The sequence below is a fragment of the Microtus oregoni genome, unplaced genomic scaffold (genome assembly GCF_018167655.1).
Source record: "Microtus oregoni isolate MIOR12 unplaced genomic scaffold, Mior012 000006F_ref0000085, whole genome shotgun sequence".
NCBI classification, from domain to species: domain Eukaryota; kingdom Metazoa; phylum Chordata; class Mammalia; order Rodentia; family Cricetidae; genus Microtus; species Microtus oregoni.
The window spans coordinates 40,754,146-40,881,539 of NW_024543065.1; the positions used below are offsets into that span (position 1 = coordinate 40,754,146).

At 48.2% G+C, this 127,394-nt stretch overlaps 11 protein-coding genes across 27 annotated transcripts in view; 5 read left to right on the plus strand and 6 right to left on the minus strand.

Annotated features, from left to right (window-relative positions):
• Oscar (osteoclast associated Ig-like receptor) overlaps positions 1 to 2,961 on the minus strand; it is a 5,154-nt gene extending 2,193 nt beyond the window's left edge. The window contains exons 1-2 of one of the 2 annotated variants that reach the window (XM_041654986.1): positions 2,925 to 2,961; positions 2,380 to 2,412 (exon numbers count right to left, since the gene is read on the minus strand). In XM_041654986.1, the coding sequence (XP_041510920.1) occupies positions 2,380 to 2,412; positions 2,925 to 2,961 (70 nt within the window). Of the gene's footprint in view, positions 1 to 2,379; positions 2,413 to 2,906 lie in introns of both variants that reach the window. The other variant, XM_041654985.1, reaches the window with a different exon arrangement.
• Positions 2,962 to 4,383: 1,422 nt separating this feature from the next.
• Ndufa3 (NADH:ubiquinone oxidoreductase subunit A3) lies at positions 4,384 to 7,220 on the plus strand. Its single transcript, XM_041654988.1, has 4 exons — positions 4,384 to 4,460; positions 4,679 to 4,753; positions 6,713 to 6,790; positions 7,064 to 7,220. The coding sequence occupies exons 1-4, from the start codon at positions 4,451 to 4,453 to the stop codon at positions 7,153 to 7,155; spliced, it is 255 nt and encodes an 84-aa protein (XP_041510922.1). The 5' UTR covers positions 4,384 to 4,450; the 3' UTR covers positions 7,156 to 7,220.
• A 137-nt stretch (positions 7,221 to 7,357) lies between these two features.
• On the minus strand, positions 7,358 to 25,004 carry Tfpt (TCF3 fusion partner). Of its 2 annotated transcripts, none has more exons than XM_041654983.1 (6): positions 24,634 to 25,004; positions 23,880 to 24,138; positions 18,586 to 18,656; positions 8,147 to 8,216; positions 7,854 to 8,060; positions 7,358 to 7,519 (listed from the first exon to the last, which is right to left on the minus strand). In XM_041654983.1, exons 1-6 carry the CDS (start codon positions 24,654 to 24,656, stop codon positions 7,400 to 7,402), a joined length of 750 nt encoding a protein of 249 aa, XP_041510917.1. In that variant the 5' UTR covers positions 24,657 to 25,004; the 3' UTR covers positions 7,358 to 7,399. The 2 variants fall into 2 exon arrangements, with proteins under 2 accessions (XP_041510917.1, XP_041510916.1); XM_041654982.1 differs by having other exon boundaries at positions 7,824 to 8,060.
• A 98-nt stretch (positions 25,005 to 25,102) lies between these two features.
• Positions 25,103 to 36,112, plus strand: Prpf31 (pre-mRNA processing factor 31). 2 transcript variants are annotated; one of them, XM_041654969.1, is made up of 14 exons: positions 25,103 to 25,154; positions 25,649 to 25,833; positions 25,924 to 25,984; positions 27,060 to 27,143; positions 27,716 to 27,813; positions 28,542 to 28,648; positions 28,904 to 29,073; positions 30,747 to 30,904; positions 31,240 to 31,329; positions 33,705 to 33,832; positions 33,936 to 34,008; positions 34,568 to 34,696; positions 34,781 to 34,879; positions 35,688 to 36,112. In XM_041654969.1, exons 2-14 carry the CDS (start codon positions 25,657 to 25,659, stop codon positions 35,811 to 35,813), a joined length of 1,500 nt encoding a protein of 499 aa, XP_041510903.1. In that variant the 5' UTR covers positions 25,103 to 25,154; positions 25,649 to 25,656; the 3' UTR covers positions 35,814 to 36,112. The 2 variants fall into 2 exon arrangements, with proteins under 2 accessions (XP_041510903.1, XP_041510905.1); XM_041654971.1 differs by lacking the exon at positions 25,103 to 25,154 and adding an exon at positions 25,185 to 25,238.
• Positions 36,113 to 40,288: 4,176 nt separating this feature from the next.
• Cnot3 (CCR4-NOT transcription complex subunit 3) lies at positions 40,289 to 56,273 on the plus strand. Of its 7 annotated transcripts, none has more exons than XM_041654964.1 (20): positions 40,289 to 40,619; positions 43,984 to 44,056; positions 44,796 to 45,002; positions 45,806 to 45,883; positions 45,990 to 46,057; positions 46,270 to 46,344; positions 46,485 to 46,574; positions 46,825 to 46,953; positions 47,051 to 47,146; positions 48,319 to 48,541; positions 48,633 to 48,766; positions 49,317 to 49,373; positions 50,979 to 51,360; positions 51,442 to 51,565; positions 52,266 to 52,464; positions 53,236 to 53,335; positions 53,431 to 53,629; positions 53,847 to 53,979; positions 54,564 to 54,689; positions 55,902 to 56,273. In XM_041654964.1, the coding sequence occupies exons 4-20, from the start codon at positions 45,859 to 45,861 to the stop codon at positions 55,998 to 56,000; spliced, it is 2,259 nt and encodes a 752-aa protein (XP_041510898.1). In that variant the 5' UTR covers positions 40,289 to 40,619; positions 43,984 to 44,056; positions 44,796 to 45,002; positions 45,806 to 45,858; the 3' UTR covers positions 56,001 to 56,273. The 7 variants fall into 7 exon arrangements, with proteins under 7 accessions (XP_041510898.1, XP_041510897.1, XP_041510896.1 ...); XM_041654963.1 differs by having other exon boundaries at positions 45,809 to 45,883; XM_041654962.1 differs by lacking the exons at positions 43,984 to 44,056; positions 44,796 to 45,002.
• Positions 56,274 to 56,296: 23 nt separating this feature from the next.
• Positions 56,297 to 61,318, minus strand: Leng1 (leukocyte receptor cluster member 1). The gene is made up of 4 exons (XM_041654981.1): positions 61,143 to 61,318; positions 58,326 to 58,505; positions 57,449 to 57,699; positions 56,297 to 56,530 (listed from the first exon to the last, which is right to left on the minus strand). The coding sequence occupies exons 1-4, from the start codon at positions 61,272 to 61,274 to the stop codon at positions 56,311 to 56,313; spliced, it is 783 nt and encodes a 260-aa protein (XP_041510915.1). The 5' UTR covers positions 61,275 to 61,318; the 3' UTR covers positions 56,297 to 56,310.
• Positions 61,319 to 61,586: 268 nt separating this feature from the next.
• Positions 61,587 to 73,905, minus strand: Tmc4 (transmembrane channel like 4). Its single transcript, XM_041654968.1, has 15 exons — positions 73,760 to 73,905; positions 72,676 to 72,877; positions 71,106 to 71,251; positions 70,583 to 70,815; positions 70,346 to 70,467; positions 67,723 to 67,870; positions 67,036 to 67,203; positions 66,654 to 66,817; positions 65,822 to 65,948; positions 65,505 to 65,602; positions 63,087 to 63,270; positions 62,671 to 62,801; positions 62,424 to 62,579; positions 61,940 to 62,018; positions 61,587 to 61,837 (listed from the first exon to the last, which is right to left on the minus strand). Exons 1-15 carry the CDS (start codon positions 73,827 to 73,829, stop codon positions 61,769 to 61,771), a joined length of 2,097 nt encoding a protein of 698 aa, XP_041510902.1. The 5' UTR covers positions 73,830 to 73,905; the 3' UTR covers positions 61,587 to 61,768.
• Positions 73,906 to 74,124: 219 nt separating this feature from the next.
• Mboat7 (membrane bound O-acyltransferase domain containing 7) lies at positions 74,125 to 90,064 on the minus strand. Of its 4 annotated transcripts, none has more exons than XM_041654973.1 (8): positions 89,792 to 90,064; positions 89,087 to 89,165; positions 88,854 to 88,983; positions 88,265 to 88,391; positions 84,748 to 84,907; positions 82,192 to 82,552; positions 80,279 to 80,455; positions 74,125 to 75,145 (listed from the first exon to the last, which is right to left on the minus strand). In XM_041654973.1, the coding sequence occupies exons 2-8, from the start codon at positions 89,160 to 89,162 to the stop codon at positions 74,755 to 74,757; spliced, it is 1,422 nt and encodes a 473-aa protein (XP_041510907.1). In that variant the 5' UTR covers positions 89,163 to 89,165; positions 89,792 to 90,064; the 3' UTR covers positions 74,125 to 74,754. The 4 variants fall into 4 exon arrangements, with proteins under 4 accessions (XP_041510907.1, XP_041510908.1, XP_041510906.1 ...); XM_041654974.1 differs by having other exon boundaries at positions 89,782 to 90,064; XM_041654972.1 differs by lacking the exon at positions 89,792 to 90,064 and adding an exon at positions 89,532 to 89,752.
• Positions 90,065 to 90,179: 115 nt separating this feature from the next.
• Tsen34 (tRNA splicing endonuclease subunit 34) lies at positions 90,180 to 96,922 on the plus strand. Of its 5 annotated transcripts, XM_041654977.1 has the most exons (6): positions 91,031 to 91,398; positions 91,654 to 91,900; positions 92,052 to 92,195; positions 92,301 to 92,508; positions 92,643 to 92,918; positions 96,419 to 96,922. In XM_041654977.1, exons 1-6 carry the CDS (start codon positions 91,259 to 91,261, stop codon positions 96,604 to 96,606), a joined length of 1,203 nt encoding a protein of 400 aa, XP_041510911.1. In that variant the 5' UTR covers positions 91,031 to 91,258; the 3' UTR covers positions 96,607 to 96,922. The 5 variants fall into 5 exon arrangements, with proteins under 5 accessions (XP_041510914.1, XP_041510912.1, XP_041510913.1 ...); XM_041654980.1 differs by lacking the exon at positions 91,031 to 91,398 and adding an exon at positions 90,180 to 90,197 and having other exon boundaries at positions 92,052 to 92,508; XM_041654978.1 differs by lacking the exon at positions 91,031 to 91,398 and adding an exon at positions 90,425 to 90,580 and having other exon boundaries at positions 92,052 to 92,508.
• A 2,828-nt stretch (positions 96,923 to 99,750) lies between these two features.
• Rps9 (ribosomal protein S9) lies at positions 99,751 to 103,073 on the plus strand. The gene is made up of 5 exons (XM_041654987.1): positions 99,751 to 99,790; positions 100,047 to 100,168; positions 100,557 to 100,679; positions 101,952 to 102,138; positions 102,826 to 103,073. Exons 2-5 carry the CDS (start codon positions 100,072 to 100,074, stop codon positions 103,001 to 103,003), a joined length of 585 nt encoding a protein of 194 aa, XP_041510921.1. The 5' UTR covers positions 99,751 to 99,790; positions 100,047 to 100,071; the 3' UTR covers positions 103,004 to 103,073.
• Positions 103,074 to 110,340: 7,267 nt separating this feature from the next.
• Positions 110,341 to 117,717, minus strand: LOC121450161 (leukocyte immunoglobulin-like receptor subfamily B member 3). Its single transcript, XM_041654959.1, has 15 exons — positions 117,661 to 117,717; positions 117,463 to 117,498; positions 117,007 to 117,291; positions 116,598 to 116,903; positions 115,158 to 115,442; positions 114,727 to 115,032; positions 114,203 to 114,499; positions 113,656 to 113,958; positions 113,310 to 113,357; positions 112,388 to 112,504; positions 111,999 to 112,074; positions 111,883 to 111,920; positions 111,614 to 111,666; positions 110,708 to 110,866; positions 110,341 to 110,594 (listed from the first exon to the last, which is right to left on the minus strand). Exons 1-15 carry the CDS (start codon positions 117,692 to 117,694, stop codon positions 110,415 to 110,417), a joined length of 2,523 nt encoding a protein of 840 aa, XP_041510893.1. The 5' UTR covers positions 117,695 to 117,717; the 3' UTR covers positions 110,341 to 110,414.
• Between the last annotated feature and the right edge of the window lie 9,677 nt (positions 117,718 to 127,394).

The window sequence follows — 127,394 nt, forward strand, 5'->3', positions numbered from 1 at the left end:
AACAATGTTGAAAGGAGGATCCTTAACATGTAATAGAATAGGGGGCTGAAGAGATGACTCAGCATAGGACTGTAGTAATATGAGGAGTGGCAGGGCTGTGTCCCCAGCACCCCGGCCGCCTCCGGCTAGCTTTACCCGAAATAATTACACGGACACTGTATTCTTTTAAACACTGCTTGGCCCATTATATCTAGCCTCTTCTCGGCTAACTCTCGCACCTGGACTAGCCCATTTCCAATCAGGTGTGTAGCACCCCAAGGTGCGCTTACCGGGAAGATTCTAGCCTACATCCATCCTGGCTCGGAGCTTCATCGCGTATGTCTGTCCAGGAGCCGGGAGCATGGTGTCTCTCTGAGCTCACTTCCTTTTCCTCCCAGCATTCTGTTCTGTTTACTCCTCCCACCTATGTTTTAACCTATCAGGGCCAGCCAAGCAATTTCTTTATTATAATTAACCAATGACCTTCCTCCATCATAGGACCTGGGTTGGTTTCTAGCACCCACACTGGGCAACTCATAACTACTTGTAACTCTAGCTCCAGGGGTATTTTGACACCTCTGGCCTTTTCAGGCACCTGTACTCAGGTACATATATTCTCACACAGACACAAACACACATGTACAATTTAAAAAACAAAAATAAATCTTTCCCCTAAATAGGTGCTAGCATAGAATACCAGGTGTAGTGATGTATATGTAGTCATCCCTCAGTGAGGGCTGGAAGTGTGGCTCCGTGGTGGAATACCTCCCTAGAATGCCTCACTGAGGGGTTGGGAATATCGCCCACTGAGAAGCACTACCCCACTATGTACAAGACCATAGGTTCAAACCTAGTACATATCCAAACAGCACAAACATAACATGATCAATGACCCAATAATTCTACTGCCTCACCATAAGCAAGCACTTATTAGTAAATAAAATTTTAAAAATGAAAACAACGGTAACAATTGGGAAATATCTCTGAAACAGATTGTTAAGCTTAACATTCAAGATCCAGAACAGAATGGGTCATGAAATACCAACTGTGAGCTGGCAGGAAAAGAAGGAAGTGTGTAAATGTGTGACTTGTATGAATACATGGAAAACTTTTTGTAGGAGCCGAAGCTTGTTTCAAGAACAAACACGGGACGGGGAAGAGGAAGGTTATTGTATATTTTGGTAATGGCTGAGTCTTTGTAACTAACCATAAGTACTCATTAGCTTTATTCTTTTAAATAATAATAATAAAATGAATTTAAAATCAGGGGGCTAGAGAGATGGCTCAGCAGTAAAGAGTACTTCCTGCTTTTGCAAAAGACTGGGGTTTCAGCACCACGTGGTGGCTCACCACTACCTGTAACTCCCGCTCCAGAGAGTCCTACAGCTTTCTTCTGAACTCTCGCAGCCCCAGACATGCATGTGGTGCACATACAGAGAAAACGCTCATACTCATAACATGAAATTAAGCTAACTGGTAACTCAGATATGAATCATTTCCCAGATGGTTCTCCTTTAAAAATTGGACTATAGAGGGAGAAAATTTGAGAGAAAGGAAACACCTTTTCTATCAGAAAACCCAAGATGGAAGCATCTTGGGGTAGGAGAATCCTCCTTTTATTGAAAGCTGTTTCCAGTGAGAAAGCGGTATGGGCTGGAGAGATGGCTCAGAGGTTAAGAGAACTGACTGTTGTTCTGGAGGTCCTGAGTTCAATTCCCAGCAACCACATGATATCTTATACCGATCTATAATGAGATAATGAGATCTGTTTTCCAGAACACTATATACATAATAAATACATTTTTAAAAAAGAGAGAAAGCTGGTATAACTGTCATTGCAGGAAATCCTGTGTCTGGAGCCCTGGACTATGCCAGGAGATGAGCCTACAGTTTACATATATAATTATATTAAATCCTTACTGCAGCTCATTTTCCAGAAAGGAGATGGTGTCTTCAAGATCCCTTCTTTGTTCAAAGCCATGCAATGAAGAAGATGGTCTAGTTTAGGTCTCCTTGATATCAACATCCATGGTCTTCTATACTCACCTATAATGGTCACTAAAGGGATGAAGGAAAGAGAAGGGGGAGGAGAAGAAAGAGAAGGGGGCAAGGAGGAAAGGAATAGAGGAGGGAAAAGAGGAGGGGGAAAAGAGGGAGGTGGCAAAAGGAGAATGAGGGAATGGAAGTAAGAGGAGGAAGGAAAGAAAGTGATGGAAGGTGACAGGAGAAAAGGAAGAAAGAAAAGGAACAAGGGAGGTAGGGGATGAAGGGATGGAAAGAGGGAGAAGAAGAGGAGGAGGGGGATAAGGAAATCTAGGGTGAAGCTGGGCATCAAAATAAAATGAGTTCTGGAGATGGTGTGAGCAGCATGAGGGAGAGCATTTGAAGTATGCCACTCACCTGTTGGTGTCAAGTCCATCTGGCACACAGGCCCTGCAGAAGGTGAGGAGCCAGTTCTTTACAAAGCTTTGTGACTACCAGTCTTTCCTCACTGGGAGACCCAGAATCGGATCACACAGTTCCTTTTTCTTCCTATCTATCCCTGTCTTCTTTGGGATCCATCAAAACACCAGACTTCCATCCCCCAGGAACTTAAAAGCCAGTGGTCTGACCTAAGAGAATGGGCCTTTGTTCTCCCCTTTGGGGTTTGGAAGTCTGAATGCCCTACTCTTTTGAAGTAGTGCAGGAGTCCTGCCCATCTGCCATGAGAACTGATGATATTCTTTAGCCCTAGATATCCCTTACTTTCCTCCTGTCTGGAGATCCAGAGAAACCTATGCTCACCCAAGACCCAGCAGTCTGTCTTCTCCCATTTAGGACTCCGGTATCTGGATACCAGTCCTGACTCCTTTTTTAAAAATTGGATGTTGAGTTCCAGATGATTTCAGCCCAGTCAAGGACACCCACCCACCCACCCACCCCCACACAGGGGAGGGACAGCTCACAGAGAGTCAACAGCTGGAGAATCAGTGACAGGATCATGGCTGGCACTCTCCGTGGAGCTGGGGAAAAGACTGATCCTGCCTTCTGCCTGCTGAGGATATGAAGCCACAACAGAAAGCCTCGTGAGATCCCTGTTTAGGAAAGAGGAGTCAGGTGGAGGCCCCTGAGTAACTGTGTCATAGCCCCACTGTCTTGGAAAAAGTTGCAAGACGAACAGTCATGGACTCTGGTGTTCATTAATTCAGCCTAAAAGTAGGGGAGGAGGGCTGGGCATGTTGTAGTTAAGTGAGAGACTGCTTGCCCAGTGTGTTCTAGCCCCAGTGCTGAGAGAGAAAGAAAAGAAGAGGAAGACAAAAGCAAAAACAAAACAAAAAGGAGGAAAGGGGAAAAGATCTTTGGTGCACAGTACATACTTTGGGTCTCACTGACTCAAGCCAGATAACTTTGTTTTGTTTTGGTTTGGTTTTTCAAGACAGGGTTTCTCTGTGTAGCCCTAGCTGTCCTGGTACTATCTCTTGTGGACTAAATTGGCCTCGAACTCACAGAGATCCACCTGCCTCTGCCTTCCGAGTTTTGGGATTAAAGGCGTACACCACTACCACCCGGCTCCCAGATAATTTTTTTAAAAATATTTTTATTTATTATGCATACAGTATTCATATATACCTACTCACCAGAGAGGGCACCAGATCCCATTACAGATGAACCACCATGTGGTTGCTGGGAATTGAACTCAGAACCTCAGGAAGAGCAGTCAGTGCTCTTAACCTCTGAGCCATATCTCCAGCTCTCCCCACCCCCTTTTTTTAAGTGATACACACTGTCTTCGAGGCTCAGGTTTGTAATCCCACCTACTTTGGAAAGCCCAGGCAAGAGGACCCCAAGTTCAAAACTTGCGGGACCAAACTGAGCCATTTAATATAACCCTGTCTCAAAATAAAAACTAAAGACAGGGAGCAAAATTTGGCAGTGAACAGTAAATGACTTGCCTAGAATTCACCAGCTAGAGCCTGGAGGCGTGATTTAGATGTGGCGCACAAGCGGTTGGGGGCGTGGCTCAGTGGTATATGGGCTGCCGATCCTACCCTGGTTTCAGTGCGAAGAAACGAATGCTGTGAGCTGCACGCTAGTAACATAAAGCACAGAAGGTCCTTAATCTATTTGATATCAATTTAGAACTTCCAAAATGAGGGAAAGTCTAGATGTGACCTCAATGTAAAGCGGACATTCTTGTTTGAAAACCCAAAGTTACTCCTTTGATACTTTTTTTTTAAGCTAAAAGAAGTTGAGAGCACCACGTGTGCAAAGTCCTTATGGTTTAAAATCTTTGCCACCAAGGTTCTCTGTTCTAGTTTAGAGTCGGCTAAGCCTCACTCCGGAACTACAACTCCCGCAAGTCTACACGCCCTCGCCTTCCTATTCCGCTACTTGTACGCCAAAAGGCGCAACCCAAGGGGCGGAGCCTCGCGCAAGGAAAGGGACCACAACTCCCAGAGAGCTCTGCGCCCTTGTCGGCTCCAAGACCAAGATGGCCGGGAGTAAGTACATGCTCGGGGTTTAGCGGTTCTCAAGGAGTTCAGGGAGCCGTGGGCAGACCCGTGACAGAGATTCAGTAGAGCTCTGGGGTGCGGTGGGAATCCGTCCCAGAAGAGGGGCGCATCGGTCACGAGGGCGGTTTTGCAAAGCAGGGCTAGTACGAAAGGGATAGAGGTCACCGCAGCAGCCCCCAAGGGTGACTCTTCTTCCATCTCTCCAGGAATCACCACTTTTCTCAAGAATGCCTGGGCGAAGGAGCCGGTGCTGGTGGTGTCCTTCTCAGTCTGGGGCCTCGGTGAGTGCCCCAGGAGCAAATGTGCATCCTACGTCCTGAGGTCATCAGCATTACATAGCTCATCTTGCATCCATCCCACTTGCCTGTTCTATCCCGACAGTACTGTACCCCCCTTCCCTCACCACCCTACACACACTTAAGCAAGAGGTGCATGTTCAGACTTGCTTGTACTTTGACTCCGAAGTGCAGGATGTCTTAAGGAAGTCTGTGGTAGACAAATCTCCCAGCAGGTCTCCCTGGTGAAGAACCCGCTGTGGAACAGGCCTGATCACAGTTCAAATGCGCTGGGGGGGGGGGGGGGGAGGATAAGAGTCACCTGTTAAGCAAATTCTGGTTCTGAAGGTTTGGGGTTTGGCAGTCATCACAGCCCGACAGTTATGATCAATATCACAGGCCTGGAGTGTGAAAATGAAGTTCTAGAACCCACCATCATGACTTCAAAGGCCTAGAATGCTCTAAAGTATGTGGTTTTAATGTAGAAAATATGTTGGGATGATGATTTGAGGCATATTCGATTGGTTCTTTAAATTTAAAATTACATTTGTGTGTGTGCCACCAGTTAATTGTAGAGGTCAGAGGACAACTTGCTGGAGTCTGTCCTCCTTCCACTCAGAGTCCTAGGGATTTAACTTAGGTTGTCAGTCTTGGTTTTTGTTTGTTTGTTTTTTTCAAGACAAGGTATCTCTGTAGCTTTTGGTTCCTGCCCTGGAACTAGCTCTTGTAGACCAGGCTGGCCTCGAACTCACAGAGATCCACCTGCCTCTGCCTTCCGAGTGCTAGGATTAAAGGCGTGTGCGCCAGAACCCCGGCTAGGTTGTCAGTCTTAGCAGCAGGTACTTTTACCTGCTGAGGCCTCTCACAACTCCAAAGTTAAATACTTCCCAGAACTGATTTTATTTGCTCCTTTTCAGTTTTCTTTTTTTAAAGGGGAATACACAATTTATTTAGCCCAAGCTGGCCTCAAACTCACAGCAGTCTGCTTTGGCTTCTCAAGTGCTTCTCATACTACAGGCATGAGCCACCACTCCTGCAAATCTATTTAAAAGTGTGTGTGTGTGTGTGCCGGTGGCGGGGAGAAGAGGGCATAGTATCCTTTGGAGCGGGAGTTATAGGCAGTTGTGAGCTAATGGACATGGCTGCTGGGAATTGAACTCAAGGCCTCTGGAAGATCAGCAAATGCTCCTAGATAATGAGCCATCTCTCCAGCCCCATCACCTTTAAAAACAGACTTATGTTTTTTTTTTTAATCTTTTTTTTAACTTATTTATTTATTTATTATGTATACAATATTCTTTCTGCTTGTATGCCTGAAGGCCAGAAGAGGGCACCAGACCTCATTACAGATGGTTGTGAGCCACCATGTGGTTGCTGGGAATTGAACTCAGGACCTTTGGAAGAGCAGGCAATGCTCTTAACCGCTGAGCCATCTCTCCAGCCCAACAGACTTATGTTTATGTGTGTTTCTGTATGCCACATGAGTTTGTTGGATACACTATTGCTGGGGTTATAGTTGCAGAAAGTTGTGAGCCAGTCACCCTCCCAGATGCCAGGAGCCAAACTCCGCAAGAACAAGTATTCTTATTTGCTGAGCCATCGCCAGCCCCTTTTTAACAGATGTAGTTGAAGATGTGAAACTGCATGTGGCTGTTACCTTATATTAGCAACGCTGGCCTAGTAATGTTCCTTTTACACACCCCCTCCACTCCTGAAGACTCTTGGCTATAGCCCACATGGGCTAATCCAAAAGCTACCAACCCATGACCGGCCTGTGGGCCTTGTGTGTTCCCGGATGTCAGGCTCCAACCTCTTCGGTTCTACCCACTCTGAGGATTTAGACTGACCTGATAAAGTGGGGTGGTGGCCCTCCTGGTTGTGCTGGCCCTTCCTGCTCCCCTTTGCCAGGGCTGTTTCTACTGGTCCCCTATATCCTTGGTCTCACATTTATGTCTTTCTCCTCAGCTATAATTATGCCCATAATCAGCCCCTACACCAAGTATGCTTCCATGATCAACCAGGCAACACCCTACAACTACCCAGGTGAGGAGTCCTGAGCTGGGGGAGGGGCAGGCACAGGTCACAGCTGCATTTGGCTGTTCTTTGTAACTTGACAGGCTTTGAGTTTCTCTTTCCAGATTTCTGTCCCTCTCTGGCTTCCTCCATCCCTGTTGGAGATAATCTCCCTCATTTGCCCATCTTTGCCTCACTCTGCTGCATCTCTGGCCCTCACGCTACTGTCTCTGACAGACTAGCTGTTCTCTACAGGACCCTAGAGACCTGCTGCTCTCAGTGGCTCATTCTTTTGTTTTCCAGTCCCTGTACGAGATAATGGGAACATGCCCGATGTGCCCAGCCACCCCCAGGACCCTCAGGGCCCAAGCCTGGAGTGGCTGAAGAACCTGTGAATACTCCTGCTGATGAAAGAGGCTCCTTCTCTGTTGCCCCCCCAATAAAAAAATAAAAAAACCAAGCCTACAGTCTTTTCTTTGGTATGTGAGGAAGTCTCATTATATTTGTAGCCTAGGCTGACTTAAGTGTGTAGCCAGGGTGGCCTCAAACTAATGGCACACGAGAGTGTTTCAGGGGTGGGAGAAGCAGACATGACCTAGACAAGTGTAAATGGGGAGTCTGTTTATTGGGGAGAGAGGGTTAGTCAAAGGGTGGGCTGGCTAGGGTAGGGTAGGGTAGCAGTTTGTCCGGCCCTCGAGAAACCCAACTTGAATCCAAGGCCTCATCTGCTTCAAAGCCAAAGTCTTCCTCAACTTTAATCTGGAGAGATAAGCAACAAGATGTGAGTGGACATAGAGATCTAGGAGACATAGCCCACCCCCAACACACCCAATTAGCCTGTGGGCACCGGTTTCCCAGGCCATAAACTTCCAAGCAACCCTGATAAGCATCCCTCAACCGACTTCCTCTTCTCCCACTGTTCCCACATTGAGTCATTTTCTTCAAGCTCTCGCCTAAATTTCCTAATTCCTTTTCCCTACCCTCCCTGCCCTCCATCCTGCTGCCACTCTGCCCAGCCCTCCCCCAGCCCTGGACCCCTCAAAACCCAGCCCAGGATTCTCACCACGCCTTGGCCCCAGCCCTCGGCTCCCACCTGCACTGGGGCCAGTTCTGAGGTCAACGGAGCCCCCACCCGTGGTGCCCGCCGCCTCTTCCGCCCGCTGGGCCCTTCCCCAGGGGCTGGGCTGCTGGGGTCTAGGTGTGCAGGTGTCCTTTGGGGTGGGGAAAGTCCCTCTTTCTCTGGAGGCTCGTTCTCAGCATTGCCCGGAGTGGGGACATCTGTGCCTTGGCTGCCATCATCCTGGTAAGATGAAAATTGGAGGCAGTTAAAGACTTAATTGGGACTCCCCGTTACCCCTCCCAACCTTCCTGGAGAACAGAGCTCACCTCCAACACAATGGTGAACTGGCTGGCCCGGTAGTCATCCCCGTAGGAGTCCAGCACCCTCATGAGGAACCTGTGTGGACAGAGATGCAGGCATTGGGGCATCTTATCTTCTGGGGGGGGGGGGGGGGAGTAACAGATAATAAAGTCCAGATCTCCCTTTCCTTCAGTCTAAAGGATGGAGCTCTGTAGCCTGAGAGCATAGCCTTGGAACCTGCCTGACTAAAGTCTGTGAATGATAGGTGACATCCTTTGCTGGGTGGGCTAGATGCTGTAATGGCACATTCCAAAGACCTGTTCTCTCACGTATACAGTGTGATTGTCAGCACTGAATTCCAACTGGATCCCCATCACGAGGATCCAGTACTGAATTCCTCTAACTCCAGCTCCACGGCTCTCTGCTAGTCTCCACAGGTACCCACCTACACAGGTGCCTATATCACACAAAGAGACTCAAAGATTTTTAAAAAATAAACTAAGTAAAAATAAACTGATAGGCTTTCTGTACTGAACAGAAACACCCGGGTATGGTGGCACACATCTTTAATCCCAGCACTTGGGAGGCAGGGAAGGCAGAGGCAGGTGGATCTCCAAGTTTGAGGCCACACTGTTCTACACAGAGAGTTCCAGGACTGCCAGGACTACACAGAAGAAAAACAAAAAAAAACCTGGCTAGAAATAAAACAAACAAGGGCTGGAGGGGTGAGAGCATGTTGCTCTTCCCAAGGACTTGAGTTCGCTTCCCAGCACCCTCATTGGGTAGTTCACAACCACCTGTAACTCCAGCTCCAGGGACCTGGTATCCTCTTCTGGCATCTGTACCCTCTTACACATGTGGAGACAGACACATAAATAAAAAATTAAAGACTGAACACCAAGACAAAACTAAGGATGTGCCTCAGTGAAGGATTTGTCTACCATGCAGGAAACCTTGGTTCAATCCCCAGTACCACATAAACAGACACAGTGGCACATGCCTATAGTTCCAGTATTTTGGAGGAGAAAGAAGGATCTCAAGTTCAGGGACAACTTAATACAGGAAGCAAAACAGAGAGAGAGAGAGGAGGGAAGGGAGGGAGGGAGAGAGAGAGGGAAGGACAAAGGGAGAAATGAAAGGTGGCAGAGGGTAAAAGTGGTTATCTTATAAGCCTGACAATCTAAGTTTAATCTTTGTAACTCACAGTGGAAGGAGAGAACAGACTCTCGAAAGTCATCTTCTGACCTTTACACTGTGGCATGAACATCCATACTCAACCCCTCCTCCCTATGCCATAGGATTTTGTGTAAGGACAGAAAGGTATGCAACCCATGCTGTCAACCAGAGCTGCTTTATAGCAATTATTTTAAAATAGTCATCACCCTGTGGCTGCCAAGCACATGCAATGTTAGGACAATTCAAGAAATGGAATTTTAAAAAAGATTTATTTTTACTTATAGGTACATGTAGATGTATCTATGTGCGTATGTCATGTGTACCTGTCTGTGAAGGCTAGAAGAAGAAGGCAGATTCTCTGGAGTGGGAGTAAGAGGAGGCTGAGAGCTACCTGGTATGGGGGCTGGAAACTAAACTCAGGGCCTCTGGAAGAGCAGCAAGTGTTATACTAACCACAGGGCCACCTCTCTATTCTTACACTTTTCTCTTTTACAGTACTAGAGATTGGACCTAAGGGCTAGAGAGACGGCTCCACCATTAAGAGTACTGGATGGGGGCTGGAGTGATGGCTCAGTAGTTATGAGCACTGGCTCCTCTTCCAGAGGTCCTGTGTTAATTCCCAGCACCCATATGGTGGCTCACACCATCTATAGTGGGATCTGATGCCCTCTTCTGGAATAAGGTTGCGCGTACAGATAGAACACTCATATGCATAAAATCAATAAAGAGAATACAAAGAATCAATGAAACCAAGAATTGGCTCTTTGAAAGAATCAACAACATTGACAAACCCTTATCCAAACTAACTGAAAGGCAGAGAGAGAGAATATCCAAATTAACAAAATCAAAAACAAAAGGGGAACATAACAGACACCATGGAAATCCAGAAAATCATTAGGTCATACTACAAAAACATGAATTCCACAAAACTGGAAAATCTAAAAGAAGTGGACAAATTTCCTATAAGATACCACTTGCCAAATTTAAATCAAGATCAGATAAATTATTTAAATAGACCTATGAATAGCCTAAGGAAATAGAAGCAGTCATTTAGTAAGTTTCAGTGCAGAATTCTACCAGACTTTTTTTAATTTTTATACATTTTTTATTGATATTTATTGAGCTCTACATTTTTCTCTGCTCCCCTCCCTGCCTCTCCCCTTCCCCCCTTCAATCCTCCCCCAAAGTCCCCTTGCTCCCAATTTACTCAGGAGATCATGTCTTTTTCTACGTTCTACTTCCCATGTAGATTAGGTCTATGTAAGTCTCTCTTAGTGTCCTCATTGTTGCCTAAGTTCTCTGGAATTGTGGTTTGTAGGCTGGCTTTCTTTGTTTTATATTTAAAAACCACCTATGAGTGAGTACATGTGATAACTATCTTTCTGTGTCTGGGTTACCTCACTCAAAATGATGTTTTCTAGCTCCATCCATTTTCCTGCAAAATTCAAGATGTCATTATTTTTTTCTGCTGTGTAAATATACCCAAAAGTGGTATTACTGGGTCTTGAAGAAGGTTGTTTCCTAATTTTCTGAGAAATCGCCACACTGACATCCAAAGGGGTTGTACCAGCTTGCATTCTCACCAGCAATGCAGAAGTGTTCCCTTTTCCCCACAACCTCTCCAGCATAAGTTGTCATCAGTGATTTTGATCTTGGACATTCTTACAGGTGTAAGATGGAATCTCAGAGTTGTTTTGATTTGCATTTCTCCGATGACTAAGGATGTTGAACATTTCCTTAAGCGTCTTTCAGCCATTTTAGATTCCTCTGTTGAGAGTTCTCTGTTTAGGTCTATACTCCATTCTTTTATTGGATTATGTGATCTTTTGGTGTCCAATTTCTTGAGTTCTTTGTATATTTTTGAGATCAGACCTCTGTCTGATGTGGGGTTAGTGAAGATCTTTTCCCACTCTGTAGGCTGTCGATTTGTGTTGTTGACCATGTCCTTTGCTTTACAGAAGCTTTTCAGTTTTAGGAGATCCCATTTATTAATTGTTTCACTCAGTGTCTGTGCTGCTGGGGTTCTATTTAGGAAGTGGTTCCCTGTGCCAATGCATTCAAGTGTACTTCCCATTTTCTCTTCTATAAGGTTCAGTGTGGCTGGCTTTATGTTGAGGTCTTTGATCCATTTGGACTTGAGTTTTATGCATGGTGATAGATATGGGTCTATTTTCATTCTTCTACATGTTGATATCCAGTTATGCCAGCACCACTTGTTAAATATGCTTTCTTTTTTCTATTTGATATTTTTTGCTTCTTTGTCAAAAACCAGGTATTCAAAGATGTGTGGATTGATATCCGGGTCTTTTATTCAGTTCCATTGGTCCTCCTGTCTGTTTCTATGCCAATACTAAGCTGTTTTCAGTACTTTAGCTCTGTAGTAGAGTTTGAAGTCAGGGATTGTGATGCCTTTAGAAGTTCTTTTATTGTACAGGATTGTTTTGGCTATCCTGGGTTTTTTTTTTTTTCCATATGAAGTTGAGTACCATTCTTTCGAGGTCTTTGAAGAATTTTGCTGGAATTTTGATAGGCACAGACTTTTTAAAAAAAGATTTATTTATTTATCATGAATATAGTGTTCTCCCTGAATGCCAGAGGAGGGCACCAGATCTCATTATAGATCGTTGTGAGCTGCTGGGTATTGAACTCAGAGCCTCTGAAAGTACAGCCAGTGCTCTTAACCTCTGAGCCATCTCTCCAACCCCCACTACCAGACTTTCAAAAAAAATAGCTAATACCACACTACTCAAATTATTCAACAAAATAAAAACAGAAGGAATGTTGTCAAATTCTTTTTATGAGGCCACAGTTATTTTGATATCAAAGTACATAAAGATTAACAAAAAAGAGAATTACAGACCAATTTCCCTCATGAACATTGATGCAAAAATACTCAATAAAATACTGAAAAACCAAATCTAAGAATGCATAAAAAAAATCATCCACCACAATCAAGGAGCTTCATCCCAGAGATTCAGGGATGGTTTAGCGTATGAAAATCTGGCAATGTAATTGACCGTGAAAACAAACTGAAAAAAACAAAACAAAAGATCATCTCATTAGGGCTGGAGAGATGGCTCAGAGGTTAAGAGCACCGTCTGCTCTTCCAGAGGTCCTGAGTTCAATTCCCAGCAACCACATGGTGGCTCCAAACCATCTATAATGAGATCTGGCGCCCTCCTCTGGCGTGTGGGTATACATGGAGGCAGAAAGTTGTATACATAATAAATAAATAAATCTAGAAAAAAAAAAGATCATCTCATTAGATGCTGAAAAAGCATGTGACAAAATCAAGCACCCCTTCATGATAAAAGTCTTGGAGAGAATAGGGATACAAGAAGCATACCTAAATAAAATAAAAAGCAAAATACAGCAAGCTGACAGCCAATATCAAATTAAATGGAGAGAAACTCAAAACAATTCCACTAAAATCAGAAATAAGACAGGGCTGCCCACTCTCTCCATATCTCTTCAATATACTACTCAAAGTTCTAGCTAGAGCAAAAGGAAAATTGGAGAAGAAGAACTGAAAATTCAATTCAACAAATTGAAAAAAAAAAAAGAAGTCAAAGTATAAGCTGGGTGGTGGTGGCGCACGCCTTTAATCCCAGCACTCAGGAGGCAGAGGCAGGCGGATCTCTGTGAGTTTGAGACCAGCCTAGTCTACAAGAGCTAGTTCCAGGACAGGCTCCAAAGCCACAGAGAAACCCTGTCTCGAAAAACAAACAAACAACAACAACAACAACAAAAAGAAGTCAAAGTATAGCTATTTGCAGATGACATGATAGTATATATTAAGTGACCCCAAAAATTCTACCAGGGAGTTTCTACAACTGATAAACACCTTCAGTAATGTAGCAGGATACAGGATTAACTCAAAGAAAATCGGTAGCCCTGTTATATACAAATGATAAAAGATCTGAGAAAGAAATCAGGAAAACAACACCCTTCACAATAGCCACAAACAATATAAAATATATTGGGGTAATTCTATCCAAGCAAATAAAAGGCCTGTATGACAAGAACTTCAAGTCTTTGAAGAAAGAAAGATATCAGAAGATGAAAAAAATCTCCCATGCTCATGGATAGCTAGGATTAGCATAATAAAAATAGCCATCTTACCCAAAGCTATCTACAGATTCCACGTAATCCCCATCAAAATTCCAGTACAACTCTTTACAGACCATGAAAGAACAATACTCAACTTCATATGGAAAAACAAGAAACCAAGGATAGCTAAAACAATAATGGACAATAAAAGAACTTCTGGAGGCATTACCATCTCTGATGAAGATCTACTACAGAGTTACAGCAATAAACAGTGCACAGTATTGGCATAAAAAACAGACACATCCATCATTGGACTCAAATCAAAGACCCAGACATAAATCCACACAACTATGGACAGCTGAATTTTGACAAAGAAGCCAAAAGTATACAATGGAGAAAAGAAAGCATCTTCCACAAATGGTGCTGGCAAAACTGGAGAGCGGCATGTAGAAGAATGCAAAGAGATCCCTATCTATCATCCTGCACAAAACTCAAGTCCAAATGCTGAGTGAGGTAACCCAGACCCAAAAAGATGAACATGGGATGTACTCACTCATAATTGGTTTCTAGCCATAAATAAGGATCACGGAGTCTACAATTGGTGAACCTAAAGAAGGTAAGTAAGAAGGTGGACCCAAGGAAAAACATATAGTTATCCTCTTGGCTATGGGAAGTAGACAAAATTGCCGGGGAGAAAATTGGGATCTTGGGGGTGGGGTGGGATGGGAGTAAGGGGAGATGGGGAGAGAAAAGGGAGAAGGGGAGGATAGGGGGAACTTGGGGGAAAAGGATGATTGGGATAAAGGAAGGTTGGATAGGGGAGCACGGAAGCACAATTTTTAGTTAAGGGAGCTACCTTAGGGTTGGCAAGAGACTTGAACCTAGAGTGGCTCCCAGGAGTCCAAGGCGATGTCCCCAGTTAGTTCCTTGGGCAGCTGAGGATAGGGAACCTGAAATGACCCTATCCTATAACAATACTGACGAATATCTTGCATATCACCATAGAACCTTCATCTGGTGATGGATGGAGATAAGAGACAGAGGGCTGGAGAGATGGCTCAGTGGTTAAGAGCACTGTCTGCTCTTCCAATGGTCCTGAGTTCAATTCCCAGCAACCACATGGTGGCTCACAACCACCTGTAATGAGATCTGGTGCCCTCTTCTGGCCTGTATACTTAATAAATAAATAAATAAATAAATAAATAAATAAAGAGATAAGAGACAGAGACCCACACTGGAGCACTGGACTGAGCTTCCAAGGTTCCAATGAGGAGCAGAAGGAGGGAGAACATGAGCAAGGAAGTCGGGACCACGAGGAGTGCACCCACCCACTGTGACAGTGGGGCTGATCTATTGGGAGCTCACCAAGGCCAGCTGGACTGTGACTGAAAAAGCATGGGATAAAACCGGAATCTCTGAACATGGCGAACAATGAGGGCTGATGAGAAGCCAAGGACAATGGCATGGGGTTTTGATCCTACTTAATGTGCTGGCTTTGTGGGAGCCTAGCCAGTTTGGATGTTCACCTTTCTAGATATGGACGGAGGGGGGAGGACCTTGGACTTTCCACAGGGCAGGGAACCCTGACTGCTCTTTGGACTAGAGAGGGAGGGGGAGAGGAGTAGGGGGAGGGGGAGAAAGGTGGGAGGAGGGGGAGAAGGGGGAGAAGGGTGGGAGGAGGGGGAGAAGGGTGGGAGGAGGGGGAGGGAAATGGGAGGCTGGGAGGAGGCGGAAACTTTTTTTTTCCTTTTTTTCAATTAAAAAAAAAAACTCAAGTCCAAGTGGATCAAAGATGGCAACATAAATCCAGTTACATCAAACCTGATAGAAAAGAAAGTGGTAAACTTGAACACATTGGCAGACCATTTCCTAAATATAACACCGGTAGCACAGATTGACATATAATAAATGGGACCTTATGAAACTGAAAAGTTTCTTTAAGGCAAAGGACACCATCAATAGGACAAAAAGGCAGCCTACAGAATGTGAAGATCTTTACCAACCCCACATTGGACAGAGGACTAATCTCTAAAATGTATAAAGAATTCAAGAAATTAGACATCAGCCGGGCAGTGGTGGCGCACGCCTTTAATCCCAGCACTCGGGAGGCAGAGGCAGGCAGATCCGAGGCCAGCCTGGTCTACAAGAGCTAGTTCCGGGACCGGCACCAAAGCTACAGAGAAACCCTGTCTCGAAAAACCAAAAAAAAAAAAAAAAAGAAAGAAAGAAATTAGACATCAAAAAAACAAATAATCCAATTTAAAAATGAGATACAGATCTAAACAGAGAATTCTCAACAGAAGAATCTCAAATGGCTAAGAAACACTTAAAGAAATGGTCAACATTCGTAGCTATCAGGGAAATGCAAATTAAAATGACTCTGAGATCTTACACCTATCAGAATGGGTAAGATCAAAAATACAAGTGACAGATTGTGTTGGAGAGGATACAAAGCAAGGGGAACATGATTCCATGGTGGGAGTGCGAATGTGCTCGGCTACTTTGGAAATCAATATGGCAGTTTCTCAGGAAATTGGGAATCAATCTACCTCAAGACCCGGCTATGTCACTCTTGGGCATATACCAAAGGATGCCCAATCATACCACAAGGACACTTGCTCAGCTATGCTTATAGCAGCATTATTCGTAATAGCCAGACCTGGAAATGGCCTAGATGCCTCTCAACCGAAGAATGGAATAAGAAGAATGGATAAAGAGAATACTCTATTTACACATTACACAATGGAGTATTATTCAACTGTAAGAACAATGACATCAGAAATTTGAAGGCAAATAGATGGAACTAGAAAAAAATCATTCTGAGTGAAGTAACACAGACCCAGAAAGACAAACATGGTATGTATTCACTCATACATGGATATTAGCTGTAAAGTAAAGTTAACCAAGCTACAAACCACAGACCAAGAGAGGCTAGGTAGCAAGGAAGGCTCAAGGGGGATGCATGGATCTCCCTGGGAGTGGGAAATAGAAGAGATTTCATGGGCGGATTGAGGGAGGGTGGGGATGGGAACATGAGGGATAAGGTTGGGGGATGGATGGGGAAGTACTGAAAGAGAAGAGTGGAAAGGAGGGGCATTCTGGGATCAGGCAGAAACCTGGCATAAGGGTAGCTCCCAGGAATCTACAAGGATGATCCCAGCTAAAACTCCTAGCAATGGTGGATACGGAGCCTGAACTGGCCATCTCCTGTGAACAGCCACGATTGGGACACCAACCCAGTCACACAGCCCTTGATCTACAGTTTTTCCTGCCTATGGGATGTGCTGGGGCAACGGTGGTGTAGAAGGAGTGGCCAACCAATGACTAGTCCACCCTGAGACCAATTCCAGGAGAGTAGGCCCACCCCGACACTGCCTGGATCCAGAGGCTGAATGACCCGGAGACCTAGAATAGAAACAAACATGATTGGAGGGGAAAAAATGTCAATGTAATGATGCCCAAACAATATTCTGCCATACTCATGGCTTAGTGCCTAGCCCAGTTGCCATCAGAGAGGCTTCATCCAGCAACTGATGAAAACAGAGACAGAGACCCTCAGCCAAACAATAGGCTGAGCTTGGGAAATCCTGCTGAAGAGAGGGTGGAAGGATTACAGGAGCCAGAGTGGTCAAGGACATCACAGGGAAACCCACAGAAACAACTAACCTGGGCTCAAGGAGCTCAGAGTCTGAATTGACAACCAGGGAGCCTGCATGGGACTGATCTAGGTCCTCTACATATATGGGAAGTTGTGTAGCTTGGTCTTCTTGTGGGACTCCTAACAGTGGGAACAGGGGCTGTCCCTAACACTTTGGCTGTCTCTAACTCTTTTGCTAGCTTCTGAAATATTATTCCTCATACTGGGCTGCTTTGTCCAGCCTTAATACAAGGGGAGGTGCTTAGTCATACTGCAACTCGATACGCCATGCTTTGTGGACATGGGAGGTCTGCCCTTTCTTGACCAGAAATGGAGGATGACTGGATGGTGGGGTTGACGAGAGGTAGGGCACAGGTACTGGGAGGGAAGGAAGAAGGGGAAACTGTGGTTAGGCTGTAAAATAAATAAATTTAAAATAATAATAATAATAATAATAAAGACAGAGAGATTGATCTTAGGGCCTTGCACATGCTAGGCAAGTGCTCTGCTGCTGGCCCACATGCCCAGCCCTTCCTGGGGTTGTAGACAGGTGCTCTACTAATGAGCCAAACCCCAGCTCTTTGCTGGAGGATTCTAGGCAAACACGTTATCACTTCTAAACCATTTCCCCAGCCCTCTTTTGTTCCTTTAAGTTTGATTTTTTATGTGTATAGATGTTTATATATATATATATATATATATATATATATATATATATATATATATCTTGTACATGCCTGATGCCCAGAAGAGGGGAGTAGGATCTCCTAGACTGGAGGTACAGTTGTGAGCTGCATGTGGGTGGTAGAAATTGAACCTGGATCCTCTACAAGAACAGTAAGTACTCTTAACCACCAATCCACCTCTCCAGTCTGAAATTTTAAATCTTCTCAAATATGAGCAAAAATAGTCATCTGTAGCTAGCAGCTACCACACTTGACAATGAATCCTGGGAGCTGAGCACTGGGTGAGGATGTGGGAGTGTGAAGACACATCAGCAGAGATGGCTGAGAAGGAACAGTCTAGGAGGACCATGACACCAGGAAGGTGTTCTAAAGGAGGGCCCACAGGGTCAAATGTGCCAAGCCGTGGAGCTGAGAAGAGCTGGGAGGACTTGGCCTCACAGAGCTCTGCACATAAGCTTGTTCCTGTGTCAGTGAAACACAGCAAGTAGGCTACTGGCTGCAGGGCTCACACCCTGCCTGTTCATGGTGTGATACCAGTGCCCAGCAGGAGTTAATGACCTGAGTTTGCCACAGTGAACTCTAGCTCAGGCCTCCTGCAGCCTCCTGATGCTGCTGCTACCATGGGAGTCGGAGTTCAGAGAAACAGCAAGTCAGCTCTGTGCTGCTTCCTTCCGGCTGTCCTGTCCACTTACATGGAGCAAACACTCTGTCCTACCCCTTACCCCAGTCCTAGGGCCAGCTCTTCTCTCCAAGACCCTATTCCATTTCTCCATTTATTGCATTCCGAGCCCTTAGCTTCAGCTTTGTCCCCGTGCCTTGTGAAGGCCAGGAAGACGAGAGATGGCACACAGGGTGAAAGGTGGTGGGAACATGTGGGAGCAGAGGTGCTGAGCCCACAGAGCATGCACAATGGTACCTGCGCTCCTGCTGGAGTCTCCGGGTTATCCTTTGCACCTGATGCAGCCTGTTCAGGACTCGCTCATTCACCTGCAGGAAGGCAGAAGAAATGCAATGGTTTGGATGAGAAATGTCCTCAAAGGCTCTGGCATTTGAGTACTTGGTTCCCAGTTGTTGGCACTATTTGGGGAGGTCTAGGAGGTGTGGCTATACTGGAGGAAGTACATCACTGGGAGGCAGGCTCTGAGGCTTCAAAAGCCTCACACCATTCCCAGCGCTGTTTCTCTGCTTTATGCTTGCTGTTCAAGATGTGAGCCCTCAGCTTCCTGATGCCTTTGCTCTACCATTTCTACCTGAACCCTCTGGAACCCTAAGCCAAAACAAACTCTTCCTTAAGCCTTAGCCATGACATTTTATCACAGCAACAGAAAAGTGACTAAGTCAGACACCCAGACCAAGGGACTCCATCTACTCCCCCGTTCACTCATTCAGGGTTTCTAATGTCATGCCTTCCATGTACCTGGCTCAATGGAGACATTCTGAGGCCCAAGGCCCTACTTAATTTACTCCTTTCTCCTCCCCCCTCATTTTCCCCCAGTGCCAAGGGCTGGTGTAGCATGAATTAATACAAACCCAGAGACAGAAACTGGGGTTCAACCTGAAGGTCAGAAAACTAAAACAGCCAGCCACTGGCTCTTACCTCTACCTCAGTCTGAAATGGTGATCCTGACTTCAGGAATCTCAGAATGAGACTGTGTGTGAGAGCTGTCTCCTCCAGTCTTATATTCCCCTCTAGGGCTGGGATCAAAGGCGTGCACCATTACAGCCCAGTTTCTATGGCTACTGGGATAAAGGTGTGTCACCACTGCCTCGTCTGTAAGGCTGATCAGTGCAACTGTTTTACTCTCTGATCTTCAGACAAGCTTCATTTATGAAAATACAAATAAAATATTGCTACAGGCTGGCATCCACCTTACTCCCAGAGCACACTCCAGGTCTAGGAGTCTTCTTTCTACATTGTCTCTCGTCTATTTTGGTTCACATTTCCCCCACAGTCAATTTTCAGTTAAAATGTCACCTACTTAGGCCTCCCACCAAATTGTGACACCACTTCCCCAGTTATCACACCAGAACCCTGGCCACACATTCACTGTCTGTCTGTCTGTCTGTCTGTCTATCTACCTACCTATCTACCTATCTACCTATCTATCTATCGCTATGTAGTCATGTTGGCATGAACTCGCAGAGCCCTGCCTCCCCTTTATTATTTATTTATTGGTTTTTCAAGACAGCGCTTCTCTGTGTGGCTCTGGCTGTCTTAAAAACTCTCTCTGTAAACCAGACTGGTCTTGAACTCACAGACATCCACCTGCCTCTGCCTCCCAAGTGCTGGGATGAAAGTCGTGGGCCACCACCACTTGACTCCTTTACTTCTTCTTTCTTTTAAATAATTTTTATTTAAATTTTATTTTATATGCATTGGTGTGAAGGTGTCAGATCCCCAGGAAGTGGAGCTACAAACAGTTGTAAGCTGCCATGTGTGTGCTGGGAATTGAACCTGGGTCTTCAGAAAGAATACCCAGTGCTCTTAACTGTTGAGTCATCTCTGCAGTCCCCCCTTTACTTTTTTTTAATATTTATTTATTAATTATGTATACAATATTCTGTTTTGCGTGTATGCCTGCAGGCCAGAAGAGGGCACCAGTCCTCATTACAGATGGTTGTGAGCCACCATGTGTGTGCTGGGAATTGAACTCAGGACCTTTGGAAGAGCAGGCAATGCTCTTAACCGCTGAGCCATCTCTCCAGCCCCCTTTACTTTTTCTTACACCTACATCTTCTTTACTTGTTTTGCTTACTGTCTGTCTCCCTACCCACAACATAAGCTCCCCAGTGACAGCAATGTGCCTGTGTCCCCCAGGCCTTAACAGTGCCTGTCTGGTACCTTGCTGAATGAAAGTACACAACTTTTCACTTTGGGTCTGAAATACACTTAGTTACTGTTCTATTGCTGTGAAGAGACACTATGACTAAAGCAAATTTTTTTATATTTATTTATTTATTATGTATATAATATTCTGTCTGTGTGTATGCCTGCTGGCCAGAAGAGGGCACCAGACCTCATTACAGATGGTTGTGAGCCATGTGTGGTTGCTGGGAATTGAACTCAGGACCTTTGGAAGATAAGGCAATGCTCTTAACCTCTGAGCCATCTCTCCAGCCCCTAAAGCAAATGTTTTAAAAGAAAGCATTTAATTGGGGCTTGCTTATAGTTTTAGAGGGTTAATTTATGATCATCATGGTGGGAAGCAGACAGGCACAACTCTGGAGCAGTAGCTGAGAGATTTACATCCTGATCTACAGGCGCAGGGAAAAGAGACCGGGCTTGACATGGGCTTTTGAAACCTCAGAACCCACCCCTAGAGATGAACCTCCTCCAACAAGGTCACACCTCATAATCCTTCCCAAATAGTTGACTAACTGGGGACCAAGCATGCCAACACACAAGGGCCACTTTCACACCCACCACGTTCTCACGGGCTCAAGCTTTCAAAGCATGGCTCTCAGCTGTTGGTGGGAGGCTTGGGAAAGTTCAGAAAGCATATCTACCTAGCAGAAATCAATTATTAGTGCTGGGCCTCTCAATGGTATACCCAGTCTGTGGTTCCTGCCTACACAAACTGAGGAGTTTCACCGAGCATCCTCGCCACAATGCACTGGAATCATAAGCCAAAATAAATCTTTCCTCCCTTAATTTGCTTCTGTTGGGTGCTAGGGTTACAGAAACATAAAAGTCATTACTACAAGCCCCAAAGTGTTTGTCAGACACCAACAGTCTACATGTCAGGTATTAGACCAGAAGATGGCCACTGTAATAAGGCCATCAGAAGACCTTTAAGCCAACACCTGAATGATAAGTAGGGGACAAATGAACAACAAGTCAGGAAGAAAACATTTCAGGATCAGGGAACATCCCCTCAAGTTTCTGAAGACCCCAGCCTAGACATGGAAGGAAAGGGATGTAACTCAGACAAAGAGAGCATAGGACATGGGCTGAAGTATATTTCTTTTGATCAGAAAGACCCACAGTTTTCTGGCTCTGCCACTCATCAGCTGTGTGGATTCTACAAATTACTCAACCTGAGCTTTGGGTTTCTGCATATGGAATCTATTCTTAGTGGGGTGGATTAAAATGGAGGCTTAGTGGATGGAGCAACAGTTCAGCGGTTCAAAGTGCTTACTTGTGTATGTGGGTGTATGGAGGGTGCTGGAGAGATGGCTCATTGACTAAAAGCATTAGCTTTTCTTCCAGAAGAGCCATATCCAATTCACAGCACCCACATAGTAGCTAACAGCCATTTGTAACTCTGATTCCAAGGGATCCAATGCCCCAGTCCAGGCTTTGTGGGTACTAAGCATGCACAACATGATGCACAGATATACATGCAGGCAAAATACTCGTAAAGAGTTTATATATGTGTCTATATACGTACACATATTTATATATTGGTTTATGAGTATTTTAGATATACTAGGACATATATGAGAAGAAAACCATAGATAATGTACAATGTACTTATTGCTCTCTCAGAAAACCAGATTTTAGATCCCAGAACCCACACTAGGTTGCTCATAACGCCCTACAACTTTAGCTCCAAGAAATCCAATGGCCCTTCCATCTACACTTTGTACCAACCTGCTAAACAGCATTTGGAATCCCTTCCCAATCTCCTGGTTCCCCATAAGAATACATCGTTCTTATGGGTTATCACCCCTAACCCCAAAGATTTGTTGGAATCCTAACCCAGTACTTCAGGAAGTAAACATTTTGAAAACAGGGTACTCTCAGAGCCAGCCAACAGAGGTCCATGGGATGGTGCCTAATCTGACTACTGTCCTTATAAAAAGGAGAAACTGAGACACTGACCCCACACACTGGGATAATCTATGAGAAGATGAAAACAAGAAATCGGGTGATACTTCTGCCTATCAGAGATTACCAGCAACTGTTGAAGCTGGAATCCTAGACTGCACCTTCCTCAGCCCTCAGAAGCCCTGCTAACACCTTGACCACATCTCTAAAACTGTCAGGGACTGAATCTTTTGTTCCACTACCAGTTTGTGATACTTGAGCACAGCAGTCAGCCAGAGCACACTTGACACAATCATCAGTAGAGCCTGATAAGCATTCAGACCTGCCCAGTCCCCTGTGGGACCCCACTGCTCCCCCTCCCCCTGCCAGCTCCCATTCGTACAAAGAGAAAATTCCAAATTTCTTGCCTGGTGTTTCTGGCAACTAAGACCTACACACTGTCCATTAATCCTCCCTACTTTTTACCAAGGAGATGAACTGAATGGCTCACATGATGAGTTCATCTGACATGCAGGTTTCAGGGATGGGGGGAAGAAGGATCCAAGGAAGGTTTAAGAGGCAGAGCAGGCCGGGTGCTGGTAGCACACGCCTTTAATCCCAGCACTCAGGGGGCATGAGCAGGCAGATCTCTGTGCGTTTGAGGCCAGCCTGGTCTACAGAGTTAGTCAGGACAGGCTCCAAAGCTACACAGAAAAAACCTGCCTCAAACAAAACAACAACAAAAAAAGAGGCAGAGCAGAGGAACCTGGAGGTGCCTCAGGTGAGAGGCAGGGGATCCATCTACCTTGCCGAGGTGAGTGGACTATGCGAGAGTCACCTGTGACACACCAGAAGGCAAATCAAGTGTCCGATGCTGTGATGGCTATTTAGTTTTTCAGCTTCACAAGATCTAAACACCTAAGAGCCAAGACTCTATGCTTATCTGTGGGAGTCTTTAGATTGGTTTAATTGAGGTAGGACGATCCACTCTAGATGTGGGCCTCACCATTCCATGGGCTGGACTATGGAACTTAATAAAAAGGAAAAATCAAGCTGAGTACCAGTATTCCTCTCTCTCTCTCTCTCTCTCTCTCTCTCTCTCTCTCTCTCTCTTCTCTCTTCCGTGTGTGTGGATCTCTCTCTCCTTCCAGACTATAAACACAACATGACAAGCTGTTCCATCCTCTTGCTACCATGCCTTCCCTACCACGATGTAGCTCAAACTGTAAGCCAGAGGAAGTTCCTCAAGTTGCTTTTGTTAGGTACTTTGTCATCACAACAAGAAAAGTAATGAATATGTTCTGGAAGAGAGCACTCAGGGTGCCTGCCAGAGTTCGACCCACGTGGATCTGTTCATTTGTTTCAGTACAAGAGGACACGGAAAGAGAAGGAAACTAGGAAGAGGAGGAGGAGGCAGTTTAGGTCAGAGGACCCCCAAATGGGAATCCACACTCACCTACCTGCTCGATCTCCCGGCAGCGCCGACCTAGAGCCTGGTACTTTCTTCTATTTAGTTCCCGTTGGCGACGCCTGCGACCCCGGGCTGCCTCTTCCTCTTCATCCCGCTCCCGGAGTCCTGAACCACCGAGACCACCGGACACAAACTCCACTTCTGTCTCTAGCTCACTCTCCAGGATGTGGCCACCAAACAAGGGAGGCAGAGCCAGCTCTGAGCCTGGTGGCGCTGAGAACTCTTCAAAGCCCACGGCTGCCATGGTCCTGTAGGGCCGATAGGTTTCAGGAACTGTGCATTCGGGCTCTCCTATCCCTCCTCAGACGCTTGGGTCCAGGTCCCAGCCTTTCTCCCTCACACCCAGGGGTCCAGGCCCCAGTCCCGCTCTCAAACACTCAGGTATCAGACCCCTAGCCTCCTTCCTCACAAGCAGGAATCCAGACCGTACCCTTCCTCCCTCACATCCAGGGGTCCAGGCCCCAACAACCCTCCTCCCTAACACCTAGGAATCAGACCCTATACCCTCCTCTCTCAGACCCTGGAGCCCATGCTCTCCTTGCTCTCAGATCCATGATAGCACACAAACTCCTAATCTTCTACCCTAGGATGCACCAGCACAGCCCCCAGCACCCCAAAAAAAGATTCTAAAAGAAAGCAACTGCGCAAACTACAATCCCCCACCCTCTTTGAGATCGCTTGGGTCGACCGCTTCACATCACGCAGCCGTGTTTTCGGATTTCTCACAAAGGTCAGCTACTTACCCCTCTCTCTGTTCCAGCTCCATTTCTCGGGTCAGGAGACACCTCAAGCCTCAGATAGGAGGAGCCGTGCACAAAACTACCTGTCCCATCAGGCCTTGCGACACAGGAAAGCTTACTGACTTCAGGGAATTGTAGTTTCCTACCCCAACCTTAGTCTGCGCCCGACTCCGAATTGCGGCTAGAAGCCCTAGGTTTATCCTCTAGCGCCTCCACCGATCGTCTACGTCGTCACCGTCTTTATTCCTGTCTCGTCGCGGTGTCATAGAGCCAGAGCGATTCTCTCCTTAACAGGCTCAACCTACAACGTCGCACAAACTCGTCGAGTCTCACTTCCCGGATCTCCCGGATGCCGTCCAGCTAGACAGCTGCTAATAAAGTTGTTGTCCAAATGCCACCGGAAATGTCGCGGGAAGTGGCCAATCAGACCACAGATTACCGGCGTCGAAAAGACGTCATCAAAAAGCGCCGGCAGCTCTGGAGAAAGAAGATTTCTTAGAAACGGTCGTGAGAGTATCGAATTGGTGAGTGTGTTGGAGAAGGGAGGGCGGGAAGTCCAGCTACTGGGTCTAGAAGAGAAAATGTAGAGGCCGACTTTAAATCATAGCGTAAGTAATCATAAACGTATGAAGCGCCTTAGAACCAATATACAGGACTGCGTAAGTCACATTGTACCGTAGTTTAGACTGGAATGGAGCGTGAGGACCAGACAGGCGGAATGTGAGAGCTGAAGGCAGGGTGAGGGAAAGGGTCAGGTTAGCAAAGGGAATGATTGTTCGAAGGCCCAGAGATGTGGAGAAAAGTTGACAGGTCAGGTGGTGCCTGGAGGAGTGTGCTGTAGGATGTGTGGTTAGAAACTGGAGACATCCTCCATGAACAAAGCAAGTGGTGGAGCCTTGCTGTTGGAACTGATGAAGAAGAAACTTCAGGGGTTTGGGGAGGAGGTCCTCCTTGTGGTAATATGAAGGGACAGATTCAAGGTGCTGTATTAGGGAACCCCATTCTCACTTTCCTATAGGCCTTGGGATGTCTCTGGCAGATGAGCTCTTGGCTGACCTTGAGGAGGCAGCAGAAGAGGAGGAAGGAGGAAGCTATGGAGAAGAAGAAGAGGAACCAGCAATCGAGGATGTACAGGAGGAGACACAGCTGGATCTTTCCGGGGATTCAGTCAAGAGCATTGCCAAGCTATGGGATAGCAAGATGGTGAGTGGTACCCTATATGTGAATATTCCTGGGAGGAGGAGGAGTAGAACAGCAATCCTGGTTTCTGACCGTGCTCTCCTTCCCCATCAGTTTGCTGAGATCATGATGAAGATTGAGGAGTATATCAGCAAACAAGCCAAAGCATCAGAAGGTGACTCTTCGCCCTCAATTTCCTCTGTTCATTCTTCTGACCCTGTGACTCTTCTGCTCCCTGAGGTTTTGATGTCTCTGCCCCCTCAGCTTTCCCCATAGCACTCTTCATTCATCCCAGTCACCAACCCTCTGAACACATATTGTATTGTACCCAGTCATTTTGATGGGTGCTTATAATCGCATTCCTTGAGAGGCTGAGACAGGAAGGAGGTACATGAGTTCAGGTCCAGCCTGGGCTACATAGTCAAGTCAGGGTCAGCCTGTCTCAAAAACTCTGTCTCAAAAATACATGTATACGCCGGGCGGTGGTGGCGCACGCCTTTAATCCCAGCACTCGGGAGGCAGAGGCAAGAGGATCTCTGGGAGTTTGAGGCCAGCCTGGTCTACAAGAGCTAGTTCCAGGACAGGCTCCAAAGCTACAGAGAAACCCTGTCTCGAAAAAACAACAACAAAAACAAAAAACAAACAAACAAAAAAAAACATGTATACGCTGGGCGGTGGTGGCGCACGCCGTTAATCCCAGTACTTGGGAGGCATAGGCAGGCAGATCTCTTTGACTTCAAGGCCAGCCTGGTCTACAAGAGCTAATTCCAGAATAGTTAGGGTTGCTGTACAACCCTGTCTCAAAAAAGAAAAAAAAAATATATATATATATACATACACACACACACACACACACGGAGCTGATGAGGCAATGGATCCCTCTGGAGTGACTCCTGTGCTGTGTGCACCAAGGTTGCAGGTGTGGGGAAAGTGGACCTAATATTTTTCCTTGTGGGGCCTCTATCTCTTGAGTACCAGTCAGAGAATCTTGCTCATTAGCCTCGGAGCTTTGGAGAGCCATGGGGGAAAAGGGGTTCGTTTTGGAGCAAGATGAGATCAAGACTAAAGTAGCCTAGAGAGATGAGAGGCAGGAATAAGGATCCTAGGGAGGTTTCCAAGCCCCTAGTGCACACTTCAGCCCCTCCTCCCTGATCCCATCCAGCTTCAGCTCCAATCTTCCCTAGCTTTGTGACTTAAGAGGGGTGGGTGGTGGGTGCCCCTCCCTCACCCACATTCCTTCGTCTTCATAGTGATGGGACCAGTGGAGGCAGCCCCTGAGTACCGAGTCATTGTGGATGCCAACAACCTGACTGTGGAGATAGAAAACGAGCTGAGTGAGTGATGGGAAGGGCCATGGGACAGCTCTGCTTTGTGCCCTTCACTCTTTCTCTGTGACCCAAAGGGAAGAACAGGCACGAGCCTGCACCTCTTCTGTTTACTTTTCTTGGACTACTGCCCTGACTAGGTTCACCTTCTGTACAGACTTATTTACATAAAGAGAAAGTGTATTCTCCTTCCTAAATGTCTGAGTAAACAACGCAGGTCTAGAGTCACCCTTTGACCCCCTTCAGCAGCCAAACTCTGCCATCTGTTTTATTCTTTCAGGTGATTGCCTCACTTCCATGTCCCTACCAACAAATGGGGAGGGAAGATAGGGCATGGTTGGTTCCTTAATGCCATGATCTGGAAGTTGAAAATGCCAATTCAGTTCACATCTTGTAGACATTAGAGCAAACTTCCACCTACACATAGCTCTGGGGACAGCTAGGAAATGTAGACTTCATGCTGACATCCATACGCCAACCCGTGATTTGGGGTTGAGAGGTGAAGGTGGGTGTTGGGGATAGGATAGCAGCTGAGTCTGCCTCCCCGCTCAGTGGACACCTGCCCTCCCTGTCCACTTTAGACATTATCCATAAGTTCATCCGGGATAAGTACTCGAAGAGATTCCCTGAGCTAGAATCCTTGGTCCCCAACGCTCTGGATTACATCCGCACAGTCAAGGTGAGTGGGGAGGAGTCTGGGTCCACTAGACGACCATGGATCCTCGGGGTACAGAGATGATGGAGGCATGAATAGGGCTCTGTGGGGGAGGGACAGATACTAGAAAGAATGTCTCACACACATCTCTCGCTTCTCTCCTCCCCTTGGTCTTGTGGGAGGATCCCCATTGACCTGGCCCTTGCCTCTGGCTGCCATTGGAGCTGGTGTCCTTTGAACTGGTATCTGAAGGCTGACATAGTCAGGGGCTACAGCTAGATAAGAGCTAAGATCCCGAGTGGGAACAAACAAGGAGGAAGTGAGAAGAGACAGGTAGGGGAGCTTGGACAGGTCAGAAAGGTCAGAGCACATCAGACACGGAAGGTTTTGGCTCCTTTGGGAGACATGATGGGAGCAGGTGGAGGTGAAAGAGCAGGGGTCCTGCCTCTGTCCAAGAGATGAGGATGGTCTGTCTCTAGTGGTGAGCTCCTGCAGCCTTCTTTAGTACAGCATGTCTTCCTTGGAGGCCGCTTGCTCAGGTTCACTTCTGGGTCAGCAGAGCAGAGCAGGCAGCACTGATGCTTGAAGCAGCAAAGTTGTAAGACTAAAAAAAAAGGCAAGAGAGGTCTCCAGTATATGGACCTTCGCTTTTCCAGGTTCCTCAAGGGGAGACCTGTGCTAGTGTTGGCGCAAATGAACTTCTAGTATCTTCTGGGTGTTACTACGCTTTCTTTCTCCCCTTCCCACTCCAGGAGCTGGGCAACAGCCTGGACAAATGCAAGAACAATGAGAACCTCCAGCAGATCCTGACCAATGCCACCATCATGGTTGTCAGTGTCACCGCCTCCACCACACAGGGGTATGTGTACCACATGGTAAGGCCCTGCAAGCCTACCATAAGCCAACTAGCAGCAGAGACCAGAAAGGGTCATGGTCAGGGTGGTGCTGGCTGAGAGCCATGGCCCCTAGACTGACAGAACTTGTAATAGCCCCAGAGCTACACAAGACACACGTGCTTACAAAGCCGAGAGGGTGGGTGGTTCTTATCACCAGTTAAACATGGACCCAGCAGAACTGGGGGCTGTCCCCAACCCTTACGTGCTCCCCAATTCAGGCAGCAGCTGTCTGATGAGGAGCTAGAACGTCTAGAGGAGGCCTGTGACATGGCGCTGGAGCTGAATGCCTCCAAGCACCGCATCTATGAATATGTGGAGTCCCGAATGTCCTTCATTGCACCCAACTTGTCCATCATCATTGGAGCATCCACAGCTGCCAAGATCATGGGTAAGTTCCCAGCTGGGTCCCATGGTCTGGGACTGCTGTTAGATTAAGTTGTCTTGAGACAGTGGGGCTTGACGTTAGGAGCTCTATTATGTTGTCATCTGGAGACTGAGGTCAGCCAGCTTGGCACAGCACATAGAAGCCCAGTGACCCCTTCTAACAACAACTGGCTCAAGCAGGTTGCACAGATGACGATGGATCAGCATCCTCCTGCCAACAGGTCCATTTTGGACCCTGGGGTGGCTCAGAGTAGGAAACTCAGCTCCCTGACCCTCAGGCTTTCCTACTGGATGTGGCAGCAAATTCTACCATGTGCTAAGTTTCTCCTCCCAAAAGCTCCTGGAGCCAGAGTCCTTCCCTTCCTTGCAGGGGGATGCTCGCAAAGGGAATGTGGCAAAGCCACCATCTTTGCTCACTTAGCTTTGGTCTTGAGTCCTACGAGCCAAGATGCTTATGCTCCCAAGACTGCTGTTTCAGAGTGGACAGATCTGAGACCAAGGTGCTGTTGGGGTTGGTTTCTCCCTAGGCCTCTGCTTGGCTCAGGCATGTCTTCTGTGTCTTCATGCAGCCATGCTGCCGTATCTGTATCTTTATCTCCCTTTCTCACAAGAATGCCAGGCAGATAGCACCAGGATCCATCTGATCTCATTTTATCTTAACCATCTCCTTAAAGATTCTATGTCCTGGGCTGGAGAGATGGCTCAGAGGTTAAGAGCATTGCCTGTTCTTCCAAAGGTCCTGAGTTCAATTCCCAGCAACCACACATGGCTCACAACCATCTGTAATGAGGTCTGGTGCCCTCTTCTGGCCTGTAGGCATGCATATACACACAGACAGAATATTGTATACATAATAAATAAATAAATAAATATTTTTAAAAAAAATTCTATGTCCTGGGCCAGAAAGATGGCTCAGCAGGTAAAAGTACTTGTGACCCAAGCCTCATAACCTGAGTGTGACCCCTTAAACCCACACAAAAGTAGAGAAAACTGAGTCCCATAAATGTCCTCTGATCTCCATGCACACTCCCTACACACTCACATAAAATAACTCCTTCACACATACACGTACAAATGATCCCATAGCCTTCCAGATGCAGTGACTTAGACCAGTAATCCCAGTATTTGGAAGGGTGAGGCACAAGGATTGCTTTGAGTTTGAGGCCAGCCTGGGCTACAGAGTAAAATACTGTCTCAAACCAGCAAACAAATGAAGATGTCTTAGTCACTGTTCTGTTGCTGTGAAGAGACACCATGGTCAAAGCAACTCTTGTAAAAGAACACATTTAACTTGGGCTTGCTTACATGCTAGAGGCTTGAGCTGTTGTTGTCATCATGGCTTGGTAGCAGGGAGCATGGCAGCAGGCAGGTGTGGTGCTAGAGTAGTAGCTGAGAGCTGCGCCTTCACCTGCAGAGAGAGAGAGAGAGAGAGAGAGAGAGAGAGAGATTGATTGGATCTGGCATGGGCCTTTGAAACCACAAAGCCCACCCCCAGTGACGTACTTCTTCCAACAAAGCCACAGCTCCTAACCCTTTTAATTATCAGAGTTTCGCTTTCTGGTGACTAAGCATTCAAATATATGAGCCTATGGGGGACATTCTTATTCAAATCACCAAGGTACACATGAGCCTCCAGATGTGAACCTTTTGTTCTTCTGACCTCACCTTTTGTTGCAGGTGTGGCCGGAGGCCTGACCAACCTCTCCAAGATGCCTGCTTGCAACATTATGCTGTTGGGGGCCCAGCGCAAGACATTATCTGGTTTTTCCTCTACCTCAGTGCTGCCCCACACCGGCTACATCTACCACAGTGACATCGTGCAGTCTCTGCCCCCAGTGAGTCCTTTACCTGGTGCCCTGCTCCCAGCCCCCATGCCTTATCTGGTTTCGCTGAAATAGCACTCAGGAGCCTGGAGGATAGGGCAATACGGGTTGGAATAGCGAGGACACAATTCTGGGGTCACTACTTGGTAATGAGGATGGTAGGATGTCTGGAAACTGGGAACCCTGCAGTTGGGTAGCTGGAGTACAGCCCTCCAAAGGCTGTTAGTCCGATGTGAGGCCTGCCTCCTAGAACATGGGGTACAGCTGCCCTAGATGAAAAGTGACTATTGTGGTGGCTTATTTACCTCTAGAGGTTCAGTTTCCTCTCCCCCTTTCCATTGCTCCAGGATCTCCGGCGGAAGGCAGCCCGGCTGGTGGCTGCCAAATGTACTCTGGCAGCCCGTGTGGACAGTTTCCATGAGAGCACAGAGGGGAAGGTGAGGAGAGGACAGGCATCTGTCCCTGGGCTTGGGGTCTTTTCATGAGAAGAGGCTATTTTAGAGAGCTCTCTGGATTAGCAGACAGATGTATGTTTCTGCAACCCCCACTGAGGTCATCACCTTCTCACCTCTACGCATCAGATGCATCGGGCAGCTGTACCAAATCACTGTAGATGGAGTGGCTTAGTATACATGTTTGCCAGGTCTGGTAACTTATATCTTTAGCCCCAGTACTTGAGAGGAAGAGGCAGGCAGATCACTAGTTTGAAGCAGCCTGCACTATATAATGAGTTTCAGGCCATATGAGCCTACATAGTGAGATCCTGTCTTTGAAAAAAAAGCACAGGGCTGGAGATGTGACACAGTAAATTAAGTTCTTGCATGCAATCATGAGAACTTGACTTCAGTTCCCAAAAATATAGGGGGAAAAATCAGGCACAGTAGAATGATAAAAACTCAGAGAAATTGGGGTTCAACCTGAAGATCCTAAAAGCAAATAGCCAGTCACTGGCTCCTACCTTGACCTCAGTCTGAAGTGGCGATCCTACCTCCCAGAATCTCAGGATGTGTATTGAGAGCTGTTTCCTCCCACTTTATAATCCTCTCTAGGGCTGGATTAAAGGTGTGTACCACCATGATTAAAGCCATGCACTACCCGATTTCTGTGGCAACTAATATGACAACTAATGTTGTTGTGGCTACTGGGATTAAAGGTGTGTGTCACCATACCCTGGTTTGTAAGGCTGACCAGTGGGACTGTTTTACTCTCAGATTTTCAGGCAATCTTTTTATTAAAATACAATTGAAATGCCACTATAGTAGTACATGCCTGTAAATGCCAGTGCTGGGGAGGTGGAGTTGGGAGGGTATCTGGGGCTTGTGGGTCTGTCAATCAAACCAGCAAGCTCCAGGTTTAGTGAGAGAGATCAGGTGAGGGGTGAGTATAGAAGCCATGTGATACCAATCTCTGGACTCAGATGTACACACACAGTCTCACAGACTAACATCAGGGTATTAGCTGTGCTGTTCCCATTTGTGGGCTTCTGGGAAGAAACATTCCTGCCCCTGTCAGCACCAGAGGCCGCCAGTCCAGACGGCATCTCCAGCCTTTCTGACTCTGCTAGTTTGGGACCCCTTGTGACAGTGCGAGGTATTGTCACATCTCAGTCCTTAGCCAAGTCACATCTGCAAAGCTCCTTTGCCATGTGAACTCTAGTCACAGATTCTAGAGACCAGACACATGGCACCAAGACAGAGCTCTGTGTTGGAGGGGCCAGTGTTTTGCCCACCACACTAGGGCCTGTCCTCTGCTCGTAGGGACATGACTCTAATGGTACCTTCTGTTTTTCTGAGTGGCTTAGGAAGTACTGAGTCTCTGCTGTGTGTGTCACTCTGCAAGGAAGGCCGTCATATCCTAAGTCAGGGTTCAGTGTCTCTCTCTGCCTTTTGCCACTGTCTAGACAAGGCAGTACAACACGGAATTACAGATGTCAGATGTCTGCCTCCATGGCTTTTTTTTTTAAATGTGTGTGTGTGACTGGGTGGGGGGTACTGGGATGGAACCTAGGACTTTATACGCTCTAGACAAGTGCTCTATCACTTAGCTACATCCTCAGTGACCCTCCCCCCACGCACACTTTTTTTTTTGAAATCTTTTCTCTAGTCCAGGAAAGCCTTGAAGAATTTTGGTCCTTCTGCCCCAACTTCCCTGGTAACTGGGATTGGAGGTTGGTGTCACACAGCATTTATGTTCTAGCTGGGACCAAAACACCTAGGCAGTAGGCCTGACAAATCTGTAATGGGTTCAGTAGAGCTGTGTAAATATCAGGGACAGTAAGGGGAATTATAGGATGAGGAAGCCTGGGTTCTGACTCTGCTAGGATGTGAGGAAGAACTTTGAGGAGGTTTTAATACGGACCTGAGTGAAGTTAGAGTCAGATGTGCGGATGCTTGTGCTCACCACTTGAGTGTTCTAAGCAGAGGGAATAGTGAATACAAAGAACCGGAGGCTAGAGTTTGGTGAACCCTAGCAGGGAGAAGGGCCTCTGGCTGCTGTGGAGGCACAGAAGCAAGCCACCTCAGGGTATCTGTGGTGTGAGGTGACAGTCGATGACATACTGTCTGCTGACTGGGAAAACAGGGATACTGCCCGGCCCACCTGTGCTCAAAGGACTCAGGTGGAAGCAGTTACCCAGAGGGTAGAAGGGCTAAACCAGGGAACCCACAGGACACCAGTCCTGGCCCAAGGAGGACAAACCTGTCTTGGGGACTGTACAGTCAGGTGGGCAGATACACAGTAGATGGGTTGGTGATGAAGACAAGAGGGAACAGTCCACACAGCTGGCTACAGCTTCTCTCCAACTCCCTGCCAGGTGGGCTACGAACTAAAGGATGAGATTGAGCGCAAATTTGACAAGTGGCAGGAGCCACCACCTGTGAAGCAGGTGAAGCCTCTGCCTGCACCCCTTGATGGGCAGCGGAAGAAGCGAGGGGGCCGAAGGTAAGGAGCTCTGGTGGGGCTAGAAGCTGAGAAAGGAGGTTGGGAGGAGGCTGGCACCTTCTCAGTCAACTCCCTATATTCTGTTGACATCTACCTTTCCTAGGTACCGCAAGATGAAGGAGCGGCTAGGGCTGACAGAGATCCGGAAACAGGCCAACCGCATGAGCTTTGGAGAGGTCAGGCTTGCTCCACAGTAGCAGTGGGAACTTGAGGGTTCTCTCTGCACATCCTGCCGCCGCCATCCCTCCTCTCCACCCTGTAATCCCAGAGCAGATATGGGGCTATCCCAGCCTCCTCCCTTGTACCTAGCCTCCCCTCTCAAACCACCTACCCCATGGTGGGTGATCTTTGCAGCTCTGAGCTGGCGGCCCTCCCACCCAAACCCCCATGCTGCACCTATATCTTGACCATCATCCAGGTGGTCCTGAGAGAATCCACTTAGGTGCCATCTCACCTAAGTAACCCATCCCAATTCTTGGCAAACTTAATTTGAACATAGGGAGAAATGGCCACTCTCTACCCAGGTCAGGAACTAGTTCTTCACAGGGTTCCCAGCTATCCCCAAGCAGAGTTAGACAGGGCTCTTCCAAGGTCATTTAGTGCAGTCAGTTTCCTGGCTCAGCGGGCACCCATGAGACTGGCTGATTGGAGGCTCCCTGGGTTTCAGTGGACTGCCCTGGAGGACTGGCTGAATGTAGCCAGCTTCTTAACAGTAGGCCACACCCATCTCACCAGATTGAGGAGGATGCCTATCAAGAAGATCTGGGCTTTAGCCTGGGCCACTTGGGCAAGTCAGGCAGTGGGCGTGTGCGGCAGACACAGGTGAACGAGGCCACCAAGGCCAGGATCTCCAAGACACTGCAGGTATGTACTGGCCCATGGGAGTGGGAGGCAAGTAGGACATGGAGGTCAGTGAGCCTGGATCATAGCCTCCCCTTTTCCCTGCAGCGGACCTTACAGAAGCAGAGTGTGGTGTATGGCGGGAAGTCTACTATCCGTGACCGCTCCTCAGGGACTGCCTCCAGTGTGGCCTTCACTCCACTCCAGGTACTACACCCTCTCCTACCAGACATATAGTAGGGTTATTGTGGAGGCCCTGTTGACTTAACACGTGAAGAGCTTAGGCATCCAGAGCCACACAGTAAGTGCGAATGGTTGGGAGTGACAGCTGTGACAAGCTCAGACGAACTTTGGAACTGGACCTATGACTATCCGTGTGATCCAGATACTCTCTGAGCTTCCTAGTCTTTTCTTTGAGATGGCCCCAGTAGTCAGAGTAACCTTAAGGTGGGCTTGATTATCACACCAGCCCCCATATCATTGCACAATGTGAACCACAATGGCCTTGGGTTACTCATAACAGAGGCTGGCAAATGTGTCCCATAATGTCACAAGTGAGCACCTACCTGCCATCTTCCAGGCTTCAGGCAGAGTGACAAAAGAGACAAACCTTGCCTTTTAGGGGGTCATGGGCTGGAGAGGACAGATGAATGAGTCAAGTATATGCTGTATTAGAAGGCCATGGGTGCCAGAGAGAAGCAGGAGTGAAAGGTGATGGAGCCAGGGACGGACCAACAAGAAGACTGGAAGCATTATCACTGTCATGGTGTGGGATTTGCAGGAAACTCTGGCTGGTCATGTCCTCTGGGGCTCAGTTTCCTCATCCAAAACTACACAGGAGTTTGGTGTCACCTGAGGAAGCTAACAATCCTGATGTCCAGGCACACTGGGTCAAAATCAGCCAAACTGAGGGAGACTCCGGGGACTGTAAACAGTTCTGTGTCTGCTGGAGTGGTTCTTATACAGGAGGGAGGCCTGAGCCTCCCCGCCTTACCTCTCACCCACTCCCTTGCAGGGTCTGGAGATTGTGAACCCTCAAGCAGCTGAGAAGAAGGTGGCAGAGGCCAACCAGAAGTATTTCTCTAGCATGGCTGAGTTCCTCAAGGTCAAGGGTGAGAAAAGCGGCACCATGTCCACTTGAGGGGGGCCCACACCCCAGGTGGCCACCCACTGGAAGGACATGAAGGATTGGAACTTCAGAGGTGATGGACATCCAGCCAGGAAGTTGTGGTGGAGGCAGTCTGCCCTGCTCTGTTCTTGGCTCAAGGCCACAGCATCCAAGGAAAAGGGTGAAAAGCCTTGATCTGCCTCTCCCAGCACCCAGACTGCTGCTACCCCAAATGGGTGGAGGAATTCCTCGCACTCATCTTTTTTACTTACATGGGAAAAGGAAGTGCTTTTTCAGAAAGAGTACAATTAAATGCACAGTGTCAGGCTCTGCCCAGAGGGTGTGGTTATTTGTGAAAGGCCCAGAAGAGTCAGAGCTGTGGCATTTCCAGTCCGGGTAGCATGGACCCAGCTGTCTTCTGCTCTTGCCCTGGAATCTAAGAAGATAAAAGCCCTGTGCATTTCTGACATCACCACCCACCCCCTGAGAACCTCAGCATCATGGCCAAATAGTATGGCCACCACAAAGCTCCAGGGCCCACAGGATTATTATTGTTCCTCTGGCTAGAAACCTCCTTGGTCCAAGATCCACATCTGTACTGTGAGGCACCTAAGAGATCTGGGAAGTATGTGCAGAAAGTACCTAGGACTGGGCTTAGTGGGGAGCCAGTTATTTTAATCCACGATTGATGAGGGGACCATGCCTGAGTCCTCAGCAAGAGTGAGGCAGATGGGCACCCTGCCCTGGGAGGCACCAATGCCAGATACGCAAAAGAAGCACACACTACCCAGTCTGACTCTAGAACTAATGCCAAGGGAAAAAGTAGAACAGGGTGGATCATCTTTGGTGTGTTATGAATCTGTGGTTCTGCAGAAGGTAAGGGAGAGTCGCAGCTGGCCTCCATTTTCTCAGCTTGAGCTTAACTCTGAGGGTCTGAACATGGACCAGCTGCTAAGGTCAGGACTTCTCTTACTCATTGTTTGGCAGGTCTGTCTTGGGCTTCCTGGTCCCTGTTCCTCCCTCTGGGCCTTCACCTGTCTCCCCACTCTCTATCTTGATCCCAATCTCCTGTGGGCCTGCTAGGGATAGCACTTTGTCCAGCACTCCTTTAGAATCCCTGCTCTGTCCCTGCCTGACTTGCATCTGACATTGCCAGTGGTGAATGGAGAAGATGTGAATCTCAGAATTCAACATCCTGCAGAATGCCTTGAGGGCTCTCTAAGACATGGTTGCTAGTTCTAGAGTCCGATTCAGATTTGCTAAGGTAGCGCTAAAAAACGTGTATTTCAGCCTGTAATCCTAGCTACTCGGGTAGGTTAGAAGTTCAAAGCTACCTGGGCTACATAGTGAGTTCAAGGCCAGTCTGGCTTTGAAAAATTATGTCCAAAAAAGAAATTTAAGTTGGGGAGAGGTTTGGAGACAGTACTTTTGGTAAAGTGCCTTTCAATAAAGCCTAAGAACCAGGGGGTGGATCTCTTGAGTCTGAGGCAGACTGGTCTACAGATCGAGTTCCAGGACAGCCAGAGCTATACAGAGAAACCCTGTCTTAAAAAAAAAGAGAGAGAGAGAGAGAGGGAGAAAACAAACAACCAGCTTAAGAACCTGAGTCCAGTACTCAGCACCCATATAAAAGGCCAAGAATGGTAGCATGAGTTTGCCATTCCAATGCTGAGCAGGTAGAGGCAGGTGGATGCTACCAGTCATCAGATGAGTGACCTAACAAAAAAGAAGAAGAAAGAGCTACTGAGAAGGCTAATTTGGCCTTCATAAACACATGCATATGCACCTACACACAATACATTCATATGTACACAATTTCAGAAAAGGGAGTTGGCTAAGAGATTTCTCAGTGGTTAACATTGGCTGTTCTTCCAGAGAATCTAAGTTTGATTCCCAGTACCCATATGGCAGCCTACAGTGGCCTATAATTCCAATCCCAGAAGATAGGACATCCTTTTCTGGTTTCCCTGGGCACCAGGCACACTTGTTTTGCACAGACATACATGTAGGCTACACACCCATACATATACAATAAATGTCTCTAGAGGGCCAGGAATGCAGTCGTTCACCTCAGGGTGCTTGCCTAGCTGTGTCAAGGCCCTGCTGGGTGTGGTGGCATACACCTTCAATCCCAACACTCCCAGGCAGAGACCAGATTTATGTGAGTTGGAGGTCATCCTAGTCTACATCGTGAGTTTCAAGGCTTACATAAGATCCTTTAAAAAGGGCAAAAGCTGAGACATGGTGGTAGATACCTGTAATCCCAGCACTTGGGAAGTAGAAGCTGGAGGACCAGGAGTTCAAGGTATCCTCTGCTACAAAGCTAGTTCTAGTCCAGCCTGTCCTATATGAAACCCTGCCAAAAATGAGGTGAGAGGCAATTGGGGGAATAGTTCAATAGTAGGGTACTTTCCTCTTGTGTGAAGCCCTGGGTTCAAATCTCCCTTCTGTGAAAGAGAAAGTGCATTTCCATGTGCTATTGATGGTACTGATTAAAGGACTATGCTTCGAAGTGAGTGATTTTTACCTTAGCTGCACGTTGGAATTACCTCAGGAGAAGAATGATAGCTTGTTCTTATCTCCAGGAGTTGATGTAATTTTTCTAGCATGAGCCTGGGTATTTGGACACCCCTCCTCCCAACTTCCCAGGTGATTCTAAAGTGCAACTAATCCTGAGAATCAAAACTCTGTTCTTGAGGTCATCAGCATGCCCTGGGAGCTTGTTAGGAAAAGCAGAATTGGGGACCACCTAGATAATCTGCATCTTAACAAATCCATAAGGGCTTCCTGATAAGGCTAGAAGCAGCTCCACATTTAGGGCCTACACAGAATAACTAAGCTGTACATGAATAACAAACCTGAAAGTATGGTATGGGGGTGTTAGAAAAATCTGGATGAATACAAGTTCCTAGATTTCACTTTCTTAAGTCTACGTGACCCTAAAAATGTGCATTAAAAAAAAAACCCTATGTGAATGTGTTAGAATAAGTGCACCAGCAGTGGTCAGGTGATGGAGTCATACCCTGGAACTGGTGTTATACAGGCATGTGAGCCACCATGTGGGCGCTGGGGACAGAATCCCGAGTCCTCTGCAGAAAAGGGTATCTTAACTGCCGAGCATCTCTCCAGCAGAATACACTTTTTATAGGCCATTTCTTCCTCTCGCTTCATGCCATTCTGAGGGGGTGTCCACATTCTCCTCAAGTTTGATTTATTTTAGTTTCCTTCACCTAGGCAGGCAGAGATGGATCTGGCTTCCCAGTTCATGAAAACGTGGTGCTCAAAAAGTTTTCAACATAAATCATTGCTCGGACTCATCATCTACTAATTCAGCCAAAGGCTACATTGTGCTCTATAAGTGTCAGACACTGAGAAATCCAGAGTGGGAGTCCCAAGTAAGTATTTAAAAAAAAAATCAGAATTTGAACAAAATTAAAGAGGCTCATTAAGCATTCTACAAGAGTGGTCAGGGAAGTTTGCTCCCTAAGAGAAGAATCCTAACAGTTCCAGTAAGTAGCCGTTACAGATGTAACTCAAGTATGGTAAAGCGCAGTTTCTCCTGCAGCTTCTGCAGCAACAGATTCCTTGCAACACCAAAGAAAAGGAGACAGAGAAGAGTGTCCCGCAGTCGGCTTGCTCACTTAACTGGAGGCAGGACAGTCCCGTGCAGACACTTTCTCAGTCACTTCTGCTGTGCATGGTGCTAGTTGTCTCTGATTCCGCCTTTCCTTCTTCCATCCAGAAAGCATTCTGAAAAGAGATATGCCAAGCATAGGCACTTGGGAAACTATTTAAATGGGAATCAGAAAACAGCCTGGATGGCAGGAATAGGAAAGGATGCTCGAGAACCACACCTGTCGGCAGCACCCTCGGTTAATAGCTACCCTATTGGCCAAACTGGAAATAGGAGGGGCCTTCTCGTCTAGCTCCGCCCCTTAGGCCTGGTGGCTCTTTTGATTGGTAAATAACTTGGGCTTAATGCCCCCTCCCAACCCCAGTCACCTGTCCGTCTCCCACTAGGTAAGTGGCCTTTAACACCCACTCTCCATGCCTTCCGTCGTTTTCCCCTACCCACTTCCATGACCAACCAATAAGTTCGAGGCAGAATATACGTCGCAACCAATTACAGCTGCCTTCAAACTTGACGGACGACTTCCCGCCCCTCGTCCTGACTCCTCCCCGCAGCCAATTGATTTAGGAGAAGGGGGCGGACGCATCCAATCAGCACGACACAGGCCTCCTGATTGACACTCGGGCCCTCGCGCTGGCGTGTTGTGCTCTGAGGCGGGGAGGAGGAGGAGGAGCCGGGAAGGAAAACCTGAGCCAATCCAAGCCAGCTGAGCGGGAGGCCAATCGAACGCCGCGCCCTGCAGAGATCAGCCAATCCGAGCGAGGGGGCTGGCCGCATCCTCCCTCGGAACCAATGGGACGCGCCTGACGGCCCAGAGCGACGTGCTGCAGGAGCAATGACGGACCTATATTCGGGGCTCGGGGGCGGGCCGGCGCCAGAGACGAGAAGAGAGGAGGGGAGGCCTCCTCCGTCGCCGCCATCTTGGACCGGGCCCGTTCAGCTTCCGTGGAGCCGTCGGCAGGCGCCGCCGGGCCTTCCCTTGAGCCCCGAATCCCCTACTCGGTCGTCTAGAACAATCCCGGGCCCACTTCCTCTATCAACAACCCAACCCCACTTCCGGCTTTCGCGCCCTCTTATCGCGATAGCGCCCGGGCTTGGGGCGCGAGGAAAGAGGAAAAAAAAAAAAAGGCGGCTGGCGGGCGCTCGCCTCTGTCTCCCCCTCCTCGCCTGTCGCGATACGCTCCGCAGCGGCGGCGCCAGCTCCTGCGGTGAGAGCGTCAGGCTCGACTGGGCCGGACCCCTTCCCCTCTTCCCCCAGCGTCGTCGGCCGCCTTCCCGCTCCGCGACCCCTCCGCCTGTCGCGACCCGCCGGGCCCCGGCCCTGCCCTGGCCGCGCGCTCAGGCCTGCCTTCAGCTCGGGCGGGCGGGCGGGCGGGCAGGGAGCCTCCGCTCTCCTCCCGCGTCCCGATTCCCGCGTGGCAGCGCGCCGGCCCCGGGTGCGAGGTGCCCGCCCTCCTCCGCGTCTGGCCGGTCTTGGAGCGATGGGCGCGCAGCGGGCAGGGAAGAGGCTTTCAGCTGTGGGTGTGGGGGGCACAACTGCAGTCATGCCCTCCCCGGGAGCTCCCTGTAGGAGCGTGGCCTCTGTGCACCCGAAAGCTCCAGTTTGTTGGTGTCTTGCTAGGGGGAAGCCTCTTTGGAAGAGATGGATCTGGTGGAGGAAAAGTCCCCAAGACCCGAGGTTGCAGCTCCCGTTGTGAGTTGGAGCCTAAGCCAAAGTTTCCACCTTGTCCTCACAGCTCTGGCAGTGAAGTCTTCTAGATGTCCCATTCCACCAGCCTTATTTTAAAGGAAGCATGTTTTTTTAAACACTCCTTCCCCAAACCTTGGATTCAAGACTGTCCACCATCTAGCTCACTTCCTGGCTTCAGGTCTTTTCCATCTTTGAGGTAGGGTATCAGCGGCCTCTAGCTTTGGGGATGCAAGCTCCACTAAGATGCAAGCTGTTGGCCTCCCTGGATGTGGTTTCCTAGTGGTGTCAAGTCTACTGGTATTGCTGTGTGTGCTGGGAACTGTTTAGCTCTCCTCAGCCTGTGTCCGTGGAATGTGAGCTCCCGAGCTCTCAGTTACTGGTATGCTATTGTTGGGGACAGTTGAAGCACCTCTTGTCAACAGCTGCATCTCAGTTCTGTGGCTGTCAGTTCTTAGGATTCGGTCTGTCCTGTCTTCACCTTCTCCCCTCATCACATGGGTTGTTATCTCCCTTCCCTTCCATTCTCATTTCCCCACCTGTGTGTAAGTGTGCTCTTCCCTAATTGAAATACACTGGGGGAAAGCCTCGGACCAGAGCTAAATACCTACCCTGTAGGAATGCAAAGGCCCCTCGCCTAAGTCTCCTGCTGTGCAAGGGGTGGTCTTTCTCCCTATACTTGGGTTGTCTTTGTTGGTTAGTGTTGTCACCTGCAAGGTGAAGTTCCTGCCTTCTTTGGTATCGGCTTCCCCCTCTCCTGCATTTGAGATAGCTACACTCCCTGTGTACTTTGAGGCTAGGATACTCTTGCCTGGCTAGTATGATTTACTCCTCTTGTGATCTTTCTGAGGGTCTCCAGTGAAGACAGTGCCGTGTCTGGGACTTGGGGGAGAGAACACTGTGGTCACTTTGTCTACAACTAAAGATTAGGGATGACTTTTCAAGGTGTGGTTCCTCAACCTTTGGTGTCGGGCCTCTCCAGGGGCTACAATTACCTCTGACCAGAACCTACTTTATCCACCTCATTCAATGAAACCCCCATGTGGCGGTGCCAGGGTCCATGGAGGACCAATGCTGCTTGACACTCCTCCTGGCTTTAGTGTGAACCCTCTTAGCTGCAAGATGCCTTGTGCTATGCTCCAAGATGCTTGTGTGGCCACTCCACAGCACCAGCCTTCAGGATTAATGTTATGCCCCTCATCAGGTCTGTGTATGCCAATCTTGAAACCTGTGACGAAAAGTTCTGGAAGTTGTTTTGTTGACTCCTGTTGTGAGTCCTGATTTCAGGATGTGCCACAGTCTTGGACAGAGAGCCATCAATGAGCCTCCATCTGGGCCAAGAGGTCCAGCTTCCTCCACGCTGTCCGCAGCCCCTCACCATCTGTGTATATGTATGCTTTGTGTGAAGGTGCTTGCCTACTTCAAAAGGGCCCTGTGGTGATGCCTCCTAGAGAAGGGTCTTGGAAAATGGCGTGGGCAGTCTTCTGTGGCGGCACCTATAGTTTCAGACTCCAGCACTAACTTCTTTTCTGGCTTCTGAGGTGTGGGTACCCTCTTAGTGGGGAATGTTTTTAGGTGGAGAGAAGGTTAGCAGTACTCCAGCCTCTAGAGTAGAAAATCCTGGGTATGTGGGCCTTGTTTACTCTGGAACAACAGCTTCTTGCCAGGCAGAAACTCTTCTCTAATCACAGCTGTGTCCATCTTGATGACTGAAGCATTACACCTGTTCTTTTTCTTTATTTGCTTAAATTTACTTTCATTCTATGTGTATTTTGCCTCCCCGCATGTAAGGGCACTGTGTATGTGCTGTCCCTGAGAAGCTATGTTTCCCCTAGGACTGGAGTTGCAGACCTTGTGAGCTGTCATGTGGGTGCTGGGAACTGAACCTGGACTGTCTAAAAGAACAAGTGCTTTTACCCAAGACATCGCCAGCTCTTAAATTTTTTTTTATTATATATATTTTTAAAGTTGTGTTTTTGGTATGTGCATGGTTGGTATGACAGAAATGTGGGGGGTCAGAAAAAGTTTGAGAAGTTGGTTCTTTGCTTTCACTATTTGGGACTTGGGGATTGAATCCAGATCACCAGTCTTCATAGCAAGTACCTTTATCTACTCAGTCATTTTACTGGCCCTTAATTATTTTTTAAATTTGTTTGTTTGGTTTTTGTTTGTTTTTTTGAGACTGTGTCTCTATGTAGTCTGATGTGGCCTGCAACTCACTACAGTAGACCAGGCTGGCCTTGAGATCTATCTGCCTGCCTCTCCCAAGGACTGGGATTAAAAGGCCCACCCTGGCCCGACAGTTTGTTTGTTTGCTTGTGTTTATTTATGTGGTGTGTGTATGCGTTTTAGCACATGTATACACTTGAAAGATGGAAGACACCTTTTGAGAGTCGATTTTCTCTTTCTACCATGTGAATCCTGGAGATTGAATTGAGGTTGTCAGGCTTGGTTTATGCTGATCCCACTCACTGGCCCTTATTGCCCCTTTTTAGCACTTGTTTCTAGCCCCTTTAGTATTTCTGTCATTTTTATGCTGCCACAGTACTGTATTCTTACTGCAGGGCGTATTACCTCCTCTCCTGTGCTTCAGTCCCAACTACTTCACTGTGAGATTAGGGTAGGGCCTCACCTCTTTTGGTTTTTCTCGAGATAGGGTTTCTCTGTGGTTTTGGAGCTTGTCCTGGAACTAACTCTTGTAGACCAGGCTGGCCTCGAACTCACAGAGATCTGAGTGCTGGGATTAAAGGCGTGTGCCACCACCGCCCAACTGGTTTCACCTCTTATGGTTGCAGTATCTGCCCAGAACCCTTCTGTAGGATCTTGTTTAACATTCCTTCCTTCCTTGGTGTAAAAAGAGGCTTTTCTGTGCTGGTGGATATTAGAGCCAAGACTCATTCCTGGTCAAGATCCTGAAGACCTCTTGCTGATTCCATGCAAGGTCCATGGACCAGAGAGGTACCAATTCTTTGGTCTCCTAAGTGGGGTTCTTTGCTGAGTCCTTTTGCTAGTTGCTTTATCTTTCTTAAGATTCCTGGTTTATGGTGTGTCAGCCAATCCTTAGATAAGAGTGCTGTTTTTGTTTGTTTTGTTTTTGATAGATCCTGTGCTGTGCTGTGGAGATTTTAAGTTCCCAGGTGCCACCCATACCTACTTCTCCACAGAGTGGGATTCCACAGAGTTAATTTTTAAAATCCTTTCAGAAAATGTGCCAACCCCATCCTGTTCAGGCCTCTTTTTCTAAAGCCTGCTCCGTAATGTCCCTTGGAGTAGTTGCTAACCATCTGTGATTAGTACAAGTGAATGAGCCAGGAATAACAGTGCACTCTCTAACCTCAGCATTAGGGAGGTCAAGGCAAGAATGTGGGTTCAAAGCCAGCCTGAAGTGTTTACTAAGACCCTTTCTTGGAAAGGGACAGACTCTGTTTTTCCATTGCACTGGCTGTAGTACATTAAACTGACTCTGAAACATTTCCGACCTGCATGTTTTGTTTAGAATATTTCTCTGGGTATTATTTTCCTTGGTAGTAAGATCCCTCATTATGGCTGCCCACCAGGTTGAAATTCTTGGTTGTGGGAATATAGGACAGACTTGCTTGTTAGTATACTCTGGGCAGGGTGGGGTGGGGGCAGGTTCTACTAGCAGTTCAGAAATCCTCTTCACATGACCCTCCCTTTCCGTGTTCCTCTGTTTCAGAGTCAAGTTTTGTAGTGTGGATTTCTCTACATATAGACCTCCCCTCTTCAGTCCTTTGTCCTCTGGCCCCTCTAAGCTCACCTTCCTTCAGAATAAAAAGAGGTGTCCCTCTGTGCGTTTTGGTTTCTGCCCTGTTGGGTTCATGTTTCTGAGTCTATCTGATCCGGAATTCTTCCATGTGTGTGGATCTGCTCTCTCACAGCTAAGGTACTTCTTTATTGTCTTATCTTCATAAGCTTTCTATCTTCTCCCAGCCCTCTTTGAGGTGCTACTTCCTGCTCCCAAGTTTCTATAACCATTTTTAATATCAGACACTTCTGGCCAGGGACATTATCTTTTGGGGCTCCAGGATTCTGCTGTGAAATAAATTTCTTCAAAGTGTGAGATCCTCTTGTTTGATACCCTGCTGTGTCCTTCATGAGCAGGTTCAGGTCTTCATAGCTGGAGAAATCCCCCGTCACTCTTCCCCTTTAGTGCACACCTACATACACAGTATCTCATTCGTGCCAGGAGTTGCCAGCCTCATATATTTCCCGACTTGCCTGGAGTGGCCTCTCCCAGTCACCTCTGGTCCCAACCCGTCAGTTAGGGTTCGCACCTCCATCTGAGCAATCCACCTGTATGCTGCATGTGCTGTAGTGTCATCTAGAGAACAGATGCTCTGTACTAAAGAAAGGTTTTGCTCCCTAAATCAGAGGCCCACAAATAAGATACAGCATTCTTTGTTTCAGCAGTATCCCAGAATCCAATCTGCCCGTCTCTGTACTGGGCGATTGAAGGAATGTAGGAACAGGCCAGATCTTCCTTATCAGATAGGAAATGTAGCTGGGGATGTTGTTAGATGAATGAATGCTTGCACATGCAAGGCCCTGAGTTCTGTTTTCAGGTAGGGAAGAGGGCAGGTAACTGTTTCTTCCCTCTACCATCCTACCTACTCCATGATTGCCACCATGTTTCTGGGTTTAAACTAGCCACAGAATAGATATTAAATCCTACCCAATTTTCCCCAGCAGCGTCCATTTCCAAGGGAGTATGAAGAGAGTTCGTCTGTAGGGCAGGGAAGATGGCGGACAAGCGCAAACTCCAAGGTAATAGACTGCCTGCTATAAATGTGACCGCAGGCCCTCTTTTCCGGGAACTTGTCTTTGGATATTTGCTGCCTTGTCAGGATCCTAAGTCTTCTTCTCTGTCTAGGTGAGATTGATCGCTGCCTCAAGAAGGTGTCCGAAGGCGTGGAGCAGTTTGAAGATATTTGGCAAAAGGTACATAGCCTAGAAACCTCAAAATCTGGGTCTGTGGGGAGAACCATCAAGAGGTTCAAAGTCTCAGGGTGTTGACCAGGGAAGCATCCCTAAGATCAACTATGGGGAGGGGGTCCTAGATTTCTCAGCCAAGGAAGAGACTGGACCTTTACTGCTATGGCGAGTTCTGGGCAGCCACTCTCACATTGACTGCTGAATTCTTCATCCCTCAGCTCCACAATGCAGCCAACGCGAACCAGAAAGAAAAGTATGAGGCTGACCTAAAGAAGGAGATTAAGAAGCTACAAGTGAGGGGGCTGGGGCTGGACTCTCTTTGTCCTGTGGGAGGAGGGATGGGGAGAGTGGACTGCTGGGTCCCAGGGAGAAGAAGTCACTGAGGGCCCCAGCTCCTGCGCCTACAGCCTAATATTTTGCTGCTTCTCTTCAGCGGCTGAGGGACCAGATCAAGACATGGGTAGCATCCAACGAGATCAAGGACAAAAGGCAGCTTATCGAAAACCGCAAGCTCATTGAAACGGTAAGAAATCAAAGCCAGGGACTCTCTGGGGTGGTGGTATGATCAGGTTCCTGGGACGCTAGAAGGCAGAGCAGCCTTCTAGGAGCTGCCACTCCAGACTCCTGGGAAGACTAATGTCTCCACGACCAAGGGAGGACAAAGATGAGGGCTCAGTCTAAGAGATAAGGTTTCCAGGCTGTTTGTAGCATTGCTGGCCCTTAGAGCTCCTATCTCATCTTTGAGAGCTTTCCACTATCTGTACTCTCCACAGCAAATGGAACGGTTCAAAGTTGTGGAACGAGAGACCAAAACCAAAGCTTATAGCAAGGAGGGCCTAGGTCTGGCTCAGAAGGTGGACCCTGCTCAGAAGGAGAAGGAAGAGGTTGGCCAGTGGCTCACGGTGAGTTGGGACAAAGAAAGAAGAGAGCACATGGGCCCAGACTTAAGTATATGTCAGGGACTTGAGGATGAACCCCTATTCCCTTCTCTCCCCCCAGAACACCATTGACACCCTAAATATGCAGGTGGACCAGTTTGAGAGTGAGGTGGAGTCACTGTCGGTACAGACACGCAAGAAGAAGGGCGACAAGGATGTGAGTGAGGGGAGAAGCACACCCACAGGGTAGGGGTGGATGTGGCCTGTGTACAGGAAGCCTCTGGAAGCTTATGGGAATCTAGTTCTGGGTGCCAAAAATATATCTGGGGTAGAGATTGGAAAAAGCAGGATGGATGAGGCAGCCTAGCCAGCTGAGTGGTATAGGGAGGAGGTAAGACAGAATCATGGGATATTTGTTAGGGGTGGTTTGAGTTGAAGATAGACTTAGGTTCCGCAGGGACCACAGAGTAAGTGAGACATGGAGGGACAACCAGATTGGGAAGGTACACAGCACCCCAAAGGAGGAATTTGGAACTGGCACTAAGGTGTCGCGTAAAGGGAATTGAAACCTTAGGAGGAGCAGGAACTCCTCTTATTTATCCTTATTACTATTGCAGTGAGATGGGATGTATATTCCAGGCAGAGGTCAGAACAGTGGGGGAGGGCTGGGTGAGACTTGCTGACAGGTGAGCCAGATTCTCCTTGGAGGTGGGGTGTCCCTGGGAAACCAGTGGCAATGGTTTGGACCAAAGACATGTGTTAGGGTCCTGGATCCTACAGCTGTAGGATTGTAGAGTGTGAATTCAAAGGGCTGTATATTTAATGGTGTCACCAGAGAAGGAAGTTGGGATGGGAAATGAGAAATATGTCATGATTGGTGAGAGATTTGAGAATCAGAGAGGGAAAGAGTGGGTGTCATTAACAAAAGGAGGAATTTGGAACTGGCACTAAGGTGTCGCGTAAAGGGAATTGAAACCTTAGGAGGAGCAGGAACTCCTCTTATTTATCCTTATTACTATTGCAGTGAGATGGGATGTATATTCCAGGCAGAGGTCAGAACAGTGGGGGAGGGCTGGGTGAGACTTGCTGACAGGTGAGCCAGATAGAGGCCAAGTGTAGGGGCTAGCACAGACAACAACAGGTTTCAAGGGATCTTCAGAGCCCAAAGGGGTTTGAGGAGGGAAAAGTGGGACCCTGAGATGCCATAAACCTCAGATTGGTCCTCACTGGGACGGAGGGTGGGCAAACTCCTCACTGCCCCATGCTAGGAGGGGCTGGAGTGGAGTTTTTGGGGTACCCTGGGGATGGGGGACTGAGGACAGGTTCTGTGGGGGCAGGAGGGCCAGGCAGGTGCTCTGCAGCCCCTGAGCCTGGCCCTGGGCTCGCCAGCAGAAGCAGGACCGGATTGAGGGCTTGAAGCGGCACATCGAAAAACACCGCTACCATGTACGCATGCTGGAGACCATTCTGCGCATGCTGGACAATGACTCCATCCTGGTTGACGCCATCCGAAAGATCAAGGATGACGTGGAGTACTACGTCGACTCATCCCAGGACCCTGACTTTGAAGAGAACGAATTCCTCTATGACGACCTGGACCTCGAGGACATTCGTGAGGCCTTGGGCTGACCTTCATGGCACAGAGGGTGAGGGCAGGAGGCATGGTTGAGCCAGCTAAGCATGCTGCTCCCCTGCCCCCACAGCACAGGCGCTGGTCGCCACCTCCCCACCCAGCCACAGCCACATGGAGGATGAGATCTTCAACCAGTCCAGCAGCACGCCCACCTCAACAACTTCCAGCTCTCCCATCCCACCCAGCCCAGCTAACTGCACTACGGTGAGGGTCTGGGGTTATTAATAACTTGGGTTCCCAAGAGGGTGGGCATGGGGATATCAGAAGCCCAATCTTCCCCTAGAGAGCAGCTAGCAGCTAAGGAAGTAAAGTCTATAGGCTTTTTTTTTTTTGCCTCTGAGGCCCTTGCTGGTGTGGAATGAATATACAAAGTCGAAAGATAGATAGACCCTAGGTTCCCACTCAGGTTTGCCGTGCATGTTGGTTTTTGGTGGTGGTGGGATGACCTGAGCAGCTGGGTGTTTCTTCTCTGACAGGGATCCTGGGTTGAAGTCTATAAAGAAAGCAAGTTGCTGGGTACTTCATAGGATGGGAGTGGGTGCTGGCTCTCAGAAGACAGTACTAACAAGCTCAGATTTAGGTGTTTCCCAGAATTTCAGGTTGGATGTTGAAACAGCTGTGGGTCACAAGGTCCGTCAGATGGGCCTTTGAGAGATTAAGTGCAATAAGGGCCTTCCTGGGTCCCTAAAGGATTGCCCTTTGTTTTGGCACCCTGGAGGTCACATAGTTTCTGACTCTACTTCCCCTATATCAGGAAAACTCTGAAGATGATAAGAAGAGAGGCCGCTCAACAGATAGTGAAGTCAGTCAGGTGAGTCCAAGTCTGACTGATGTCTTGTCACTTGTTTATTTAGTGGTCCTTTAAAGTCCTGAAGCTGGAGTGCTGGCCACAATGCTGGGCTCTTGGGACAGTAGCATGCAAGAAACAGTGTCACCCTGAAGACAGGCTGATGACTGGTGCTGTGGTTGAGGTGGCCTATGTTCTGGCCCGCAGAGGAAGACTGGATGGTACTGTGGGCAGCAGCAGGTCACAGTGGGGGCTGTGGCAGGAAGCTTGGAAATATGAGAGGTGGACCTTTTAGGATTGAGGGCCCGGTCTTTGTAGGCCATTTATGAAAGTGATAAGAAAAGTCAGACAGGCCGGGCGGTGGTGGCGCACGCCTTTAATCCCAGCACTCGGGAGGCAGAGGCAGGCGGATTTCTGTGAGTTCGAGACCAGCCTGGTCTACAGAGCTAGTTCCAGGACAGGCTCCAAAGCCACAGAGAAACCCTGTCTCGAAAAAACCAAAAAAAAAAAAAAAAAAAAAAGTCAGACTGCTAATCTTGTGCTGGCTGCAGGAAGTAGTCCCTGCAAGACTACTTCTCCTTAGGAAACAGGAATGTTGTAGGAGCAGAAGGATCCCAAAGCCTCTGGAGTGATAGAAGCGATATTCCCAGGTGGGGGGACCTCAGTGGGCACCAGGGTTGGGGGAACAGCAAGGGTAATGGAGTTTGGAGTGAGGGAGACTGGGGCAGGGACTTCTGGGAGTGGGCCCAGCTCTGCCACCTTGCCAGGCCCCCAGACTGTCAGCAGTGATCCCAGGAAAAAAGTGAACGGCCAGTTCCCTTTGGTACGTGGTAAGTGAGGTTCAGCAGTCCAGAAGGAGGTTCAGCGTGGCAGCCTTGTTGTTGGAACTTCCTGAGATAGGGATTTCCTGGTCATTACACTCTGGAGCAGTGTATTTTACAGTTCTGTGACTATAATGGACCTTTAGCTGACATTCAGAAGTATTCTGGCTATCCCAGTTCCCTTACTCTTAAACATTTAGGCTGATCCAACTAATCCCAAATTGAGATGATTTTTTTTTTTTTTTGAGGGGGTTGTTTAGTTTTTGTTTTGTGAGAGTATCTCAGTGTGGCCTTGGCTGGCCTAAACTCGCCTAATAGACCAGGCTAATTTCAAACTCATCTGCCTGTCTCTGTGTCTTAAGTGCTAGGATCAAAGGCATGGACCACTACTCCACATCTCAAATTGAGGGTAGTTAAGTGTTTGCACTGGTCTCTTTTTGGTCTTTTGAGACAGTTTCTCTGTATAGCTTTGAAGCCTGGCCTCAAACTTACAGAGATCCATTTGTCTCTGCCTTCCAGGTGCTAGGATTAAAGGCATGCGCCACCACCGCCTGGCATGGTCTCTGTTTTAACAAGATCATGTGGATCTTGTGGATCATGTGGGCTACAGGGGGCAATGTCCAGCAAGGTCTTGGGACAGCTGAGTGGGCTAGAAATAAATAGGTCTTAAACATGAAGGCAGTCACGTTCTCTTGGATGGTGTGGACAGTTGATAGCAGGTCAGAGAATATGTGGGGAGGCAGTAGAGGCTTGTGGGTAGTGGACAAGCTGGTCTAGTACCTGACCCTCTATTCTTTCTTTCCTGCAGTCTCCAGCCAAAAACGGCTCCAAGCCTGTCCACAGCAACCAGCACCCCCAGTCCCCAGCTGTGCCGCCCACCTATCCCTCTGGCCCCCCACCTGCCACTTCTGCCTTGAGCTCCACCCCTGGCAACAATGGGGCCTCTACCCCAGCAGCACCTCCAAGTGCCCTGGGCCCCAAGGCCAGTCCAGCTCCCAGCCACAACTCGGGTACTCCTGCCCCCTATGCCCAGGCTGTGGCCCCACCCAATGCCAGCGGGCCCAGCACTGCCCAGCCCCGGCCCCCCAGTGCCCAGCCGAGCGGGGGAAGTGGTGGTGGCAGCGGAGGGAGCAGCAGCAATAGTAACAGTGGCACAGGCGGAGGGGCTGGCAAGCAGAACGGTGCCACCAGTAAGTGGAGGCCAGTTTGGGGGACAGGGCAAGGTGGGCAGTGGCTGACAGCCTGTTTACACTTGCCCTTCTTTTCCCCAGGCTACAGTTCAGTTGTTGCAGACAGCCCTGCAGAGGTGGCCCTGAGCAGCAGTGGGGGCAGCAGTGCCAGCAACCAAGCCCTGGGGCCTACTTCAGGCCCTCACAACCCAGCTCCAAGCACCTCGTGAGTTCTGGGGTGGCAAGGTGTGGGCACTGGCTCTCATGCCATTCTTGCTGCAAGGCTCCAAGTTCTGTCCTTTTTTTGATGGTGTCCAGTGCACTCTGCCTTCACCTCAGCAAGGGTTTCTGTCCCTGCTTACCACCTGGGATGTGTATACATTACTTCCCAGCCTTGTCCTTTCTTTTACTGATTTTTTTACTCCGGGTTTGAGACTGCTGTCTCTGCATTTCTGTTCTTTGTTCTGAGGCAACCTGTCTGATATTGGTGTGGGGGGGCTTATTTTCCCTCTTCCAAGTAAAATGTCCTAATCCTCCTTTTCTCTAACATGACATCAGATTACTTCAGCTGTTTCCAAACAATGCTGAAAGATCTGCCACCTTGCCCCCGACATTAGCAGTCCCATTGGGAGTACACCTTGTGTGTCTGTGCAAGGCTACTTTATATATATACATATATTCATATCAATTTATAAATAGATTTATTCTGAATCTTGCCCCAGTGTTCCCCCTTCTTTTAAGCTGTTAAGGGATCCTAAATCCTGCATTCCCAACTCAGTACCTCTGCTGAATGGAAGAGGACCCTAGAGATTGGTTCTGCTCCTGCCCACCCCAGCTGTCTTACCTTCAACTGCCCCCTTTGGAGCCCATTTTCTGTACTCATTCTCTAGGGACCTTAATCTAAGTCTCCTCCATTCTTTACCCAGAAAGGAATCCAGTACGGCAGCCCCAACGGGGGCTGGGAATGTGGCTTCAGGCTCAGGGAACAACTCAGGGGGACCCAGTCTCTTGGTGCCACTGCCTGTGAATCCCCCCAGTTCTCCAACGCCCAGCTTTAGTGAGGCCAAGGCAGCTGGCACCCTGCTCAATGGTCCTCCACAGTTCAGCAGTACCCCGGAAATCAAGGTGAGCTCCTCAGGTGTGGGCCCTGAGCCTATCCTGGAGCAGGAAATCCAGTGTGTCTACTTTTCTAGTGGGGATAAAAAATAAGTGACACACTGTGGAGAGGCTTCTGTGAGGCTGTGGGTGGGATGAGGGAAGAATAGGATGATGGACTAGGCCTTATTGGCTGTGACTAGTACAGAATGAGTCCCCTCCAAGAGAGCTGGGGTGCAGGTCTGTGGGTGGACTTTGATGATGGAAGGGTTGCACAGAGTGGGTAGAAGAGCCAGCCCTAAGCTGTTTCATCAAGGAAAGCAAGCAGTGTGGGGGCTGCAGACCCAACCCACTGATGTTCCCAAGGAGATTGAATGCCCAGGGGATGGCCAGCACCCTTAAGGCAACAGCAGAGCCTACAGTCCTGCCAACCACCTCCCTCAAGATGCCATATTACTGTGGGCAGTCCAGTGGGTGTTCCTTCAGCATGTAATGTCTTTATAGCAGTGTGTGCTATGGCCTGTTCACTGTGTTTTGTAGGGTATGGTTTCCTCTGGAATGTATCGTGGGCCCTGAACAGAATTACACAGTAGAGAATCAGTGGTCCATTTTCTGATGGTGACCTCAGATGTGCAGCTTACGTACAGCCCATGGTGTTATAGCATAATATAGGTAGATCTTGCAAATAGGGAACTGGCAACAGAAGAGTAGGCAGAGTGTACAGGTCCCATCAGGCTTTGCATTTTTGTGTAACCCAGTCTGTGCTCCAGGTCCTGAGGCTCATCCCCTTTTTCTTACTAGGCCCCTGAACCTCTGAGCTCTCTGAAATCCATGGCAGAACGGGCAGCTATCAGCTCTGGTATTGAGGACCCAGTGCCAACCTTACACCTAACAGAGCGAGGTGATAATCATGGGATGGTGGGGAGGGCAAAAGCCAAGAAGAAACTGAATCCATCCTCATCATTGAGGGGCCTGGTTCCTCATCCCTCCCTACAGACATCATCCTGAGCAGCACATCAGCACCCCCAACCTCAGCCCAGCCACCCCTGCAGCTCTCAGAGGTGAACATACCATTGTCACTGGGTGTGTGTCCACTGGGGCCAGTGTCCCTCACCAAGGAGCAGCTCTACCAGCAGGCCATGGAAGAGGCCGCCTGGCACCATATGCCCCACCCCTCTGACTCCGAGCGCATTCGGTGAGGGGCTGCAGAAAGGGGCTGGGAACTGGGACTCCCAGTCTGAGGGAGGAGCTGGTTCCTGGGCCTTGAGAGACTAGGTAGAGTACTCATCTCAAAGTGCTGAGGACTTGGCTTGGGGCTCCTTAGAGCAGGCTGTAGTGTGCTTCAGAACACCCTCCTGCAGGCAGGACAGGAACTGGAAGTCACCTGGTACTAAATCCTCTCTGGTTCACAGGCAATACCTCCCCCGGAACCCTTGCCCGACGCCCCCCTACCACCACCAGATGCCACCCCCACACTCGGACACAGTGGAGTTCTACCAGCGCCTGTCAACCGAGACACTCTTCTTCATCTTCTACTATCTGGAGGTACAGCAGGGCCCCCGGGGCAGCCTCGGGCCCCTCAGCTCCGCCGCCACCGCTGCCATCCCCCCTCGGGCTGGAGGGGCGAGGTGGGTGTCCCACTGCGGCCACTGGGACCGCACCCCTCCCCATCCCAGGCCCCCTCAAACCTGTCCAGTCCCAAGGCATTCTAATTGCTCAGACTAAGGGAAAGGCTGCAGACCCTAGGCTGTGTACACACTCAACTACCAAGAGCTCCTGGTAAACCCTTTAGTTGAGGATAGCCTTTGAACTGCAAAGGTACTCTCAGGCCTCCCTAGAGAGAGACCCCTTCCCATCTCCCTTTGAGTTTTCTACATAGTCTTCTCTCAGCTTTCATTATGCATTAGTTTCTCTTCTTTCTCAAAGCTTTTCTGAAAGCAATTCTCACCTCCTGTCTCATTTTCTTCTGACCATGGTATGTTTGTGCTCCCAGCACTGTCTGCAAATGGACTCTCCGCCCCAGCTGGTCTGTGGTGGGGGTCTGGGTCTAGCCCTGATGCCCTGCCCTATCCCCCATTCCCTACCCAATTTGGATACCCCCTGATCTTTCTCTGCATTTTCTCTCCCAGGGAACCAAGGCACAGTACTTGGCAGCCAAGGCCCTGAAGAAGCAGTCCTGGCGATTCCACACCAAGTACATGATGTGGTTCCAGAGGCATGAGGAGCCCAAGACCATCACAGATGAGTTTGAGCAGGTGAGGGTCCCGCCTGCCCTGGTCTCACTGGGGTATGGTTAGTGTCCCCAAGCCCAGACTTGCTGCTGGCCTTTGATATTCAAGCACAGTCCTATAGACTGACCAAACTGACCTCCCACACTCCTGGGATGCTGTCTCTCCATTTGTCCACTTCTTAGTGCCATTGTTACTTCTTCCAAAGAGAAAACTTTTCCTTGAGCTGCTGTCTCTACCATGCAGCCCTAGGTACTTAGTTGAGAGTGTGGGATTTTATATTTATAGTTGGCATCTCCCAAACCTGACCTCATTGACCCCTTATTTTCCTGGTAACCAGCAGAACAGGGACTGAGCATAATTGGAAGGAAGCCTGTTTAGGCAGCCTTCTCCAGTCTCAGTCATTAGTTGATTGGAAACTCCACTCTCCCTAAATACCTCAAAGCCAGCTGATCTGGGTTTGAGCCCAGCTTTCGCTGGATGATCTTGGGCAAGTCAAGCGAACCTCTCTTCGTTTCTCTCTGTAAAAATGGGAGTAACAGTACCCATCTCATGCAGTTGTTACAAGGATTAAATGAGTTAATAATATGTAAGTACTAATGGTGCCTGCTATACAGTGAGCGTCACGGATTTCTTTTTAATTGCTTTCAGTTGGTGTGTTCCATGGTGACTTTCCCCGTACACATTTCCCCGTACACCTACACTTCCGGGTGCCAAGCTGGCCTTCACTGGTCTCCATTCTTACAGAACTCTACTCCATTTCCTACATTCTTCCAGACCATGTTGAAGCATTTCAGACACTTGACTCAGCTTCTTTCTTTGCTGTCTCATCTCCAACCTCGATTTCAGACTTGTTGTCCTTCCCTGGTTTGGTCCTCGAATACATCTCAGGGCACTGAGTCTCTAGAATCTCAATTACAATGAGTGTGTGTCACTGCTGTGCACTTGGATATGGATGCTGTACATCTGTTACACTGTAGGCCACCTGTTGTCCCCATTCCTCGGGGTCTGAACACAAGTGTGGGCCTCATGGCTGTGTCCTCCAAAGCTGTAGAGAAAGCCTGCAGGCCCACCAGGGGCTTGCCCTCTTTGTCTCCCCTTCACCACTCTACAGTCACCAAGGGTGGAGCATAATAGTGCACCTCCATGTACCGGACGACTGCCTCTTTTGTCATCTGCCTGGCCCAGATCTCAGCTCCCCTCCTCGTCCACTCACTGACCACCTTCTTCCCCGGCCAGGGCACCTACATCTACTTTGACTACGAGAAGTGGGGCCAACGGAAGAAGGAAGGCTTCACCTTTGAGTACCGCTACCTGGAGGACCGGGACCTCCAGTGACACCGGCCCCCTCTACCTGACCCCTCCCCCCGCATGCTGATCCCCCTGCCCAGGTGAGGGCCCTGCCCTGGAAGACTGGGGGAGGCCCAAGGCCATGGGGCACCCTCCCCCCCAGGAGCAGGGAAAGGGCAGGGAGGTTTTCTCTTCCTCTCTGCCCTACCCTGGGGGCCTGGGGGTGAGAGTTGCCCCCTCCTCCCCTCCCCAGTGAGGGACATTTTTTGGTAAACCTATTTTCATTTTGGAAAATATTTATGAATAAATAGTTTTATATGACGGCTGGCAGCTGCAGCCTCTCCTGTTCCCCCAAGAGTTAGTGTGCAGGAGTGGGGTTCTGCTGGCGGGGGCGCCGGGCCAGCTGAGGGTTGAACTGGGAGTTGTACCGCCGCCTCCGTTCATCTGTCTCTTCCACTTCCACCTGACCTTGTTGGGATGCTCGGCCTTGTACACGGGCCAGCAGGGCCTCTGTTCGAGCCCTCTCAGCTGCTTCTCGCTGAAGACGCTCAGCTCGGAGCTCTTGTAGGGAAGGTGGCCTGGAAAGAAGAGAGCAAGAGCAGAAAGCTTGAGAGAAGCCACCTGGTTCTGGGCCACATGTGTGAGTCCTTAGACTCACTTCAAGGGCTGTGCCTCCCCTGTGGTTGTAAGATCACATGCCCCTCCAGGTCAAGAAAGCACATTTAGTAGTATCCTGGGGCCCCTGCACCATTTTGAAATAAAAAGACTAGTCTGTGAGTACCTCTCTGCAGTTGCTAGTTCCAGGATAGCCAGGACTACACAAAAACCGTGTCTCAAAAAACCAAAAGAACAAAACTGAGGATCAAAGTCAAACAGGGCTCTTCCCTGTGTGCCGCCTTCTGCTGTGGCAATATAAGACAGTTGAGTGTGATGCGGGTATGCTTTAATCCCAGCACTTGGGAAGCAGAGACAGACAGATCTCTGAGTTCAAAGCCAGCCTGGTTAACACAGTCAGTTCTAGGATAGCCAGGGCTACGTAGTGAGACCTTATCTCGGGGGGGGGGGGGGGGGGACTAAGGGCCATAAATATCTTTTAAGGTAAGTTTTTCAAGACAGGCTTTCTCCGTGCTGTGTAGCTCTGGCTATAACTTTGTAGACCAGGCTGGCCCTGTCTACCTGCCTTTGTTCTCCTCCCTCTCCCCCCCCCCCCCCCCCCCCCCCCCCGTGCTGGAGTCATAGCAAGACACCCATGCACATCAAAAAAACAAAAAGCCTGAGAAATCCTGCATAGAAGCATCCACACATACCCTTAGCCATAAGAGGAGATACTATTCCTAAAATCCTAAATGAAGTCTGTCTCCACAGAGATCTGTAGACCACATATTAAGAAGCACTTCAACCTGCCTTTCCTGTTGAGCTTTTTATGATAACTACACTGCTGTGCTAGAGCCCCCAGAATCTCACTCTGCTCTACTGTGGACTAAATCTATTCTTACTCTCTGGGCCGTTGTTTCTGAGGCCTCTCTTCTCTAGAAGGACGGCTTTCGCTGCTGTGCCTTTTCTTTCCCAGGTGCTTCTGCATCTCCCTCAATGGGTCCAACCGATTCTTGATCTTCTCATCTGGGCTTGGGCCTGGAGGGCAGCCCCCTTTCCCTGGGGGGAGCTGGTACCAAGGAGGTTGAGTTTGGGCCTCTGCTGCACTCTGGCCCAAGTACGTCAGGATGCCTAGTGCTTTCTCTTGCCTCTCCTATGGGGGCAAGAAAACACAATAGTCTTTTCAGTCCCTCTGAGAGCCCTAGATGTGGCAGTAGGGAAAGCCAGGGTCAGAGTTCAGAGAGACGACGGGCTGGTAGGTAGTCATTCAACAAGGGAAATCAGGGACAGGACTAGCTATGCAAAGTGCTAAGGGCTGGCTCATCTGGAAATGGAAAAGGAAAAGGAGGACAGGGATGGAAAGGAGGATGGGAGAAGTCTGGGAAAACCTGCAGACAAGCAAAGCAGAGTGGTTTCGGTGGGATACAAGCATCTTCAAAGTTGGAATGGGAGATGCAGGAGAGCCACAATTTGAGAAGCACGAGTGCCATCTGGCGGTGCACGCTTTTGACCCCAGCACTCAGGAGGTCAAATCGGGGATTGTGAGCTGGAGGGCACCCTGGTCTGTATAGTTGAGGTCTCATCTCAATTAAGTCTCATATAGTAAGGTTAACATCAGAAACCAGCTTAAGTGCACTGCATCAGTAACCAAATTATGTGCTTTCAGTCACATTCAGAATGTCCTGTGTGCTCATCGGTCACCATATCCTATCAGCTGTTACAGCTAGCCCCCCTGACCCCAGTCCCCCCAGGATTCCACAAGAGAGGAAGCCAGCTTACCTTCTCCTGTCGCTTCTCTTCCTCATGCTCTTTATTGCCTCTGGAAACTCCTTTCCCTTCTTCCAGCAGCTCCTTAAACAGGTCCACAGGGCCAGAACTTGGAACTCCTGCATCTGCTGCTTCCAGTTCAGGCAGTGAGTTCTGGCGCCTGGCTTTCTTCCGTAAGAATTCTGTTCGGGCCTGTGAAGAAAGTTATAGGCAAGACCTTCAGAACACTCCTAAAGAGGTTGGGGAAAAAAAAGACCTTCAGAACATAGAAGTGCTGGGGGCTACAAGAAAGAGCCATGGCCGGCTAATGGTGTATGCCTCTAATGCCAGCATTCAGGAGACAGAGGCTGAGTGGGTTTTGTTTTGTTTTGCTTTTTTTCAAGACAGGGTTTCTCTCTGTAGCTTTGGACCCTGTCCTGGAACTTGCTCTGTACATCTGGCCTGCCTCTGCCTCCACCCCCCAAGTGCTGGGATTAAAAGCACAAGCCTTGTAACCTCCAAATTCAAGGCGAGCCTGGTCTACAGAGCGAGTTCCAGGACAGGCAGGGCTATACAAGCAAACTATCTGGAAAAACCTTTAGAGGGGGAGGTGAGGATAGGACAGTATAGGTACTGGGAGCCAGAAGAGACACCGTTTCTAATTTGGAGTGAAGAATGGGTGTTTTAAACAGTAAACTTGCTGGGCAGTGGTGGCACACGCCTTTAATCCCAGCACTGGGAGGGCGGGGGGGGGGGGGGGGGGGGGCGGTGAGGGAAGGAGGCGGATCTCTGTGAGTTCAAGGCCAGCCTGGTCTACAAAAGCTAGTTCCAGGACAGGCTCCAAAGGTACAGAGAAACCCTGTCTCGAAAAACTACAAAAACAGTAAACTTGATTATCAGGAATTGCTGGTAGGTCCCCAGCCTAAAACAGAAGGATTCCCAGCCTACAGTGATGCAAAACAAAACAAAAAGCAGCTATTAAAAAAACCACTCAGGCCGGGCGGTGGTGGTGCACGCCTTTAATCCCAGCACTCGGGAGGCAGAGGCAGGCGGATCTCTGTGAGTTCGAGACCAGCCTGGTCTACAGAGCTAGTTCCAGGACAGGCTCCAAAGCCACAGAGAAACCCTGTCTTGAAAAACCAAAAAAAAAAAAAAAAAAAAAAACCACTCAGGGGGCTGGAGAGATGGCTCAGAGGTTAAAAGTAGTGGCTGCCCCTCCAGAGGTTCTGAGTTCAATTCCCAGCAACCCCATGGTGGCTCACAACCATCTAGAATATGATCTGGTGCCCTCTTCTGGCCTGCAGGCAGAGCACTGTACACACAATAAATCCTTTTTTTTTTTTTAAAAAAAAAAAAAACAAAAAACTAACTACTCAGTATTTCTGTGTCCTTGGGCCACACTTTGCAGCAGGGTAGGGGCCCACAAAATAAAGTCCCATAAAGTCCACTTGCCTTTGATCACAGCACTTGGGAGGCAGAAGTAGGCCAGGCTAGTGTACAGAGTGAGTTCCAGGACAGGCTCCAAAGCTACACAGAGAAACCCCTGTCTCCAAAAACCAAAACCACAACGAAAACCCACTCAGCTCTAAGGTAGAGATGGTTTTGTCCCAGCCATAGAGCCCCTGCTTGGTGTATATGCAGCACACGCACAAACTCCCAAAGACAGCTTATTAGGCAGCCATGCCATACTACTTTCTGGAAAAAGAATTTGGCCCCCAGGTGTGGCTCCAGGTCACTATTCCAAACATTAGTGGTCACCCCCATCCAAGGTAGGTTCTGGTTTTTTGTTTGTTTTTGTTTTTTTGTTTTTCGAGACAGGGTTTCTCTGTGGTTTTGGCGCCTGTCCTGGAACTAGCTCTTGTAGCCAGGCTGGTCTCGAACTCACAGAGATCCGCCTGCCTCTGCCTCCCGAGTAGTGGGATTAAAGGCGTGCACCACCACCGCCCGGCCCCAGGTAGGTTCTGAATTGCTCAGGACAGTCTCCATAATTCTCCCCTCTACAGCCTCAGTATGTGGGATTACAAACCTCACCAAATCCAGCTACTATGAAAAATTTTAAAATCCACACCAATTCATGATTGGCCAAGGGATTTAAGTGTAAACAAAAATGACTGAATAATCAAAGTCTAGTCGTGTGTGTGTAGTCTTCAATCCCAGCATTCAGGTGGAAGTGGCAGGCGGATCTCAGAGGTGGAGATCAGCCTGGTCTACATAGCCAGTTCTAGGGCAGCCAGGGCTACCTAGGCCCTGTTTCAAAGAAAGCCTCTGGCCAGGCGGTGGTGGCGCACGCCTTTAATCCAAGCACTCGGGAGGCAGAGGCAGCTGGATCTCAGTGAGTTCAAGGCTAGCCTGGTCTACAAAACGAGTTCCACAACAGCCAGGACTGTCAGTCTGTTGTGCAGAGAAACCCGGTCTTGAAAAACAAACAAGCAAAGCCTCTGGGTGTATTTGTCTCGGGGAGCAATGATGGAAAATGCGTTTAACGGAGTGGACTCCAGCTTGTCCGCCCTTTGCCCTCCTCGTTGAAGCCTTTGCGCTCAGTGCCGACCGCACACCCCTTTAAGGACTCAAAGTTGTTCTAAGAGGGATTTCTCAAGTTTTTGTAGGTGGGGGACATATATACAGTGGATGCTCAGTGACTTGTGCGGACGAACTATAAAGTAATCAGAATATCTGTCCCACTCTTATGAGCTAGTCTCTGGCCACTTCAACTACACCAGTGGGGAAATCTAGGAAGGTTTCGTGGAAGTTAGCAAAGGATTTGTAGAGAAACATCGCCAAACACTGACCCGCGCCTGACAGCGAGTGACCGGCAGGCCCTCCGTGCTTCCGGGCCAGCCCCAGGCTTACCTCTTGTTGAGCGAGCAACACCCTCCGCTCACGCTCCTTCTCCTCCTCCCGGGCCTGGGCCTCGTCGCGCCGCACACGGGCGACATTGTCCTTGTTCCGGACGTGCCAGCTCTTCTTGGGCAAAATATTCATGGCTCCGTAGCCGACCTCCGACCATCAGGCCCACTCTCCAATACTTCCGATTGGCGCGAGGAAGCTCCCGCCCCATGGTCCCACCCTTGCCTGTGCATTGGTTCTGGGCCAATTATCACGCCCACTCATGACCTATTTTAGAGGTGATTGGCTAAGAGGTATTCCATCACAGCCAATCGTAAACGTTTACAACCTGAGCTGCCCCACCCCGGACGCTGCTGTTGGGGTTGGTGATGCGCCTCCTGTCTCTCCCGTCACACAAACCAGCCATTGACCAGGCCCCTCCCCAAACTCTGTCCAAGGCTTCAGGACTGGGTTTCAAAATGTATAGCGACCTCGGCTATTGTTTATTAATACGATTCAACTGAGTGTGGTACTTGGTGGCGGAGGCCGTAGGTCTCGATTCTAGAGATGAGAGGGTACTATAGGAAGTCACTGAGGTGTACAATCGGTTTGAAGGGCTGAAGGTGGGATGACATTTCCTGCCAGACTGGTCAGAGAGTTCCATTCGCTGAGCTTAGAGCCACGGCTCGCTGGGCTAGGAAGACTTTATTCTTCGCTTCCTGAGGGCAAAGGGGGATGGAAGTGAGACACACCTTCTCTTCACCCATGTCCTTCTTCCCATGTTCTCAGGGAGCCCTTCCTAGGGAACCACCCTGGCTCACCGTCTCGATCTGGCGTTTGAGCTCAGAAATGAGGCGTCCGTAAGAGTTAGCCAGGGCTACTGTATACGCCATCAGGATGCTTAGGAAAACAGGAATGGAAGTCACTCCAGGAAAACAAAAACTATATCTATATATCTATCTTCATCATATGGCTCTTTAGAAACCTGGATCAGGACCCTCAAAACCCTCTTGAGACTCCATTCTCTTCTGCCTCAGACCTAGGAGTCCACACCTCTGTCCTCCTCCTTCAGATCAGGAGTCTAGGCTGCAGAGACCTCCTTTAGACCCAGGGTTCCAAACCCAGACTTCTTTTCTGAGGCCCAGGAGTCCAGACCCCATCCCTCCTGCTCCAGATCTAGGTAGGTTCCAGTTCCCTTCCATTCCACATAGGTATCCAGGTGCAGGCCTCCTCTCTAATACTTAGGTGCTCAGCCCCCAAATCACACATATCCAAACTTTGACCCTAAAGTCTGGCACCACTCACCAAGAGAGGATCAGAAGGGGTACAGCAAAAGCCTGGGTCCCCAGAAAGTAGAGAAAGTTCTGGGCAGTCTGAGGGAGGCTTTCAATGGACTCGGGGATCTGGACCCAAATAGACGACTTCCCTTGGAATGGGCCACACAGTTTAGAAGGTGGGATCCTGCAGGCAGAGACACACTGAGCTCAATCAAATAGGGCCAGAGTGAGGACCCTGTGATGAACGCAATGGAAAAGGCGCCTCTCAGACTTACAAGAAGATACTGTAAAGCACCGGGACAGCAGAGATTGCCAGACCCACAAGGAGCACCAGGGGGAAAAAGAAATTTGCTGTGGAGGCTCGGAAGGTGCGTGAGGCCGGTGAGTAGATGGAGAAGAGCGCCATCTGCGGGAAGAGGTGAGAAATGGAGCTCTGAGACCCAAGGGTCAGTCCTGTGGTTTCCTCTTTTACCATCTTGGAGTTTTGGCCTCCTTTGCGGCAGGACCCAGATGTCTGAGCCACCTCAGACATCTCAGATTCCTTTCTCTGGGCTCAGGACTCTGACTTCCAGCACACTTCTCCCTCCCTTGGGGTTCAGTCATCAAAGGCCATAACATCCTCCTTTCCCTAACCCAGGAGTATAGCCCCAACACCTGTCGGCTCCGACCCCCGGATCGTCCTCAGCCTCACCTTCTTCAGACAGAAGAGTATCAGGAACTTGGCGGTGTTGATCAAAGGTAGTAAAGGGCAGAAAAAGCTTCCCACCCAGACCACGGTCTGAGCGTAGATGAGCCCCAACACCTCGTCGGGCACCTGGAACTCCAGAGTCCCCATCATACGACCCAATGCCCCAGGACAGAGGCCGCAGAATATCCTGAAAGGCAAGGTAGGGCAGTCATAAGCCTGGATGTTTTGGGGTCTTCTCAACCTTATCATCCAGCCCATTATTTTGTAAAGGTTTTTTGAGACAGGGTTTCACTGTAGTTTTGGAGCCTGTCTTGGAACTAACTCTTGTTGACCAGGCTGGCCTCAAACTCACAGAGATCCACCTGCCTCTGCCTCCTGAGTGCTGGGATTAAATGTAAAGGACGTAAACGTGATCTATGATCTGTGATCTATGTTCCAGAACCTGGTTTCAAAGTTACCTGATCTAAAATACTAAGAGTAGGAGTGGAGTCAGAGAGAAATAGCTGAGAAAAGAGCGGGTGGGGATTTAGGTGAGGAAAAGGAAAGGATGCTGGATGTGGTGACTTAGACCAGTAATCAGAGCCCTAGGGAGACTGGGTCGCCACCAGTTCCAGGACAGCCCAAGCTACAGACAGAGTCTGGGAAAAATAAAAAAAGGGGATGAGAGAGACAGTTCAGTGGTTAAGGGTCTATACTGAGCAGATGTGGTGGCACATGCCTTTACTCCCAGCACATTCAACGCAGAGGCAGGTAGATCTCTGGTGTGGAAAGTCCTTCTGTATTAGTTAATGAATAAAGAAGCTGCTTTCGGCCAATGGCTTAGATATAGATAGATAGATAGATAGATAGATAGATAGATAGAGGGAGGAGTCAGTGAGTAGCCATTTCGCCACCAGAGGAAAAAGACACGAGCCACCAGCTGGAACCTTGCCAGTAGGCCATGAGCCTCGTGGTAAAATATAGAATAATAGAAATGGGTTAATTTAAGATGTAAGATCTAGGGCTGGAGAGATGGCTCAGAGGTTAAGAGCATTGCCTGCTCTTCCAAAGGTCCTGAGTTCAATTCCCAGCAACCACATGGTGGCTTACAACCATCTGTAATGAGGTCTGGTGCCCGCTTCTGGCCTGCAGGCATACACACATACAGAATATTATATACATAATAAATAAATAAATAAATAAATAAATAAATAAAATAGAAATTGATTTAAGTAGTTGAAAACACTTAAAAGAAGCCCGATGACCCAGCATTATTAAAAAAAAAATGTAAGAGCTAGTAAAAAATATGCATAAGCTAATAGGCCAAGCAGGGGTGTAATTAATATAGTTTCTGAGTGGTTATTTTGGGCAGTCTTCGATGCCAGATCTCTGTGAGTTCAAGGCTAAGCTAGTCTGGTCTACACAGAGAGCTGTAGGACAGCCAGGACTGTGTAGAGACCATGTCTCTACATACAAAAGGGGGGATGAGGGGCAGACTCCTCTTTAAGAGGATCAGAGTTTAATTCCTACTACCTGTATCAAGTGGCTTACAACCACTTGTAACTCCAGTTTCAAGGGATGACACTTTGTTCTTGTTTCCATGGGCACCTGTGCGCACTCTACCACCCGGGCTGGAGAGATGGTTCAGCGGTTAAGAGCACTTCCAAGATGCTGAGTTCAAGTCCCAGCAACCACATGGTGACTCACAACCATCTGTAATGAGACCTGGTGCCCTCTTGAGGAAAAGACCTGGTCAAATTGTCCTCATCAACTTAGACCATGAAACCCAATAAGGACAAGTTCAACAGAACCACCAAATATGGGCTGCCCATGCATGCTTCAGCATCGCAAGGGCATAATGCTTTTCAATTTTACTCCACCCCCCACATAATTAGAACCAGTAAATCTTTAATATATATATATATATGTGTGTGTGTGTGTGTGTGTGTGTGTGTGTGTGTGTGTGTTAGAAGAGACGGCTCAGCAGTTAAAAGCATTTACTGGACAATTATGAGAACCAGAGTTAAGATCCCAGAACTCACTTAATAAGCCAGACATCCTGGCATGCTTGTAACTGAGAGGGCCAGAGGGAGGAAAATTGCTGGGGCTTGCTGGCTTCTTGCCTAGCTAAGAAAATGTGAATCCCAGGCTCAGAGAGAGAGAGAGAGAGAGAGCACGCCTCAAAGGAACAGGCAAAGAATGATAAAGGAAGACTCATCTGACTATCCCCCCTACACACAAGCACACAGCATATGCTCACACAAACACGTATGCACACCAATAAATAAATAAGATAAAATAATAATAAAGAGGGCTAGAATATCTAGCTCAGTGACAAACTACCTTGTTTGTGTAAAGACCCCAGTTAAAAGAAAATTGGTAGGACAGGAAGTGAGAACTCTTCGACAGGGGCAGAGCTCCAAGGAGGGGCAGGGCACTTACTTCCTAGGAAACTGGACCAACAGCATGACCAACAAGCCCACCAGCAGATCGAAGACCACAAGTTTGTACATCTCCTGGCCCAGCCGAGTCTCCCAGCACTGAAGAAGTAAGAAATCAATAGACCAGACCTTCCAACATGGAGGTTCAAGCATCCGATGTTCCAAATTGCTAGAAAGCATCAGAAGCCCCACTCATAAAGTGCATGGGTGAGGGCTTCTGTGTTTATAAGCAGCCATGCTATATTCTCTTCCCAAACCAACGATCCCTGTCCTACCTGTAAGCACAAGAATGCCCACATGCCCCCACAGCGTTCTCACCGGAAGTTCTTCATAATTGTAGCCACAGGCCTTGCATCTTTCTGCCTCCTTGTTTCCCCCACATGTGATCTGATTCCACAGAGAAACCAGGAGGAATACCAAAGAGAACAGGCGCAAAAACACAGTCCTGTAAGGTGAAGGTGGAGAAAGGGACTCACACCGCTGCTGTGCAGACCACGCTGTCCCCTCCTTCTTGATGCTCTCCCATGATTCCCTCCCATCCTCTCCCTGCTGCCTTCCATAGAGGAAGGAACTGCATTTCAGTGTCAAGATTTGAGTCTTGAAGACCCTGGATCTCACATGCAGGGGACTTCCTGTCATACACTTTTCATATGTGTATTTCTGTACACTTGTGTGTACACAACAAGTATGCTAGTGCCTGCAGAGGCCAGAAGGAGTCTCATCCACTGGACCTGGATATTCAAGCAGTTGTGAGCTCCCTGATATAGTTGCCAGTGAACCAACTCCCAGTCCTCTCCAAGAGCCATCTCTAGAGTTCCTTTGTCTTCACACACACACACACACACACACACACGTGCATGCCATAGTGAGTGTGTGGAAATCAGAGGATAACTTTGTGCATTCGGCTCTCTCCTTCTGCCTTTGCATTCTTTCTGGGGATGAACTCAGGTCGCCAGACTTGCACAGCAAGCACCTTTATCCTCTGAGCCATCTCACGGGCCCAGACTTCTCTGTCTTATTTGTGGAACCAGAGACCCTCTCTCTGCCTGTCCCTTTCTCCCTTCTCCCAGAGCTCCCATCCCATCCCAGCCCATCCCATCCCATCCCATCCCATCCCATCCCATCCCATCCCATCCCATGAGTCCAGAACCGAATCAGGATCCAGGCGATTTGGCGGCTGCGAGTGTAGCCCTCTAGTGAGGTAATGAACTTGAACACAATTGGCAGCACGAAGTTGAACACGGAGATGGAAATGGATGGAAGATAATCCACCAGAAGCTTGAGGAGGGGATTTTCTTGAACCACTGGTGTCTCCTGAGAGGGAGTGTGGAAGAAAGAAGGAAGCTGAAAGTCCGTCCTTAGCCTCTTTTTACCTCAAAGGACCCGAAAATCCCAGACCTCCCTTTCCCAACCCTCCTAAGATCGCAGGAATTCTAGACCTTAGTTCTCTCTCACAGTGCTTCACCCTTGGAAATGTGATTTCTAGGACCCGCGAACCCTCCTCCTCCAAGACCCTTCAAGACCCTCTGCACCTGCAGCGTCACGGTGTACTGTGTAGCCAAGGAGATGCCATAGAAGGCCGCTCCCAGGAGCGCCAGGATCAGCAGGTTGAGCAGAGCCCTCACCGACCACACCTTGACTCTCTGGCCCAGCGTCTGTTCTGCAGCACGGCGCCTAACCATGGCTTCCTCCAGCTCCACCTAAGGCCAAGCAGAACGACTGCTGCCAGGGATAGTTCCCTCCAGGCCTAGTTCTTCAGATGGAACTGATATAGCCCTCTCCTTGCTCCATACGCTCCAGTGACGTCCATGGGACCACTTAGCTCTTGGGTCACTGACCCTCCCCAGCCCGGACTTGCATCCAAGGTCCACCCTTCTTAGCCTAACCTAAGATCCCCAAACCTCGCCCCTTTAAGGCTCTGCCTTCTGTCCAAAGCCCACCCCGTGCAACCTAGAATCCCAGGATCCACTCCCCTGAGACTCCAAGCCACTTTGGTTTTTAAGCCACGTCCCTATTTCACTTTGGACCAGTAGTATTGGGCTGAGCGTCTTCCCTAAATGAGTCCATTCCCTCAGCCAACGCCCCCTCCATGCCACGTATTCCTAGTGTGGCTTCCTCTTAGTTCTGTCTCTCCCTGTTTCTTAGCAAAGCACTGCTCCTATCGCAACCGGGTCTTGTCCAGTTCATAACCAGTTGTAGCCCCGCCTCCCCGAGCGCACCTGCAGTTCGAACAAAATGATGCGCTGGCGCAGCCGCACGTGCACTTCCCCGTGGAGGCCAAAATTCCAAGCTGAGAACACCCGGTGACTATAGCTGGTCAGAACATCTGTCTCGGCCAACAGAGTCTCCTTCAACCCGGACACCGAACTGAGAGAAGAGACCACGAGAACTGGGCGTTTAAGAGTGTCGGTGGGGGCCGGGCGGTGGTGGCGCACGCCTTTAATCCCAGCACTCGGGAGGCAGAGGCAGGCGGATTTCTGTGAGTTCGAGGCCAGCCTGGTCTACAGAGCTAGTTCCAGGACAGGCTCCAAAGCCACAGAGAAACCCTGTCTTGAAAAAACAAAAACAAAAACAAAAAAAAAAAGAGTGTCGGTGGGGGCATCCTACTTATGGGACACAACTCAAAGACCTGTGATCAGGTGCCATCTGCTGCAGTCAGAGAGATACCTTTGGGATCAAAGGCTAACAGAGCGATCTGGGAAACAGAAACCCTAAAGCGACAGAAAGACCTAGGAGAGACTCCAGTGGAAAGAGGAAGAGACTTGAGAATAAGACAGAGAAGAGAGAACAACAACAAAAACAGACATTCTAGAGAGGAGGCAAGCTGGCCTGGTGGCATGTACTTCTAATCCCAGCACAAAGGAAGCAGAGTCAGGAGGATTTCTGCATGTTCAAGGGCCAGCCTGGCTACATAGTGAGTTCCAGACCAGCCAGATATAGGTATGCAGGGTAACAAGGTAACTGTCTCAACCTGCCCATTAAGACAAGTGGGGGGAGGGGAAAAGACTAGAGAGACTGAATAAGAAAAAGGGATGAGGGCTGGAGAGATGGCTCAAAGGTTAAGAGCACTGAACTGTTCTTGCAGGGGTCATGAGTTCATATTCCCAGCAACAACATGGTGGCTCACAACCATCTGTAATGAGATATGGTGTCCTTATCTGGCTTGCAAGCGAACATGAAGGCAGAACACTGTATACAAAATAAATAAAATAAATGGAAACTTTAAAAAGAGAAGAAAGGATGAGAACAAAAAGAGGATAAAAATAGAACTGGCCAAAGAAACTATTTCTACCTTCACTAGTCCCTCTTTCCTCCTCTGAACAACTGGGGAGTGTTCCCACACAGTCCCTGCATCTTCAGAGATTCCATTCTTTGTACTTAAACCTGTGGAGCATTCTTTTTATGCAAATCAGAAGGGATTCCTATATTTAAAGAAAACTATCACAGAGCTTCTCCCACCTTCCAAACCAACCAGGAAGCTGTGTGTGTGTGTCCGTGTGTGTGTGGTATATGCATGAATGTATAGGTGCACTGAGGATTGTGTGTATGTGTTTAGTGTACGCGTGAGTGTATGGGTGCACTTGGGAATATGGAATATGTGTGTGCATGTGGCACATGCATGAAAACATGGGTGCACTTGTGCATGTGTGTGTGCTTACAGGCCAGAGGTGTATTCCAGGTGACTATCACTCTGCCTTTTAGTTTTTCAGATGGAGTCTCTCACTGAACCTGGAACTCACTGTTGAGGATAGACTGGCTGGCCAGTTAGCTCCTGGGATCCTCCTGTTTCTGCTGCTGTCCCCCACCCCCAGTGCTGGGGGCTACAGATGTGTGTTGCTGACAGCTCTTCTGTGGGTTTTGGGAATCCTAACCCAGGTCTTTGGGCTTCTGCTGCAAGCACTTTATCCACCAAGCTATTTCCTCAGCCTTTGTATGTTGTTTTGTTTCGTTTGCTTGTTTCAAGGCAAGGTTTCTCTGTGTATCTCTGGCTGTCTATGAACTCATGCTGTAGACCAGGCTGGCCTCAAACTCATAGAGATCCGCCTGCCTCTGCCTCCCAAGTGCTGAGATTAAAAGCGTGCACCACCATCACCAGTGTGTGTGCACCACCATGGCCCAGTGTGTGGTGGTCAGAAGGCAACCTGTGGAGGAGTTGGCTTCCTCTCTGTCCTAGGCAGGTCCTGAGAAAGGAAGTCAGGTTCTCAGAAAGTGTTCCTACCCACGGCAAAATCTTGCCAACTTAGTGTTCTATTTCTTGATATCGCTGGGGATTTTGTGATGGAGCCTGGAGCTCAAGGTAACTTTCCTGCCTTATCTTCCCAAACACTGGGATTATTATGATTATGAATCTTCAAAACAGGCTTTCATATGCTTATTTAATGCCTCACCTTAGGGTATACCACTAAGTAAGCAGGGGTGGGGACTTCCCAATTGTGCTCTCTTCTGTCTGTCTGTCTGTCTTTTTCTAAAGAGACAGGATCTCTCTGTGTAGCCCTGCAAGTCCTAGAACTCAATCTGTAGACCACACTGGCCTCAGAGGTCCATCTTCCTCTGCCTCCCTAGTGCTGGAACTAAAGGAGTGGGACAACATACTCAGCCAGACAGGACATTTCTGCGTAGCTCAGAGTGCCCTTCAACTTACTCTGTAGCCCAGACTGACCTTGAACTCAAAATAATCATCCTACCTCAGCCTTCAAGTGATGAGACTGCTAGCTTGGGCCTCCACACCTGGCTTTAAAATAGATTTCAGTGCTGAAGAAATGGCTCCTGGGGGTGGGCGGGGCTTCTATCCCACCTCCAGTTTCCCCTTCCTATCAGAGTCAGGATGTGGGTGTCACTAACCGGTGCAGGATGCACAGCAGGTAGATGAGCCCGATGACAAAGACGGAGCACAGGTAAGGGATGGCCAGCTTCGATCGGGGCGGGTAGAACCCATAGAACAGAGGAGACCATTCTAGGTAACCCTGGGAAGGGACAGGGAGAGCAAGGGTCATTATGGGGCTAGGTGGAGGCAGGGGTCAGGGAGCTGGCTGATCTAGACCATAGGCCATTGAGGAAACCAGAGACCATGGCACCTACCGCTCCAGAGAGCAAGTTGAAGAGCTGAGTGGAGAAGGTGACCAGGCCCTGAGCTTGGGGGGTATAGGAACCACAGAGCGAGGAGATGTTAGGGCTAGGGGGACCTGGAGGAGTCCCTTCCAACCAGGTGGGGATCAGCTTCATGCAGACTTCAATCACAGATGCCACCAGGTTGAGAAAGAGCAGGAAGCGCAGCAGGGAGAAGTAGGACTCAGTGCCTGCTCCAAACTGGCCTGCAGGGGGCAGCAGAGAGGCCTCAAGTCCCTCACCAGTACAGTTCAGACTGGGTCCAGGCCCTAGCCCTGTTTCTCAGACCCAGCTCTCCTCCCTCAGACTCAGTAGTCTAGGACAAAGCCCTGCCTCCCCCTCAGACCCTGGAACCCATGCACTAGCTCCCTCCCTCAGACTCAAGGGGTGCAGGCCATAGCCCTCTTCTCTAAGGCCTAGAGTCTGCCCCCCAGACTCCAGCCTTCCTTTCCTCAGACCCCAGGCTCCAACCCTCTTTCTTTAAAGCTGACCACACCCCCAATCTTCTTCAGCGTCCATGCCCAGGGCTGTATCGTTTGAAAGCCTTCTTTCATCTTTCCCTTGGTCTTGGAAAGCTGTCGGGTCCAATGGGCAGCTTTAGATTCAGAGCCAGAGGCCACCTGCTCTCTAGCCTGCCTCTTCCTGGAAGGAAAGAAGAGTCAGAGTCAGAAGGTGAAGGGCTTGGAAACTACAAACTGGGAACCGCCCAAAGACAGAAACAACTTGACCCAGTAAGAGTGGAGATGTGGTATACTGTATCCATAGTGGAATACTCTTTAGCAATTAAAGAAGAAACAAATCTACTTTATGTACAGGAAGCCGGGCACAAAATAACAACAGAACCATGTATGGTGGCACACACTTGTAATCCCACCAGTGGTTGGGTGGAGGTAGGGGGATTCAGAGTCCAAGGACAAGCTAGTGTCAGATTAGTGACATGCTTTTGAAAGAAAATAAAGAAGTCGGGTGTGGTTCACCATTCCTGCTTGTAGCCCCCTCAATTGGGAGAAAGACTAGTGCAAATTCAAGGAGAGCTTGGGATAAAAAGTGATTTCAGGCCAGTCTGGGTTGGTTTGAGAGTGAGACCTCGTCTCAACAAAACAAAACAAAATGGCTGGTGTGATGGCTCAGCAAGTAAAGGCAATTGTGACCAACTCAAAACTTGTGTCTGATCCCTGAGCCCCACATGGTAGAGCAGAAGAATTGGCTGCTGCCTGCTGTCCTTTGAGCACCACAGAAAGCCATATCGGGCATGCTATCAGGCACACACACCAAAATGTAAAAGAGAAAGAACAGCCAGGCAGTGGTGGCGCATGTCTTTAAGCCCCCCAGCACATGGAAGGCAGAGGCAAGCCATCTCTGTGAGTTCAAGGCCAGCCTGGTGAAGAGAATGAGTTCCAGAACAGCCAGGGCTGTTACACAGAGAAACCCTGTTTAAAAAATCCAAAGGGAAAAGGAGAGAGAGAGAGAGAGAGAGAGAGAGAGAGAGAGAGAGAGAGAAGCTAACAAGAAGGAAAGGAGGGAGGAGGGTTGGGAGAATGAAGGAACAAAATGAAAAATTAAGTCTTCCTGATTCTCAGCCTGCAGTGGTGCCACATGTTTTAATCCCAGCACTCAGGAGCCAGAGGCAGGTGGATCTCTGTGAGGCCAGCCTGGTCTACAGAGTAAATTCCAGGACAGCCAAGGCTACACAGAGAAACCCTGTCTTGAAAAACAACAACAAAAGTCTTCCTGATTCTCTAACACAAAGTTCAGACCAAGCCCAGGCAAACCTTACCCTGGCTAGTGGCAAGGCAATAAGGAAAATAACCTATCGCTGGGTGGTGGTGGTGCATGCCATTAATCCCAGCACTCAGGAGGCAGAGGCAGGCGGATCTCTGTGAGTTTGAGGCCAGCCTGGTCTACAGAGTGAGTTCCAGGACAGCTAGGGCTGTTATACAGAGAAAACGGTCTCAGAAAACAAAACGAAAAAAGAAAAGGAAAGAAAGAAAGAAAATAAACTATTGAAATCAAAAAGAGTTCCTTGACAGAAAGAGGTGTCAGGGTGTCAGAGAAGAGGGGTTCACCTGTGTTCCCGCCTTGCCTGCATAGGCCAGGGAAGTTCCCGGGAAGGGTGAGATTCCATTTGGGCAGTTTCTGAAAAGGCCTGAGGACTCCTTCCTCCATCCTCATCCTCATCCAGTGTCCCCCAAGGGAGCACACCAGGGCCACGGTACCGAAGAGTAGCAGCACTTGGGAGGTTATTCAGCACAGAGGCCAGTGATGGGCCTGGCCATGAAAACAGAAGGTTTGGAAGACAGCGAAGACTGGGCTATAGTCCTTTCCCCTCAGACCCAGAATCCAGGCCCCAGCCAAGGATCCTCAGACTCAGGAGTATAGGTCTCAGCCCACCTCCCTCAGACTTAGTCCTCTTCCAGGAGTCCAGGCCCCAGCCTCCTCCCTCAGACCAGGAGCCCAGACCCAGCCTCCTCCCTCAGACCAGGAGTCCAGGCCCAGTCCTCCTCCTTTGGACCCAGGAGTTCAGGTCCTAGCCCCCCTCCCCCGGACCCAGGAGCCCTTCTCCCTCAGATTGAGGAATCCAGGCCCAAGTCTCCTCCCTCACATACACGGGTCCAGGCCTTAGCCCTCAGCCCTAGTCCTCTTCCCTCAGGCAGAGGAGCTCAGGTCTCAGGTTCACTTCCCCCAGGAGTCTAGACTCAAGTTTCTCCTCCCCCAGGGCTATAGATCCCATCATTTCTCCCTCATCAGGGATTCAAGGCCCTATTTCTTATCCCTCTGACCCAGAGATCCAGGTCCTGGCCTTCCTCATACTGTTTCAAAATCCCAGGCTCATACATCCATACTTCTAGACACTCTTCCTAAGGTTTTCAAGTGTGAAACTCCAGATCCCTCCTACCCTAAGTATGCGTCTGATCTTCAACTTCCTGTTTCCTTACTGGAACTTGGAACCCCTGGGCCTTCCCGTGCCTGATACTAGTGACCCAACCCCTCTCCTCCAACACTGTAACTAGGTCTGTGCACGGTTCTTCTCCAGGGGTTCTGAGTTTCTGTCTCAGGAAACCCAGGAAATGAAATCCCCTTGTGCTCTCAGGTTCAGGAATGCAGCTTCTTTCCTTGATGTTCTGACCCAACTTCCCAGGACTCTCCTACCTGTTCTTGCCCTCGCGGAGCTAGACCAATCCCTGGACTGGCCCCAGGCTTCCCTGGGAAGATCTTCCATGTTTGTGGATGTATTTTGCACCTGTTGTTTCCGTGTCTCCAGGTCCCTAGGGTGGGGACCGCCCTAGGTAAGGGAGGGGCATGAGGCAGGGATGTACCTGGCCACTAGGTGGCCTGAGGTAACTAAGCTACACTTCCTATAAAGCCAGATGTCAGCTTTAAAAGGTCTGCTGGGAATTGAAGTCCTTACTGGCTGAGCCTGCAGAACTTGATGACAGCGGTCAGTATGCCACACTGACAAGCTGGGCTAAGTGTACCTTGGTGGTTTGTCGCCCACAGACACACTCACAAACAGATGCACATGTAACATTTTATTGGGAAAGATTTATACATTCTGACCTGTCACAGGCCAAGGATGACACTGGGTAGCAGGTTGTGTGGGGGCCTAGAAATGGCTCAGACAGAAGCTACTGTAAGAGCGTGTTCCCCTGGGGCTGCTTACTTCCACCTCGGTTTCTCCTCCAGGATGTGTAAGGTCATGCTCTCTGAAATACTGGATTGATGATAAAAGCCAAGACTGTTCCTCCCCTTTTACAGAACCTGGCCCTGAAGCTCCTGCCCCAATACTGGGGACCCACAGGGACTTTGTCCAAGATGCCACATGACCACTGGTCTGTGCCCTTGCGTTTTGGGAAGTGTGGCATTTTGAGTACCTGAAGACTGCTGCAGAGACAGGGACAAGAGTGGACAGTAATACCCTGATGTCAGCAGAGGGAGATTTGGAAAAGTCAGGATGCGGCGAGCATCTGGGAGAAGGGTACCCCTAGCTTTGTTTAAATCAGAGGCAGGGGATTTGTTAGGAAGGAGGAATCCTCTCCAGGCTCCTAGCCAAACAAGGGATTCTTGCTGGGTAAAGGAGAATACAGCCCGGTTCACAGAATTCCCAAGCAAAGACTGTGCTGGCTGGCAGGCCAGAGCAACACAGCTCACTCTTCCCGGAGCTTTTCCCTGGCTTGGCCGGTGGTGGCCTGGGATGCTGTCTTTCTCTTGCTGGGGCTGCCCCCACCCAAAGCTAGACCCAGCCCCAGGCAGGCCAGGGCTAGAAAGTGGATCCAGTAGTAGATGGAGGCCCAGTACCGGAGCGTGTCACCCATGGTGAGGAGCACGAAGCCCATGCACATGTAGTCGTAGGCACGCATCTTCAGGAACCAGTGCACCCAGTCCCAGGCCTGCTGGCCCCTGGGGCTCAGATGTCTCCGCAAGGCTGACTCCAAATAGCCCTCTGCGGCCAGGCACAGCGGGATGGTCATGAAGCTCAGGTAGTAGCCAGGGTGGAGGCCATGCCAGTAAGCACTCAGCAGCATGGTCCAGGCGCTCCTGAAGAAAGAGATTGAATCAGGATACAGAAGTCCAGGCTTCAGTACAGTACCCACTGTCTCATGTCCTCCTCCCTCAGACCAAGGACTTAGAGCTTGGTCCTTCTTCCTCAGACCGAGTTCAGGCCTACTCACACTTCCTGTATCCTGAAAGTCAAGGTGCCGTTGTGGTTTTTGTCACTGGGAATTGAACCCAGGGCCTTGCAGACACCAGACAATAATGTACTACTGAGCTGCATCACCAGCATTCTGAGACAGTGTTTCTCTGTGTATCCCTGGTGCCCTGGAACTCACTCTGTGGACCAAGCTGGCCTTGAACTCAAGAGATCTCAAGTTAAACGGAGTCAGACTTGGTTAATATTGGAAAGAACTTATGTTTAGAAGTTCTTAGGATCCTCTCATCTGCATCAGAAACCCTGTAGGTAGAATCTGTGTAGGAGGAGCTGGAGAGTTGACTTAGCTGCTAAGAGTACTTCTTGCTCTTGCAAAACATTCAGGTTCCACTCCTGGCATCCACACGGTGGCTCACAAGTTCGCAGCTAGAGTCTCAGGGGACCCAGTGCCCTTTCTCAGCTTCCCAGGCAGCAGACAAGCATGTGGCGCACATACATACACCCATGCAAAACGGTCATAAAATCGTAAAATAAATAAACCGTAAAAGATAAAAAACCTCCAGGAATGGTCTGCTCCTCCTTGGTGGATCCTAAAGTTGGATTCTCTCATTTTTGTCTCACTATACAGCCTTGAACTCGTAAGAGGTCTGCTTGCCTGTCTTCCAGGTGCTGAGATTAGATGTGCACCACCATGCCTGGCTGGTTCACTCTCTTACGAAGAGATTTAATTTTTTTTTTTGTTTGTTTTTTTGAGATAGGGTTTTTCCATGTAGCTTTTGGTACCTGTCCTGGGACTTGCTGGCTGGCCTCGAACTCACAAAGATCCGCCTGCTCTGCCTCCTGAGTGCTGGGATTAAAGGTGTGTGCCACCACCCGACTTCTCTATTTTTTTATTTATTTATTTGTTTGTTTGTTTATTTATTTATTATGTATACAATATTCTGTCTGTGTGTATGTCTGCAGGCCAGAAGAGGGCACCAGACCTTATTACAGATGGTTGTGAGCGACCATGTGGTTGCTGGGAATTGAACTCAGGACCTTTGGAAGAGCAGGCAATGCTCTTAACCACTGAGCCATCTCTCCAGCCCCCGACTTCTCTATTTTTATTTATGTGTCTGTTGTTTTGTGCCTGCGTGTATGACTATGTACCACGTGCATGCCTGCCTGATCCCCTTTTAGTCCAGAAGAGAGCTCCCCTGGAACTGACGTTACAGAAGGCTGGGCTGTCGTGTGGGTAATAGGAAACCAAATTCAGATTCTCTGCAAGAGTAAGTATCTTTCCAAACCTTACTTCCCTAACTTTTCAGTCCATAAATTCAGGCTCTGATCATCTGTAAAGGACACAGAGGGCTGGAGAAAAGGCTCAGTAGTTAAGGGCACTGGCTGTTCCTCCAGAGGACTCTGGTTCAAGCACCCACAGGACACTTCTCAACCATTATTAATGAGATTTGATGCCCTCTTCTGGCCTGCTGGCAGAACACTGCGTACATAATAATTTTTTTTTAAAAAAAAAAAGAACACAGAATGCATTTTCTACTTCATTCTCCAACTGAGCAGAACCCAGCAGTTCTGGCAGCAGCATAAGCTCCTGGGTTCTTTTCCTGTTAGGGACTTGTCCCTGACAAGTTCTGCAGTGACAGAATGCTGATGACTGTTCTACATTGAGAAGCAGGGGGTACCAGATGTGAATCTCATGTCTCCACTCATGGATGCCAAAGGAAATCTCTCAGCCTTAGCAAAAATGCCTCCTGAAGTGGGGTGTAGTTTAGTGGTTGTCCTTTTTTTTCCCCCTTTAATAATTTTGTCAATTTGACACAAGCTAGAGTCATCTGAGAAGACGGAATCTCAATTGAGAAAAATAACCTCATCAAATCAGCCTCTGCAAGTCTAGGGAACATTTTCTTTATTGATGATTGATGTGGAAGAGCCTACCTTACTATGAATAGGTGGTCTTGTGGGTGGGAACTGAGCAAGCCATAGGAGCAAGCCAGTAAGCAGCACCCCTCCACAGTCATTGCTTCAGTTCCAGCTTCCAGGTTCCTGCCTTGACTTCCCTCCGTGAGGGACAACTATAAGCTGAAGTAAACCATTTCTTCCCCAAGCTGGTCATGGTGCATTATCATAGCAATAGAAACCCTAGCTAAGACAGCGGTGGAGAACTTGCCTGGTATGTCTGATGCCCTGGAAACAAAAAAGTCTTCAGACATTGCCATATGTCCCCCAAGGGTGTAGCAATTACCCCTAATTGAGAATAAGTAATCAAAATACTGCGGTGCCCTGGGCTTTGACCTAATCCCCAGAGTTTTAACAGCATCGCCTATAAACCGGGCGGTGGTGGCGCATGCCTTTAATCCCAGCACTCGGGAGGCAGGCGGATCTCTGTGAGTTTGAGGCCAGCCTGGTCTACAAGAGCTAATGCCAGGACAGGTTCCAAAGCTACAGAGAAACCCTGTCTCGAAAAACCAAAAAAAAAAAAAAAAACAAAAAAAAAAAAACCAACAACAGCATCACCTATAACTGGTAGCGCTCAAACATCCTGTAGCCTAGGCTTACCTCAAACTCCTGATCCTTCTCTGCTTCCACCTTCCCAATGCTGTTATTACATACGTACAGCACCACCTGCACACACTACCAGCTGGCCTGCATTCCTAGCACACACCCCTGTAACGTTTACTTATGTGTAGACGCTCTTGTGTGCCATGAAGCAGTTGTCGTGTTCAGAGGACAACTTGGCTGTAGCCAGTCCTCTCCTTCCACCATGTGGGTCTTGGAGAAGAAACTGATGGCCAGGCGTGGAGGGAAGAACCTGACGAGTGAGCCACCGCACCAGCCCTTTTTAGCTTTGTTGTTTTGAGACAGTGTGTCACTTTATTATCTAGGCTGATTTGGAACTCCCAATCCTCCTGCCTTCACCCCTCTCCACACCCAGTACAATGAGTACTTCCTCTTGGCTCCAGTGCCTACTTCTAACACCTTTTCATTAAGTGCCAGCATCACATTACGATCTACCTACCTCTCCAGTGACACCCGACAGTCTTTAAGTTAATGAGATGAAACTCAAGTCTTCTTCCTCACCCACGTCCCAACAGTTTCCTCTCTTTTCTGGAAAGACTTTCCGGTGCTGTGGGTCACCAACAGCCCCACTGCCTGGGAAGCAGGGCTCATTTCTGCTCTGCTGCTGCTGAGCACTCTAAGCCCCAACTCTTCCTCCCACAGCCAGTGTCAGCCAGGCCTGCTGAGGAACTGCTCTCCATCACCCCCACCTAGATACCCAGAAGCTCACATTCACCTTTGTTCCACCTCTGCCGCCCACACCTCCTACGCATTCTCCCTACAAGGCCAGAGCAGACTGTTTCTTAATTTCTTTGTGATGCTGGAGATGGAATCCAGGGCCTTGTGCATATCAGACACAGAGTACATCTTTTTTTTGTTCCTTTGAAGATGTGATTTCACTAAGATGGCAAGGACATCAAACTTCCTGCCTAAGCCTCCAGAGTGCTGAGATTATAATAAGTGTGTGCTATCATATCTGACTCAGAGTGAATCTTTTTTTAAAAGGATTTATTTATTTATTATGTATACAGTGTTCTGTCTGCATGTATGCCCACACACCAGAAGAGGGCACCAGATCTCACTGTAGATGGTTGTGAGCCACCATGTGATTGCTGGGAATTGAACTCAAGACCTCTGGAAGAGCAGACAGTGCTCTTAACCTCTGAGCCATCTCTCCAGTCCTCATGAATATTTTTTTTTAAAAAAAGATTTTAATTGTGTATGTGTGTGTTGGGGGTTATACATTTGAGGGTAGTGCCAGGAGGCCAAAACAGAGCATTTGATCTTCAGGAGTTACTAGTGGCAATAAACCAGATATGGGTGCTGGGAAGTGAACTAGGGTCTTCTCTAAAAGTAATAAGCAATCTTAATCACTGAAGTCACCTCTCCAGCTCCTTAGAGTGGATCTTTAAGCCACAGCTCCCATGATGCCTGGGGAAATCTAGCTCATATGCTGCCTTCATTAACTACCTATCATGGGATGGTATCTCTGTGTCCACTGACCACATCTGACAGTTTGGAAAGGCTGGGTGTTTGCACTGTAAAGAAGCAAACAAAAAACAGGAAGATAGAAAACAACTTAAAAGTTAGGCTGAGGACTTGTCTGCAGCTCCCACTGCTCAGGCCACTGAATAAGTTGAAGCCACCGCTGAGCGGCCAAGAGCTGTTCTGCAGACAATTGAGCAAAATGGGAAGGTGAATGGAAAAGAAACAGTTAAAAAAAAAAAAGGTTGGCCAGGTATGGGGCCACAAACCTGTAATCCCAACACTGAGGGAGCAGAGGCAGGAGGATAGCTGAAGTTTGAGACCAGTCTGGTTTATATAACAAGTCCAGAACAACCATGGCTATAGAGTAAGACCTTATCTCAAGAACAAAACAAGAGTCCAAGGGGCTGGAGAGATGGCTCAGAGGTTAAGAGCATTGCCTGCTCTTCCAAAGGTCCTGAGTTCAATTCCCAGCAACCATGTGGTGGCTCACAACTATCTCAGGCACAAACACAGACAGAATATTGTATACATAATAAATAAATAAATATTTAAAAAAAAAAAAGGAGTCCAAGCAACAAGTCAGGCGTGATAGTGCACATCTACACCACAAAGACAGAGACAGGAAGATCTGGATCCTAGGTCATGATTGGCTACCAATCTAGATTAAGGTCAGCCTGGCCTACTTGAGGCTCTGCCTAAGAACAAACAAGGGCTATCAAAATAGCCCGGTGGGTAAAAAGCCCTATAGCCTGATGACCTGAGTTCAATCTCTGGGACCCAAGAATGACTATATTGTTGAATGGTGCTGACCTTAGGCCCAGAGGATTTACCTTAGCAGGCCCAAGAAACTACAACTCCCATGAGCCTCAGGACTTGGGGCTTAGCTAGAGAAGCCCCACCCCCACCCCCACATACTACCATAGGATCTACTGGGAGATGAAGTTCTGCACTATCTCTGATACCAGGTGGGGCTCCCTCACCTCAGAACGTAGGAGCGGACAGGTGCGCTCTTGTAGATGTACTGTGCCAGCCACCACTGCACCGTCATGTTCCAGTACCGCATGCCATCCCGCACCCGCACGCAGAAGTCTGTGCCATAGCAGTCGATGTTACGGATGGTCTCATAGTCATACTCCAGGGAAGCTGCATTCTCCGGACTGGGGAGTGGAGGATGAGGATGGGGACAGACATGCAGCTCAGCCAGGCCCCTCCTGACACCTGTTTCTGTCCCAGCCCAATGCTAAAGAAAGGGTTCTGGACAGGCGACGGCTCCCTCTCTCTCTGGCTATGACTTTCGAGAGTAACTGTAGGAGTCAGGTGGGTGGGCCACAATTCACTAATAGTGGGGTGCTCTTCGTAACTAGTTGGAGCCTAATAAGTCACAGAAAGCCTTGAATGGCTATGGTTGCTAAGCTATCAAGTCCACTGGCAACCAAGCTCAGCATGTTGGGAACAGTTTCCAAGTGTGGTCCCTTCTGAACTCTGGGGCAGAGCAGCTGCCAGGGAAGTATCCACTCTAAAAAGGTGGTTCATGGTTGCTAGGGAGATATTCTAGGCCTCGTGATTCTCAATGTTCTCTGTTGCTAGGGAAAAGGCATTCCTTAGCAACAAGGCCCAGGCTATTCAGAAAATTATTTCAGAACAGGCCTTTTTCCTGGTCCCTGTGATTGTTCGAGAAGTGTCACCTCCAGAGATATCAGAGGTTTTCGGGTCTCTGACACCAACACTTTCAGCTACAGAGAAAGATGCTGGACCTATGTGAACCTCCAGTGGCTTCTAGCCACGGGAGGGAAGGCATCCTTTGCCAGTGGGACTTGTAGACTTAAAACAGCATTTAATCTCTGCCTGACTTCTCTGAAGAACATCCTCTCTCTAGCAGTGGGAGGTCTACTCATAGTTACCAGGGCAGTGGTAGTAAATCACATCCTGGGGTTTGACTGTCCAACAGCATGGCAGTTTACAACAACCGGGGTGGCACACCTCTAGTAAGGGGTGGGCTATAATTTACAGAGAGGCTGGTACCCCATTCCCCAGTTGGAAGGATGACAATGGATTCTAGAAACAGAGATTCAGTTCACTACTGGTTGCTAGGGATACCATTTTCCTATCAACAAGAAGGGATGCTTCCTATGTGATAAGAACTCTGTAGTTACTAGTTTTGTGGCTCACCCATCAATGACGGTGCTGGGGTTGGGTAGCCTTACTAATAAAGGGTTAAGCTTCAGCAATGTGGAGAAGATGACCTGTGGTTGCTGAGAGCGGTACTCTCCTCAGCTGGAGGAGAGCAGCCAAGATGTTACTTCCTTAGAAATAGGGCAACTGGGAGGTGCTCTGTGAGAATATATCACGGTGAGCTGCTGGCTCTCAGCAAGACAGGCAGTTCAAGGGAAAGAATTCACAGCCACAAACAGCAAGGCTATCAGCAAGAAGGAAGGAACCATGGTTGCTAGAGATATAGCTTCCTCAGCAGAGGGGCAATTCAATTGCTAAGGAACTGTTTCCCTAGGAACAGAAGGTGGACCCACTACTACCAAACAACAGTATCTTCAGCAACCAGGAAGAACCTTGTTTTGGGGGTGACACTTCCATGGCAACACAGGGTAGGCATGTGGTTGCTATGATACCATTTCTCTTTCCCTAGCAATAGAGGGCAATTAGCCATACTGAGGGGTGACAAGTGCTAGCAACAAGGGGCAATCTGTAGGTACCAGGAACACATAGTTTCCCTGGTGCCCAGGGAAGGCAGGTGATAGTCACCAGGGGGGCAACAGGCTGTCAACCACAGCTGGTAGCCCTATACCCTGCTCCCTGCTCTCCTCCCTACTAGGGGCAGAGCCAACCCTTGGTGGTGGGGCCTGCTGGGTCTTGGGAAGCCTCCCTCCCGCCGCCTGACCTGCTGGGGGTTGGGCATTGGAGGGTGGGGCCACCCCCGGCCCGGGCTTTGGCAGCCACGGGGTAGGCCCCGAAGCCCGCGGCAATGCAACCGCACTCGGCCGCAATCCAGGCCACGTAGAAGCGCATGCGGAAGGCGAAGAAGACCGGGATCATGTAGAAGAGGCGGGTGGGCAGCGGGCGGGCGTAGAAGGCATCCTCACGCACAGCTTCCAGTGGGAAGAGATGGGAGGACAGCAGGAAGAGCAGGCCAAAGAGCGGGGCTGGCCAGGCACGGCGCAGCAGGGGCCTCAGGCTGGGCACGGCTTCCGGGAAGGGCTGTTCCAGCCAATCCAGGTAGGTGCGGTAGCGGAAGAATGGGCCTGTGGAAGGTGGCAAGGAGCAGGTGGTTGGATGGTGTGTATCTGTGCCTACTGGGGAAGTGGGGGGTGAAAGGAGCAGAATGGAAGAGAAAGGAAACGGGAAAGGGGAGGAAGAGGAGGAGTTGAGGAGGTCTGTGAACAGAGAGGGAGAGGTTCAAAGCTACAAAGGGGAGAGACCTAGAGAGTTGAGGAATAAGGCCTAGGGGGAGAGGACAAAGTACTCTAGGGATGTGGGGAAAGAGGACAGAAAACCACTGTAGATTTCCCGGACAGGGAAGAGCTGGTTCCTGACAACTTTTCCTAAGCTCCCTCTGGATGCTGAGCTGGCTTGGGTGGTGGAGTGGGGACAAGCAGAAGGATAGCTGAGGTTCCTGAGGTACAAAAGGATTTAGACCAGGGAGCATCAATGGAGACTGAATGAAGGGATGGATGCTGAAGCCCTTGTATGTTCACCATAAACCATGACCGTGATTCCATTTATATGAAACATCTTTACAGACAGAAGCCCATGGTTTGCAGGAATGGAAGCGGCTTGGTGTTGATGACTAAAGGTTAGGTGGCTCCTTTTCAGAGATGAGGCTGTTCTGCAGACAAATGTGCACTGGTGATGGTTTCACAACTCTATGGATATATAAAAGCCAGTGAGCTGGGGCACTTTAAATGGATGCATGCATAAATAACAGCTCCATGAGGCTGTACAAAAAAAAAAAAAAAGAAAAGCTGGGAAATATAGGTTAGTGGTAGAACATTCACTTAACAAGCAGGCTCTAGGTTCAGTCTCCAGCGTTGCAGACAACAAAAACAAACAAGGAATCTGGCAGGCATGGGGGTGCATGCCTGTAACTCCAGATCCTGGGAAGCTGAGCCAGGTCCAGAGTTAATAGACCAGCCTGGACTATATAGGGAGACCCTGTGTCAAATGAAACAAAGGGGCTGGAGAGAACTCAGTAAAGTATTGGTTCCCAAGTTTGGTTCCCAGCCTACATGTTAGAAGGTTTATAACTATAACTTCAGTCAGTTCCAGGGGACGCAACTCCCTCTCCTGGCCTCCACACAACAGGCACACACACATACACATATATTTTTAAAACTAAATCAAATCAGACAAAGCAAGATGGCTTAGTGGGTAGAGACATGCACAGAAGTGATCATGGGAGTTCTATCCCTTATCTTACAAGATGGCAGGTAAGAACCAATATCAGAGCATTGTCTTCTGACCACCACATGCACACCAAGGCATGCATGAGCAAATGCACACAACATGCATCACACACACACACACTGAAGAAACAATCCGCCAGGCAGTGGTGGCACAAGCCTTTAATCCCGGCACTTGGTAGGCCAATCTCTGTGAATCTGAGACCAGCCTGTCTACAGAGTGAGTTTCAGGACAGTCAGGGCTATTACATAGAGAAATTCTCTCTCAAAAACAAACAAACAAACTCTCCAAAACCAAACCAAACAAGGAATTCAAAAACAAAGGAACAAAGCCAAAATCTATGAAGTGTGTCTGGAGATATAGATCAGTTGGTAGACTTTACCTGCCTAGCATGCACAGGGCCCTAGGTTCAGCCCCTAGCACCAAATGAACCCAACGTAATGACTTCCTTATTCAGTTCAGGCGGCACAACGCCTATAATGCCACCTACCCAGGAAGCTGAGATAGGACAATCAAAGGTTCAAGGCCTACCTAGGAAACACACAGATACCTTATCTCAAGATAAAAATTTAGCTTGGGAGGCAGGGGTAGACAGCTCTCTGTGAGTTTGAGGCTACCCTGCTACATAGAGCATTTAGAATAGTCTTGGCTACAAAGTGAGATCCTATCTAAAGCAAAACCAAACCAAACTAAAAGGCTGGGGATATAACTCAGTCTCTTGAGCATATATAAGGCCCTCGGTTCAGTCTTTAACACTGTGGCCCCAGCCTCCTACCCCTCACCCCCGGAAGACTCTGAGCTGCAAACCCCTGGCTTACACAGGCCTATCTCCTTTAGATCTCCTATTGGCCCCTAATAGGTGAAAAGGAAGCAGTCCTCCAAGGATAGTTCCCACAGCAGACAGATGTGTTGAGGACAGGATAGCAGCCGACAGAGTACAGGTAGCCTGGGACAGAGCAGGGGACATTAAACAGGAACAGAACTCTGGGTGGAATGAGACATAGGATGACCCAGCAGTGCTGAACAGGCCACTTACCTGTCATAATTCCCACATAGCAGTAGCTATAGCTGAGTGTTTCCATCAAAGAGGGGACCTCGGGCAGGAGGCCCAGAGTAGGTTCCTTGTGGAAGCCAGAAGCTATTTCCTTTTTCTGAGCCAGATGGAGGTCCTGAACTTCACTGGCCAGACTCACCAACTGTGGGAAGAAAGAGGAAGGCATGAGATCAGTGCCCCAGGCCACTTTACGCACATTTCATTTCAGTCTATGCCTAGGACTGAGATTCCACCTATGGATGGCACTACATATCCAGAGTTGTGGAAGGAACCTTTAGTTGGTGGCCATCCCCAGGCTTGGTCCTAGACCTTCGTTTTCTACCTGTTCTTCTTTCTGCTTTCATCCAATTCCACAGTTTGCCTGTCTACCTGCCTTCCTTCCTGCACCAAGGCTCTGACACGGGGCCTTGCATATGCAACACTAGTGCTCTAACATTGAGCCACATCCCCTCTTCCTCTTTTACATTTTGAAACATGGTCATGAGAAGTTGTCTAGGTTGCCCTTGAACTTGTGATCCTCCAAACTTGCCTCCTGGAGAACTGAGATTATATACCTGCATTACTAGGCCAAGCTCATTCCTTTATTTTTTTTATTTATTTTTTTTTTTGGTTTTTCGAGACAGGGTTTCTCTGTGGTTTTGGAGCCTGTCCTGGAACTAGCTCTTGTAGACCAGGCTGGTCTCGAACTCACAGAGATCCGCCTGCCTCTGCCTCCCAAGTGCTGGGATTAAAGGCGTGCACCCGGTTTTCCTTTCTTATTTACTTATTGTTATGTGCACTAGTATTTTGTCATGGGTGTTTGGTCCCCTGGAACTGTAGTTACACACAGTTGTGAGCTGCTATGTGGTTGCTGGGAATTGAACCCAGGTCCTCTAGAACAACAACAGTCAGTGCTCTTAACTGCTGAGGTATTTCTCCCACCCCAAGCTTGTTTGTTCCTTTCTGACTCTACTGGGTAGGGGTCAGGATGAGGATATAGATAAAATATTCTACCTATTTTATCAAGAGGCAAAACTTAAAGGCCACATCAGTGTCCTCCTGCTTTCTGCTAGGCTCAGTGGACAGAGTCCCAGCAGAGAGAGGGAGGAAAGAGAATGAAGCAGGGCTTCCCCTACAAGATGGTTTCAAGGGGTAGGAAAGGGGCTCTAAAAAACACTTTTCTGTTGGGCGGTGGTGAGGTGAATCTCTTTTGTGCTCAAGGCTAGCCTGGTCTACAAGAGCTAGTTCCAGGATAGCTAGGACAGAGAAACCCTGTCTCGAAAAACAAAACAAAACAACAACAACAACAACAAAAAAACCACTAGGCCCACAACATATAATTCTTTCTCTGACCTAGCTACAGGCCCAAAGTTTTTTTTTTTTTTTCATTTTTGACAACTCTGTCTCCTCTTCACCAAGCCACTGCAAAAAAAAACAAAACAAAACAAAAATTCAAAACCCTAAAATTATCCTCAAAGCAGCATCTCCCAAGGTGACTCTGACTCACCTGCCTACAGCCCAGTCTCTCAGGCCACTTCCATAGTCATCTAGACTTGTTTTTCCCCCAGACAGAGTCTTACATAACAGAACTGTTCTCAAACTCACTACGCAGCTAAGGATGATCTTGAACTCCTCCTCCGGCTTCACCTGAGTGCTGGGATTATGGGTGGGTAGCCCCGCACTAGCTTTTTTGTCTGTAATATGTATTTTTATTTTTGTGTGTCTGTGTGTGCAGATGCGTCGTTATCTCCTGCAACTGGTGTTACTGATGTTTGAGAGCCCATCTGTCTGGGTGCCAGGATCTGAACTTAGGTCCTCTGGAAGAACAGTACTCTGAACCACGGAGCCCTCTCTCCTGACTGCCTTTTGGGTGTTTTTATTTTTGGAGACAGGGTCTCTCTAAATAACCTTGACTATCCTGGAATTCTCTATGTACACCAAGCTGACTCACAGAGGTCCACCTGTCTCTGCTTCCAGAGTCCTGGGATTAAAGGCATGCCATGCCCAGTTTAGAGGCTTTTAAAAAAAAATGCTGAGATTACATCAATGAACCATTTGCTCAACTCTGATAAAGAAGTTTATCTATCTCATCTCATTGCATTATATTTTAGTTCTTTCAGCACCCACAAATTTAATAATTTGAAGAGGCAAATTTGCCGTATCCTGTCTTCTGGCCAGCAAACCAAAAACAAATTAGTAAAACGAAAAACTTTCTTCTCAAGGGATCTCAGCCCCCTATAGAAGGAAATCCATTCAACAGCATGTTATTCAGAAAGTGGACGCGACAAACATAGTCTGTGGCACCCCAGCCCGTCCACCTACATGTGCAGGTCCATACACACCCCGAAAGGGTCTCCTTCCAACTCACAGCTGATCAATCCCTGCCTACTGTTGAGTTTTCCATAAGAACAAAGGATTCTGGAGAAACCAGTTCTCAGACTGGCAGGACTGTCCAGGCCTATGTTGCTGGAGCCCAGAACATAACAAGAGCTCACCAACGCTGTCTGTGCTAGGGACTGAGGGCTGGCCTCTTTTTGCACTCTTCCGAGGAGATTAAGGATACAACCCAGGGCTAAGAATGTAGTTCAGTTGGTCATGGGCTTGCCTAGTGCGCTCGAGGCCCTTGGTTTGATTCCCTAGTACCATATAAGCCAGGCACAGTGGTGTATACCTACAATCCTGGCACTTAAGAGGTGGAGGCAGGAGGAACAAAAATTCAAAGTCATGGGGTGGTGGCAGTGCATGCCTTTAATCTCAGCACCCAGGGAGGCAGAGGCAGGTGAATCTCTGTGAGTTTGAGGCCAGTCTGGTCTACATAGTGAGTTCCCAGGACAGGAAGGATTACACAGTGAAACCCTGTCTCATAAAACCAAGAAAAAAAAGTCCAAAGTCATCTTCTCTTTGAGGACAACACAGGGTGCTACAGAGACTCTCAGGAAGAAAATAACAAAATGAGGTCTGTAGTCCCAGCTGTGCCCTGGGCTAGCTACCTTCTCTCCACAGTGCTACTTCCTCCTTGGAGGATGGTCTGCAATAGATTCAAGAAGAGCATGTTGGCAAAGCATGCTGGGCAGGCACATTCCAGGTGAGCCAAGTGGCTTGTGATATCTCCTGACCACGGAATGAGTGGAGAGGTGAAGACCTCCTCCAGAGTATGTGAGAGGTCAACTCTGTCCCCAGGGAGATATGAAGTTTCAAGCTTAGGATTTGTGAAAGATTTAAAAAAAAAAAAAAATTCCAGCTGGGCAGTGGTGGCGCACGCCTTTAATTCCAGCACTTGGGAGGCAGAGGCAGGTGAATCTCTGTGAGTTTGAGGCCAGCCTCGTCTACAAGAGCTAGTTCCAGAACAGGCTCTAAATAAAAAAACTACAGCGAAACCCTGTCTCGAAAAACCAGAAAAAAAAAAAAAAATCCATAGCCCTCCCCTGACTATGAGAAAGTCTAGTCTGGGAAAAGAGAACAAGAAAGCTGCTGCCTGGCTACCAGGGAGAAAAAATGGGTAGTGTTTCCCCAAGCTCACCTTCAGTGTCAACAGCAGCTGGATGGCATTGGTGAAGGGTGTGGGAGTGGGCAGGCCCAGCAGGCTGAGGGCTCGGAAGAAGAGGAGATAGGAGAAGGTCCAGGCAAGAGCCAGGGCATGACAGGAGCTAGGACAGAGGTGGGAAGTTATAGAGCTGGGTACAGGGACCTTGGCCCTGCTTCCTTCTCCCGAGTGTGCCTTTATGCCCCACCATTCCCTCATTCAGCCAGAAAAAAAGAGGGGAGAGAGTGAGGACCAGTGGATGGCAGGCAGGGACAGAAGAGGCACAGCCACAGAGAAAAAAAGAATGAGGGAGTCAAGAGAGAAGCGTTGTGGTGAAGAAGACAGCCGGAGAGCGCAGGACTGGGTTACAAATGACTGTCATCACGTGGACATTGAGGACTGGGGCAAATCTGCAGGGACAGGAAGGTGCAGAACAAGGTGAGAGAGGAAGAAACATGGCCAAGACAGAGAAACATGAGAGAAACAGCAGGCAGCAAGAGACTGAAAGAAGAAATGGAAGACAACACGAGGAAACAGGTTGCTGTTTCTATGCATCCTCCTTTCTTTCTCACCACCTAGCTCTCACCAAGGCTGGGCCTGAATGAGGGCCCAGGTTCCCAAGATGGTGATCAGAGAATGCAAAGTGTGGGGGCCACAGGTGAATAAAGTGAGCCCCAGGCCCACAGCTGCTGCCCCCCATTTCTTCAGCCCAGGTCCTGAAAGGAAAAGGTAAAGTGTAAGCATAGAACTTTCGGGAGGGGTGATCCCCACCTCAGCTCCCTCACCCCAATTTTCCACTGGGCATGGAACCTGACTCACCAGCTTTCTTAAAGAGGAAGCCGATAGGGATGGAGATAAGCAGGACCACTAGATAGGTCCATTCTTCGGGTGTCATGGTCTGGGGGAGGAAGGGCTCACAGTGAGAACTAGTATTCCAGTCCCTTCCTCTTTTGAGAGTAGAATCCCCTACTTTTGAGAAGCCAGGCGTCCAGTTCACTCCTCCTTCCAGGACCCAGGAATCAAGCCCCTCACCCCAATCCTCTGCCAACGTACAAATCAAAAGCATTTCTGCCCCTATTTAAGACCTAGACATCTAAACACCTTCTGGCCCGGAAAACAATCCTTTGCAAGACCCTTCCTCTCTGATAGTCGAGGAACCCACATCACCCCCACCTTCCTCTGAGTACACAGGAATCCTTAAGATCCCCAGGCTCCCCTATTATCTCAGGGGACCCAAAACCCCAGGACTCCTACTCCTACCCACCCCGGCGAAATCCAGCATTTAGCATCCACTTGTCTTCAGAGCTCCGGCCTCCTCTCCAATCCATACCCCGGAGAGAAGGCAATGACCCTGTCTGATCTGCAGGCTCCCTCCGTAGCCCAGCCCCGCGTGGATCCGATTCCGCCCTAGCAGATCCACAGGCGGTTACGCCACCCAGCCGGGCCACGCTCTGGTCCCCGTCCCCGCACCCAGCCACCTTACGATTTTCAGCGACGCCTCCATACAACCCCACCTGGGCCCACCTGAACCGTCCGTGGACCAGGAGGCTGATGAGAAAATCCCTCTTTCGCGACCGCCCCTGCTAGGGCCACGCCTCCTCAGCTCAGCACGCCCCCGCACTGCCGGTTCTCGAGGGTGCCCGCTGGGCTGCGCGGTCCAGGCCCAGAAAGCGGATGCAATACGTATACAGCACGGTGGGAAAAGATTCCAGAACACCAATGCGCGGAAGGATGCCTGCCCCGTTCTTTCTGGGAGGCCCCAGGGCAAAGAGCTGCCAGTAAAGGGGGGGGCGGGGTTTCGGGTCAGAGGCGGGGCCAAGGCTTCGAGTCCCTATGAAAACGGGTTGTGACTTAAGAAGGAGGCGGGACCTGGAGCTCGGCGTTCGGAAAGAGGAGGACCCTCAGCTTCGGATTCCTTCGGGTACACTCGGTAATTCAAACTCAAGGCGTGGAGGTGGGGCCACAAACTTCGGCTTACTTCGGAGATAGGCGAGTTCGGAATTAGAAGCGTTCACAAACTCGGCCGGATGTAGGCGGGCCCACACGCTTCGGCGTGATTCGGAGATAATCGGTTCCAAAAGTCGCTGTTTAGTGTTAGGCGGGCTCACAAACGCAGCCCGATGTGGGCGGGGCCACACACTTCGGCTTACTTCGGAAATAGTCGGAATCAGACGGGTGGTGTGTGTCAAAGGATAGCAGGATGTAGGCGGGGCCAAAAGCCTGGACTAATTTCGGATAGTTGAATACGTTTTAGGTCACTGTCAAATGCCAGTGAGGCCAGAGGTTTTGTCTGAACTTTGGAAATAATCAGGGGTAAGTGGACTTAGTGGAATAACAAGCGGAGCCAAGAGCTTCTCGAAATAGCTAGCCTTATTTGGGGGAGGAGGAAGGCGGAGCCATAGAAGACCGGAAAAGGCACTACGCGAGACCATTTATAACGGGGCGGGGCCTACAAGACTCGGTAGGCACGGGGGTAGGGCCAAGGGCGGTGACCCTCAAGGGCCCACATGTGGAGACCCTGCGGCCGTGAGAGCTCGCCTCAGGTTTTCAGCTCGGCTAACGTGACGGGATGACGGAGGACGTGCTACGTAGTGCCGGCTCCGCCTCTACTGAGTGTTGGCTAGCAGTTGACTTATGGGCTCTGACCGAAGACAGTGCGACCGAGTGAAGAGAAGTTAAGACGTGCACTGCATCCAGAGTTCAATCGTGGGCGACAGCTTTCGAAACTGGATAGGGAGTGGGCGGGGTCACAGCTGGAGGTGCGACTTGGAAGGGGTGGCTGATTCGACAGAGCCGAGCACTCCCGAATGCGTTCGGTAGTAGAGCCGAGATCACCGGAAGGTTGACACTCTTGTGTTTAGGGTGGGCAGGGCTCCGGATTGAGCCGAACCGAGAATGCTGGAACATCGAACCGTTTGCGCAAGACAGGATTGGGTTCTTTAAAGTCCGCCTAAGTGAATAGGCAGGAAAGACGAACCTCGGAAATTCGACATGGGAGGGTCTGGGTTCCAAGTTTCTAAAAGAGGGTGTGGCTTGAGCAAACCGCCAATCTACGTTGAGGTTCGGGACTTGATGGACACACCCGAAAGAAGACACCCACTTTGCGAAAAGGACGGTGCACCGCTATGGCGGTAGGAGGCGTGATGCGGTGGCACGCATTGGCCGAGATGATGGTCACCAGGAACTGAGGGGGAGCAGAACAGTGGGACCTGGGCGAGGGGCGTGGTCTCGAGCGGTCCTTTCGGGTGGGGCTTGGCCTGGGGAGCAGGTGGCAACCCCGGTCCCGCCCCCTCGGGCTCAGGGGCGGACCTTGCTTGCACGGGGGCGTAGAAGGCTTCAGTCCGGTCTGCGGGGCTGTTTGGGTGACCAACACCCCCACTTTGCAGGAGGATGCTGGTGGTGGAGGTTGCTAATGGCCGCTCGCTGGTGTGGGGAGCTGAGGCCGTGCAGGCGCTGCGGGAGCGCCTGGGAGTCGGGGGCCGCACGGTGGGCGCCCTGCCCCGCGGGCCCCGCCAGAACTCGCGCCTGGGCCTCCCGCTTCTGCTGTTGCCAGAGGAAGCCCGGCTTCTAGCTGAAATAGGCGCCGTGACGCTCGTCAGCGCCCCGCGCCCGGATCCCCGCAATCATGGCTTGGTAAGAAGCGAAAAGGCCCTTGTGGTGGGAAAGCCTGGGATGGCCTGCTTTGGAAGGACGCTGTTGGGAGGTTGTAAACAGGGTCAGGATTCCTGTCTTCCTAAGGGGCCGCAGGCTATGTCTTGGGGTTCCAGTTAAGTTTATTTCTCAGGCCCTAGCATCGTTCAAACGCCAGCAAGAGCAGAGTTTCCAGGAGCAAAGCACTTTGGCAGCCGAGGCCCGTGAGACCCGTCGTCAGGAGCTCCTAGAGAAGATCGTAGAGGGCCAGGCTGCCAAGAAGCAGAAGCTGGAGCAGGATTCAGGGGCGGATGAAGGCCAAGAAGCCAGTGGGAGCGAAGCTACCCAAGGGAGTGAAATCATTGATGATGGCCCGGCGGCCAAGAAGCAGAAGCTGGAGCAGGATTCAGGGGCGGATGAAGGCCAAGAAGCCAGTGGGAGCGAAGCTACCCAAGGGAGTGAAATCATTGATGATGGCCAGGCGGCCAAGAAGCAGAAGCTGGAGCAGGATTCAGGGGCAGATGAAGGCCAAGAAGCCAGTGGGAGCGAAGCTACCCAAGGGAGTGAAACCAGTGATGATGGCCAGGCTTCTGCGGAGCAGGAGGGAGCAGGTGAGAGTAGTGTTTGGAGTTCAGATTTGGGGCAGGAGGGAAGGAAGCTTTAGGGAATTTTAATTGAGGTTTTTGGGGGGATAAGGACACCTTGCCTTGTGGATTCAGTAATTCTTCTCTATACCTTCCCCCAGACTCGTCATCTCCCCCAGACTCTTCATCTCCCCAACCAGGGCCTTCAAACGGGGTGACCCCCTTGCCCAGGTCAGCCCTGCTCATCCAGCTGGCCACGGCCAGGCCTCGGCCGGTAAAGGCTAAGCCTCTGGACTGGCGTGTGCAGTCCAAAGACTGGCCCCATGCTGGCCGCCCTGCCCACGAGCTGCGCTACAGCATCTACCGAGACCTGTGGGAGAGAGGCTTCTTCCTCAGCGCAGCTGGGAAGTTCGGTGGTGACTTCCTGGTCTATCCTGGTGAGTTCAGGTTTGGGCTCTGGTGGCTATACCTTTACTGCTGGTCTTTATTTATTATGTACTTTCTCTTTTGTCTACCCCCTGGGGACTCAATGCCCTGGAGACTCAGGGAAGGACAGTGGATAATGAGAGAGTTTTCCTGAGCTCCTGGAGAGTAGTTTAATAACTTGTTTGGCTTGAGTCAGTGTCACATTAGGTCTCCAAGACTAGCTTGGAATTTGCTATGCTGCACAAGCTAGCCTTGGAATGCAAAGTCTTCCTTTCCCTGCTTCCCAAGTGCTGGGATTACAGGCTTGTGTCACAGCAGCTGGCTTGATTTAGTAACTCTTGATAAATATGATCTAGAAGATTGGCTTAGAAATCCTTACAAATGTGCGCAAAATATATGAGCGCATGCCCTGCAGAATTCTTTATGGAATTGAAAGATTAAAAGCAGCAAAGTCACTATTAGTAAGGGCAAAACATAAAAATTAATCTGAGAGAGGTGGTCCCAGCCCTGGGGAGGCAGAGGCAGGTGCATCCCTGAGTTCCAGGCAACAGCACCAGGTTGTGATGGCGCAAATCTTTATTCCCCGCACCAGGGAAACAGAGACAAGTGGATCTTTGTGAGTTCAAGGTCAGCCTGGTGTACAGGGTGAGTTCCAGGATTGGCTCCATAGCTACTCAGAAACCCTGTCTTGAAAAGCAACAACAAAAAAGCAACCCAGTTGTCCAAGAACATAGTGTTAATTTTTTTTTTTTTTTTGGTTTTTTTGAGAAAGGGTTTCTCTGTGGCTTTGGAGCCTGTCCTGGAACTAGCTCTGTAGACCAGGCTGGTCTCGAACTCACAGAGATCTGCCTGCCTCTGCCTCCCAAGTGCTGGGATTAAAGGCGTGTGCCACCACCACCCGTCCATAGTGTTAATTTTCAAATAATTAATGTGTAGGATTGTAGTTGGGTATGGTGGTGCATGTCTCTAGTGATAACTGAAGGCATAGCTAGTTTGAGACTAGCTTTGGCTGCATGATAACCCATCTCAAGAAAGAAAAGAAAAATGGGGTGTGATGACTATGCCTATAATCTTAGCTCTTTAGAATTCGAGACAGGAGGATTGCCACAAGTTTAAGACTTGTATAGGCTATATAGTGAGGTCAGGCCAACCAGGGCTGGGTATCCAGACCCTGTCTGAAAACAGAAAAAGTATAGGATCATGCATGTGAAAACTATAATCAAAAGTGAAACAAAATGGTAAGTGTGTGGTAGATTGTGTGTTGATATGGATATGCAGATGCCTGCATGGCATTTAAGTTGCTGTGGTCATTGACATTCTAGCTAGGTCTCAGTATGCCTGTATTCCTACTTGGGAAACTGAAGCATAATTTCTTTGACCTGAGATTAAAAAACCAACCTATGCAACATATGAAACATAGTGAGACTCCTATTTGTAGATAAAACTACTGCGGCCTAAAATTGCTAGTTTAAATCAGTTAATTTCATGGTGCTTTTTCATTTTTTGTTTTTTGAGTTGGAAGCAATCTTCTTGCTGTTGGCCTCCTGGGAGCTAGGATGACAAATGTGTGCCACCACATCCAGCTCTAATTCTATGCATTAAATTGAACCATAAACTAAACTATTTGTCCTCTTCTTTTCTTTCCTATAACAGGGTGATCCCTGACTGTCCTCAAATGTGGAAGTGCTGAGATGATTTAAATGCATAAGCATTCAGGTCTGGCACTGACCAATTAGTTCTAATATGTCAATATTTCTAAAACAGTGAGTACTCAGTGTACCGGACACGGAGAGAATCCTTGTTGCCTATGAAATAGTGTCCAAAGCCTCAATCACTGTAATGCTTCTAAATTTATTTTTAAATTTTGCCTGAGGCTCAGAATTGCTAAATGACCAGGAAAACAGTTAGCAGGATTAGTTTCTCAAGCATTTTGATGTACCCTCTCAGCCGATTGGAGTCTTTTAACAGCCAGAGACTCGCACGTTTGGCTAAACTCTTGCCAGGAACCCATCTGCCAGGCAGGGACATAGCAACAGTCTCCTTAGAATGCTTCACAGTCTCATGGTTTAGATTCTCACCTCCTCCCCCCTCTTAAAGATTGTTGGTTTTGTTTTTTGGTGTTATGTGCGTGGGTGCACAGGGAGATCGGAAGATGGTATCAGATTCTCCTGGAGCTGGAATTACAGGCAGCTGGGAGGTCGATGTGAGTGCGAGGAACTGAACTCTGGTCCTCTGGAAGAGTGGTAGATTAGTTGCTGAGCCATCTCTCCAGCTCTCCGTTTTTAATTTTCATTGCCTGTGATTCACCCTCTTGTATAGTCTTATTCAGGTTCCTGTCCTGCTAACTTAGATTCACCTGTTCCAGGGACAGACTGTCAGCTGTTCAGTTACCAAGCCCTCCGAGGGCCTCTGCTTCCAGAGCATGTGGCTGCAGTGCTGCACTGGCGGAGCCTACAAAACTAACCCGTGTTTACCGTCTGGCACTTCTTTGTGGGGAAATCCTATTGATAATCTACTTGTTTCTTTTTTTCTTTTTCTTTTTTTTCTTCTGATACAGGGTTTCACAGTAGCCTTGGCTATCCTGGAACTCGCTCTGTAGACCAGCCTGACCTGGAACTCAAAGACCTCCATTTGTCTCTGCCTCCCGAGTGCTGGGATTGGCATAGGACTTTGATTTTTGCTTTATTCTATTATAAAATCTTTTCTTCTTTAGTCTATTAGAGTCCCGGCCTGGTCCTGTTAATGTTTTATGGTTGCACTAGAGATCAAATCTTGCCTGTGCTCCATAAGTGGTCTGCAGCTACATCCCAGCACTTATGACTTATCTTTCAATCTTGACTTGCTTTCTTTTGTTTCTTTTTCATCTTTTATTTTGGTAAAAATGTCTGTATGGTACCCAGGTTGGCCTTGAACTCCTAAGCTCAAAGAGTCTCCTGGCCTAAGCCTTCTGTGTGCTTGAGGTTACAAGCTGTCTCACCATATCTTTTAATCATGATAGTTGCGTATTGCTTAGTCTTACAGGTGTACCTTGTACCACGGAAGTAACCATTCTTTGCTTTCTCTTCTGTGTCTTGGCAGTTGTGAACCATCTTGGGCCATTAAAGCCAACCTGGGTCACATGAAACAGCTATCTCAGAAAACAATGGAAAAAGAGGGCTGGAGAGATGGCTCAATGGTGTTCTTGCAGAGAACCCAGATCTTGTCCCCAGCACTTGCATGGTGGCTCAAAACCACTTCTAACCCCAGTTCTGTGGGACCTAATGTCCTCTTCTGGTCTAGGCAGGTACCAGGCACACGCATGGTACACATACACGCATGCAGGCAAGCAAACACTCATATACTTTAAATAAATAAATCAAAAGAACATGTTAGAATACTTAATCTACACAAGGCCCTGACTTCCGTACACAGTACTACAAAGGAACCTAAAATGCAGTAAGTAGAAGGATCTGTTGCCAGTGCTCCAGCCCCTCCAGATGGGAACTGCTATGCATCTGTCTCTTTCTCCCAGGTGACCCGCTGCGATTCCACGCTCACTACATTGCTCAGTGCTGGGCTGCTGAGGACCCCATCCCACTTCAGGACCTGGTCTCTGCCGGCCGCCTGGGAACCAGTGTCAGAAAGACCCTGCTTCTCTGCTCCCCTCAGCCTGATGGGAAGGTGGTCTACACCTCCCTACAGTGGGCTAGCCTGCAGTAAGCTGCAGATTGAGGGGGGTGTGGCTATGTGTCCAAGAACCCTCCTAGATGGTCAACTCCTCCTCCTTCTCACCCCTCATCTTGCATGGAGGCTTGTGTTCTCCCGCCTTGCCTGATTCCAGAGTTTTGAACACTAAATACTTTATAGTTTTTTTTTCCTGTTTTAAGGCGCTTACTAGCTATGTTGTTTTATTTTTCTGTCTCCAAACTGTGAGCTTGTTCAGAGTTGAGACTGCTCTTATTTGGCTCTTCTGTTTTCTAAAGGGCAGTTCTCAATAAATTTGTTGAATAAATGTTCGTATTTTGAGTCCTTACAACAATCTCTGGAATGTGGAGCTTTTAATCCTGTATTCAGATGAGAAAGGAAAGGGGAAATGACTTGCCCAGGTCACAAAACTAATAACTACCAGGCCTGGGACATTATACTTGGTCTTTCTGATTCTGCCTCTCTGCATCCCATGAAATTGTGCCTTGAAGATTTTTTTATTATGCTTATATATTATCTGCATACATGTGTATGCGTGTGGGTACAAAGTGCCATGGAACATATGCGGAGATCAGGACAATTTATGAGAGCCTGTTCTCTTTTTCACCATTTGGGTCTCAGGGATTAAACTCAGATTGTTAGGCTTGCCATCAAACAACTTTAACTGCTGAGCCATTTCACTGGTCGTCTTGAGATTTCTACAAATCATTTCAGATGCATATAAAGGTCATAACTAAAAATGCTGCATGAGCTGCTTGTGGTGGTGTATACCAGTTTAGTAAGACATGCTGAAGAGGCAAAGGCAGAAGGATCATGAGTTTGAGGTCTACTTGGGCTACAGGTTTGAGGCTATAGAGATGGCTCAGTAGTTAACCTTTTCCAAAGGACCTAAGTTCAGTTTCAAACACCCATATAGGACAGCTCACAAGTGCCTGTAGCATCATTTTCAGGGAATTTGCTACCCTATTCTGTCCTCCAAAGGCAACTGTACTCAGGTGCATATACCCACACATATATACACAATTAAAAAGAGCTGGGCGCCGGGCCGTGGTGGCGCACGCCTTTAATCCCAGCACTAGGGAGGCAGAGACAGGCAGATCTCTGAGTTCAAGGCCAGCCTGGTCTACAAGAGCTAGTTCCAGGACTGGAACCAAAAAAAAAAAAAAAAAACCCTACAGAGAAACCCTGTCTCAAAAAAATTCCAAAAAACAAAAACAAGCAAAAAAAAAAACAAAGCTGGGTGTGGTGCTATGTACATTTAATACCAGTACTCAGGAGAAGCAGGAGGATCTTTGAGTTAAAAGCTAGCCTAGTCTACATAGCAAGATCAGGCCAAGAAGGCCTGTCTCAGGTACATAAGGGCTGGAGAGATGGTTAGGTTAGGAATACTTGATATTCTTGCAGAGAACCTGGGTATGGTTCACAGCATACACAGGGCTCACAATTATCCATAACTCCAGTCTCTGGGCATCTAACCCCTTCTGGCCTTTGAAGGCACTAGGTGTACACATGGGACAGGTGCATATATGCAGATAAGACACCTGTACACATTAAATCATTTTTAAAAGTTAAGAATTGAGACTGGAAAGATGACTCAGCAGTTAAGAGTCCTGCTGCTCTTCCAGAGGACCCAAGTTCAATTCCCAGCACCCAGATGGCAGCTCACAGCTGTAACTCCAGCTCCAGGGGATTTGTCACCCTCATACAAACATACAGGCAAAATACCAATGCATGTAAAATAAGAATAAAAATCAAATATATGGCCGGGCGGTGGTGGCGCACGCCTTTAATCCCAGCACTCGGGAGGCAGAGGCAGGCGGATATCTGTGAGTTCGAGACCAGCCTGGTCTACAGAGCTAGTTCCAGGACAGGCTCCAAAGCCACAGAGAAACCCTGTCTCGAAAAACCAAAAAAAAAAAAAAAAAATCAAATATATGACACATAGTAAACTGTCTACTACCTGTTGCTACCCGTTCCCTCCCCTCTCTTCCCAGACTAAATGAGCAAGATCCTTGCCATCTGAATATATAAATGCAAATTGAAGTAAAAGTAAAGAATACCCAATCTAGACCTAGTGTTACAGGCCTGTCCTCGTAGCTACTCAGGGACAGAGGCAGGGACATCGTCCCTATGCGTGTGAGGCTAGCCTGTCTACATAGTTCCGGGATAGCCAGGGCTAGCTGCATAGACCCCCTCAAAAATAAATAAAGGTGTGGTGGTGCACGTCTTTAATACCAGCACTTGGGAGGCAGAGGCAGGTGGATCCCTCCTGAGTTCCAGGCCTGTCTACGTTGTCAGCTCCAGGACAGCCAGGACTAAGTAGAAAGACTAGTGGGCAGGGGTACCAACTAAACGAATAAATTATGTGCAGGAAAATGGGTTGTAAACTCAGCACTTGAGAAATATAGGCAGAGGAGGATCTTGAATTCCGTCATTTGGTGGGAAACCCTGTCTCAAAAACAATAGAGACATATGCCACGGTGATGGGGGTATTTTCTTCTCGAAGAGTTCCTCACTCCGGATATATCTAGGTTTGTGTCAAGCTCACAAAACCAAACCAGCACAGCATGCATACTTCAATATATGGCCCTAAAATTCTAGCATTTGTAAAGCCAGGGCTGGACATTGTTATGAGACTGAGACATTGATGGGGAACCAAGGCGGCCCTGAATTTCCCAAGAGTCTTTGCTAAAACAAAAAGTGACAACTTCAGAGCGTTACTCTATGCCTTTGCCCTAGAAGTGGCAGCCTCGCCGGGCGGTGGTGGCGCACGCCTTTAATCCCAGCCTAAGGGAGGCAGAGGTAGGCACATCTCTGAGTTCGAGGCCAGCCTGGTCTACGAGAGCGAGTTCCAGGACAGGCTCCAAAGCTACTGAGAAACCCTGTCTCGAAAAAAAACAAAAAAAAATTATAATAAAAAAAATTAAAAAGTGGCAGCTTCGTTAATGATTAGCTGAAGCGTTAATGATTGGATTAAACAAGAATGTACCCGCTTCAGCTATTCAGCCGCCTAAACACCTCACTGGTAAGTCCGCCCAGCTCAGGGCCGCTCTGGCCCAACCGTTCTACTCTATGGTTTTCCCGCTTCTGATAGGCGAAGCAGCGAGCGGTGCGTAGTGACGTCACGACAAGGCGACGTTACTATAAGACCGCGGTTCTGCGGCAGCGTGTCTCTTTTTCGCCCGTCGTGAGCTCCTAGGTGAGTTTTGGGAGTGCTGTCTAGTTGGCTTTTTGGGGGTAACGGAGCCATTCATAAGTTTACGTGTACACTAGGGAAGAGGGGCGGGAAGAAGGTGGTCGGACATATTACAGTACGGTGGTGGGACGATCTCAGTTCCAAATTTTCTAAGGCGGATCTAGCTAGGCCCGAGTTGGTGCGGGGCTGTGGTGTGCTAGCCGGGCATTGCTGCGCATGCCTCACGACATTTTTGTTTCAAACATGACCCTTTGCGCAGGCGCGGCAGCCCTAGAGACGCCAACATGCCGGTTGCCAGAAGTTGGGTTTGTCGTAAGACCTATGTGACCCCACGGAGACCCTTCGAGAAGTCGCGTCTCGACCAGGAACTGAAACTCATCGGTGAGTGACCAAGGTGGAATTTCGGGTTGGGGGTGAAGGGAGAGTTAGGCCGTCATGAGGTCGGTCTCCCACGTGCTCGTCATGGGCGCCATCGCCGCAGAGGATTGTGGTTTGGTTTAGATTCGTCTTGTGTTCAAAAGTCGCCAGTGTTGGGGCTGGAGAGATGGCTCAGTGGTTAAGAGCATTGCCTGCTCTTCCAAAGGTCCTGAGTTCAATTCCCAGCAACCACATGGTGGCTCACAACCATCTGTAAAGAGGTCTGGTGCCCTCTTCCGGCCTTCAGGCATACATACAGAATACTGTATACATAATAAATAAATAGATATTAAAAAAAAAAGTCGCCAGTGTAGTAACTCTGGCCCTGTGGTTCCCTCCCGACCACGTGTAGGAGAATATGGGCTCCGGAACAAGCGTGAGGTGTGGAGAGTCAAATTTACTCTGGCCAAGATCCGCAAGGCCGCCCGAGAGCTGCTAACGCTGGACGAAAAGGACCCACGGCGTCTTTTTGAAGGTGTGTATGGAGCCCGTCTTAAGAATGGGTGGTCCCGTGCGGGCTTGTTGAGTTTTTAGGCAATATTGTGGTTTTGAACGGTATGACGCTGAACAAATTGGGCTAGTTGGGAATATTTGGTGTAAATTGGCCCGGAACTCAGATGCAGCCAAGTCTCGCCTGTGAACTTACGGAAATGTAGAAGTGTTGGGTTAGCCACCTCACTTGGAATTTTCAACACAGTTAAAACAGATTCATATTTTGGAGTTAGTTACAGGAGAATGGGGAAGCTGCAGATATATGAGGTTTCTTGTTTTATTAAGCAAAATAAAAAAATTGTCAAAGCCTTCTAGGGATCTCATTTTATCGTGAAACAATCTGGCTAATGTTAGGAATGAAAAGCCCTGGAGTTGTGGTGTTGGCACTGCCTTGATTCGGAGCTAGACTTTCCCATGTGACTACCAGGAAGGGTCTGTCTCCTAATTGACAGATTTCAGATTAGAAGTTGAACGCTTTAATAATACCTGTTTGTGCCACAAGGAGGCTAGATGAGTTAATTTTTTAGAGCTCTGGGTTAGCCTACCAAATCGCAAAGAACAGCTTAATGGCGGGCCGTGCTCGTGTCTTAGCTCTCAGTGTGCACTTAGTTTCTCTTCATAAAACATTCTGAATGTTTTGTGTTTGGGTCGTTTAATTGTAATAGTATTCCTTTTGGGGATTTTTCATTTTTGTATTTGTGTCTAACTGGTATTTATATAAAACGTTGGGAATTGAGCCTGTATTTTAGGATGCTGGGTGCGTTTTTTTTTTTTCAGTTTGGTTTTTTATATTTAGGGTTTATTGCTAGGTGACTGGACCTTCACGGTGTTTCAAGCTCATAAGGGAATAGTAGTCTGAAGGATAGATAGGGTTGTTCTATATATCTTGTGGGTCTTGTGCTATGTAGTCAGGATTGTCTTGATCTCTCCTTGCCCTAGCTGCCCAGGTACTGTGATTCTTGTGAAGTTAGCATGTTTTCTTAAGTTTAAAATTAAAGTGCCTGTCTTAGAGATGAAGGTTGTGAAAAGCTGTAAGCCTGTGATATAATACCTGCCGAAAGGGTGACCCAGTGGCAATTTCAGTGTCTCAAGCCTGGAGCGCTTAGAAGAAAGGTTATCAATTAGGCACGTCACTGTCGTTCTTTTCTCCTGTGTTCTTTGCAAAAATGGGAGGAAGTTGTAGTAACTTGCCTCTTCTGGGGGCTCTGAGGTGAGGAAGTCGGGTCTTTATTTGGGTTACACCCCCTCCCCCCAGGCAATGCTCTGCTGAGGCGACTTGTTCGCATTGGGGTGCTGGATGAGGGCAAGATGAAGCTGGATTACATCCTGGGCCTGAAGATTGAAGATTTCTTGGAGAGGCGGCTGCAGACCCAGGTCTTCAAGCTGGGTTTGGCGAAATCTATTCACCATGCCCGTGTGCTCATCCGCCAGCGTCACATCAGGTAAGCTGCAGCTGGGCCTGTAAGTAAGCCTTACTTTGCCTTATCTGCAATGTTGGTTTCCTTTGCTAAGCTGCTGTCCCTATCTCCTGTGTAGCCTTTGGAGCTGACAAATCTGAGTTTACCCTGAGGGTTCAGAGTGAAAGCTTATGGGGAATTGGGAACAACCCCATAGCCCAGCGCAAGAGTCACTGCGGCTCAAGCCGTACACCTTGCGAAGGTCTCTGCCAGGCATGCAAGCAGCTGGACAGGTAATAGCTCTTGGTGCTCTCTTGGAGAGGATAGAGTTGATGTTGGGGTGGTGGTGAAACGGACATTGGAGGTTACTGTGTTAGTTCCAACACAGACCCTCATTGCTATATTTGTATTTGTTAGTTTGCCAGTTGGTAATCAACCTGTCTGAAGTGAGGTTCAGGTGAGGGGAAATTGCGTACTCTTTTGTAAATGAGCACCAATCGTGAGAGCTGTGTAGGGCATAGGCTCAGATTCTCCCTCATCAACTTCATCTATGGGCAGAGATGTACTCTGAGGTGATGTGAGCCTTAGTACCTAAAGCATTTGTATAGGCTCTGGTTCCAAGGCTGCCCGTAGACAACTGAGGTCAGGAGTGCCCATCAGCCCGCTGTCAAGGACAGGACCAGAAATTGTTTACCTCTCACCTTGTCCCTTTAACCTGTGCTTCTCACTCAGGGTCCGCAAGCAGGTGGTGAACATCCCATCCTTCATTGTTCGTCTGGACTCCCAGAAGCACATTGATTTCTCCCTCCGGTCTCCTTATGGTGGTGGCCGACCAGGCCGAGTGAAGAGGAAGAATGCCAAGAAGGGCCAGGGTGGTGCCGGAGCTGGTGATGATGAAGAAGAAGATTAAGTTAATGGTCTCCCTGGACTGGAGAATTGTCTAGTTTCCAGTTGGCTAATAAAACAGAATTAACACTTGGTTTAATGGTGTGCCTTGGCTCTGAACACAGCTTCTGCAGTGGGAAGAAGCCACTGTTAGATGTAGGCAACATGTTTGACCAGATGCTCTGTGTGATTGGTCTTGTTTAGTGGGCAACAGTGGAAAGAAAAATGGCAACCCAGCCATCTGCAGCCGAATGAATGTTCAGTGAGGTTGACTGGTATGAACTTGCAGCTAGGTGGCTTCTGTTTTGTGGATTGTTTCTCAAGATGCGGTTTTGGTTAGCAGGAAATAAGCCAGTGAGCCTTTTCCCCGGGGCAGCTTAAGAAATTATCAGCTGAAGTTTTGTGTTTTCATGGTCAGGAGGGAGGCTGGCTTCCTCATTTTCTATTTTGTCTTCTGGGAAGCTTGAGTCAGAATAGAGGGTGCGGTTGCATCTCTGAGGAAGTGAGAACTGCTTGAAATTGAAAAGCAAAGTGTCCAGTAAGGACACTTGATTTGGTAATGTGTTTCGGTCCTTGAAAGAGGATTTCAGGTCAGTTAAATGGCTGGCTTCAATGCAGGAAAAGATCTTACAGCATTGTAAAGGCTTCAAATAACGGACCCCTATCCAGACATCACAGTTGATGAAAATGCCATCCATGATTGGTTAGGTCGCTTGGTATAAAAGCTCAGCAGGAAATAATTTTCGGTTGATTGTCTGGGAGCCCTCACCTTCCAAAAAGCAGGCTCCTGCTGACAAGGTCATTAAGTGGCCTCCAGCCAGCAAGGGGTTTATCTCAAAGCTGAGAGGCAGTGGCCACACGCAGTGTCAGGATCTCAGGATTCTGCTTAGGGTTTAGGTCTTAATCCCTTAGCTAAACTAGTCATCTTACTGCTACGTAGCAGAGTACTCTATGATGGGCTAAGCTTGAGGACTTGGGATTTTTCTGTAGATTGGTCTTTTGTTTCCTTGACTACTTTAGTACTGTAGTGGATCATCTGCCAGGGAGCAAGGCTGATGTCTGAAATGACTGATAGGTGTAGTTAGAGTTTAGTGTTAGGAAATAAAAGCTTTGGTGCTTTCAACAGAAAACACTCCAGGCACCACCCCTGTTGCTGTGCATTGAAGTGCTAGGATGTTCAGTGGGAGCTGCCATGGTGTAGGGGCTGATTGTTAACATCTGTCCAAGGAGTTGATTTCATACAAAGGTTAGTATGAGAGCAGGCTGTACTATGCCATTGAGACCCCTCAATCTCTGAGCCCTTGTTGCAGGGCAGGGTATAGAAACTTACAACTAGACAAGAGAATAGGAAGGTTCCCCAAGACCCTTGTGCAGACCAGAAGCATGCAGTATGAGAATGCATGCATCCCTCTACATTGCCTGTCCAGTCCCCATTCTCAGCACTTAGGGGCTCCTCTCACTACCCCTACACGGGGAGAATGGGATAGTAGGTTAGGTGTAAACGGTGGGGGGCAGTACTTGTGCGTAGTTCTCAACAGGCTTCTGTCCTTAGACTTCACACTATAGTAATTTGGAAGTCTGCCTCCAGCCCACCCTGGAGCCTCCCCAGAGAACTGGAAAGATATTCCAATGTACACTTAGAGTTGAAGGGACAACAGTTCATTGTTAGTCCAAAATAGCCTCAGTATGGAATTAAAAATTCATGAATTAATTAAGCCTTGCAAAAAATCTAACCAAGGAGGTGAAAGACTTATTTTAAGAATGTAGCCCAGTCAGCAAAACATGACTGTGCAAGCACATGGACCTGAGTTTTGGTCCCCCTGTACTCATTAAAAGCTGTGTGTTTCTGGCTATTACAATGCTGCCATGAACATAGTTGAGCATATACTTTTGTTGTATGATAGGGCCTCTCTTGGGTATATTCCCAAGAGTGGTATTGCTGGATCCAGGGGTAGGTTGATCCCGAATTTCCTGAGAAACCGAAACACTGCTTTCCAGAATGGTTGCACAAGTTTGCATTTCCACCAGCAATGGGTGAGTGTACCCCTTTCTCCACAACCTCTCCAGCAAAGGCTATCATTGGAGTTTTTTATTTTAGCCATTCTGACAGGTGTAAGGTGGTATCTTAAAGTTGTCTTGATTTGCATTTCCCTGATCGCTAAGGAAGTTGATTGTTTGTAATAGCCAGAACTTGGAAACAACCTAGATGCCCTTCAACGGAAGAATGGATGAAGAAAGTATGGAATATATACATATTAAAGTATTACTCAGCAGTAAAAAACAAGGACTTCTTGAATTTTGCATACAAATGGATGGAAATAGAAAACACTATCCTGAGTGAGGTAAGCCAGACCCAAAAAGAGGCACATGGGATGTACTCACTCATATTTGGTTTCTAGCCATAAATAAAGGACATTGAGCTTATAATTCATGTTCCTAGAGAAGCTAAATAAGAAGGTGAATCCAAAGACAAACACATAGGCATCCTCATGAATATTAACCTTCATCAGGCGATGAAAGGAGACAGAGACAGAGACCCACATGGGAGCTCCGGACAGAAATCTCAAGATCCAAATCAGGAGCAGAAGGAGAGGGAGCACGAGCAAGGAACTCAGGACCACGAGGGGTGCACCCACACACTGAGACAATGGGGATGTTCTATCGGGAACTCACCAAGGCCAGCTGGCCTAGGTCTGAAAAAGCATGGGATAAATCCGGACTAGCTGAACATAGCGGACAATGAGGAATACTGAGAATTCAAGAACAATCGCAGTGGGTTTTTGATCCTACTGCACGTACTGGCTTTGTGGGAGCCTAGGCAGTTTGGATGGTCACCTTACGAGACCTGGACAGAGGTGGGCAGTCCTTGGGCTTCCCACAGGTCAGGGAACCCTGATTGCTCTTCTAGCAGATGAGGGAGGGGGACTTGATCAGGGGAGGGGGAGGGAAATGGGAAGCGGTTGCGGGGACGAGGCAGAAATCCTTAATAAATAAATAAATTAAAAAAAAAAGAATTTCAAAAAAAAAAAAAAAAAGCTGTGTGTTTCAAATCTTAGTTAAGGGAGCCACCTTAGGGTTGGCAAGAGACTTGACCCTAGAGTGGCTCCCAGGAACCCAAGGCGATGTCCCCAGTTAGTTTCTTGGGCAGCTGAGGATAGGGAGCCTGAAATGACCCTATCCTATAGCCATACTGATGAATATCTTGCATATCACCATAGAACCTTCATCTGGTGATGAATGGAGATAGAGACAGAGACCCACACTGGAGCACCAGACTGAGCTCCCAAGGTCCCAATGAGGAGCAGAAGGAGGGAGAAGATGAGCAAGGAAGTCAGGACCATGAGGGATGCACCCACCGACTGAGACAGTGGGGCTGATCTATTGGGAGCTCACCAAGGCCAGCTGGACTGTGACCGAAAAAGCATGGGATAAAACTGGACTCTCTGAACATGGCGAACAATGAGGGCTGATGAGAAACCAAGGACAATGGCACGGGGTTTTGATCCTACTTCATGTTCTGGCTTTGTGGGAGCCTAGCCAGTTTGGATGTTCACCTTCCTAGACATGGACGGAGGGGGGAGGACCTTGGACTTTCCACAGGGCAGGGAACCCTGACAGCTCTTTGGACTGGAGAGGGAGGGGGAGAGGTGTGGGGGAAGGGAGAGAAGGGTGGGAGGAGGGGGAGGGAAATGGGAGGCTGGGAGGAGGCAGAAACGTTTTTTTTCTTTTTCTCAATAAAAAATTTTAAAAAAAAAAGATCAAAAAAAAAAAAGCTGTGTGTTTGCAGGATTTGTGTAAAGTTATCAAATCCCAGTGCCTACCCAAATTTATGGCTCTGGGTTCCCTGCCCATTCCCTCCAAAAGTGGAGACCCTGTGACTCCACATACACAACACATGAGATTGAAGACAACAGAAGATGGAAAGGTTTTCTCTGTTCATGAGTCAGCAGTGTGAAAATGGCTATGTGAACCAAAGCGATGTAGAGACTCGGCACAATCCCCGTGAATGTCCCCCAGTGACTTCCTTCACAGAACTAGAAAATCCTAAAGTGCATATGATGATGATTGCTTCTCCCAATATTCTGAAGGCCAGTGACTGAGGACAGCCAGCTACACAAAACTCAAAAGACAGAGTCATAACCTAAGATATATATGAAAAAATGAAATACCTCCAAGATGGAAACATTCTAAGCAGCGATGGTGGTGGTATCATCACCCAACTTCAGATTATAAATCTAGAACCACAGCAACACAACCAGCATTGTCATTGGCACAAAACAGGCACAGAACAACAGACGGCTGGCCAGAAAAGGACCCAGAGCTGGGCAAGGCGGCCCAAGCCTGTGAGTTGGGTTTTTAGGAGGATGGAGTAGGATGATCAGAAGTTTCAAGTTCAGCAGCAATTAAATAACAAGTTTGAAGTCTGCTGGGTTATACCATGTCTGATGTACATTAAACAAGGAAAAGAAAGGGGATAACAGAATCAGGAAATGAACCTTCCAGGGTAAGTCATTGAGTTCTGAACACTGGGCAAGTGCTATATCCCAGCCTTTTAACCTTTATTTTGAGACTGGATCTTGCTAATTTGTCCAGAATGGCCTTGAACTCACTCTGCAGCTAAAGTGGATTTTATGTTTTATATCCTCCTGTGTCAGCCTCCGAAGTAGCTGTGATGTCAGGACTGTGCCATCATGCCCAGCAAGTTTTAAATTTTAAGCTACTCACTGTCTTTAAAACAAACAAAAACCAGTATTAAAAAAGGAAGAAAGAAAAGAAAAAAAAACATCAGTGTGGTTGTGATGCGCTTAATTTTTTTTTTTTTTTTTTTTTTTTTTTTGCTGAACCATAATTTTGTTTCTTTCTTGTTTTTCACATCCCAATCATCTCCCTTCTCCTCTTCCAATTCATCACCCGCAACCCGGAGCCCCACCCATCCAGTCCTCCTTTGTTTCTATTCAGAAAACGGAGGACCTCCCTTGGATATCAGCCAGTCTTGGTCTTTGAGTGAGTCTAGGCACCTCCTCTTCTAAAGACTGAATGAGGCAACCAGTAGGAGGAATGGGGTCCCAAAGCAGGCAAGAGAGTCAGAGTCAGCCCCTGCTCCCACAAGAAGATCAAGTTACACAACTGTAATATATATGCAGGGGATCTAGGTCAGTCCTGAGAAGGCTCCCTGGTGGCTGGTTCATTAATTTTTTTAAGGGATCACATGTAGGGTGATGTGAAAAAACTTTTTTCCTAGGTTTTCTTAATCAGGTTTCCTATGTCAGGTTTTGTAAATAATTTCTGGCTTGGTAAACGACATTCGTTTATATTTCCTCTTTCTCTAGTTTCATAATGTCTTTATTTCAAATGCACAGACATTTGGAAAAAATCACCAACTTCCAGAAAGAATTTCCAAAGGGGAACTTTTCTAGTGACAGTGTGCTCAATGTGTGGGAAGTCGCTCAGATTTTGTATTTAGTTTTGTTAGTCATTTTTTAAATGACATTTTTTCATTTGTTCTACATACTGCACACAGTCTCCCCTCCCCCAGACTTTGTAAGCAATAAAATAACTTTCTTTCATTGACATCAAGGGATCTGTCCATTTCATGTACAGCTCCTAATATGTTGGTATGAAACTGTTCATAGTGTTCTGCTGTTCATACATTTTAACAAAGGTAGGGAGGCTGGAAAGATGGCTCTGTGGTTAAGGGCATGCACTGCTCTTGCTGTGGACCTGAGTTCACTCCCAGCACCCACAGCATGCGGCTCACAAACGCCTATAACTCCGGCTCTATGCGCATACACACATGGCATAAGAGCACATAGATGCATATAAGTACGCATAAATAAAACAAATAAACCTTTAAAAAATAAAATGAATGTATGGTTGTACATGCCAGGAACGGAAACAGAAGGATAGCATGTTTGAGGCAACCCTGTTGGGATAACAGGCCTACCACACCACACCCAGCTTTCATTTGTGATCGTTAGTTTATTTTCAAAATTGTTTTATTTACTTCTTGGGTGTGGGGAGTATTTAGCTGGGGGCTTCACCTCAGCTCCTGGCATAAGTTCCCTCCCCTGTGAGTTGCCTCAGTCCAAACTCCACCGCCAAGAAATCCCACCAAACAGTGACCCTCCCCAAGGAGGGTCAAGAAAGTCCACCAAACGGTGACCCCTCCCCAAGGAGGGTCAAGAAAGCCTGCCAAAGGGTAACCCCTCCCCAGGGAGGTCAAGACCACTCCCACAGGCTATTTAAACTGCTCCCTGCCCCCCCCCCCCAGAGAATGAACACGTGGTCTCCCAGTTCCTGTGGTCTCCACTTCTCTCTCTTCCCTTCTCCATGTTTTCCCAGGGCTACCCGGGAGTATTGCCATCCATTAATCCTGGGCATTTTTTAATTTGGTCTGATTGGGATTATTTGTGTCGGTGGAGAGGTTTGTTGGCTAGGAAAAATACTTAACAGGGAGGACACTAAAGACTTAAGTGGAGGTCAGAGAACAATTCGTGAGAATTAGTTTTCTTTCTTCCCTATTCCTGCTGTTTGTATTTAGAATATCAGTCTTGAGAAAGTATGTTTACTGCTCAGCCATCTCACTGGCCCTATTTTATTGTTTATTCTTTGAGACAAGGTTCCTGTATGTTGCCCTGGCTACATAAGACTCACTATAGACCAGTTGAACTTGTACTCAAAGAACCTGCCTGTTTCTACCTCCTCAGTGCTGAGATTGAAGGCATGCACCACCACGCCTGGCCTATTTATATTTATTTTAAAACAGTGTCACCCATGTTCCAGTTAGCTGGCCACTAACTCCTATACTACGTAGGTGAAGATGGTCTTGACTTTTTTTTTTTAATTTATTTATTTATTTGTTATGTATACAATATTCCATCTGTGTGTATGCCTGCAGGCCAGAAGAGGGCACCAGACCTTACAGATGGTTGTGAACCACCATATGGTTGCTGGGAATTGAACTCAGGACCCTTGGAAGAGCAGGCAGTGCTCTTAACCGCTGAGCCATCTCTCCAGCCCTAGTCTTGACTTTTTAACCTCCTCTTCACACCTCCAAAGTGCCAAGATTTCAGGTGTGTACCTCCACTCTGGCCTTTGGTGGTTAATGTTGTTTGAACATCTCTATGTAGCCCAGGCTGGCATGAAATTCACTAGGTATTCCAAGATGATGACAAAAAAAGGCAATCTCCTGCCTCAGCCTCCCAGAGGTTGGGATTATGGATCTGTAGTCATGCCTGTAGCACAGCTTTGATAAGAAATGTCATTAAAATTAGTACTCAGTGTAAACCCTTCTGTTCTATTTCATTTCTCATTTCACTTGATTATTAAGAAATCTATTTTATTTCTAGAATGTATGATGTTAGTTATAGTACAGCCAGATTTGCAAGGGTTCCCAGAATTTCTGGAGGTCTCTGTTAGGACTCTTGGCAGGCAAGTCATTGCTCCTTGTTGTCGGGAACAGAACCTGGCCGAGTGACTGCCAGGGCAGCATATACACTGGGCTCCTCTGTGGCTTCCCCTGCCTGGGAGCGGGGAGGTACAGCTGTCCCCTGTCTGAGCGACCTGCTACACAGCTGGGCATAGACCACATCTTGGGGCTCCTCTGAATCAGCAGCCTGGAGCAGGAGAGAATGAGAGGAGGGTATATGGTTCCCTTGGGGGATGCTGAAGGCCTGAGGGATGCTGAAGGCTTAGGGGATGCTGAAGGCCTGGGGAGGACAGGACCAACCTGAGTGTCCATCTCTCTGCCCTCTTCTGTTTTGTTTCCATCTTTTCTTTCCAGGACTTCTCCTGACAGGACAGAAGGTAGGACAGCTTCTGCCCTCCTGTGCCTGGAGGGTTTCACCTCGGCATATGTCTCTCCCAGGGGGTCTTCCTCAGGTGGTCTCTGTAGCAGGGAAGTAGTGAGGTACAGATAGTGTCACCTTGTTCCCCTAGGGCTCTCCTCTGGCCAGTTTTCCACAACATGGCCAGAGTGACCTGTTCAGATGATAGCATCCCTGATGGAATATTCCAGGGCTTCCTTCCTATAGTTCTGGCATCCTGACGCTCTAACCCTTGCTGTCTTGGCTGTACCCACGCAGTCCATCTTCCTGAAAACATGTTTTTGGGGGCAATAGATGTCTCCGTGGTTAAAAGCACTGACTATGTTACAGAGGATCCAGGTTTGGTTCCCAGAACCCACATGGCGACCTACGTTCATCTGTAACTCTAGTTCCAGGGTCTCTGACACTCTCTTCTGGCCTCTGGGAGCACCATGCAGGCATGTGATGCAGAGACATTCATGTTTGTAAAGCACCCACAAACACAAAACAAAACCCCCACATGTTTCTGCCCCAGCTCCTTTGGTTCCTGCCTGCAGTTGTTAGATGTTTCTTTGGGCCTTTCTCTCTGGGATGTCCCCTCAGAAGACAACCAGACAGATGCCAAGGAGACAGAAGGCAGACAGGCGTGAAGAGACACATGATTCTGGGAAAACCAGGAAAGAGTGAGGTCAGCACACAGGAGGCAGGTGCTTGCAGAAGAGAGTAGTCAGCTGTGGATGTTGAGGGCCAAGAGAGGGGGAACAAAGATGGCCCCCTGGACTAAACTGGGCCCTAAGTTCTTAGCACACAGATGGAGTCCGGGACCTCACCGAACTGTCCAGCTCAACACCATCCTTAGTTTTCATGTCCTCCACTGAAGCATCTGTCATGGCAGAAAAAACAGAATGTCTCCTGACCAGAGTCTAGGAACCCCTAGCTTTCTGCCTTGCCCAGGTGGGACATTAAACCAGGGCTTAGATACACCTGGGTCTATAATGTGAAGTTCAGACACAAACAGAAAAGACCCCAGAGCTTGTCCACCACCCCTGCAGTGCTGAGACCTCAGACATCTCCCTCCCTGGGACCCTCTTTCTCTCACAAAGGCTTTCTTCCTGGGTGGCAGCAGCTGGGTTGGATCTAGAAAGACAAGGGGATGTCAGTTGGCAGTGAGGTCTGTCTAGGAGGTGGGGCTCTAGGTCTCTGGCTATGAGTTACCTCTTCTGGGAGCCCCTGTCTCTGGTTGTTGGCGCTGCAGTTCCTGCAGGTAGCTGCAATTCTGTCTCTTCCTGGGCTGCAAGAGAGAGCAGAGTCTCATCTAGGAGAGGAGGAAGCCTCTCCCCCAGGCACATACAGGGAAGGAAGGAAGGGACCTTTACAACATGGGTGAGTGAGCCAATGTAACAGGACATGGTAAAGCTCACAGAATGCCTGACGTTGCACAGGTTCTGAGATCATGTTCTTTCCGATCTGAGATCTGCAAGTGTTTCTAAACTACCCAGTCCCAGTTTGAGGTTTCCCTGGGGTTGGTGTCCTGACCCCCTGCTTGGATGTTCACAGGGGAACTTATCACCACAGGAGACCCAGGTCACTGAGACCATACTCACCCTTCTTCCTGAATTTGCCATGATGTTTTCGTCGGAGAAGAAGGAAGACAAGGATAAAGAGGAACAGGAGGAAGGCCACAGAAACTCCAATCAGAGCCTGCAAGTAACTTTCCAGTCCTGAGGCACAAGTGACATGGTGAGTGGGGACTGCTGATGCTTATCTGAGCACCTACTGTGTGGCAGGTCCTATTGGACCTTTGCACTCATCATCTCCCTTCCTCACAATCGTGCAGCAAGGAATTGTCTGTTTTCCTACCCAGACAGTTCACCTGCCTCAGATCATGACTGTAAATGGCAGAGCTGGGATTTGAACCCAGGGACTCTGACTTCCAGCTCTTTTCTCTCTACCTAAGCTGAGTTTCATCCTAAATGCCCTGCCATGGCTCTGGGCCCCACCCTTGCACATGGCACCACCACTGTGGGGCAGACCCACTGCTGAACCAAGTTCTGGGGCCCTCCTCTCTCACAGTAGAGGTGCCAGCCGAGGTCAGACAGAAACTTAGATATGTGGCCTCCTGAGAAACAGCAGCCAGTTCAGACCAGGAAGGGCTTGTTCAAGCCAGCATCTCCAGAAGTAGATTTACCAAGCCCATAACCAGTTGTTGCCCATCAGGACCCACCTTCCAATAGAGTCCTTATTAACCCTCTGGGGCCTGCCTCCATCCATGCAGGTGAGAGACTTGTTCTTAGGGTCTTAGAGGTAGGATGGGCAGGCAACGTCCATCTCACCCACCTCACCCATCCTCCATGAACCAGAACATGTCTCTCTGGATGCCACCTTCTATACCCCAACCTCTAAGTCCTGGGCTTCTGGGGTCTGTTGGAATCTCTTCTTGCCTCCCTTCCTCCCAAACTGAAATGACAGAGAAATAAGGGCTTTGGAGATGGACATACTCCCTGCACTGAGGTGCCTGATACTCACCAGCTGGCATAGGCCTTGAGGATGGTGGGTTAGAGGCTTCAGTGGGTCCTAGGAAACAGAACAATCTGAGGGTAAGGAATAGATGCTAACCTAGGGACTTGCTTCTGCTTACTCTTCTACATCTGCCCTGCAGCCTCCTCAAGATCCTCATGTTGTCTACCCCAAATCTATTTGCAACAGAGGGTGGAGTGAACATTTCCTGAGGGACCCCAGCTGGTATCCACGTCCCTGGCAAGGAAACTGCCTTCTGGCTAACCTTTCCTATTGTCCCCTTAGTCCCCTCAAAGTTAAGGACTCTCCTCAGGTTTGGATTATGAATTACAGCGACAGTTCAGGGTCACTTCACCTGAGACAGTGAGCTCCACAGGGGCACTGGCATATGACAACAGGTAGAGAGATGAGCCTGCAGAACCATAGCACCTGTAGGTGCCCGAGAGGTCAGAGGTCACAGCACTCATGGTGAATTCTGCCTGGAACTCCCGAAACTGGAACTTTGGTTTTAGTCTCTGGGGTTGGTGTGTTGCTCCCTCCTTGGACAGAATGAAAGTGTCCACTGTGTCTGCTGTCTTACACAACAGGGTCACGTTGTCTCCAGAGTGTAGCATGGAGTTAGGATTCACAGAGAGGGAAGGAATGACTTGAAACTGTCCTAAAGAAGAGAGAGATGATGAGAGGCTGCCTTCAATGTTCTGAGCTGACACAACACCCGAATCTTCCGTGAACATCTAGGACTCTGTTACTTTTTTTGCCTGAGTCCATCTCCTGCTCCCCTGTCTCTGCATCTATTGCTAAATAAGATCCCTGTCCCTCATCCCAGCCATCCCCTCCTTAATTCCCCAAAGAGAGCCCTCGTAGAGGTTAGGTACCCAGGGGGAATCTATTTAGTTCCTCACCTGAGATCAGGATGTTCAGGGGGTCACTGGAGGCTGACCAGGCAGAGGAGAGGTTGTGAGCACCATAGCATCTGTACCGGCCTCCAGTAGAGCTGCTCACAGAGCCCAGTGTGAAGTTGGCCAAGGAGAGACCGGACTGAGTCCACTGGCCATCTTGCTGGATGAAGTCATCTCTCCCCAATTTGTATAGAGCAAATCTGTCATATTTGATGTCAGAGCAACACTGCAGGGTGAGGCTCTTTCCAGGATCCAGGATATGGCCTTGGTGAGTCAGCAGGGAGGGCTTCTTAGACAGACCTAGAAAAAGGTGACAGGCTAGTGATGGAGGAGGTGGCTTTTACCAAGCACTTATCCTCTCCCACCCTGCCCTGCACACATCACTGCTTCTACCCAAGTGTGGGTCTCTGGCTCAGGAACCAGACTCTTCCTTTTTCACCCTTTATCTGCAACTACCCAGTAAGACACTTCCAAGGCAAAAGGCATCGGGTATCAGATATGATTGGTCAATGATGGGAGTGACTCACCAGAGATGTGTATTTCCAGGGGGTCACTGGGTACTGACCACAGCTGTGGGGTCTGCTTGTTGTAACCATAACATCTGAATGTCCCTTTGTGATCTGGTGTTACATGATCTATAGAGAACAAGGCTTGGTACTGCCTAGTACTGTGTATATACTGTGAGTCCACGGAGTTGAGGAACTTCTGATCTTCCTTGGTAAGAATAAACTTGTCATATCCCTCCCTTGAGATACACTGGAGAGTCATGTTTCGTCCTGAGGTCACCACAGGGCTGGGCAGGGCTGTCAGGCGGGGTTTACTGTTGTGGATTCCTAGGACAAAAGGCACAGACTGTTACATGAGCTCACACAGCCGCAACGTTCTTCAGGGCTAGGCTGAGGGAGGGGAATACAGCTAAAAGTAGAGCCTGGGGCTGAGACCCTGACTGTCCCCTCACCTGTCACCACCAGTTCCAGGGTGTCACTGCGCTCTGACCAGCCAGCCGAGCTGTAGTAGTAACAGCGATATTGTCCCCCATGTTGGTCTGTCACAAAAGGGATGGAGAACTTGGCCTTGTTCTCCGGCTTCTCTGGGGTCTTTGTACCCCAGGGTTTTTGGCTTCCCTCTTTATGCAGAACATAGATTTCTGCCTCCAGGGTCCCCTGACACCAGATGTTCATGGGACTTCTGAAGGTGATCACAGATCCTGGCTCAGCCTTGATGGTGGGTTTATGGAGGGTCCCTGCAAGGAAGAAGGAGAGAAGGGGAAAAGTCTATCTGACAGTGGCAAAGAGAAAGTCACTTTGGATGGCACTTCTTTTCTTGTTAATTTATTCTTCTGTCATACAATATACCCCAACAGCAGCTTCCTCACCTCCTCTCTCCCCAGATCCACTGCTCCATTTCCCTTCAGAAAAGTGCAGCCTTCCCAGTGATATTAATGCAACATGGGCTAACAGCATGCAATAAGACTAGTCACACACCATCATGTGGAGGTGGACAACAGAACCCATTAGGAGGAAAAAGATCCCACGTGTACGTAAAAGAGTCAGAGACTTTCTCACTCTCATTGTTATCAGTCTAACTAAATCCCCAAGCTAGTCAGTTAGTGAAGGTACATTCCTTTAATCCTCAGCACCAGGAGGTGGATGCAGGTGGAACTCTGTGAGTTCAAGCCTAGCCTGGACTACAATGTGAGGTCCAGGACAGCCAGAGCTACACAGTGAAACTCCAAAACAAACCAACAAACATGCAAGCAAACAAACAACAACAAAAACCCAAGCTAAACAACCACAGTATATGTGCAGAGGGCCTAAGGCAGACCCAAGCAGGCTCTGTGGTTGCTGCTTCAGTCTCTGTGAACCCTCATGATCCCTGCTTAGTTGATTCTGTGGACCCTGTTCTCCTGGTGTCCTGAAGCTCTGGCTCCTCCCTCTCTTCTGGGTTTACTGTGCTCTTGTGAATGATGGTTCTTTTTTTTTTTTTTTTTTTTTTTTTTTTTTTTTTTTTTTTTTTTTTTGGTTATTCGAGACAGGGTTTCTCTGTTGTTTTGGAGCCTGTCCTGAAACTAGCTTTTGTAGACCAGGCTGGCCTCGAACTCACAGAGATCCGCCTGAGTGCTGGGATTAAAGGTGTGCGCCGCCACAGCCCGGCTTGGATGATGGTTCCTGAGATGATCCAGAGTAACACAAGGCTCCATGAAGATTCATCTGTCCTGGATCTCCTGGGCTTTGCTGTCACTGTCTGCCTTGGATTCTGTATCTTGTGACCACTGTCATCCATGCTCTGTGTAAATAGACTCAGGAGCCCTGGCTGCTCACACACACCACACACCAAGGCCTCTCTTAGCACCTATATCATTTCAGCATCATCTTAGGGAAAGGCTAGGCTTCCTTACCTGGGACCAGGAGCTCCAGGGGGTCACTAGGTTCTGACCACACCTGAGGGCTGTAGTTGTTAAAGCTGTAGCATCTGAATGTCCACCTTTGCCTGGAGGTCACAGGGCCCACAGAGAACTGGGCCTGGACCAGACCAGTATAGGTGTTACACCGTGAGTCCAGTTTTCGGGACAGCTGCTGTGGTCCTTCCTTAGTCAGAATGAAGCAGTGATGTGCCTGCCATGAATCACACTGGAGGGTGACAGTCCCTCCTTCAGTCACCACAGGGCTGGGCTGGGCTGACAGCCTGGGTTTGCTGTAGAATCCTAGGAGAGAAGAAGGAATCAGTTAAATGTCCTCGATAGTCTCATTATGTTCCCCGGTTGTGAGGGGGTGGACATACTTACTGAAGGGACTGTGTCCTCTCACCTGTCACCACCAGCTCCAGGGGGTCACTGTACTCTGACCATTGATTAAGGGTCCAATATTGACAGCGATATTGCCCTGCGTGGTGGCGATCTAATTTTGAGATTGAGAATTCATTCTTGTTCTTAGGGTTCTGTGAAATCTCTCTCTGCCATGGATTTAGGTAGTCCTCTTTGTGCAATCTATACTCTTTGGCTCCTATGGCTCCCTCACACAGGAAGGTCACCTTATTCTGCTTGGAGACCACAGAGTGTGGCTGTGCCCTGAGGACAGGCTTAGGAAGGGTCCCTGCAAGAAAAGAGCAGCTAGGACTCAGGACAGCCATCCTAAGATTGCAACCCCATTCCCAAGCCCTCATCACCCCCAGTGCACGTGTGTTGTTTCCATCCTCACTGCCCAGGCAGGGCTCCTGGGGATGATGAGAATTGCAGGTCAGGACATCTGCAGACTCTCACTCACCTGTCAGCACTCGGGTCTCAAGGCCCAGAGTCAGTCCTGGAAGAGAGTTTCCTGTGAGAGGTTTGTCCCTGAGGCTTGAGCAGGTCCTCCCTTTTCAGAACCCCCTGAGACCCAGGGCTTTCCTGATGGGCCAGTGCTGAGCGGTGGGGCAGCATCATTTCTAGCCAATGGTATCCCCTCCCCATCTCCACATCTCACCCACACAGAGCAGGGCTGTAAAGGTGAAGGTCATGGCATCTCCTCCTGTAGGCTGCAACTGTTCTCCTGGGCAGAACAACAGAGACTGACTGCAGGGACAGGAGACATAGGGTGTGGCCTCTGGAGGCAGGAACTCCCCATGACAGGGTTGTACTGGAGCAGCCCCACAGGAAGGGGAACTGCCCTCCTCAGGCACCAGCCCTGACTTCCCCAATACTGTGCCTAGGTCAGGCAGTAGATTCTTCAGTCAATATTTGATGGATGACATTTCCATAACCCCATCGTGTCTGTCTCATCTGTCCTCATCTTTGTCAGGACCAGATTTCTTACCATGTAGCAGACATGTATGAATATTACACCTAAAAATACAAATTTAAATGTGTGTTTGTTTTATTTCTTTTCACATTTTTATGTGAAATACTTTTTATATTCAAAATGTTGAAGGCTTCTGAAGGGTCTTGCTGTGTACATCTGCCTGGAATGAAATTTATACTCCTTTCCTCATAGTCTTGAGAGATGAGTTCCAAATGTGGACTGCTTTCTCTGGCTGTTTGTTGTTTTTGGATATGTGTACTTTCCATTCCAACTTTTAATTACACTTATTTATTTATTTATTTATTTACAGTTACGTCTTTAAATTGCATGTATGTGATAATAATATATTGCACTTATTTCTTCTTTATGTGTGACACTCACATGTGTCACAGCTCCTGCATGGAGGTCGGAGGACAACTCCAGAAGGCAGTTTTCTCATTGAGCAATGTGGATCAGAGTCAGGGCTGAAGGTGATGGCAGGCACTTATACACTGATCCATGTGTCTAGTCCAGTCTTATAATCATCACTTTCCTTAGTCCTTCCTCTTCAGGTAAAGAAAAAAGTATTCACTGTTTCTGGGGATCTTAAACAGAACAAATTCTCAGCATTGTTTGACTTTCTTGGGATGCAGGTTGCTGGTGTGGCCACCCTTCCTGGGGCAGTTAATTTCACAGGACTGCAGGTGTGGGCAGCACTTGTGGGCAGCAGTGCATGGCTTTGTCACTGTTGTGCTTGTGAATAAACTGGCAAAGGGATGGCTCTTGGATGCCACCACACTGCTGTAGGAAATCATACAGCCAATAGCCTTTGAGTCAACTGTCCACTGGGGGTGTGGCCTCTTATGCTATTTATGCTGATGTAAAGCATGTGTCTGGCCTCTTTTTCTGGCTGTGGGATTTGGTTTCTGTTCTTCATTCAGGAGAGAATTCTGATTTGTGAGTCTACACCTAAATAAATAACTGTCTATTATTTCCAGTTCTGAGCTAGTGTGGGATTTCTTTTAAGCGTCTTTCTTCACCACACAGGGGAAGAACCAGGGTAAGTGTGGGAGTGTTCTGTACTTTGCCGTTGACCAGGGGGCAGCCATGCTCACTTTGGGGGCAGCAAATACCAGATGCTGCTAATCAGGTGGGATGCCTTCCTTGTTTTGGATCTTGGCCTTGACATCCCCTGTGGAGTCTCTGGGCTCAACTTCAAGGGTGATGATCTTGCCTTTCAGGAGTTTTCCAAAGACCTACATGTTAGTATTTTTTTGGCAACCAAGATTAAGAGAGAGAGCCCAGTAAATACATTTCGTTTCCTTTTACTTTTGTTGGTAGGTGTAATGGCGGGGCCTTCAGTATTCTTCTTCTCCTAAGCCACCCCTGAGTCACACCCACTCTATAATGAAATTTTCAATTTCTGTTCTTCCAATATTTTCATCTGCTATTCTTTTCTTATGACTATGAGCTTACTTATCTTTGTTGTTGTTTTAAGACAAGCTCTCTCTGTGGAGCCCTGGCTGTCCTGGAGCTGGTTATGTAGACCAGGCTGGGCTGGAGCTCATAGAAATCTTCCTGCCTGTGTCTCAATTGTTTGTATTAAAGGTGTTGGCCACCAACCAGACCATGGGTTTAACATCCCAATTGTTTCAAAATGTCATATCATTATGTATTGTGTTTTGATGGAGTCCACCATGTACCTCAACATTTCTTTCTCACCTTCTCTTTCTGGTTTCCCTTCTCTCTGACCTGATCTTCTTTTTGATTTTTTCTGAGACATGCTAGTTGTTGAAAATACACTGCCCTTTCTTACACCCCAACTTTCTGTTCTCTTCCTATCATGTAGCTCAATTTGTGCTTCTCATATTCTTGGGCATGGTACCAGGGGCCAACCATTAAAGAAACCTGACCCTTCCTCTCCAGTATATCTCAGATGCCAATTGCTCTTGATCTATGTGTGAGATTTTGTGCCATTCTCTCAGCTCATAGGGATGTATAGATGTAATCACAACCACTGTGAGCTCAGATGTGCAACTGTGTTGCAGTTTCAGAACAGAGAATCTTGTAGTCATCCACCACCTCTGAGTCTTACAAATTTTCAACCTCCTCTTTAGTAATGATCCCATGGTAGGAATGTGTCCCAAGCAGAATATTCTCTGACCTAACATCACTTCAAATGATGTATCCATGGCACACGCATGTCCTGTTTGTCACATGGATGATGAGAGAGAGGTCATTGAGTATTTCCCCTTTTTGTTGCTGAGTCCAGCAGACACCCTTAGTTTCCTTTGTATCAATGTCAATAGGAAGAACTTCTATCTTGCAATCCTGTCTATACATGTCCTGTAAATCAGGACTATGCTCAGTTGGTAGAGTTTTTGTGTGACATTTTTAGATATCTGTGTTTGATCCCCAGTAATACATACATCTGATGCTGTGGCTCATGTCTTTGACATTAGGGATTAGGAGCTAGAGTTAAGAGTATCAAGACTTAAAGGAAATCCTTATTTTGCAGTGTTTTTTTGTCAGTCTGGGTTATATCAGGCACCGAAAAGGAAAGAAAAAGTTTCCTAGAGTATGTGGTGAACATGATCAAATGTATTTTATACATATAATTTTCTTCAAAGAAATAATACAATTATATTTAGTATAAGGCTCCCACCCTGGGGAAATGTCCCAAGTATTTCATCATATCCATTTCTACGGGGATATTTCTATCTCAGCCCCTACGTCTTTTGCACCCGTATGAGTTGTCATGCCAAGTGTGTCACATGGCTAGAGTGTCTCTCTCGTATTGATTTCATGGGCACCTGTTTCTCCTGACCTGAGAATAAGTGATGGGCCATGCCATTTGGACCGGTCAGAGTTGCACTGAGTGTTGTGAGCTCATTCACCTGTCCGTCCCACAGGCGTCATTGTCAGTGAGAAGAGGTGCTGCCCTCTGCTGGTTGTGTGCGGTGTTCCTGCAGAGCATGGCAGCTGGCTTGTGTGCTGGAGTTTAGCATCTGTCTTTGCAATAAGTTTGTTCTCTACCTTCTGTTTGGCATATGTAAAGCTCATCTGAGTTCTTCCTGTAAGTTTCAAACCTAAGCAATATTTGGTTGTAGGAGAACTAAGAAAACCAAGTGGTCCTGTGACATTTGTCTGTGGCATTTGTCTCTTTAGGGAAGCTTCAGATCAGAGGTTTAGGTATACGGAAATTTACTTGCTAAGGTATAATAATATAAAAGTCTGTCGTGAAGCAAGCAAAGATAAATCAATTCACGAGAAGCTGGCTCTCTTCCCTCTGCAAAAGCCAAAATTCTTCCCGCAGTGACCTTTTTTCCTCTATGGACCTAGGTGAAATGACACAAGAGCTCTTGGCCTGATGAGATGAACTCCATGTGATGAACTTGCCTCAGATGCCTGACAGCCACATATGGCATCTTTTGTGTGTCCTCTCTGACACAGATGTGTTAGATGTAGAGGTCCAGCAGAGACATCACATTTGCTGGTGGATATGAACTCCCCAGGATGTAGTGTCATGATAATGTCTTTATCAACCTTTTCCCATGCCCCCTTCCATGGCATTCCACATGCACCACAGTGGCTGACCACATAGTCAGATAGACTCTGCTGGGTCAGTCCTTTAAACCTGGGTGTCCATCAGAGTTTTCCAGCTGAGGACAATGCCTGTTACTTTTTACAATCAGCTCTAATGAAATGTAAAAGAGTCTCTGTCTTGAATCTACCTCAGTATTGGGTGGAATCTGAGTGACTGGATCTTAAGTGCAGGCTCTATGCTTGTTTGACCCACTGTACATTCACACTGTATCTAGTGTTTTGATATTTTGGTAAATGAGTTATTTTCTATCCTTTACCAAGTAGGTTCAGATCTTGATTATTGACTTTTGATCAAATTATTTTTCAGTTCAAGGGAGCACGTTTCCCAATATTTAGTCTCTGAATGAAGCACACACATCCACACCCTTCCACACATGCATGTGCACATACACACAACATGCTCTTCCAGAGGATATTGTTTCAGCCTCCAGCAACCACTTGATGCATCACACCATCCATAACAACAGTCTGAGTGACCGGATGACCACGTGTAACCTGCACAGGCACCAGGACAGACATACACTGAGACAAACCACCAGTATACATAATATTAATTAAATTAATATTTAAATTCTGATAAAAATGTTCTTTTTAGAGGTGTTCATCTGCTTTTTTCTTAGTTGATTCCAGACACAGTCAAATTGTTAACCAAGAAACTCATCACAGCTGGCCTTTGTATTTTCTTGACAATTTTCTAATTTTGACTTTGACATATTGATGCCTCATTGCAAGCTCTCTCTGAAGGTCTCTTGTTTAATGGGAGAGAGTCAAATAATGAATATTCTTAGCAAATTTTTTTTTATTGGGCAACAGCAAATATTTTAAGGAGAAGTCACAGCTGAATTGGTTTGAAGCCATGCCAACAGCACTGATTTTCCTAAGTTTCAGCTGTCTGGCATTGAGTAAGTCCTCCTCCTGATTGTGGGCTTTGAGTTCCATTTGGAAACTGAGACAAATAACTTCATTAGGCTTCTAAGAAAACAGAAGATGCAATGTGCCCTTAATATATTACTACAATGTTATAAATTTCGCAAGCACACAGTGCTTTTCTCTGCAATTGGTAAGGCACCTGTGACATTTATTAATCCCCTATAATATATGCATTTCATGGGTCAGAGATCAGGCACCACACCAGCTGAAATTAGGCATGGGACTGTCCATCCCCAGCAATGATTCCATGCTCATTCTCTTGGATTTAATTATAATGAGGCAGGCATGAGTCATGTTGGTTCTGTTCCTTGGGGCTATGGAAAAGTATCTACACACATGCATGTTTCCATGGAGGTTCCGTGAAGGTTGAGCTTCTTTCCTGTAGCAGTTGAGCTTTTCTGACTCCTGGGTCTCACAATGAAACATTGAGGTTATCTTTATGTCATTGGTGTGTCATGTGAAGGTGAAATTTCATGAAGGAGGCTTTTGTATCAGAGTTTTCTATTACTAATTTTTGTAATTAAAGATAAACTCCAAAGATGGTAATACCTTACAGTGGAGTGCATTTAAAAGGAACAAAGACAATCAATGATCAATGTCTGATGGCATTTTTAGTCATGAGAATTAGAGGGATAATGACCCTTTGGATTCTGAGAAGCCCCATGGTGAAGATACTAGCGGAGGAAGTGCATGCCAGTGGAGTAAGGTGTCAACTGATGAATGAAAATGGTGAATTTATTTTCCAGTCATGAAACTAACTTCTACACTCCATTTCCCCTTCAAACAGTTTTGTGAATTTTTTTTTAATCAAATCATCAATTGTTCATAATAATCAAATGCTAAGTTCTACAGACAACTTCCAGTCCAAGGGATTTTGGGTGGTGGCAGGAGTGAGGGTGAGGTTGGGGGAAAGGGGAGAGGGGGAGAGGGAAGGGAGAAGGGAAGGACTGGCAACAGCTTGGGGGAGTGGGAGGGTGGAGATGGAGGAAGGGTGGATATAGGAGCAGGGAAGAAAATACCTACATTAAGGGATCCATTTTAGAGTTGGCAAGAGACTTGGCTCTAGAGGGGATCCCAGGTGTCCACAGGGATGTCCCCAGCTAGGTCCTTGGACAGCAGAGGAGAGGGTACCTGAACTGTCCTTGCCCCACTATCACGCTGATGATTACCTCGAATGTCACCCTAGAGTCTTCGTCCGGTGACGGATAGAGATAGAGAAAGAGACCCTCATCAGAGCAACGGATTGAGCTCCTAAAGTCCAGTTGAAAGGCAGAAGGAGGAAGAAGACGAGCAAAGAAGTCAGGATCGCGAGGGGTTGGTCCATCTGAGGGAGTGTGTCTATTCTAATGGGAGCTCACAAATCCAGCTGGACCTGTTCTGAATGAGCATGTGATCAAACCGGGCTCTCTGATTGTGACTGACAATGGGGGCTGACTGAGAAGCCATTGATAAAGGCACTGGGTCTTGTTTTTACGGCATGTACTGGCTTTGGGACCCTAGTCTATATGGATGCACAGCTCCCTAGGCATGGATGTAGGGGGGAGGGCCTTGGACTTCCCATAGGGCAGGGTTCTCTGCCTTCTCTCAAGCAGGGTGGGAGACGGTGGGGGGGGTGTGGGGGAGTGGGAGGGGATTGGGAGGAGGGAAGGAAGTGTAAATAATTGAATGGAAAAATTAATAAATTAAAAAATTTAATAAATATAAATTATAATCATAAATTATAAATATAATAAAATAATTATGACAATAAATTATAAACATAAAATATATTATATATAAACTGTGTTTATATATGTAAATATATTATAAATAATTTAATTAATACATATAATAAATTAATTAATTAGCCGGGCGATGGTGGTGCACCCCTTTAATCCCAGCACTCGGGAGGCAGAGGCAGGCAGATCTCTGTGAGTTCGAGACCAGCCTGGTCTACAGAGCTAGTTCCAGGACAGGCTCCAAAGCCACAGAGAAATCCTGTCTCGAAAAACCAAAAAAAAAAAATTAATTAATACAAAGAATTAATAAATCTCTCAAACCCCCAAGAATACCAAGAAAAAAAACAATTCAAACATGTGTAGAAAACAAATCAAACCTTGAAGTTTGAAATAGAAGCAATGAAGAAAACACAAAGAGAGAGAATTCTGGATATGGAAAATCTTAGTAAACAAACAGGAAGTACAGAGATAAGCATAACCAACAGAACAGAAGAGATGGAAGAAAGAAACTTAAGGGTTCAAGGTACTATAGAGGAAACAGATTCACTGGTCAAAAAAATTCATTAAATCCTAAAAATCTGTAACACAAAACATCCAGGAAATCTGGGACACTATGAAAAGACCAAATCTAAGAATAAATAGAAGAAGGAGAAAAACTTCAGCTCAAAGGCACAGAAAAATATATTTAACAAAATCGTAGAAGAAAATTTTCCCAACCAAAAGAAGGATATCCCTATGAAGGTACAAGAAGCTAACAGAACACCAAATACACTGGATCAAAAAAAAGTCTCCTTACCATATAATAATCAAAATTCAAAACATACAGAATAAAGAAAGACTATTAAGAGCTGCAAAGGAAAAAGGTCAAGTAACATATAAAGGTAGAGCTATTAGAATTACACCCGAATTCTCAATCGAAAGCATGAAAGTAAGAAAGTCCTGGGCCGATGAGCTACAGACTTTAAGAGACCACAGATACAAGCCCAGATTATTATATCCAGTGATGTTTTCATTTACCATCAATGGTCAAAGCAAGATACTCTATGACAGGACTAGACTTAATCATACCTAGCCACAAACCCAGCCTTACACAAAGTACAAGAAGGAAAACTCCAACTGAAGGAAGTTAGCTATAACCTTAAAAACACAGACAATAGTTGATGTCACAGCAGGAAATCCCAGGAAAGGGAAAAACACACAAAATAACATCACCACCAACAAAAAGTAAAATAACAGAAACTAGTAATTGCTGGTCCTTAATATCCTTTAATATAAATGGACTCAACTCATATACGGAAAGACACAGGCTAACAGATTGGAAATAAAAACAGAATCCATCCGTCTGTTGCATACAAGAAGCACACCTCAACCTCAAAGAGAGACATCACTTTAGAATAAAGGGTTGGGAAAAAAATTTCCATCAAATCGACTTAAGAAACAAGTGGTTGTAACTATCCTAATATCTAACAAAGTAGACCTCAAGCTAAATTTAATCAAAAGAGACAAAGAAGGACATTTCATATTAGTCACAGTAAAAATCCATCAAGAGGAAATCTCAATACTGAACATCTATGCCTCAAATACTAGGGCACCCTCATATGGAAAAGAAACACTACAAAAGCTTAAAACACACATTAAACCCCACACATGAATAGTGGGAGACTTCAGAGGGGAGATGGTGGTGCACGCCTTTAATCCCAGCACTCGGGAGGCAGAGGCAGGCGGATCTCTGTGAGTTCACGACCAACCTGGTCTACAGAGCTAGTTCCAGTCTCGAAAAACCAAAAAAAAAAAAAAAATAGTGGGAGACTTCAGCACCCCACTCTCACCATGGGACATGTCTGCCAGACAGAAACTTAACAGAAATGAGGGAACTTATAGATGTTATGACTCAAATGGATTTAACAGATATCTATAGAACATTCCATCCAAACATAAAAGAATATACCTTCTTCTCAGCACCTCATGGAACCTTCTTCAAAACTGACCACATACTAGGTAACAAAACAAACCCCAATAGATAAAAAATATTGGAATAACCCCATGTATCTTATCAGATCATCATGGCTTAAAATTAGAATTCAAGAGCAACACTAATTTCAGAAATTCCACACACACATGAAAATTAAACAATAGTTACCTTAATCACAATGGGTCAAGGAAGAAATAAAGGAGAAATTAAAGATTTCCTAAATTCACTGAAAATGATTACACAACATACCCATACTTGTGGGATGCAATGAAAGCAGTGTTAAGAGGAAAGGGCTGGAGAGATGGCTCAGAGGTTAAGAGCACTGACTGTTCTTCCAGAGGTCCTGAGTTCAATTCCCAGCAACCACATGGTGGCTCACAACCATCTGTAATGAGATCTGGTACCCTCTTCTGGCCTGCAGGCATACATGCAGACAGAACACTGTGTACATAATAGATAAATAAAGATTTATTTAAAAAAAAAAAAAAGCTGATCTTTCGGCGCCAGGAGACCCAGCATTGGGGTGAGTTTCTGGCCCACGGCGCCAGCCTGGGACGGGGAGCTCGGGGGTTTCTTGGCCCCCTGTCCTGCTTGGGCTCTCTGCTGCCTCTTTCTTCCTGGCCCACCCAGCTTCCGTCCAGAGCCCTCCCCACTTCGCCCCCACTGCCCTCTTTTGGCGCGTGGCATCGCCCAGCGCAGCCTATCTGGGCGCTGGGTCCGAGTACCCGGGGCTCCCGGGCGGGCAGCAGTTCCTTTGTTTCTGTGGCCTGCCTGCACCAAGCGGGGTAGGCGCTTTGTCTGCGAGCTGCCCAACCAGCACGGAGGCCTGATCTTTCGGCGCCAGGAGACCCAGCATTGGGGTGAGTTTCTGGCCCACGGCGCCAGCCTGGGACGGGGAGCTCGGGGGTTTCTTGGCCCCCTGTCCTGCTTGGGCTCTCTGCAGGGCCTCTACTCCCCGGGTGCTGCCTCTTTCTTCCTGGCCCACCCAGCTTCCGTCCAGAGCCCTCCCCACTTCGCCCCCACTGCCCTCTTTAGGCGCGTGGCATCGCCCAGCCCAGCCTATCTGGGCGCAGGGTCCGAGTATCCGGGGCTCCCGGGCGGGCAGCAGTTCCTTTGTTTCTGTGGCCTGCCTGCACCAAGCGGGGTAGGCGCTTTGTCTGCGAGCTGCCCAACCAGCACGGAGGCCTGATCTTTCGGTGCCAGGAGACCCAGCA

Coding starts and splice junctions, on each gene's coding strand:
- Mboat7 (XM_041654972.1), bottom strand. Junction 88,984..89,086: donor CTTCCTCTTTAAGAAAGCTG/GTGAGTCAGGTT, acceptor TTTTCCTTTCAG/GACCTGGGCTGAAGAAATGG. Junction 88,392..88,853: donor CTCATTCAGGCCCAGCCTTG/GTGAGAGCTAGG, acceptor CCTCTGTCCTAG/CTCCTGTCATGCCCTGGCTC.
- Ndufa3 (XM_041654988.1), top strand. Junction 4,754..6,712: donor CTTCTCAGTCTGGGGCCTCG/GTGAGTGCCCCA, acceptor CTTTCTCCTCAG/CTATAATTATGCCCATAATC. Junction 6,791..7,063: donor AACACCCTACAACTACCCAG/GTGAGGAGTCCT, acceptor TTTGTTTTCCAG/TCCCTGTACGAGATAATGGG.
- Tsen34 (XM_041654976.1), top strand. CDS start 91,259: ATGGGAGGGTCTGGGTTCCAAGTTTCTAAAAGAGGGTGTGGCTTGAGC. Junction 91,901..92,051: donor ATCCCCGCAATCATGGCTTG/GTAAGAAGCGAA, acceptor TTTATTTCTCAG/GCCCTAGCATCGTTCAAACG. Junction 92,919..96,418: donor TGACTTCCTGGTCTATCCTG/GTGAGTTCAGGT, acceptor TCTTTCTCCCAG/GTGACCCGCTGCGATTCCAC.
- Rps9 (XM_041654987.1), top strand. CDS start 100,072: ATGCCGGTTGCCAGAAGTTGGGTTTGTCGTAAGACCTATGTGACCCCA. Junction 100,680..101,951: donor CCCACGGCGTCTTTTTGAAG/GTGTGTATGGAG, acceptor CCCTCCCCCCAG/GCAATGCTCTGCTGAGGCGA. Junction 102,139..102,825: donor ATCCGCCAGCGTCACATCAG/GTAAGCTGCAGC, acceptor CTTCTCACTCAG/GGTCCGCAAGCAGGTGGTGA.
- LOC121450161 (XM_041654959.1), bottom strand. CDS start 117,694: ATGACCTTCACCTTTACAGCCCTGCTCTGTGTGG. Junction 115,033..115,157: donor CCTGGAACTGGTGGTGACAG/GTGAGGGGACAG, acceptor CTTTTGTCCTAG/GAATCCACAACAGTAAACCC. Junction 113,959..114,202: donor CCTGAACATCCTGATCTCAG/GTGAGGAACTAA, acceptor TCTCTTCTTTAG/GACAGTTTCAAGTCATTCCT.
- Leng1 (XM_041654981.1), bottom strand. CDS start 61,274: ATGAATATTTTGCCCAAGAAGAGCTGGCACGTCCGGAACAAGGACAAT. Junction 58,506..61,142: donor TGTTGCTCGCTCAACAAGAG/GTAAGCCTGGGG, acceptor CTTTCTTCACAG/GCCCGAACAGAATTCTTACG. Junction 56,531..57,448: donor CAGAAACAACGGCCCAGAGA/GTAAGAATAGAT, acceptor TCTTCTTTCCAG/GCCACCTTCCCTACAAGAGC.
- Prpf31 (XM_041654969.1), top strand. CDS start 25,657: ATGTCTCTGGCAGATGAGCTCTTGGCTGACCTTGAGGAGGCAGCAGAA. Junction 25,834..25,923: donor AGCTATGGGATAGCAAGATG/GTGAGTGGTACC, acceptor CTTCCCCATCAG/TTTGCTGAGATCATGATGAA. Junction 25,985..27,059: donor ACAAGCCAAAGCATCAGAAG/GTGACTCTTCGC, acceptor TCGTCTTCATAG/TGATGGGACCAGTGGAGGCA.
- Tmc4 (XM_041654968.1), bottom strand. CDS start 73,829: ATGGAAGATCTTCCCAGGGAAGCCTGGGGCCAGTCCAGGGATTGGTCT. Junction 62,802..63,086: donor TACTCTTCTGTCTGAAGAAG/GTGAGGCTGAGG, acceptor CTCTTCCCGCAG/ATGGCGCTCTTCTCCATCTA. Junction 62,019..62,423: donor CCCCTTCTGATCCTCTCTTG/GTGAGTGGTGCC, acceptor TGTTTTCCTAAG/CATCCTGATGGCGTATACAG.
- Tfpt (XM_041654982.1), bottom strand. CDS start 24,656: ATGGAGCTGGAACAGAGAGAGGG. Junction 18,657..23,879: donor GCTGCCGGGAGATCGAGCAG/GTAGGTGAGTGT, acceptor GCCTTCCTGCAG/GTGAATGAGCGAGTCCTGAA. Junction 8,217..18,585: donor AGACTCCAGCAGGAGCGCAG/GTACCATTGTGC, acceptor CTGTCCACACAG/GTTCCTCATGAGGGTGCTGG.
- Cnot3 (XM_041654964.1), top strand. CDS start 45,859: ATGGCGGACAAGCGCAAACTCCAAG. Junction 46,954..47,050: donor AGGTTGGCCAGTGGCTCACG/GTGAGTTGGGAC, acceptor CTCTCCCCCCAG/AACACCATTGACACCCTAAA. Junction 48,542..48,632: donor CCTGGACCTCGAGGACATTC/GTGAGGCCTTGG, acceptor CTGCCCCCACAG/CACAGGCGCTGGTCGCCACC.